The 144,179-nt window shown below is 39.7% G+C and overlaps 1 protein-coding gene across 2 annotated transcripts; it reads right to left on the bottom strand.

The window, feature by feature from the left end:
• Positions 1-70,343: 70,343 nt before the first annotated feature.
• Positions 70,344-121,369, bottom strand: LOC149024315 (uncharacterized). Of its 2 annotated transcripts, XM_089144613.1 has the most exons (10): positions 120,910-121,369; positions 116,271-116,444; positions 116,059-116,161; positions 107,681-107,787; positions 104,125-104,193; positions 100,777-100,892; positions 100,637-100,691; positions 79,840-79,960; positions 72,023-72,165; positions 70,629-71,925 (listed from the first exon to the last, which is right to left on the bottom strand). In XM_089144613.1, the coding sequence occupies exons 2-10, from the start codon at positions 116,409-116,411 to the stop codon at positions 71,824-71,826; spliced, it is 957 nt and encodes a 318-aa protein (XP_089000739.1). In that variant the 5' UTR covers positions 116,412-116,444; positions 120,910-121,369; the 3' UTR covers positions 70,629-71,823. The 2 variants fall into 2 exon arrangements, with proteins under 2 accessions (XP_089000740.1, XP_089000739.1); XM_089144614.1 differs by lacking the exons at positions 100,637-100,691; positions 100,777-100,892 and having other exon boundaries at positions 70,344-71,925.
• Between the last annotated feature and the right edge of the window lie 22,810 nt (positions 121,370-144,179).

Genomic DNA, 144,179 nt, shown 5'->3' with positions numbered 1-144,179 from the left:
TAAACAAGTGTATACAACATATTAGGAAAGATCCCTAACAGAAAAGATACCAAAACATCCAACACCGACCAATTCTGGAGTTGCTTTGTACTCATTGGTCGAGTGGATTGGTCGACTGGTCCAGTCGACCAATTAGTCGACCAATGCAGACAGTAGCCTAAAAAAAACAGAGTTTTAAGATATAAAATCCGAATTTGGTGGTTCAAAAGGGTACTAATCAAGGGGTAAACTACATCAGTAGTATCCTAACATAAAGGGGACCTCAAAACACTAATCCAATCAAGCCATCAAGATCCAATTTAGGAAAACCATGGATCTTGAAGAATTCAAGATAGAAATCAAAGACAAGAACAATAGAAGAATGGATCATTGCTTCAGGTAAAGGTATCATGAAAAGCATACTTAGATCTTCAAGGAAATAGGCTTAAAAGCATAAATCTAAATAAGGAAACAAAACCTACCATATATGTAACTATCATGATTCATGAAGAAAACATGGTATGGTAGAAGAGAAACAACTAGAGATTGATAGATCATGGATCATGAAAAGAAAACACAGCAAATTGCTACTAACATGATCAATATAAAAGATCCAAGGAGATCGGAATTCAAATCGGAAGTTAAACAAAGACTAGATCATGGTTTGATCATGATTCCTTCAAAAGCTTGCAATGATCATGGTTAAGATCATTGTTCTAGCCATTAATCCTTAGGATGATCATGAGAGACAAGTCCAGAGATGTTTGCAACAGAGAATGCAGCATCTCCTCTACTGTCTCAACTCAAAAAGGAAAGAAAAACAGAGATGGAGGAGAAGAAGAGAGTGTAGACATACCTTTGATGCAAAAGGAAGAGTTTCGACGAAGATCCGTCAAGAAAATCACCAAGGATGCAAGGGAGATGACTTGTAGAGGTCTTTGGTTCGTTCCAAAGAGTTTGGAGGCAGCAAATACGAAGTAGACTCGAGATTGGACTTAAATAGAGCAAGCAAGACCTAATTGCCAAAGACAGCACTCATTGGTCGACTGGTCCAGTCGACCAATCAGTCGACCAATGCTGACAGCAATTCCAAAACAGGGAATTGAAGACCCAGATCAAATCCAATCCTAAAGGGGTTTTGCACACATAACAAATGACTTACCTAATAGGTAGAAATGCCTTCAAACCATGATAGAGAGCACTCCAAGTCCATCAACTAATCCGATCTTCATCAAGATTCAGTTTCCATAAATAGAACTTCATCATCAACTCTCATGGATTCAAAGCCAGACACCAAGTCCTCCACTGGGATGGCCCAAAGCTGACTTCTTACTTTACTTCGGGTCATCGGACCTACAAATAACAAGGTTTCCGGGTCAAGGTTAGGGCTGGGTTTTACATCAACCCTATTGGTTATCCACATATGGTAAACGGGAAGCTCTCATGTCCCCTCATGGGTTGGTTACCGGTCTTGAGCGCCCATGAGCCCAAGTCTATCCATATGCAACCCTACCAATAAATGGCCTATTTCGAGTATCCACAATGTGATCCATGTCCTCTCACGGATTGGTTACCAGTCTTGAGCGCTCAAGAGTCCCCATTGCTACCATGGGTCGTTCAGTCTCAATAGCCTTCCGACTAGGGTCTGATATAACGGGACATCCTAAACAAACACTTCTAGACAGCCCTAAGTATGACAACCAACAGTTTAGGAAGGTGTCAAAGGGCATCTCCGGAAACATCCCATAATATTCCCGTTAATGTCCAAGAACAGAAGTGTCAAAAGGACACCTCCCCTTTCCAAACCATACCTAATCATTCACAACCATAAATCAATCATATCACAAATATAGTAACTCCCCATATGGAAAGTAATCAAGAACATGATCCAACTCATATATAATTGGCAAGTAAAGTCATACATGAACTAATTAACATAAACAAGTAATGCTACTGTAATTAGAGTAGTTGCATCAGTAGTACATCAATATAAGAATCTATTTATGGAAATAAATTAGAGAGATTCAAACATGGAAACTAAATCATGCAATCTATGTAATTAAAGAAATAACTATCCTTACCTTATATAACTCGCAAAGAATCCCGAGAATCAATGAAGATCTTTTCTAAACTTGGAAGGGAATCCTAGACAGTGTACATACCTTATTAGGGAAGATCTCTAGAAGATAGGAATCAAATTGACCAAAAATAAACCAAAAATAAACCAAAATAGAGGCTACTGTCTTCACTGGTCGATTGATTGGTCTACTGACTCAGTTGACCAACAGAGTCAGTGACAGACAAAATCAGAGATTTCTGATTCGAAATCCGAATTTTGTGATTTGAATTGTCACCAAACAAGAGGGAATATGCAATGATAGTGTATTGGTCTAAAGAGGACTTCTAAACCCTAATAACATCAAGTCTTCAAGTCACAAAATAGGAAACAAAAACTTACCATAAATAGGTCAATCAAGGTTCTTGGAGAAATCATGGCAAATTCATAGAAGAGAAACTATAGAATGATGGATTACAAATCTGATAAAGAATTCATGGAAAACATGTATAGATCTTCTTGAAAAACAGATCTAAGATTGAAGAACTTTGAATCTAAAAAAGGAAAGAAGATGAAGACATGGTTTCCTTCAAAAGCAAGTGATGATCTTGATTAAGATCATCCATCAAGCCTTAAATCCTTAGGAAAAGAGAGAAGAGATGGTTGCAACAGAGATGCAACATCAACTCCACTATCCTCAAACAGAAAAGGAAAGAAAAACTATAGAAAACCAAAGATGGAGAAGAGAGGAGGATAATCACATACCTTGTGATGCAAATGCAAAAGATTTGATGAAGATCCGACAAGAAAACCACCAAGGATACAGAGGAGATGACTTGAGGAGAGCTTTGGTTCGATCCAGGAAGTTTGGAGGCACAAAAGACGAATTAGACTTGAAGTTGGGCTTAAATAGAGAAGCCAAGACCTAATTCAACAAAACAAATCTCATTGGTCGATTGATTGGTCGACTGGCCCAGTCGACCAATCAGGACAACAAGTCCAAAATAGGAAATTGAAGGTTCAGATCAAGTCCAAACTTGAAGGGGTTTTGCACACACACCAAGTGGCTTACCTAGTATGTAGAAATTCCTTCGAACCAGGTCAGAAAGTACTCCAAGTCCATCAACTAATCCCATCTTCATCAGGGTGCAGTTTCCTTTTCAGTCCTGAACAAGTTTCCATAAATGGAACACTGTCAGCAAATACCATGGATTTTGAGCCAAACAGCAAGTCTTCCACTGAGATGGCCCATAGTTGACTTCTTGCTTTACTTCGGGTTGTCGGACCTACAAACAACAGGGTTTCCGGGTCAAGGTTAGGGCTGGGTTTCACACTCTCCCCCCCTTAAAAGAAATTTCATCCTCGAAATTGAAAGCGTACCTGTACTTCCAAAGAGGTGAGGAAACTTCTCCTTTATGTCTTCTTCCTTCTCCCAAGAAGCTTCTTCAGGGGTATGGTTCTTCCACCGAATCTTCACCAAAGGAATGGTGCGATTCCGTAGTTGCTTGTCCTTCCTATCCAGAATTTCAGCTAGCTCTTCATCATAGGTAAGATCAGCATTAAGTCCTTCGGGTGCTTGCTGTAAAATGTGTTCCGGGTTCTCAATGTACTTCCAAAGCATTGAAACATGAAACACATTATGAACTCCAGCAAGAGGCGGAGGCAAGGCCAATCGATAAGCAACAGGTCCAATTTTCTCAAAAATCTCAAAAGGTCCAATGAAACGAGGCTAATCTTACCCTTAACATTGAATCTCATCACACCCTTCATTGGTGAAACCTTCAAGAAAACTTTCTCTTCAACTCGAAATTCCAAATCAGTCCTTTTCTTGTTAGCATAAGATTTCTGTCTTGACTGAGCAAACTTAATCCTTTCTCTGATCATATCAACCATTGCACTCGTAGCTTCAATCATTTCAGTACCTAAGACTTTTCTTTCACCAGTCTCAGTCTAGTACAACAGTGTCCTACAAGTATTTCCATACAAAGCCTTGAATGGAGCCATGCTTATTGTTGATTGATAACAGTTGTTATAGGCAAACTCTACCAAAGCTAAGTGTTCATCCCAATTACCACCCATATCCACAACATAGGATCTGAGCATGTCTTCCAAGGTCTGAATTGTTCGCTCAGATTTTCCATCCGACTGTAGGTGATGAGCCATACTCAAATTCAATTGGGTTCCCAAGGCTTTTTGTAAACTGTTCCAAAACCTTGAGGTGAACCTAGGATCACGATTAGAAACAATACTCATTGGCACTCCTTGTAGACAAACTACATTGTCCACATAAAGCCTAGCTAGCTTATCCAAAGTGTGAGTGATCTTCATAGGAATGAAATGGGCTGATTTGGTTAGCCTATCAACAATCACCCATACAGTGTCATTGCCTTACTTGTTCGAGGCAAGCTAGTCACGAAATCCATAGAGATATCTTCCCACTTCCAATTAGGAATAGGAAGGGGTTGAAGTAATCCAGATGGAGGTTGACGAACGGCTTTCACATGCTGGCAAGTCTCACACTTGCCAACAAAATCATCAACATCAGCCTTCAAACCAATCCACCAAAAATGTTCCTTCAAGTCCTTGTACATCTTGGTGCTACCCGGGGTGTACTGTAAAGATCGACTGGTGTGCTTCCTTCAATATCTCTTTCTTAATTTCCTCATTCGTTGGCACACAAAGTCTACCTCTAAACAGTAAAGCAGCATCCATGGATATACCGAAGTCGGGGTCTGACTCAGGATTCGAAGAAATCTTCACAACCTTGTCCTTAAATTCTTGATCAAAACTCTGTAGAGCAACAATCCTATCTCTGAGGGTAGATCTTGCCGTCATGGAAAAAAGAACAAAATTTGAATTCTCAGGGACAACTTCCAAATCAAAACTTGCATTTGAAGACAACAAGGGTTGACTCAGAGCATTCAAATCCAAGGCTTTCTTCTGACTCTTCCTACTAAGAGCATCAGCAACAACGTTTGCCTTACCAGGATGATATTGGATATCACAGTCATAATCAGAGACTAGTTCCAACCATCTCCTTTGCCTCATGTTCAACTCCTTCTGGGTAAAGAAGTATTTCAAACTTTTATGATCCGTGAATATAGCAATCTTCTCACCGTAGGGGTAACGTCTCCAAATCTTCAAAGCGAAGACAACAGTGGCCAGTTCTAAATCATGAGTGGGGTAATTCCGCTCATAATCATTCAATTGCCGAGAAGCATAGGCTACGACCTTATCATGTTGCATCAACACGCAACCCAAACCAATCTTCGACGCATCGGTATAGATTGTTATACCGCTAGAACTATCAAGTATAGTCAGGACCGGGGCACTTGTCAATCTATCTTTCAACTCTTGGAAAATCTTCTCACAAGCATCAGACCAAACAAACTTCTCTTCCTTCCTGGTCAGCTTAGTCATAGGAGCAGCCAATCGAGAAAAGTTCTCAATGAACCTTCTGTAGTATCCCGCCAATCCAAGGAAACTTCTTATTTCCGTAACAGTCTTCGGTCTTTCCCAATCAGCCACTGCTTGAACTTTTTTGGGATCAACGCAAATACCTTCAGCTAAAACCACATGGTCGAGAAATACTACTCTTTTGAGCCAAAAATCACACTTGCTAAACTTAGCGTAAAGCTTCTTTTCTCGCAGTCTTTGCAAAGTGAAACTTAGATGTCTTGCATGCTCTTCTTCATTCTTTGAATAGATCAAGATGTCGTCGATGAAAACAATCACAAACTTATCGAGTACATCATGAAATACTCGGTTCATGAGGTCCATGAACACTGCAGGAGCATTATTCAATTCAAAAGGCATGACTCTGAACTCATAATGACCATACCTCGTTCTGAAAGCTGTCTCGAAGATATCACTTGACTTCACTTTCAACTGGTGATATCCAGATCTCAAGTCATTCTTCGAGAACACTGTTGCACCCTTCAACTGATCTAAAAGATCATCAATTCTAGGCAGCGGGTATCTATTCTTGATGGTTAGCTTGTTTAGCTCACGGTAATCAATGCATAGACGCATACTACCATCCTTCTTCTTAACAAACAAAACCGAAGCTCCCCAAGGTGATACACTAGGTTGTATAAAACCTCTATCTATGAGCCCATTCAATTGGTTTGTAGTTCCTTCAGTTCGGTAGGAGCCATTCTATACGGAGCTTTAGATACCGGAGCGGCACCAGGGATGAGATCTATAGAAAACTCAACATCCCTATCTAGAGGCACTCTCGATAGATCATCAGGGAAAACATCAACAAAGTCGCAGACAATCTCCTAGGCTGGATAGTAGGAGTGGGGTAGGGTGTAGGTCTCACAAAGCGCCGATCATTATGATCCACCAACCCAGGATTCTTGGGCTGTCGTGAGACCTGGTTTAGTGGATCTTAATGATCGGCGCTTTATGAGACCTACACCCTACCCCACTCTTGCTTTCCAGCCTAGGAGTGTAGGTCAGAGCCTTGGTTTTCATCAGCCGGGCCAGTTTAGACAGTATGGCGGGAATCGACCACCGATGAATGCTAATGTTAGGCTTGTGAATGCAAATCCTAGGCCCTTGGTTCAGAAGCCTCCAGTTGTAGCTACTCCTGTGGGACCTAGCAATCCTGTTTGCTTTTCTATAAGCAAGCTGGTCATTTTGATCGTGCCTGTCCGAAAAGGCCTGTCCAGCAATCTGCTTCTCTAGTGAAGAATGCTCCTGCTCCTCCCTCTAGTAGAGTGTTTAGTATTTCCAGGACTGAACAGGTGCAAGCCATGATGTGATTACAGGTACATTGTTAGTCGCTTCTATTCCTGCATTCGTCTTATTTGATACGGGTGCATCTCATTCGTTCATATCATCTGCATTCATCAAGAAGACTGACCTAACGCTTGAGAAATTATCTAGTTGTTTACTGATTAGTACACCTACTGGTCCTTCTGTGAAACTAGATAAGGGGTTATTTAAATGTTTTGTGTTGATTGGTGAGAAGAACTTGGAAGTCAATTTGGTACTTCTCGACATGAATGACTTTGATATCATTTTGGGAATCGATTGGTTGATAGCCCATAAAGCTGTATTTCTTTGTTTTTCGAGAAGAATTCAGTTCCAGATTTGTGGAAGTCCAATCTTTGAATTTCAAGGTGAGAGATGAAGGATTGGTAAGAAGATCATGTCTGCACTGACGCAAGTCTACGCATTAGTGGATGATGCTTCATCTGAAGGCAAAGGTAAAGTAGAGAAGAGAGTTGACGAAGTCAAGATTGTCAGCGACTTTGTTGATGTCTTCCCTGATGATCTATCAGGAGTGCCTCCAGATAGGGATGTTGAGTTTTCTATAGATCTCATCCCTGGTGCCGCTCCGGTATCTAAAGCTCCGTATAGAATGGCTCCTACCGAACTAAAGGAACTACAAACCAATTGAATGGGCTTATAGATAGAGGTTTTATACAACCTAGTGTATCACCTTGGGGAGCTTCGGTTTTGTTTGTTAAGAAGAAGGATGGTAGTATGCGTCTATGCATTGATTACCGTGAGCTAAACAAGCTAACCATCAAGAATAGATACCCGCTGCCTAGAATTGATGATCTTTTCGATCAGTTGAAGGGTGCAACAGTGTTCTCGAAGAATGACTTGAGATCTGGATATCACCAGTTGAAAGTGAAGTCAAGTGATATCTTCGAGACAGCTTTCAGAACGAGGTATGGTCATTATGAGTTCAGAGTCATGCCTTTTGAATTGAATAATGCTCCTGCAGTGTTCATGGACCTCATGAACCGAGTATTTCATGATGTACTTGATAAGTTTGTGATTGTTTTCATCGACGACATCTTGATCTATTCGAAGAATGAAGAAGAGCATGCAAGACATCTAAGTTTCACTTTGCAAAGACTGCGAGAAAAGAAGCTTTACGCTAAGTTTAGCAAGTGTGATTTTTGGCTCAAAAGAGTAGTATTTCTCGGCCATGTGGTTTTAGCTGAAGGTATTCGCGTTGATCCCAAAAAAGTTCAAGCAGTGGCTGATTGGGAAAGACCGAAGACTGTTACGGAAATAAGAAGTTTCCTTGGATTGGTGGGATACTACAGAAGGTTCATTGAGAACTTTTCTCGATTGGCTGCTCCTATGACTAAGCTGACCAGGAAGGAAGAGAAGTTTGTTTGGTCTGATGCTTGTGAGAAGATTTTCCAAGAGTTGAAAGATAGATTGACAAGTGCCCCGGTCCTGACTATACTTGATAGTTCCAGCGGTATAACAATCTATACCGATGCGTCGAAGATTGGTTTGGGTTGCGTGCTGATGTAACATGATAAGGTCGTAGCCTATGCTTCTCGGCAATTGAAAGATTATGAGCGGAATTACCCCACTCATGATTTAGAACTGGCCGATGTTGTCTTCGCTTTGAAGATTTGGAGACATTACCCCTACGGTGAGAAGATTGCTATATTCACGGATCATAAAAGTTTGAAATACTTCTTTACCCAGAAGGAGTTGAACATGAGGCAAAGAAGATGGTTGGAACTAGTCTTTGATTATGACTGTGATATCCAGTATCATCCTGGTAAGGCAAACATTATTGCTGATGCTCTTAGTAGGAAGAATTAGAAGAAAGCTTTGGAATTGAATGCTCTGAGTCAACCCTTGCTGTCTTCAATTGCAAGTTTTGATTTGGAAGTTGTCCCTGAGAATTCAAATTATGTTCATTCTGCCATGACTCCAAGATCTACCCTCAGAGATAGAATTGTTGCTCTACAGAGTTCTCATCAAGAATTTAGGGTCAAGATTGAGAAGATTTCTTCGAATCCTAAGTCGGACCCCGACTTCGATATATCCATGGATGGTGCCTTATTGTTTAAAGGTAGACTTTGTGTGCCACCTGATGATGGAATTAAGAAAGAGATATTGAAGGAAGAACACCAGTCAATCTTAACAGTACACCCTGGAAGCACCAAGATGTACAAGGACTTGAAGGAACATTTTTGGTGGATTGGTTTGAAGGCTGATGTTGATGATTTTGTTGCCAAGTGTGAGACTTGCCAGCATGTGAAAGCCGTTTGTCAACCTCCTTCTGGATTACTTCAACCCCATCCTATTCCTTTTTGGAAGTGGGAAGATATCTCTATGGACTTCGTGATTAGCTTGCCTCGGACAAGTAAAGGCAATTACACTGTATGGGTGATTGTTGATAGGCTGACCAAATCAGCCCATTTCATTCCTATGAAGATCACTCACACTTTGGATAAGCTAGCTAGGCTTTATGTGGAAAATGTAGTTCGTCTACATGGAGTGCCAATGAGTATTGTTTCTGATCGTGATCCTAGGTTCACCTCAAGGTTTTGGAACAGTTTGCAAACAGCTTTGGGAACCCAATTGAATTTGAGTACAGCTCATCACCCATAGTCGGATGGACAATCTGAGCGAACAATTCAGACCATGGAAGACATGCTTAGATCCTGTGCTGTGGATATGGGTGGTAATTGGGATGAACACTTAGCTTTTCTAGAGTTTGCCTATAACAACAATTATCAATCAATAATAGGCATGGCTCCATTCAAGGCTTTGTATGGAAATACTTGTAGGACACCGTTGTACTGGACTGAGACTGGTGAAAGAAAGGTCTTAGGTCAACTATGGGCCATCTCAGTGGAAGACTTGGTGTTTGGCTCAAAATCCATGGTATTTGCTGACAGTGTTCCATTTATGGAAACTTGTTCAGGACTAAAAGGAAACTGCACCCTGATGAAGATGGGATTAGTTGATGGACTTGGAGTACTTTCTGACCTGGTTCGAAGGCATTTCTACATACTAGGTAAGCCACTTGGTGTGTGTGCAAACCCCTTCAAGTTTGGGCTTGATCTGAGCCTTCAATTCCCTATTTTGGACTTGCTGTCCTGATTGGTCGACTGCTTGGTCAACTGGGCCAGTTGACCAATCAATCGACCAATGAGATCTGTTTTCCTGAATTAGGTCTTGGCTTCTCTATTTAAGCCCAACTTCGAGTCTAATTCATCTTTTGTGCCTCCAAACTTCCTAGAATGAACCAGAGCTCTCCTCAAGTCATCTCCTCTGCATCCTTGGTTTTCTTGTCGGATCTTCATCAAATCTCTTGCATTTGCATCACAAGGTATGTGATCATCCTCCTCTCTTCACAATCTTTGGTTTTCTATAGTTTTTCTTTCCTTTTTTGTTTGAGAATAGTGGAGTTGATGTTGCATCTCTGTTGCAACCATCTCTTCTCTCTTTTCCTAAGGATTTAAGGCTTGATGGATGATCTTAATCAAGATCATCACTTGCTTTTGAAGGAAACCATGTCTTCATCTTCTTTCCTTTTTTAGATTCAAAGTTCTTCAATCTTAGATCTGTTTTTCAAGAAGATCTATACATGTTTTCCATGAATTCTTTATCAGATTTGTAATCCATCATTCTATAGTTTCTCTTCCATGAATTTGCCATGATTTCTCCAAGAACCTTGATTGACCTATTTATGGTAAGTTTTTGTTTCCTATTTTGTGACTTGAAAACTCGATGTTATTAGGGTTTAGAAGTCCTCTTTAGACCAATACACTATCATTGCATATTCCCTCTTGTTTGGTGACGATTCGAATCACAAAATTCGGATTTCGAATCAGAAATCTCTGATTTTGTGCATCATCGACTCGTTGGTCGATCGAGTCGAGTAGACCAATCAATCGACCAGTGAAGACAGTAGCCTCTGTTTTGGTTTATTTTTCGTTGATTTGATTTCTATCTTCTGGAGATCTTCCCTAATAAGGTATGTACACTGTCTAGGATTCCATTCCAAGTTTAGAAAAGATCTTCATTGATTCTCGGATTCTTTGCGAGTTATATAAGGTAAGGATAGTTATTTCTTTAATTACATAGATTGCATGATTTAGTTTCCATATTTGAATCTCTCTAATTTATTTCCATGAATAGATTCTTATAATGATGTACTACTGATGCAACTACTCTAATTAATGTAGCATTACTCATTTATGTTAATTAGTTCATGTATGACTTTACTTGCCAATCATATATGAGTTGGATCATGTTCTTGATTACTTTCTATATGGGGAGTTACTATGTTTGTGATATGATTGATTTATGGTTGTGAATGATTAGGTATGGTTTGTGTCACATCCACACAGCCGGTACCCTACCTGGCATACCCAAGTGTGTGATCCAAAACCCCGACGATCGAGTAACAAGGTTATCAACCTCCCACATAGATAATAACATAATCATGAACATAAATAATCAATGTGCAAAGTATAAACGAGAGATCCAAATAAGGAATAAATCATATATCATCAGAGTACGAAAGGTAACAATAATGTCAAATCATAAAGTAAAGTGAGGTGGAAATCTCAATCTACCAACAGCGGAAAGTAGTTCCAAAAAGAAAGGGGAAGAGATCAAAACTAATCCCAATAGCAAGTACAATGAGTGACTAAATCGTTCTCAATCTTATAGAAGACATCTCTATAAGTATAAATCTAAAAAATGGCGCAAGGGCGCTTCCACTCTATTGTCGGACTAAGCATCGTACACAGCATAACCACCTGCGGAATCTTCAATGTAATTGTCGTAACTGCAATCACCTCCTTGGAGATATGCATCTTCTCCTTGCGCTTCTTCATACTAGCCGTCATGATATTCAGAACCTGGAGAGAAATCTAACAATATATTGCACAAAAGGAATGAGTTTCAAAGAAACCCAGTAAGACAGTTAATCCATAACAACATAAATAGCAGGAATTCAAAGCAAAGTAAAATGCCATATGATATGAAACACATGATGCAATATGATTCTAACTCTATGTATGCTAGTCTCTATCGACAGACATGCTTTAAGTCATAGCACCGTACTTCTTTAGGAAGGTCTCATCAAACAACGCCTTTTGGTAGTGGGTCCGGCATCCCTCGGGACATTGCATGGCAGGGGGTTAAGTCACCACTCTCTCACATCACCATTGGTTTAAGTACTGGCGCATGTCAGGGTCAAAGCCAAGCCATATGCAAGTCTCCTACTTAGTTACATCAAGTCAGTTCCATATATGTCCATTCCTCACCCTTGGCGAAACTTTCCGGTATCCTTCACACTAGAGTCCTCATAGTCCCTGACTACGGACTCATCAACCCTATTGGTTATCCACATATGGTAAACGGGAAACTCTCATGTCCCCTCATGGGTTGGTTACTGGTCTTGAGCGCCCATGAGCCCGAGTCAATCCATATGCAACCCTACCAACGAATGGTCCCACAATGTGATTCATGTCCTCTCATGGGTTGGTTACTAGTCTTGAGCACCCATGAATCCCCATTGCTACCACGGGTCGTTCGGTCTCAATACCCCTCCGATTAGGGTCTGATATAATGGGACATCCTAGCGAAACACTACTAGACAGCCCTAGGTATGTCAACCAACAATTTAGGAAGGTGTCCAAAGGGCATCTCTGGATACATCCCATAATATTCCCGTAGGTGTCCAAGGACAGAAGTGTCAAAAGGACACCTCCCCCTTCCAAACCATACCTAATCATTCACAACCATGAATCAATCATATCACAAATATAGTAACTCCCCATATGGAAAGAAATCAATAACATAATCCAACATGTATATAATTGGCAAGTAAATCATATATGAACTAATTAGCATACACAAATAATGCTACTGTAACTAAAGTAGTTGCATCAGTTGTAAGTCAATATAAGAATCTATTTATGGAAATAAATCAAAGATATTCAAATATGGAAACTAAATCATGCAATATATGTAATTAAGGAATAACTATCCTTACCTTATATAACTCGCAAAGAATCTTGGGGATCAAGGAAGATCTTGTCTAAACTTGGAAAGAAAGTCCTAAACCAGAATATATATCATTATAGGAAAGAAACCAAGAAGGAAAGAGATCAAATCATCCAAAACAAACCAAATATGAGGTTACTGTCCTCATTGGTCGATTGATTAGTCTACTGACTCAGTCGATCAAGCAGTCGACCAACAGAGTCAGTGACTGACAAAATCAGAGATTTCTGATTCAAAATCCGAAATTTGTGATTCAAAAAGACACCAATCAAGAGCGAATATGCAAGAATAGTATATTGGTCTATTGAGGACTTCAAAACCCTAATAATATAAAGTCTTCATGTCACAAAATAGGAAACAAAAACTTACCATAATTAGATCAATCATGGTTCTTGGAGAAATCATGGCAAATTCATGGACGAGAAACTATGGAATGATGGATTACTAATCTGATAAAGAATTCATGAAAAGCATGCATACATCTTCTAGAAAAATAGATCTAAGGTTGAAGAACATTGAATCTAAAAAGGAAAAAAGATGAATACATGGTTTCCTTCAAAAGCAAGTGATGATCTTGATGAAGATCATTCATCAAGCTTTAAATCCTTAGGAAAATACAGAAGATGAGTAGAGTGATGGTTGCAACAGAGATGCAACATCAACTCCATTGTTCTCAAATAGAAAAGGAAAGAAAACTATGAAGAATCAAAGATAAAGAAGAAAGGAGAATGATCACATACATTTTTGTGTAAATGCAAGAGATTTGACGAAGATCCGTCAAGAAAATCACCAAGGATGCAGAGGAGATGACTTGAAGAGGGCTCTGATTCGTTCCAAGGAGTTTGGAGGCAGAAAATACGAAGTAGACTTGAGATTGGACTTAAATAGAGCAAGCAAAGACCTAATCAGCAAAACAGATCTCATTGGTCGATTGATTGGTCGACTGGCCCAGTCAACCAATGAGTCGACCAATTAGGACAGCAAGTCCAAAACAGGGAAATGAAGGCTTAGACCAAATCCAAACATGAAGGGGTTTTGCACACATACCAAGTGGCTTACCTAGTATGTAGAAATGCCTTCGAACCAAGTCAGAGTGTACTCCAAGTCCATCAACTAAATCCATCTTCATCAGGGAGCAATTTCCATAAATGGAACACTGTCATCAACACTCATGGATTCTAACCCAAACACCAAGTCTTCCATTGAGATGGCCCATAGTTAACTTCCTGCCTTACTTCGGGTTGTTGGACCTACAAACAACAGGGTTTCCGGGTCAAGCTTAGGGCTGGGTTTTACATTCTCCCCCCCTTAAAAGAAATTTCGTCCTCGAAATTGAAAGTGTACCTGAACTTCCAAAGAGGTGAGGAAACTTCTCCTTCATATCTTCTTCCTTCTCCCAAGAAGCTTCTTTAGGGGTATGGTTCTTCCACCGAATCTTCACCAAAGGAATGGTGCAATTCCGTAGTTGCTTGTCCTTTTTATCCAGGATTTCGGCTGGCTCTTCATCATAGGTAAGATCAGCACTAAGTCCTTTGGGTGCTTGCTATAAAATGTGTTCCGGGTTCTCAATATACTTCTGAAGCATTGAAACATGAAACACATTATGAACTCCGGCGGAGGCAAGGCAAATCGATATGCAACAGGTCCAACCTTCTCCAGAATCACGAAAGATCCAATGAAACAAGGGCTAAGCTTACCCTTAACATTGAATCTCATCACACCCTTCATTAGTGAAACCTTCAAGAAAACCTTCTCTTCAACTTGAAATTCCAAATCAGTCCTTCTCTTGTCAGCATAAGATTTCTGTCTTGACTGGGCAGACTTAATCCTTTCTCTGATCATATCAACCATTGCGCTCGTAGCTTCAATCATCTCAGGACCTAAGACCTTTCTTTCACCCGTCTTAGTCTAGTACAATGGTGTCCTACAAGTATTTCCATACAAAGCCTTGAATGGAGCCATGCCTATTGTTGATTGATAACTGTTGTTATAGGCAAACTAACCCAAAGCTAAGTGTTCATCCCAATTACCACCCATATCCACAACATAGGATCTGAGCATGTCTTCCAAGGTCTGAATTGTTCGCTCAGATTTTTCATCCGACTGTAGGTGATGAGCCATACTCAAATTCAATTGGGTTCCCAAGGCTTTTTGTAAACTATTCCAAAACCTTGAGGTGAATCTAGGATCGTGACCAGAAACAATACTCATTGGCACTCTGTGTAGACGAACCACATTGTCCACATAAAGCCTAGCTAGCTTATCCAAAGTGTGAGTGATCTTCATAGGAATGAAGTGGGCTGATTTGGTCAACCTATCAACAATCACCCATACAGTGTCATTGCCCTTACTTGTCCGAGGCAAGCTAGTCACGAAGTCCATAGAGATATCCTCCCACTTCCAACTAGGAATAGGAAGGGGTTGAAGTAATCCAGATGGAGGTTGACGAACGGCTTTCACACGCTGACAAGTCTCACACTTGGCAACAAAACCATTAACATCAGCCTTCAAACCAATCTACCAAAAATGTTCTTTCAAGTCCTTGTACATCTTGGTGCTTCTAGGGTGTACTGTAAAGATTGACTGGTGTGCTTCCTTCAATATTCTTTCTTAACTTCCTCATTCGCTGGCACACAAAGTCTTCCTTTAAACAATAAAGCACCATCCATAGATATACCAAAGTCGGGGTCCGACTCAGGATTCGAAGAAATCTTCTCAACCTTGTCCACAAATTCTTGATTAGAACTCTGCAGAGCAACAATCCTATCTCTGAGGGTAGGTCTTGCCATCATGGCAGAAAGAACAAAATCTGAATTCCCATAGACAACTTCCAAATCAAAGCTCGCAATTGAAGACAACAAGGGTTGACTCAGCGCATTCAAATCCAAAGCCTTCTTCTGGCTCTTCCTACTATGAGCATCAGCAACAACGTTTGCCTTACCAGGGTGATACTGAATATCACAGTCATAATCAGAGACTAGTTCTAGCCATCTTCTTTTTCTCATGTTCAACTCCTTTTGGGTGAAGAAGTATTTCAAACTCTTATGATCCGTGAATATGGCAATCTTCTCACCGTAGAGGTAATGTCTCCAAATCTTCAAAGCGAAGACAACAGCGGCAAGTTCTAGATCTTGAGTGGGGTAATTCCGCTCATAATCTTTCAATTGCCGAGAAGCATAGGCTACGACCTTACCATGTTGCATCAGCACGCAACCCAAACCAAACTTTGACGCATCGGTATAGACTGTCATACCGCCGGAACTATCAGGTATAGTCAAAACCGGGGCACTTGTCAATCTATCTTTCAACTCTAGGAAATTCTTCTCACAAGCGTCAGACCAAACAAACTTCTCTTCTTTCCTGGTCAGCTTAGTCATAGGAGCAGCCAACCGAGAAAAGTTCTCAATAAACCTTCTGTAGTAACCCCCCAATCCAAGGAAACTTCTTATTTCCTTAACAGTCTTCGGTCTATCCCAATCAACCACTGCCTGAACTTTTTCGGGATCAACACGAATACCTTCAGCTGAAACCACATGGCCGAGAAATACTACTCTTTTGAGCCAGAAATCACACTTGATAAACTTAGCGTAAAGCTTCTTTTATCGCAGTCTTTGCAAAGTGAAACTGAGATGCCTTGCATGCTCTTCTTCATTCTTCGAATAGATCACGATGTCGTCGACGAAGACAATCACAAACATATCAAGCACATCATGAAATACTCGGTTCATGAGGTCCATTAACACAGTAGGGGCATTAGTTAGTCCGAAAGGCATGACTTTGAACTCATAATGACCATATCTCATTCTGAAAGCTGTCTTGAAGATATTGTTGGTGCTATTTCTGCCGATCGCCTCGAACCATAGTTTTCCGCACTGAACTCCTCAGATCTGATTTGATTTGGTTTGCTCTTCGATCGATCAACCTCTCACTCCTGAAAGAAACAGAATACCAGTAAGAAACGGAGCCGATCGTCTTGATCGGCGTCTCGTCTCCCACGATCTAGTCACTATGGTGTCGATGGTCTTTCAGAGCTCTCTGGAGCTTCTAAAATGCTAGTAATGGAGTTCAATCAGAGTGAGCTTAGAGTTTTGGTTGATTCTAGAGACTTACCTTCTTATGGATCTTCCCTCGCTTTTAAACTGGCTTTCCCGCTTATAATACTCTTTCAATCATGGCCATCGGATCATCGCTCCTCTTCGGACGTCTTTGATCATCTTACTTTTATCTCTCAATCAAACCTGGCTGAGGTTGGTTTGGCCGGTATGAACCGGCAGTGGATATATTAGTTACAACATAAGCCCCCAAGCCTACTGATTAGATTGAATCTAAATGAGACTCTGATCAGCAGGTTTAATCCTTTTCATCAAAATCATACAGTATTCCTTGTCAAGCTATTACGCCTTTTCCCCAGGTGATCCTCGATTTCTTCAAAACCTTGATGGCAGGTCACCATATCATCATTATCTTGAAAATCAGCTTATAACCATGTCCCTCATGAAATTATGTCCTCTGCATTGGTTGAAATTATATTACTGTATTCAGCCCCCAATTTATCTTAAAGTCGGCTAAAATCACTGTCTTGTCAGACTTTTTATGAATTTTCAAATATAACTTTCCAGCTTCCTTAACGTTACCGCCGCTTGATCATTAATTTCATCTTTTTCCCATGTATTACCATCATATTGTTCCCTTACCTTTTCACACATCATCCTTATCCTTTTTAACTGCAGTTTTCATATGTTCGCCGATTGATCCCACGCGTCGATTACGAAGGGTAATGACCATTGATTTTGGACCATCGTGCATTTCCCCCTCCTTTCAAAAAATCTTTTCTCATTCTTTTTATATATATCTCATCAATGTCACCTGTTCCTTTCCGTACTCTGCTCTTCTTTTTGTGAACATCAAACATACCTATCTGCCATTTTCTTTATCACTCCTTTTCAAATTTTACCTTTCAGGTTTTCTTCTTCTTCCTTTCTTGTCTCCACCATGGATCCTGCTTCCAATCCTTCAGTACCCAGTACCTCTGCTCAACCTAATATATCTCCAAGCAACGAGCAAATGAAAGACGTGTCTGGTGCCTCCTCCTCTCAGCATAATCCTTCAGACTGGAAACCTGTTCCATATGCTCACGATGAAGCCATTCTTATTTATACTCCTATCAATATGTCCAGAGAAAAAATGGACCCAAAGCATGCTGGTCCTGAGTGGTATCCCACCAAAATAAAGAAGTCCCATCTGGACTCTTATTTGGAAAGTTACCATTTTCCTTCCGATGCTAGAATATGGGTTCCTGACTCCTTCGACCATCCCTACTTAGTTGACCCAGGTGTTATCACCATTTACCTTGATCATCTTGATTCAGGCTTTAGAATCCCTCTGATTCCCATAGTTCAATCTTTATTGGACTACTATCATGTCTGCCCTTCTCAACTTACTCCAAATAGTTGGAGATTAGTTTACTATTTTTTTGCGTTTATTTTCCGGATGAATCGTATCCCATCTGTTGACCTTTTCAGAAATTATTACACCTTGAAAGTATCTCGCAAACGCGGATACCTTCATTTTGCTAGAAGAACTTGCATTGTGAGTGAACTAGGAAGAGAATCCAAAATTTTCATTGATTCTTCCATTCCCCATGACAACAAGCAATGGCGGGAAAAGTACTTCTTCTGTGCCATTCCAAATCCAAACTTTCGGTCTCGGTGGTGCTTACATTCCTTGGAATCCTTATCTCCTCTGAAAGTGCGTCCTGAACTTACTGAATATGACCGAATAACCTGGAGTATGATTCCCACCGGAACTCCAATAGATGCAGCCAAGTTGAAAACAGATGCAGGTCTCATTAGTCACGACCTTTTTCCAGGTAAAGATAATAACAATTGTATACCTTTCTTTCTTTTCTCCTTATTTTCTCTCTTTTTGTAATCCTTATTCATTATCAGATACTTTTATCATCAGAAGTAATTGCTCGTCCGGTCCCTAGTGTTGCTGATCTCCGAAGAATTGTTTCAGAAGAAAAGAAATATGATTCTAGGGTTACCAAACCCTCCAAGAAAAGGAAACATACTGCTTGTCACCCTTCAAAAAGAAAAACTGTTGAAAAAGATCCCCCTGATCAAAAGAAAACCATCCCGGCTCCAGAAGATACCGTCAGAGAAGATATCGATGTGCAAATTGTGAAAACCTGTTGCAAGTAAGACCCCTGGTCCCAAGACGAGGACCTCCAGAACCTCCAATACACTGAGATGCAGACTTAGGTCCACAGGTCCAGTTTCTGACCAGGGCTCGTCTAGCTCAAAGAAGAAGAAGAAAAGAAAAGAATTTCATCTTGCTCCCATCGAAGTTCCCACTTGTTGAAGATAATCCACATGAAGAGATTCCTACTGCCACCGAGGCTAATGTTGAGGAAAATAGAGAAAACTTACTGTCACACACATCAGCTGATATACCTCACGATACTTCCATCTTCCCAGAAAAGATGGTTGAGGATGAAGATCGAGGTAAGGATTTATTTGACTATTCTTCTGATCATCTGAAGAGAATTGCTGAAGACATATTAATACATGCTGCAGGTGGTATTATTGATGAAATAGCTGACCAATTGTGTGATGAAAATGCTGATGTTCCTGTCTCTCCCTTGGATGTTGTTGCCGAGGACCATGTGAATGAAACTTCCGTTTCCGTTTAACCTTTATCCATCCCTGTGTTGGATGTTGCTGCCCCAGATACTGATGTTCCCCCTTTTGAAGAAAATGATCAAGATGCTCCTCCCTTGGAGGAAAATAACCAGAATATTCCCCAGGAAATTCATGAAGTAGTTCCACCAGAGAATAATCCTGCCCCACCTGAAGCTCTCATGGTAATTGATCCTCAGAATGGTCATGAAGACCAAGAAAATATCATCATGCAGACTGGTTCAAATGATGCTGCTGTAAATGTAAATCCTGAGAATATTCTTGAGATAGCTGATCTCCAACCAGTCCCCGACCAGCCTGATGATACCATGAGCATTGCTGACTCCGGGAATCCATTCCACCCTGAGTGGTTTTTGAAAGAAAATCATACGGCCAGCCGCAATTGGGAGGCTGCCAGAGAGTGGGGCACAAAGGCCAGAATCCCCCGTGACAAGAGGAATAATGCACGAATGTCTGATTTTGACCTTTATTCACATGGGTGGGGGTAAGAAATAGACCTTTTTCCCTTTCTTCTATTTAGAATTAATTTACTATTGATCCAATTACTTATATTGTTTTTAATGTATATATATATTGATTGATCGACAGATGTTTTGGGGCTGCCTTCAATGCATTTTCTGAAGTATTGGAGAGAGAAAAAACTGTCTCAGGAAAATGATGAACTGATCAAAAAGAATTTCGAATTGGTCAATGAGGTACAAGATCTTCGGAGAAAATTGGAATCTTCATAGAGAAAATTAACAGTTGCTGAGTTTAGAGAGATTGATTTGATGAATGATCTTGATAGCTTACACATTGACTATGAACTTTGCTCTGACCATTGTGTTGAATTGCAGGAAGAGGTTTCTATGTTGAGAGATGCCGTTTTGAATTATAGGAATGAGATTTTTCAGCTCGAAATGTTAAAGAATGATGCCCTTGACGGGGCTAGGATTGCCACGAGATGAAAGAGAGGATTTTAAAGGAAGGCTAATCGAGCCTTGGTCCGGTCACAAAGTATTGAGAAGGAAAAGAATGAACTCCAGGAAAAGTTCAATGAGATTGAAAAGCTAAATACAACTTTAGAGTTGGCTCAAGAATACCATGTGAAAGCTTTCAGTTCAATTTTGCTGGAGAAGTCTGCTTTAGAGGATAAAAATAATGATTTGGGGTTGAGACTCAATGAAATAACAGCAGAAAAGGATAATCTCGATGCTTCCCTTAGTTTGGTTTCTAAAGAGAAAGAAAGTCTTCATGCTCTCCTGGATGAAACTTTAAAATTCAAAACTTTACTGCATGAAGATTTAGAAGTAGAGAGGAAACAGTTTGAAGTTGAGAAGAAAAGAATACAAAGTGAAAATCAGATAGTCTTAAATTCAGTTACCTCCTCAATGAAGGAAGTTGGAGATAATCCAACTTTCCTCGGATTTTGCAAGAATATGGTAAAGGATTGCTCTGATCAAATCTTTTCAGAAATCCTTAAGATTCATCCTGGTTTAGATTTCAAATTGTTATCCCCAGAATTTCTCCCTTCTAGAACCTTTTTTGATCTTAGGAACTTGAAATATCCCAACTCTGATTGCTCATCAGAAGATAATTCTAACAATGATATGAGTGACTCCTCCAGTTCTGGCCAAGATCATTACGCCGTTGATTCAGATAACAATGATGATGGTAACTTACCTGCTCAAGAAGATGAAGAGACTGCTGCTACTGATATTGCTGATGTTGATCCATCTGGTAATGCTACAGATGTTGATCCATCTGCAAAACCACAAATTTGAAGAATACACTCTTTTTTGTTTTATGAACTTACCTTTTTCCTCCTTGTCTACCTCTTCTACATATGAGGTTTTTTAACTTGTCAATCTTTTATATGAATGAAATTTTCTTCCTTTCTTTTGCTCTTTTTAGCTTTGACAGAATAGTATCTTTTGTAATGTTGGCCATCATCTTCTAACCAATTCATAATTGATTAGATGTATATATCTTTGATCAAACTTTGTAAATTGACTTCTGCTGAAATACTTCTGACAAAAAAATATTTGAAAGGAACTTTAATACCTGATCAGATACCTTGAGATGTTGATTTACAGATAACCTTTGAACTTCGATAAATAGTCCTCGATGTAACTTTGATCCTTGAGTTATTTTATTGATTAATTCCGTTGTACTCGATCCGAATGTTGCCTTAGAAAGATGGCTACTGGAGCCTGACTTCGGAAAGTCGGGATCATTCCTCGGAAGGAACAATCCGGGATCACCCTCGCGAAAGGAATGATCCGTGATTAGCTTAGCATGACCTGGCTATCTGAGCCTGACTTACGTAAAGTCGGGACCATCCTCGGAAGGAATGATCCGTGATCAGCTTCGGAAAGCATGACCAGGCCTTGGAAGGCTGGCTACTTGAGCCTAACTCACGAAGAATCGGGACCACCCTCGGAAGGCTAGCTACTTGAGCCTAACTCACGAAGAGTCGGGATCACCCTCGGAAGGAATGATCCGGATCAGCTAGCATAATCACGCCTCAGATGGCTGGCTACTTGAGCCTGACTTCGGAAAGCCGGGATCATCCTCGGAAGGAATGACCTTGAATCAGCGTTGAAAAGGCATGATGTGACCTCGTAAGGCTGACAACTTGGGCCTGACTTGGGAAAGTCGGGATCATCCTCGGAAGGAATGACCCTGGATCAGCGTTGAAATGGCGTGATCAGATTTCATAGAGTTGACCACTTAGGCCTGACTTCGGAAAGTCGGGATCATCCTCAGAAGGAATGACCCTGGATCAGCGTTGAAATGGTGTGATCAGAAGAACTAGTTCGCAAAAATGTCCCTTGGATTAATAATGAAGAAGAAACTTTAGATGACCACGTTTAATAAAATGTTTTCTCCAAGAATACTAGAAAATCCTTTCTACTGATAATATTTCTTAAGGTGAATTACATTCCACGGTCGTTTCAAACAGCTCCCATGAGAATCTTTCAGCCAATATGTGTTTTTGCTCACAGTTTTTGTCACCACATATGGCCCTTCCCAGTTTGCAGAAAGCTTTCCATAGTTCCTTGGATCTGATGCTGATTTTTTCCTCAAAACCAAATCTCCTACTCTTAAAGATTTATGTTTGACTCAAGCATTATAATACGCCGCTGTTCTCCTCTGATATTCTATATTACGGTATAAGGCCTTTTCTCTGACTTCATCTAAAAATTCAAGGTTTGCCCGCAGTCCTTCTTCATTAGTTATTGGATCAAATCCCTCATATCTGTTTGATCCCACCATAACCTCCACTGGAGCCAATGCTTCTGACCCATATGCCAGTTTGAAAGGTGTTTCTCCTGTTGGAGTCCTGACCGTAGTCCTATACGCCCATAGTACATGAGGTAGTTCATTGATCCACAAACTATGCGCTTCATCCAGCCTCCTTTTTATTCCTTGCAGAAGTGTTCTGTTAGTTACCTCAATTTGGCCATTGCATTGAGGATATGCCACAGACGAGTGCTTGCACTCAATATGATAGTCTGCACAGAATTCCTTGAATCTTTCATTGTCAAATTGTGGTCCGTGATCAGTCAGTAGAATCTTTGGTAGGCCATATCTGAATATGACATGATTTCTGAAGAACTTTTCAATTTGACTTGTGGTAGTTGTTGCCAGGGCTTCTGCCTCTACCCATTTCGTGAAATAATCGATTGCAGCCACTACAAACTTTTTTCCTCCAGTTGTAACAGGAAAGGGCCCCAACAAATCCATACCCCACATAGCAAATGGGAGGGGATTAAGAATTGATGTTAGTTGCTCTGCTGGCTGGTTCTGAATTGGTGCATGAATCTGACATTGATGACACCTTCTTACATATTCAATCGCCTCAGATTGCATACGTGGCCAATAAAATCCTTGTCTTAGAATTTTATAAGCCAAAGCTTTCCCACCTAAGTGGTTTCCACAGATTCCTTCGTGGACCTCGGATAAGGCATAAAGAGCATTAGAGGGTCCCAAACATTTCAAAAGTGGCCCAGAAACTGTTCTTTTATATAATAGCCCATTCTTTAGAATAAACCTGGCAGCTCTTCTTTTCACAGTTCTGGCCTTTTCCCTATCTTCAGGAAGAATACCATCCTTCAGATACTGTATAATAGGATCCATCCAAGATATCTCTGCGTCAATTTCCATTATCTCTGGTTCTAAATATGCTGGAATATCTAGCTCCTCATAATATATAGTTTGTGGAATAGAAATAGACTTTGCGGATGCCAATTTTGCCAGAGAATCTGCTTCATTATTTTGATTTCGAGATATCCTCGTGACTGAGAATTGTGCGAACCACTCCTTACATTGCGATACTTTTTTAAGATAGCTGACCATTCGATCGTCTTTCGCACCATACACTCCCGTGACTTGACTGACCACCAGCTCAGAATCACTTTTTACTTCAATGCTTTGAACACAGAGGGATCTGGCTAGTCGTAATCCTGCAATAAGAGCTTCATACTCTGCTTCGTTGTTTGAAACATGAAAATTAAACCGAAGTGCATTTTGAATTACAAATCCGAACGGACTCTGTAAAATCACCCCCGCTCCTGATCCCTGTGAATGGCTTGACCCATCTACATGTAAGGTCCACACAGAAGACACCTCACTAGAATCTTTTTCCTCCTCTGGTGATGAAATACTTTCAGCAATAAAATCAGCCAAAACTTGTGCCTTTATCGTAGTTCTAGGTTTATAATCTATATCGTGTTCTGTTAATTCTACTGCCCATGATACCATTCTCCCCGCCAGATCAGGCTTATGCAGTATTTTCTTTAAAGGCCAGTTGGTAAGAACAATAATTGGATGAGCCTGAAAATAGGGTTGGAGCTTCCTGGCTGCTATTATTAAGGCGAAAGCCTGTTTCTCAAATTCCAGATATCTAGATTCCGCATCTAACAATGTATGACTTACAAAGTAGATAGGATTTTGGATAGTACCTTCTTCCCGGATTAACACCGCGCTTACTGCCGCCTTTGAAGAAGATAGATATATCTGCAAGCTCTCTCCGGGCTTTGGTCGAGATAAAACTGGTGGACTGGTCAGCCTCCTCTTCAGCTCTTCAAATGAATTCTGACAGTCCTCCGACTATTTGAATTCGTTGAGTGCATTTAGATTTTTCAATGCCTTGAAGAATGGTGCACACTTATCTCCTGATCTTGATATAAATCTACTTAATGCTGCAACTCTTCTTGTTAAGCTTTGAATTTCTTTCATAATTCCTTGGTCGCTGTCATATTTAAGACAACCCTAATTTTTTCTAGATTTGCCTCAATACCCCTCTGCGTGACCATGAAACCTAGGAATTTACCAGATGAAACTCCAAATGCACACTTCTCAAGATTGAGTCTCATTCCATTTCTCCTCAATACATCAAAGCACTCTCTTAAATCGGCGAGATGATCAGATTTAAATTGACTTTTTACAAGAAGATCATCTACATAAACCTCCATATTTCTTCCAATCTGATCAACGAATAGCTTGTTAATCACCCTTTGGTATGTTGCACCGGCATTTTTTAACCCAAAAGGCATAACCTTATAACAATAGCTTTCGCGATTGGTCATGAATGCCGTGTGAGGCTGATCCTCCTTCTTCATAAGAATTTGATTATAACCAGAATAAGCGTCCATAAAACTCAACATTTGCTGACCTGATGTAGCATCAATTAACTGATCAATTCGCGGCAAAGGATAGCAATCCTTGGGACATGCCTTGTTCAAATCAGTGTAATCTACACACATTCGCCATTTTCCATTATGCTTTTTCACCATTACCACATTTGCTAGCCATCTTGGACACTCAATTTGCTCAATAAACTGAGATCTCCTAAGCTTGTCCACTTCAACTTTAATTGCATCATGCTTTTCTAATGAGAAATTCCTTCGTCTCTGTTTCATTGGCTTGATAGATTTATCTATCCATAGGCAATGCTCCGCCACTTCTTTGCTTAAACCTGGCATGTCTTGTGTTGACCAGGCAAAGACATCTGCGTTTCGTTGAAGAAATTCTCTCAATTGCTCCTTGTCCTGACTGTTCTGATCAGCTCCTATCATGGTCCCTTTTTCTTGATTCTCCAAACCGAAACAAATTTTTTCCAGCTTTTCTACCGGTTCACCTCTTTGAATTTTTCCCTCATCCCTGTTATCCATAACTTCAACAGTAAAGGCGAGTGCCTTACCTTGTGCTTTTGAATCCTTCAAAAAGGTTGTATAGCTCTGCCTTGAAGTTTTCTGATCTGATTTGCATTCTCCAATGCCTCCTTCTGTTGGGAACTTGACCTTCAAATGTCTTGTTGAAATTATTGCCCCAATAGTATTCAACGTTGGTCTCCGAGAATTATATTGTATCTTTGATAGACTTTTTATTAACAAAAATTTAGTAACTGTAGTTACCGTTTGTGGATGTGTTCCAAGTGTTATTGTTAGCTCCACAGTCCCTTCTACCGAAGTAGACTCTCCAGAAAATCCAAATAGCCTTGTGCTGCAAGGTTTTATCTTGACCGTATCCAACTCCCGCTTGAAAAGCTCCATGAATAGCCTCGTGCCACATCAACCCCCCCCCCCTGGCCACCACAATGGCGTCATCATGGGTCTTGAATCCTCCTTCCCCCGTGAAGACTATCTCCTTCATCATTTTGATTCTTCTAGGAGTAACATGAAATTCAACAGCATTTACGTACCAGGCATGCGCCTTAGATTTTGAAATTGAATTTAAATCCAAACTTCCTAGGATGGTCATGATGGGAGACTGCTTCTGTTGAATCTTGCGACTGTTGTTTTTAGCATTTTCCCCCGGAGAGTTGTATTGAAAATCTCCCCTTGGTTTGGTCTTCTCTAGCTGGTGTTCGATTATTCCACCTTCTCGGCTGATCATCGGCATTTCTTCTATTGCCTCCATTTCTCCTTTGAACAAATTGGTCCAATCTTCCTTGACTAATCAGTCGCTCAATTTCATTTTTGAGAATTCTGCAATCATCAGTATCATGACCATGATCTTTGTGATATCTATAGAATCTATTCGGATTCCTCTCATCCACCTTTGCTATCATAGGTAGTGGCCATTTCATAAATCCCTGATGTTGAATTCGCATCAAAATTTCTGATCTTCTTGCGTTGAGAGGAGTGTAGTTTTCTTGGAACGGTCTTGGGATGTCCCTTCTGTATTGACGATCAGGAATGTTTCTTGAAAAACTCCTGTTATTCCTCCGCTCTCTCTGATCTCTCTGATCAGATTTCACAACTCCATCATCTTTCCTTTTAACTCCACTGCTGTCAGTTTCTTTTCTTGCTTGGAGAATGTCCTTCATATTTGCATACTGATTACAGTGAGTCGTCAATTCCGCTATATTCGCCGGCTTGTTCATGATTAGGAATTCCAGAAGATGCTCATCTGTTAGGCCTCTGAACATAGCGTCATATGCCACCGCCTCATTCATATTTTTAATTTGAATTGACTCCTGATTGAATCTCTTCATGTAATTTCGAACTGATTCTCCTGATTTTTGACGGATTGCAGCTAAATTATCAACAGTTTTGCTGCTTTTCATACTACTTTGGAATCTTGACAAAAATACTTTCGTCAAATCCTTAAAATCCTTAATGGAATCTGGTAATAAGCTGAAGAACCAGGTTGTTGCAGATCCTTTCAAGGAAGATGGAAATGAGCGACACTTTAAAACATCAGAGTTACCTGCCAGCATCATAACAGAGTTGAACTGAGCCAGGTGTTCCATTGGATCTGTGCTTCCATCATACATCGTGAATGTCGGAAGTTTAAAATTGTGCGGCAATGGTGCTGACATAATGTCCTTAGCAAATGGATTTTGGTTCATCATTTCCTCAACTTTTTCTCCGTCATCTTTGTTCACCAGATTGCTGAATCTGATCATCAAGGACGCAAAATCTTTTACTGATTTCCGATCCATAGACTTCACATCTGCAATCTCCTGATTTTCCTGTTTCTTTCTTATCTCTCCAATCCCCAACGCTTCTACTCTTTTTGCTCCAGATATGACTCAATTGATCATCTCTGGACGATTCTCGATCTTCGGTCTCTAGTGGAATATAGTTTGGATCCGCACTCTCTCCTGATCCTTCCTTCAGAAATGACCTCCTTCGGCTTCCTCCTGACTTTTGAATCTGAGAATTTGGGACAAAGGTCGCTTTTGCTCGGGAAAGAGTTCGAGATCTTCCAGCTGATAAGACCGGAACTCTTTCCTCAGGATGTACTCCGATCTGCTTGATGAAAGTCCTCATCAGATTTTGTGTCTCCAGTATTTGATGCTGCATGCTCTCAAACCGCTCAGCGATCAGATTTGGATCTAACTCTGGACGAGATGTCGCCAATGTATCTGCTAATTGTTTCTCTTGCCTTTCGAACTGATCAGTTGGACGAGGTGAATGATCCTCCATCATTCTCTGCCTCTGTCGAGTCTGCATCATCGGGATTTGCGGTATCGGAACCACTTCTCTCGTTCTTCTTTTTGGATTTACTCTCCTCGGCTCCCTCTGGCTTGTTTCCGCCATTTCTATCGGTAATTCCTCCTCCCGCTCAGGTGATTGAGCCATAGCTTCTACTCTGAACTGATTTCCCACAGACGGTGCCAAAATGTTGGTGCTATTTCTGCCGATCGCCTCAAACAGTAGTTTTCCGCACCGAACTCCTCATATTTGATTCGATCTGGTTTGCTCTTCGATCGATCAACCTCTCACTCCGAAAGAAACAGAATACCAGTAAGAAATGGAGCCGATCGTCTTGATCGGCGTCTCGTCTCCGACGATCTAGTCAGTATGGTGTCGATGGTCTTTCAGAGCTCTCTGGAGCTTCTAAAATGCTAGTAATGGAGTTCAATCAGAGTGAGCTTAGAGTTTTGGTTGATTCTAGAGACTTACCTTCTTACGGATCTTCCCTCGCTTTTATACTGGCTTTCCCGCTTATAATACTCTTTCAATCATGGCCATCGGATCATCGCTCCTCTTTGGACGTCTTTGATCATCTTACTTTTATCTCCCTATCGGGCCGGGGGGGGGGGGGGGGGGGGGGGGGGGGCGGCGGGGGGGGAAAAGGGAAGCAAAAAAAAACCTCTCGCCTCCCCTTTTGTGGGGGGGTGCCGGCCCCCCTTTCTTTTTTTTGTGCCTCCACCCCCCCCCCCCCCCCACAAAAAAAAAATCTTGATTGTTGGGGGGGGGGTTTTTTTTTTTTTTCTTCTCCCCCTTTTTTTTTTTATAAATAAAACAACACCCCCCCCCCCCCCCTTTTTTTTTAAAAAAAAAGACCGCCGGGGCGGGGGGGGTGGTGGGTGTTATAAAACCCCCCTCTATGAGCTCATTCAACTGGTTTTGTAGTTCCTTCAGTTCGGTAGGAGCCATCCTATATGGAGCTTTAGATACCGGAGCGGCACCAGGGATTAGATCAATAGAAAACTCAACATCCCTATCTTGAGACACTCCTGATAGATCATCAGGGAAGACATCAACAAAGTAGCCGACAATCTTGACTTCGTCAACTCTCTTCTCTACTTTACTCTTGCCTTCAGATGAAGCATCATCCACTAAGGCGTAGACTTGCATTAGTGCAGACATGATCTTCTTACCAATCCTTCTTCTCTCACCTTGAAATTCAAAGACTGAACTTCCACAGATCTGGAACAAAATTTTTCTTAAGGAACAAAGAAATACAGCTTTGTGGGCTATCAACCAATCGATTCCCAAAATGATATCAAAGTCAATCATATCGAGAAGTACCAAATTGGCTTCCAAGTTCTTCTCACCAATCAAAACAGGACATTAAACTAACCCTTTATCTAGTTTCACAGCAGGACCAGTAGGTGTACTAATCAGTAAACAACTAGATAACTTCTCAGGCACTAAGTCAGTCTTCTTGATGAATGCAGATGACATGAACGAATGAGATGCACCCGTATCAAATAAGACAAATGTAGGAATAGAATCGACTAACAATGTACCTGTAATCACATCGTGGCTTGCTTCTTGCTCAGCACTAGAAATACTGAACACTCTACCAGAGGGTGGAGCAGGGGCATTCTTCAATAGAGGAGCAGCTGCTGGACAGGCCACTTTGGACAGGCACGAGCAAGATGACCAGCTTGCTTACAGAAAAAGCAAACAGGATTGCTAGATCCCATTGGAGTAGCTGCAACTGGGGGCTTTTGAACCAAGGGCCTAGGATTTGCCTTCACAGGCCTAACATTCGTATTCAACGGTGGCCGATTCCCGCCATACTGTCTAAACTGGCTAGGCTACTAAAAACCAGGGTTCTGACCTACACTCCTAGGCTGGAAAGTAGGAGTGGGGTAGGGTGTAGGTCTCAACAAACACCGATCATTACGATTCACCAAACCAGGATTCCTGGGCTGCCAGGGCCTTTGCACACGTGCACTCTCCTCAGTTTCTTCCAACTTCTTCGAGTTCTGCACCACTTGAACATAGCTCTCTATAGGCTAGACAGTGAGGTATGCTTTGATAGTAGGGTGCAGTCCTTTAAAGAATTTCTTCGCTTTGGTGGCGTCAAGCTTCAAAGAGTCTGGAGTAAAGAAATGAAGCTCCTCAAACTTCTGTTGGTACTCCAACATAGACAATGTGAAACCCAGCCCTAACCTTGACCGGAAAAAACCCTGTTGTTTGTAGGATCGACAACTCGAAGTAAAGCAAGAAGTCAGCTTTGGGCCATCCCAGTGGAGGACTTGGTGTCTGGCTTTGAATCCATGAGTGTTGATGACAATGTGCTATTTATGGAAACTGAATCTTGATGAAGATCGGATTAGTTGATGGACTTGGAGCGTTCTCTATCATGGTTTGAAGGCATTTCTACCTATTAGGTAAGTCACTTGGTGTGTGTGCAAAACCCCTTTATGTTTGGATTTGATCTGAGCCTTCAATTCCCTGTTTTGAACTTGCTGAACTAATTGGTCGACTGGACCAGTCGACCAATCCACTTGACCAATGGGTTCTCTCTTTGGTAATTAGGTCTTGCTTGCTCTATTTAAGTCCAATCTCGAGTCTACTTCGTATTTTCTGCCTCCAAACTCTTTGGAATGAACCAAAGACCTCTACAAGTCATCTCCCTTGCGCTCTTGGTGTTTATCTTGACGGATCTTCGTCAAAACTTGTGTTCTTATACAAAAAGGTATGTTTACACTCTCTTCTTCTTCTTCATCCTTGTTTTCTTTTCTTTTTGAGTTGAGACAGTAGAGGAGATGCTGCATTCTCTATTGCAAACATCTCTGAACTTATCTCTTATGATCTTCCTAAGGATTAATGGCTAAAGCAATGTCCGTAATCATGATCATTGCAAGCTTTTGAAGGAATCATGATCTAAATCATGATCTTGTCTTCGTTTGCCTTTGATTTAAATTCTGATCTTCTTAGATCTATTTTACTGATCATATTAGTAGTCAATCGCTGTGTTTTCCTTACATGATCCATGATCTATCAATCTCTAGTTGTTTCTCCTCTATCATACCATGCTTTCTTCAAGTATCATGACTGATACATCTATGGTAAGTTTGTTTCCTTATTTAGATTCAGGTTCTTAGATCTATTTCTTGAAGACCTATGTATGCCTTCTATGATATCCTTATCAAAATCAATGATTCATTCTCCTATTGTTCGTGTCTATGATTTGTATTTTTAATTCTTCAAGAACCATGATTAATCTAATTATGGTAACTTTTATTTCCTAATTTGTGACTCTAAAACTTGATTCGATTGATGTTTTGAAGTCCTCTTTATGTTAGGATACTACCAATATAGTTTACCCCTTGTTTAGTAACCTTTTGAACCACCAAATTCGGTTCTTTATTCTTAAAACTCTGATTTTGTACGCCACTATCTCTGTTGGTCGACTGATTGGTCGACTGGGACAGTAGACCAATCCAATCGACCAATGAGTACAGCAACTCCAGATTTGGTCTGTTTTGGATGTTTTGATATCTTTTCTTTTAGGGATCTTTCCTAATATGTTGTATACACTTGTCTAGGACCTTCTTCTCAAGTTTGTCAAGGTCTTACTTGAATTCTTAAGATTCCTTTGCAAGTTATAAAAGGTAAGGATGGTTACTTCCTTAACAACATAAATTGTATATCTTAGTTTCTATATTTGAATCTTGTTAGTTTATTTCCTTAATTAGATTCTTACAATGTTATACTATTGTTGTACTGTCTTGATATCAGTAGCATTACTTGTTTATATTAAATAGACTGATGTATGATTTACTTACCAGTTTTATACAAGTTGAATGTTATTGTTGATTTCTTTCTATATATGTGAGGTTATGGATTGATGCTTGTGTATGCTTAAGTATGGTTTGGAAAGGGGAGGTGTCCTCTTGACACTTCTGTCCTAGGACTACTACGGGAATATTATGGGATGTTTCCGGAGATGCCCTTTGGACACCTTCCTAAACTGTTGGATGACATATTTAGGACTGTCTAGTAGTGTTTGGCTAGGATGTCCCGTTATGTCAGACCCTAATCGGAGGGGTATTGAGACCGAACGACCCGTGGTAGCAATGGGGATTCATGGGCGCTCAAGACCGGTAACCAATCCGTGAGAGGACAGGAATCACATTGTGGGGACCATTTATCGGTAGGGTTGCATATGGTTAGACTTGGGCTCACGGGCGCTTAAGACCGGTAACCAACCCGTGAGAGGACGTGAGAGCTTCCCGTTTACCATATGTGGATGACCTATAGGGTTGATGAGTTTGTAGTTAGGGACTATGAGGACTCTAGTGTGAAGGATACCGGAAAGGATCGCCAGGGGCGAGGAATGGACATATCTGGACCTGACTTGATGTAACTGATTAGGAGACTTGCATTTGGCTAGGCTTGACCCTGACATGCGCCAGTACTTAGACCAATGGTGATGAGAGAGCGGTGACTTGACCCTCAGCCATGGAATGTCCCGAGGGATGCCGGACCCACTACCAAAAGGCGTTGTGTGATGAGACCTTCCCAAAGAAGTATGGTGCTATGACTTAAAGCATGTCTGCCAATAGAGACCAGCATACATAGAGTTAGATTCATACATTCATTGTTTGTCTCATAGCATATTGCATTTATGTTTGCTTTGAAATCCTGCAATTTATGTTATTACGGTCTAACTGCCTTATTGAGTTTCTTTGAAACTCATTCCTTTTGTACAATGTTTTGTTAGATTATTCTACAGGTTCTGAGTATCATGACTGCTCGTATGAAAAAGCACAAGGAGAAGAGGCGTATCTCCAGGAAGGTGATTGCGGTTACGACAATTACACTTAAGATTCCGTGGGTGGTTATGCTCTGTACGATGCTTAGTCCGACCATTGAATGGAAGCGCCCTTGTGCCATTTATGAGATTTATACTTATAGAGACGTTGTCTATAAGATTGAAAACAATTTAGTTACCTATTGTACCTGCTATTGGGATTAGATTTTATGTTGTTCCTTTTCTTTTAGAACTACTTTTCCACTGGTTGTAGAGTGGGATTCCGCCTCACTTTACTTATTGATTTAGACATTCTGATTATCTTTCGTACTCTTATCATATACATGGTGTATTCTTTCCTTATTTGGATCTTTGGTTTATCTGTTGCACATCGATTATTATTGTTCATGATTATGTTATTGTTTATGTGGGAGGTTGATTACTCGATACCTGATCTTCGGGGTTGTGGATCACACTCTCGGGTATGCCAGTTAGGGTACCGGCTGGGAGGATGTGACAGATTGGTATCAGAGCCCAAGGTTCGAGGAAATCCTAACCACAGGAGACAATAACGGAACATTCTTGGGTCATAAATCTGAAATGACTCCTCTACTCTTAGAAGTAAATAATAGGACATTTGGATTAGAAACTTAACCAATGAAGCATAACAGAACATTCCTGAATAACATACCATAATTATACGTGAACAAATGTCATTAATGCAATAAAAGAAAAGTGCATAATATACAATAATTAAGTGAAACAAAATGAACTTCATTAATTTCAAAAGCTTTTACAACGATTACATCTGAAATGCATAAATGAAAATCCTAAGGTACAGTCTATCTAGCTGATCTCCTCTGATCTCTGTATGCTCTCAAGTCACCTGATGCTCTATCCTATCCTATCGTGACTCCATCCTCCCATACATCTGCTCCTGTCTGACCTCCATCCTCTCTAGCATGGAAGTCATCGATCTCATCTGTGCCCCAAGATCTGAAGCCTCTGGAATTGCATGAGAGGGGCCACCTGCCTCGAAGTGCGATGAAGGAAACTCGTGATGCACCGGCCCAGCCTCGTGCATCTCTCGGATCGTCTCCGGCCCGATCATCACTATCGGGACCGATATCCTCTCCTCCATCCTCCGACTCCCGATCCTCATCCTCTGTCTCCTCATCATCCTCACCCTCTGGACCAGGAGATCTCACAGTCTGTTGCAGTCTCATCTGACGAATGGTCCGAGTCCCGATTGTATATCCCTGTGAACCGGTGTCCACCGGTGTATCCTCGAAACTCACCCTCGAAATGCCCGAAGATCAAGGTCGGTAGCCTCCCATAGCAAAGGTTCCGCATGCTAGGCCGCAGAACCAAGTCCAGCATAACCTGCTGAATGATGTAGGAGAGATCGATCTCGAAGCCCATGTAGATGCGGTAGATGACTAAGGCTTCCATCACTGTGACCCGATGGTGATGTCCAGCTTTCGGCATAATGTTTCGGCCGACTATGCGACCGATAATCCTTGTTGAATCTGTAATCCGTCCGCTGGTCCACGGAGTGAAGCAGCGGCGACTATCCCATAGTGTGGAGCATATCTCGCGCAGCTCATATGGCATCAGGTAGCTGTCTATATCTGCCCCCGCAGGTATCCATACACACTGCCGTGGGTAGTAAGGAACCTGCAAAATCTCAGCTAGTGATCGGGTGGAAAAGCGAATCTGAGTCTGGAAGACCCTGCTCCTGAGGACAAGTCTAAGCGGATGTCCTAGACCTCGAGCCTCCTCAGTGTAAGTAAGGTTGCTGAAGAACAACCTCACTAGCTCCGGGTATACCGGCAGATCCTCAGTGAAGAGATGCGTCCACTGCAACGTGTCGAATCTCTGCCGAATCCTAAAGACTCTGAGCTGGCGTAGGTGAAGCAGACGTCCCAGCTTGATGTTGCAATAACTGAAGTAGGCCTTGTACAAAAACTCGGCCTGTAGTGTGTCGAACATGTCTGGTCTCCGAACCTCCTGTCTAGGCTCTGAAGGAACCTGACCTCTGCCCCTGAGTGCCCCTACAATACGACCATGACCTCTACCTCATCCTCGCCCTCCCTCTTGCATAGTGTGTGTCTGTGGAAGAGACAATGACATTGTTGGTTAAGTGCTATTCAAGATTTAAGCCAAAAGGGTATTTTCGTAATTTTTCGGAAAATTTCAAATTTGGGGGAAATTTGATTTGAAGATACTAGTATCTGCATAATACTTGGAATTTCATGTCTATGACGTTTGTTTGAAGAAAATCGATCAAAAACTTGGGTAAAAGTGGAAAATTCAGCAAGAAGGAAAATTTTGGGATTTTGCAATTTAGGTCAAAATTGAATTTTTGAAAAGTTGAAATTGGTTAAATCAAACTATATGGACATATCTACAATATCATTTTGAGCATGTAGCAATTGATTTAATGCGAAAACTCCTAGCGGTTTGTGAGAAATCGAAAATTTTCTAAAGATAACGATTTCAGTACGAAAACCTTGCGAGAAGTGCAAAGAGGTGTTAGAACTTGTTGTCTATGCATGGCATTGTGTTTAAAACCTAGGGAATATGTTTCTAAGTATTCCTAAACATGATTTCTAACAATGGATACAAGTAAAACATAGATTTGATTGAAATGCAAGCATGAGAAGATGAAGTAAAAGAGAAAATGTTAGTTTTACCTTGTGTTTGTTGATTGTGAGTTGTGGTGTTGTTGTTGAAGCACTTGAATCACCCAAAGATTCTTGGAAGAACCTTAGAAGATGTTTCCCTAGAGCTCACTCACTTGTGGAAGAAGTTAAAATGAGGTTTGAATGTGAAAATGAGGCTTATAATGCGAATTTTCGTATTCTGTCTTGATTGGTCGACTCATTGATCGGGTCGACCAATCACTCGACCAATGGACATAGAGACCTCATTTTCTGCAGAATTTTTGGAAATTGTGATTTTTGTCTTATGGATTATTGTTTGATGGCTACATGGATATATTTAAGTATGATTTAAGTTTTCAAATCATTTGGACTTGTGGATTATGTTGAAACTTCGAAATTCGGTATTTTGATGTTCTCAATTTTGTAGAATGGTTACTCTGAGAAGTGGGCGTGGTGAATCCAGTGGTCATGGAGGTGGTGAAATACCTCATGGAGGTGGTGAAATACCTCATGGAGGTGGTGAGATACCTAATGATGGTCATGATCAACAGACCAATAATGATGATCAGGGTACCCATGAGATACCCGGTGCCCCGAATGTTGGAAGCTTTCGTGATATTGCCAATATTATGGGCAATATGATGCAGCAGCAAGCAGCTCAGTTTAATCAGATGTTGACGGGTTTCATGACTCTGCATAATGCGACTCGAACTGGTGCTAATGTGAATCCTCATGCCGCAGTCCTGAATGCGGGAGGTTTAGCTGGAACTCCTCATAGTCGCCTGATGGAGAGTTTTCTGAAGATGCAAGTGCCCACTTTCATTGGAGTTACCAAGGACCCCTTGTTTCCTAACAAGTGGCTTCGTGAGTTGGAGAAGGCTTTCCGACATCTGCAATGCTCGGAAGCTCATAAGATTCTGTTTGCTGAACAAAAGTTGCAACAAGAAGCTGATGCATGGTGGACCTCCACTCGGCCTGTTTTGGAAGGTTTGCATGCGGGAGTTGTAACTTGGGAGTTGTTCAAGGAAGCTTTTTGCATGAATTATTTCCCTGAGGCGGTGAAAGATGCGAAGGAAGCTGAGTTTATGGTTCTTGTGCAAGGATCTTTGTCTGTGTTGGAGTACCAACAGAAGTTTGAGGAACTTCATTTCTTTGCTCCTGATTCTCTGAAGGTCGATCTCGCCAAAGCGAAGAAGTTCTTCAAAGGACTGCGCCCTGCCATTAAAGCTTACCTCACAGTCCAGCCTATTGTGAGCTATGCCCAAGTGGTGCAGAACTCGAAGAAGTTGGAAGAAACGGAGAAGGAGAATGCACGTATGCAAAGGCCTTGGCAGCCAAGGAACCCTGGTTTGGTGGATCGTAATGATCGGCGTTTTGTGAGACCTACACCCTACCCCACTCCTACTTTTCAGCCTAGGAGTGTAGGTCAGAACCTTGGTTTCCATCAGCCCGGCCAGTTTAGACAGTATTGCGGAAACCGACCTCCAGTGAGTGCAAGTGCTAGGCCTGTGAATGCGAATCCTAGGCCTTTTGTTCAGAAGCCCCCTGTTGCAGCTACCCCGGTTGGACCCCAAGCAATCCTGGTTTGCTTTTTCGTAAGCAAACCGGTCATTTCGCTCGTGCTCTGTCCGAAGCGGCCCGCCTGCTCCCGTGATGAAGAATACTCCTACTCCTCCCTCCGGTAGAGTGTTCAGTATTTCTAGTGCTGAGCAGGATCCAAGCCATGAAGTGATTACAGGTACATTGTTAGTCGCTTCTATTCCTGCATTTGTCTTATTTGATACGGGTGCATCTCATTCGTTCATGTCATCTACATTCATCAAGAAGACTGACCTAATCCCTGAGAAATTGTCTAGTTGTTTGTTGATTAGCACACCTACTGGTCCTGTTGTGAAACTAGATAAGGGTTTAGTTAAATGTCCTGTTTTGATTGGTGAGAAGAACTTGGAAGCCAATTTTGTACTTCTTGATATGAAGGACTTCGATGTTATTTTGGGAATTGATTGGTTAACAGCCCACACAGCTTTGTTTCTTTGTTCCTCAAGGAAGATTCAGTTCCATATTTGTGGAAGTCCACTCTTTGAATTTCAAGGTGAGAAAAGAAGGGTTTGTAAGAAGGTGTTGTCTGCACTAATGCAAGTCTATGCCCTAGTGGATGATGCTTCATCTGAAGACAAGGGTAAGGTGGAGAAAAGAGTTGATGAAGTCAGGATTGTCTGTGACTTTGTTGATGTCTTCCCTGACGATCTATCGGGAGTGCCTCCAGATAGGGATGTTGAGTTTTCTATTGATCTCGTCCCTGGTGCCGCTCCGGTATCTAAGGCTCCGTATAGGATGGCTCCCACTGAGTTGAAAGAGTTGCAAAACCAGTTGAACGAGCTCATTGATAGAGGTTTCGTACAACCTAGTGTATCACCTTGGGGAGCTCCGGTCTTGTTTGTCAAGAAGAAAGATGGTAGTATGCGTCTGTGCATCGACTATCGAGAGTTGAATAAGCTGACTATCAAGAATAGATACCCGCTGCCCAGAATTGATGATCTCTTCGATCAGTTGAAAGGTGCAGCTGTGTTCTCAAAGATTGACTTGAGATCTGGATATCACCAATTGAAAGTGAAGTCTAGTGATATCTTCAAGACAGCTTTCCGAACACGGTATGGCCACTATGAGTTTAGGGTCATGCCTTTCGGATTGACTAATGCTCCTGCAGTGTTCATGGACCTCATGAACCGAGTTTTTCATGATGTGCTTGATAAGTTTGTGATTGTTTTCATCGACGACATCTTGATCTACTTGAAGAATGAAGAAGAGCATGCGAGCCATCTAAGTTTCACTTTGCAAAGATTGCGAGAAAAGAAGTTGTACGCCAAGTTTAGCAAGTGTGACTTCTGGCTTAAGAGAGTAGTATTCCTTGGCCATGTGGTTTCAGCTGAAGGGATTCGTGTCGATCCTGAAAAAGTCCAAGTTGTGGCTGATTGGGAAAGACCGAAGTCAGTAACGGAAATAAGAAGTTTTCTTGGATTGGCAGGTTACTACAGAAGATTTATTGAGAACTTTTCTCGGTTGGCTGCTCCTATGACTAGGTTGACCAGGAAAGAAGAGAAGTTTGTTTGGTCTGACGCCTGTGAGAAGAATTTCCAAGAGTTGAAAGATAGATTGACAAGCGCCCCGGTTTTGACTATACCTGATAGTTCCAGTGGTATGATAGTTTATACCGATGCGTCAAAGATTGGTTTGGGTTGTGTACTGATGCAACATGGCAAGGTCGTAGCCTATGCTTCTCGGCAATTGAAAGATTATGAGTGGAATTACCCCACTCACGATCTAGAACTTGCCGCTGTTGTCTTCGCTTTGAAGATTTGGAGACATTACCTCTACGGTGAGAAGATTTCCATTTTCACGGATCATAAGAGTTTGAAATACTTCTTTACCCAGAAGGAGTTGAACATGAGACAAAGGAGATGGTTGGAACTAGTCTCTGATTATGATTGTGATATTCAGTATCACCCTGGGAAGGCAAACGTTGTTGCTGATGCTCTTAGTAGGAAGAACCAGAAGAAGACTTTGGATTTGAATGCTTTGAATCTACCATTGTGGTATTCTATTGAGAGCTTTGATTTGGAAGTTGTCCCATAGAATTCTGTTTCTGTTCTTTCTGCCATGACGGCAAGATCTGGCCTTAGAGATAAGATTGTTGCTCTGCAGAGTTCTGATCAAGAACTTATGGTCAAAGTTGAGAAGATTTCTTTGAATCCTGAGTCGGACCCCGACTTTGGTATACCCATGGATGGTGCCTTATTGTTTAGAGGTAGACTATGCGTGCCGGCAAATGAAGAAGTTAAAAAGGAAATATTGAAGGTAGCACACCAATCAGTCTTTACTATACACCGGGAAGCACCAAGATGTACAAGGACTTGAAGGGGATTGGTTTGAAGGCTGATGTTGATAATTTTGTTGCCAAGTGTGAGACTTGCCAATGTGTGAAAGCCGTTGGTGTGAAAGCCGTTCGTCAACCCCCATCTGGATTACTTCAACCCCTTCCTATTCCTAGTTGGAACTGGGAGGATATCTCTATGGATTTTGTAACTAGCTTGCCTCGGACAAGTAAAGGCAATGACACGGTGTGGGTGATTGTTGATAGGTTGACCAAATCAGCCCACTTCATTCCTATGAAGATCACTCATACTCTGGATAAGTTAGCTAAGCTTTATGTGGACAATGTGGTTCGTCTGCATGGTGTGCCGATGAGTATTGTTTCTGATCGCGATCCTAGGTTCATCTCAAGGTTTTGGAATAGTTTGCAGAAAGCTTTGGGAACCCAATTAAATTTGAGTACAGCTCATCACCCGCAATCGGATGGACAATCTGAGCGAACAATTCAGACGTTGGAAGACATGCTCAGATCTTGTGTAGTGGATATGGGTGGTAATTGGGATGAACACCTAGGTTTGGTTGAGTTTGCCTATAACAACAATTATCAAGCATCAATAGGCATGGCTCCATTTAAGGCTTTGTATGGAAATACTTGTAGGACGCCTTTGTACTGGACTGAGACGGGGGAAAGAAAAGTCTTAGGTCCTGAGATGATTGAGGCTACGAGTGCTATGGTTGATTTGATTAGAGAAAGGATTAAGTCTGCCCAGTCAAGACAGAAATCTTATGCTGACAAGAGAAGGACCGATTTAGAATTTCAAGTGGGAGAGAAAGTTTTCTTGAAGGTTTCACCAATGAAGGGTGTGATGAGATTCAATGTTAAGGGAAAGCTTAGCCCTCGTTTCATTGGACCTTTTGAGATTTTGGAAAAGGATGGACCTGTTGCGTACCGATTAGCATTACCTCCGCCTCTTGCTGGTGTTCATAATGTGTTTCATATTTCGATGCTTCGGAAATACATAGAGAATCCGGAACACATTTTACAACAAGCGCCTGAAGGACTTAGTGCTGATTTGACCTATGATGAAGAACCGGTCGAAATCCTGGATAAGAAGGACAAGCAGCAAGGAATCGCACCATCCCTTTGGTGAAGATTCGGTGGAAGAACCATACCCCTGAAGAAGCTTCTTGGGAGAAGGAAGAAGATATGAAGGAGAAGTTTCCTCACCTCTTTGGAAGCACAGGTACGCTTTCAATTTCGAGGATGAAATTTCTTTAAGGGGGGGAGAATGTGAAACCCAGCCCTAACCTTGACCCGGAAAAACCTTGTTGTTTGTAGGACCGACAACTCGAAGTAAAGCAAGAAGTCAGCTTTGGGCCATCCCAGTTGAGGACTTGGTGTCTAGCTTTGAATCCATGAGTGTTGATGACAATGAGCTATTTATGGAAACTGAATCTTGATGAAGATCGGATTAGTTGATGTACTTGGAGTGTTCTCTATCATGGTTTGAAGGGGCATTTCTACCTATTAGGTAAGTCACTTGGTGTGTGTGCAAAACCCCTTTATGTTTGGATTTGATCTGAGCCTTCAATTCCCTGTTTTGAACTTGCTGAACTAATTGGTCGACTCATTGGTCGACTGGACCAGTCGACCAATCCACTCGACCAATGGGTTCTCTCTTTGGTAATTAGGTCTTGCTTGCTCTATTTAAGTCCAATCTCGAGTCTACTTCGTATTTTCTGCCTCCAAACTCTTTGGAACGAACCAAAGACCTCTGCAAGTCATCTCCCTTGCGCTCTTGGTGTTTATCTTGACGGATCTTCGTCAAAACTTGTGTTCTTATACAAAAAGGTATGTTTACACTCTCTTCTTCTTCTTCATCCTTGTTTTCTTTCCTTTTTGAGTTGAGACAGTAGAGGAGATGCTGCATTCTATGTTGCAAACATCTCTGAACTTATCTCTCATGATCTTCCTAATGATTAATGGCTAAAGCAATGTCCGTAATCATGATCATTGCAAGCTTTTGAAGGAATCATGATCTAAATCATGATCTTGTCTTCGTTTGCCTTTGATTTAAATTCTGATCTTCTTAGATCTATTTTACTGATCATATTAGTAGTCAATCGCTGTGTTTTCCTTACATGATCCATGATCTATCAATCTCTAGTTGTTTCTCCTCTATCATACCATGCTTTCTTCAAGTATCATGACTGATACATCTATGGTAAGTTTTGTTTCCTTATTTAGATTCAGGTTCTTAGATCTATTTCTTGAAGACCTATGTATGCCTTCTATGATATCCTTATCAAAATCAATGATTCATTCTCCTATTGTTCGTGTCTATGATTTGTATTTTTAATTCTTCAAGAACCATGATTAATCTAATTATGGTAACTTTTATTTCCTAATTTGTGACTCTAAAACTTGATTCGATTGATGTTTTGAAGTCCTCTTTATGTTAGGATACTACCAATATAGTTTACCCCTTGTTTAGTACCCTTTTGAACCACCAAATTCAGTTATTTATTCTTAAAACTTTGATTTTGTACGCCACTGTCTCTGTTGGTCAACTGATTGGTCGACTGGGACAGTAGACCAATCCAATCGACCAATGAGTACAGCAACTCCAGATTTGGTCTGTTTTGGATGTTTTGATATCTTTTCTTTTAGGGATCTTTCCTAATATGTTGTATACACTTGTCTAGGACCTTCTTCTCAAGTTTGTCAAGGTCTTACTTGAATTCTTAAGATTCCTTTGCAAGTTATAAAAGGTAAGGATGGTTACTTCCTTAACAACATAAATTGTATATCTTAGTTTTTATATTTGAATCTTGTTAGTTTATTTCCTTAATTAGATTCTTACAATGTTATACTATTGTTGTACTGTCTTGATATCAGTAGCATTACTTGTTTATATTAAATAGACTGATGTATGATTTACTTACCAGTTTTATACAAGTTGAATGTTATTGTTGATTTCTTTCCATATATGAAGTTACCATATATGTGAGGTTATGGATTGATGCTTGTGTATGCTTAAGTATGGTTTGGAAAGGGGAGGTGTCCTCTTGACACTTCTGTCCTAGGACTACTACGGGAATATCATGGGATGTTTCCGGAGATGCCCTTTGGACACCTTCCTAAACTGTTGGATGACATATTTAGGACTGTCTAGTAGTGTTTGGCTAGGATGTCCCGTTATGTCAGACCCTAATCAGAGGGGTATTGAGACCGAATGACCCGTGGTAGCAATGGGGATTCATGGGCGCTCAAGACCGGTAACCAATCCGTGAGAGGAGAGGAATCACATTGTGGGGACCATTTATCGGTAGGGTTGCATATGGTTAGACTTGGGCTCACGGGCGCTTAAGACCGGTAACCAACCCGTGAGAGGACGTGAGAGCTTCCTGTTTACCATATGTGGATGACCTATAGGGTTGATGAGTCCGTAGTCAGGGACTATGAGGACTCTAGTGTGAAGGATACCGGAAAGGATCGCCAGGGGTGAGGAATGGACGTATCTGGACCTGACTTGATGTAACTGAGTAGGAGACTTGCATTTGGCTAGGCTTGACCTTGACATGCGCCAGTACTTAGACCAATGGTGATGTGAGAGAGCGGTGACTTGACCCTCAGCCATGGAATGTCCTGAGGGATGCCGGACCCACTACCAAATGGCGTTGTGTGATGAGACCTTCCCAAAGAAGTATGGTGCTATGACTTAAAGCATGTCTGCCAATAGAGACCAACATACATAGAGTTAGATTCATACATTCATTGTTTGTCTCATAGCATATTGCATTTATGTTTGCTTTGAAATCCTGCCATTTATGTTATTACGGTCTAACTGCCTTACTGAGTTTCTTTGAAACTCATTCCTTTTGTACAATGTTTTGTTAGATTATTCTACAGGTTCTGAGTATCATGACTGCTCATATGAAGAAGCACAAGGAGAAATCACCTAGATAGATTGTACTTTAGGATTTCCATTTATGCATTATTAGATGTAATCGTTGTAAAAACTTTTAAAATCAATGAAGTTCACTTTATTATTGTCACATCCACCCAGCCGGTACCCTATCTGGCATACCCGAGTGTGTGATCCACAGTCCACAAGATCCAGTAGTTAGTGAAATCATCCTCCCACATTCACAACAATATAATCAAGAACAAGACTAAATCAATGTTAACAATATTATTCAAATGAATCATAGATAAGTAACGAGATAATCATCAGAGTGCGGAAAAGATACCAATAGATATATAAATCAAAAGTAGAGTGAGTCGGAATCTCACTCCACGAGTACAGCGGAATGTAGTTCAAAAATCAAATGGGATTACAACCGATTCTAAAGACAGGAAAGAAAGATATAGTCTAACTAAACTAGAGTCTTTTCTACTTTATAAAGGATGTCCTCGTAAATGTAGACTTCATCGATGATGCTCAGACGCTCCCACTCCACAGTAGGGCTAATCCTGGTAATAAGAGAGACCACTTGAGGAATCCTCACAGTAATCTTCGTAATCGCCAACACTTTGCGTATGGTACGCTTCTTCATCTTGCGCTTCCTCATATTGCGCTTCATAGCTATCAAAACCTGTAGAATAGTCTAACAAAAGATATTGTACAAAAAGGAGTGAGTTTCAAAAGAAACTCAGCAAGGCAAGTTATTCCATAATAGCATAAATAACATAGTATCACAAACGAAGCAATAAGTGATATGGTATGAGACAAGAATGCATGTATGAGTCTAACTCTATGTATGCTGGTCTCTATAGGCAGACATGCTTTAAGTCACAGCACCATACTTCTTTGGGTAGGTCTCATCACACAACGCCGGTTGGTAGTGGGTCCTTCATCCATCTTGGACAATCCATGGTTAGGGGTTAAGTCACCTCTCTCTCACATCACCGTTTGGTCTAAGTATTGGCGCATGTCAAGGTAAAGCCTAGCCCAATGCAAGTCTTCTACTTAGTCATATCAACTCAGATTCAGATACGTCCATTCCTCCCCTCTCGGGATCCTTTCCGGCATCCTTCACACTAGAGTCAGCGTATCCGACTCTCTCAAATACGAACTCATCAACCCTATAGGTCATCCACATATAGTAAACGGGAAGCTCTCATGTCCTCTCACAGGTTGGTTACCGGTCTTGAACGCCCATGAGTCCAAGTCTATCCATATGCAACTCTACCCACAAATGGTCCCCACAATGTGATTCATGTCCCCTCACGGATATAACTCACCGGTCTTGAGCACCCATGAATCCCCATTGCTACCACGGGTCGTTCGGTCTCAATACCCTTCCGAATCGGGTCTGATATAACAAGGGTATAACCTAGCCAAACACTGCTAGACAAGTCCTAGGTATGAAAACCAATAATCCGGGAAAGCGTCAAAGGGAAACATTGGAAATATCCCATACTACTCCCAATGAGGTCCAAGGACAGAAATGCCAAAAGGACATTCCCCAATCCCAAATCATACCTAAGCAATAACAATCATAATTCAGTCATATCATCCACGACAAATATCTCATCATGTGAAAGAGTATAATAAGACAAGATTAAATAAATAAGGAAACATACATGAGTAAGTATTCATACATAATCAAGTACATAAAGTAATTAAGGAAATAAGATCCTAATGTACTTGCAACATTTATATCATAATAGAAACTAGCATAACAGTAGCAAATCTAATTAGTTCCCAAATTAGAAACTAAATCTATGCAAATCTATGTTAATATGGTAACAACTTTCCTTACCTTAAATAGATCCGAGAATATTCCGGATGGACAAGAGGATGAATCCAAAGTTAGCAAATAATCCCTACAATAGCATCACACAATCATTAGGAAGTAGTCCTAAAAGAATAAGCATAAATCGAATCAAATCGGACGAAGAAAACGGATTCTGCTGTTGCGGGTTGATTGGCTGGGTAGCATTGGCCAGTCGACCCTGGCAGTCTGCCCAAGAGCAAATCCGAAAGTAAAAATAGAATCTTGATCCGAAACCTATGCTACACAAACCGGAATGCGATGAAACTTGGAGGGATTGTCTAACACAGTAGTCTAAGCCTAGAAAGCATAATTTAGACATCAAACCACCATTAAAACATTACTTCCTAATTTAGAACCATAGTATCTATTTTGGTAAAAATCATAGTTTTCATTGGAAACATGCTATGGATGAAAGAGATGAACTAGAGATGATTAGATCACATTCTAGTACAAGAACACAATAGATCAGAGGTATGAATAATCATAGAGAAGCATCTATAATGCTAGAATGAATCAAAATAGGAAATATTATCATAGTTTAATAAGAAATCAAAAGAATCATGTCAAGAATGAATGAGATGATCATAGTACAAGAGAATGAAAAGAGATTGTAAAGATATGACTACAAGGTTGCAGCATCTTCATCATAATCTCAGTTCAGAGATGAGAGTGATCATGGAAAGAATAAATCAATAACATAAAAGATAGATTACTAACATTTAATTGAAGAACAAGAGAGAGAGTTTGCAAGATTGCAAGATTATGTCTTCATTTTCACTCTTGGAGGCTTGGAGATGGTTTCCCTTCGTTTTCTAAGTGTTATGGAGGCTAGGGATACTAAAATCACGAAGTCATGGGGTATATATAGCAAGATTCTCAAAACAGAAGATTTTGTTCGAGTTCAGCAACTCTGGGTCGATTGGCTAGGTAGCATTGACTAGTCGACCCAAGCACTCGACCCAGGCTGACAGCAAGGCCAAAAATAGGGATTTGAAGGTCTTCCACTACTCGGAATCAAACGAAACTTTAAACACATATTCTATAACATACCTAGCATGGAAAAATGGCTTTAAATCATATCCCACCAAGCTCTAAGGTCATCAACTAATCTTCTATTCATCAAGGTGTAGTCTCTTCTCTATATCCAACATTGAATTCAAGTATGGGGCATCATCTTCAATCTCCATAGGTTCGGAGTCGAACACTATATCTTCTACCAATATGGCCCATAGTTGACTTTCACTTCTACTTCGGGTCTTCGGACCTACAATCAAAGAGTATCCAGGTTAAGGTTAGGGCCGGGTTTCACATTCCCCCCTCCTTAAAAGAAATTTCGTCCTCGAAATTGAAGGTATACCTGAACTTCCAAAAAGATGAGGAAACTTCTCCTTCATGTCTTCTTCCTTTTCCCAAGACGCTTCTTCAGGGGTATGGTTCTTCCACTGAATCTTCACCAAAGGGATAGTTCGATTCCTTAACTGCTTGTCCTTTCTATCCAAGATTTTAACCGGTTCTTCCTTATAAGATAAATCAGCACAAAGTCCTTCAGGTTCTTGCTGTAGTATGTGATCTGGGTTCTCAACATACTTCTGAAGCATTGAAACATGAAATACATTATAAGTCTCAGCGAGTGATGGAGGCAAAGCCAAACGGTAAGCAACTGATCCAATCCTTTCAAGAATCTCATAAGGTCCAACTAATGAGGACTAACTTTTCCTTTAACATTAAACCTTATTACACCCTTCATAGGCGATACCTTTAGAAAAACGTTCTCACCAACTTGAAATTCCAAATCTGACCTTCTTTTATCGGCATAAGATTTTTGTCTTGACTGAGCAGTCTTAATCCTTTCTCTTATCATATCTACCATTGCACTTGTAGCTTCAATCATTTCTGGTCCTAACACTTTCCTTTCTCCAGTTTCGGTCCAATACAAAGGTGTCCTACAAGTGTTTCCATATAAAGTTTTAAAAGGAGCCATGCCTATTGTCGACTGATAACTATTGTTATAGGCAAACTCAACCAAAGCTAAATGTTCATCCCAATTACCACTCATATCAACAACACACGATCTAAGCATATCTTCCAAAATCTGAATTGTCCGCTCAGACTGTCCATCAGACTAAGGGTGGTGAACAGTACTCAAATTCAACTGGGTTCCCAAAGCTTTCTGCAAACTATTCCAAAATCTAGAAGTAAATCTAGGGTCACGATCAGACACAATACTCACAGGCACTCCATGCAGACGAACAACATTGTCCACATAAAGCCTAGCTAACTTATCCATAGTGTGAGTGATCTTCATAGGAATAAAATGGGCTGATTTGGTCAATCTATCAACAATTACCCACACAGTATCATTACCTTTACTTGTTCGAGGCAAACTAGTCACGAAGTCCATAGTAATATTCTCCCATTTCCAACAAGGTAAGGGTATGGGCTGCAATAATCCAAACAGAGGTTGTCGAACAGCTTTAACCCGTTGACAAGTCTCACCCTTAGCTACAAAATCTTCTACATCAGCCTTCAATCCAATCCACCAAAAATGTTCTTTCAAATCCTTATACATCTTTGTACCTCCTGGATGTACGGTAAAGATCGACTGGTGTGCTTCCTTCAAATTTCCTTTTTAACTTCTTCAACTGGCAGCACACAAAGTCTTCCTCTAAACAATAAGGCACCATCCATAGATATACTAAAATCAGGGTCCAAATCAGAATCTAAAGAAATCTTCTCTATCTTCTCTTTCAATTCCGGATCCGAATCTTGCAAGGCAACAATTCGATCCCTAAGGGTGGATCTTGCTATCATGGCTGAAAGCACAACATCTGAACCTTGCGAAACAACTTCCATTTCATAATCTGAGATTGACTTCAACAACGACTTGCTCAAAGCATTCAAATCTAGATCCTTTTTGTTACTCTTCCTACTAAGAGCGTCCGCAACAACATTTGCTTTACCAAGATGATACTGGATATCGCAATCATAATCAGAGACTAACTCCAACCATATTCTTTGTCTCATATTTAACTCCTTCTGGGTAAAGAAATACTTTAAGCTCTTATGATCTGTGAAAATCGCAATCTTCTCACCATACAAGTAATGTCTCCAAATCTTTAGGGCAAAAACAACGGCTGCAAGTTCCAAATCATGAGTGGGATAATTCCGCTCATATACCTTCAATTGCCTTGAAGCATAAGCTATCACCTTCCCATGTTGCATTAGAACACAACCCAAACCAATCTTAGATGCATCAGTATAGACTGTCAGACCACCGGAATTATCGGGTATTGTCAAAACCGGGGCACTTGTCAATCTATCCTTCAATTCTTGAAAGTTCTTCTCACATGCGTCAGACCAAACAAACTTCTCTTCTTTCCTAGTTAGCTTAGTCATAGGAGCAGCCAACTTAGAAAAGTTCTCAATAAATCTCCTATAATAACTAGCCAAACCTAAGAAACTTCTTATTTCAGACACCGTCTTCGGTCTTTCCCACTCGGCAACTGTCTTAACCTTGTCGGGATCGACACGGATACCTTCGGCTGAAACAACATGACCAAGAAATACCACTCTTGGAAGCCAGAAATCACACTTACAAAACTTGGCATACAACTTCTTATCTCTTAGTCTTTGCAAAGTAATACCAAGATGCTTCCGATGCTCTTCTTCGCTCTTTGAGTAAATCAAAATGTCATCGATAAAGACCATAATGAACTTATCTAACACATCATGAAATACTCGATTCATCAAGTCCATAAACACCGCAGGAGCATTAGTCAAACCAAAAGGCATAACTCTAAACTCAAAATGACCATATCTTGTCCTAAACGCTGTCTTACAAATGTCACTAGCTTTCACCTTCAACTGATGATATCCGGATCTCAAATCAATCTTCGAGAACACTGCTGCACCTCTTAACTGGTCGAAAAGATCATCAATCCGAGGCAGCGGATACCTATTCTTAATGGTCAATTTGTTCAGCTCACGGTAATCAATGCACATACGCATACTACCATCCTTTTTCTTAACAAACAAAACCGGGGCTCCCCAAGGCGATACACTAGGCTGTATATAACCTTTATCTAAGAGTTCATTCAGCTGGTCTTGTAGTTCTTTCAACTCGGTAGGCGCCATTCTATATGGAGCTTTAGATACCGGAGCGGCTCCTGGAATTAATTCAATCGAAAATTCCAACTCTCTATCCGGAGGTAATCCTGATAAATCATCCGGAAAGACATCCTTGAAATCACAAACAACTTCAACTTCTTCAAGCTTCTTTTTCACTTCCTTGACTTCACTTTCAGCTGTAGCACTTTCCACTAATGCACAAACTTGCATCAAAGCAGACAAAGTCTTCTTACTAACTCTTCCTTTATCACCTTGAAACTTAAAGGCTGAATTACTACTAATCTGAAATTGAATTTTCCTTGAAGAACAAACAATTACAGCCTTATGGGCTGTCAACCAATCAATTCCAAGAATCACATCAAAATCTTTCATGTCAAGAATCACTAAACCGGCTTTCAATTTCTTCTCACAAATCAAAATGGGACAATCTTCTATCACTTTATCTAGTTTCACAACTGATCTAGTAGGAGTACTAATCATTAAACAACTAGACAAATTCTTAGGTAACAAGTCAGTCTTCCTAGTGAATGCAGATGAAATGAACGAATGAGATGCACCCGTATCAAACAATACAAATGGAGGAATAGAAGCGATTAACAAAGTACCTGTCACAACTTCATGACTTGCATCTTGTTCAGTACCAGATATACTAAACACTTTTCCGAGCACACGATGGGCGGATACACTCTTCGCTACAGGAGCATAGGGCTGATTAGGCTTCTTGGGACAAGTACGAGCAAAATGACCGGGCTGCTTACAAAAGAAACAAACCGGCGGTCCAATTGAAGGTACAACTACTGGAGGCTTCGGACCCATAGGTCGAGGATTCACACTCACTGGCTTAGCACTTGGAACATTCGCATTTGGTCTGTTCTCCCATTGAATTGACGCTGATGTCCAGCTGGTGCAAAACTAGAATTTTGGCTTACACTTCTAGGCTGAAAACTAGGAGTAGGATACGGAGTAGGCCTAATGAATCTTCTTTCCGAACGGTCAACCAAACCATTGTTCCTTGGCTGCCACGTCCTTTGCACATGTGCACTTTCCTTCTCAGTTTCTTCAATCTTCTTCGAAACTTGAACTACCTGAGCATAGCTCTCAATCGAAATCACAGTCAGATAAGCCTTGATTGCAAGACGCAATCCCTTGAAAAACTTCTTTGCCTTGGCACGATCAGGTTAACAGAATCAGGGGCAAAGTAAAATAATTCCTCAAACTTCTATTGATATTCCAATACAGACAAAGGTCCTTGAGTAAGGGCCATAAACTCAGCTTCCTTAGCGTTAGTCACTGCTTCAGGGAACTAGTTCTTACAAAATGCATCCTTGAAAATTTCTCAGGTTAATCCACCAACATGTAAGGTTTCCAAAATAGGACAAGTGGAGGTCCACAAGCATCTGCTTCTTGCTGAAGCTTCTGTTCGGCAAACAAGATCTTCTGTGCTTCAGAACACTGCAAGTGACAGAATGCTTTCTCTAATTCCCTCAGCCACTTGTTAGGAAACAAAGTGTCCTTAGAAACACCAGTGAAAGAAGGCACTTGCATCTTCAGAAAACTTTCCATCAGACGAGTATGAGGAGTTCCAGAAAACCTTTCAGCATTAGGGACTGCAGTATGAGGAGTCCCATTCACACCAATATGAGTATGAAGAGTCATGAAACCCGTCATCATCTGGTTGAACTTATTCGACTGTTGCTGCATGATGTTGCCCATGATGTTGGCAATATCACGAGAATTGTTCACTTCCGGAGCATTAGGTATACCGGTCATATTGTCACCATTCACATTAGTGTGCTGACCAGTGCTACCATTAGGAGTATCTCCATGAAGTACTTCTTCCTCATTTTCAGTACTATTAGAACCAATATTGTGATTCCTTAGCACAACCATTCTGCAAAATCAAAGTAAGTCAAAAACACCGAAATTCCAATATACCATCAATAACCACTTAACCTTAACCTTAGTCTTAGCATATCCAAATAAGGCTAAAAATCATTACTTTAATTATCATAAAGTCACCCAAGAATTATATATCAAAATCCCAAAATTATCCCAAAACTTCAAAATTTTACACCTTGGGTTGAGTGGCTGGGTCGAGTCTTCAATCCGATCCAAGCAGTCGACCCACGCAAACAGTGTGCGAAAAAAACACCTTAAAAATCACATTTTTCATTTCATTCTCACTTCAAAACACCAAGCTTCATGGGAGAGCTCTAGGGCAAGGTTCTCTAAGGTCTTCAAGAATCATTCTAGTCCATTTAACTTCAAGAACAAGTCTTCAACATTCTTGCAACACCATCTAAGGTAAGATTTCTCTTTTCCTTGCTTTACAACTTCAAAACTGAGATGCATTCTTCCAAATATCATGATTTACTTGCTAGGATTGCTAGGAAGCATGTCTAGGAACATATAGGAATGTGTTCTAGGTGATCTTACTACAATTCCATGTCTTTACAACGCTTGCTATCGATTTCATGGTTTCTTGCTAACGATTTCTCAACCAAAAACCTTCTTTTGAAAATCTTCCCTCATTTTCAAACCACAAAGAGTTTCGCCTTCAAATCAATTCCTACAAACTTACAATGATATGAAGAACATGCGTATCTAAATCGATTAAGCCAATTCCGAACTTCAAAAATCGCATTTTTACCTAATTTGAGAATTTTCCCCCTTTCTATACTTGCTGAATTTTTACCTTTAATCCATCAAATTGATAAGTTTTTCTCCAATAAAACATGCTAACACACTATTCTAAGTATCATGCTAGTGTGCTCAAACTGAAATTTTGCCAAAAATCAAATTTTTTGAAAAATTACGAAAATACCCTTCATGCTAAATTTTGAAATTCTACTAATGTCAATTCTCTTCTTGTCTTCTTACAGTTATATTGACATCATGCCTCCACGCGGACGTCAGGGTGGGAGGAGAGGCAGAGCTAGAGGTCAGGTTCCACTTTTGGAGCCGAGAGACGAAGTTAACCGCAGAGACTTATTCAGTACACCCCGAGCAGAGTACTTATATGAGGCCTTCTTTGAGCGGTGCCACATTGAGTATGGTAGATTACTTAGGCTACGACAGCTTACCACCTTTCGGATCCGTCAGAGATTCGATACGATGGAGTGGACGCATCTTTTCACTGAGGATCTTCCAGTTTATCCGGATTTAGTGAAGTTGTTCTACAGCAACCTTACATCAGTCGAGGAGGGTCGGAGACGAGGTCCATTCGAGTTGATCTTAGAGAGTTGAGTTTGAGAGACACGGATTCGATTTTATACTAGTACACTAGCAGAGATTTTCAGGGTACCACACTATCCTCATGAGTGTGTATGGATACCGACTGGGGCAGAGATAAATGCTTTCCTACTACCACATGAGCTGCATGAGGTTTGCATCACACTTTGGAGAGATGATAGGTGTTACACACCATGGACTAGTGCACAGATGACAGATTCGGCTAGAATCATCGGTCGCATTGTGGGTCGCAATATCATCCCAAAGGCAGGGCATCATGAGAGAGTATCAGTGATGGATGCTCTACTGTTTTACCGCATATATCAGGGTTTCGAGATTGATCTTTCCTTCATCATCCAAAACGTCATGCTAGAGGTCGTGACGTCACCGGGCGTACGGAACCTTTGCTTCGGTCGCCTACTCACACTTATCTTCCGGCATTTCGGTGTGAGGCTGGAGGATACACCGATGCAAAGACAATTGCTTGGCTATGCCATCGGAACCAGGACTATTCGGCAGATGCAGATTACTCAGACCGAGAGGTCAGATGATGAGGATGGTCTTGAGACTGATGATGATGAGCCAGATGATGGTGATCAGGTTGCGGGTCCAGATACAGATGACCAGGTAGGAGATGACATTGAGATGCGTGAGGCAGATCAGGGTCATCAGGATATTCCCACATCATCACACTTTGACATTGTGCACAGATGCGCTCTATGACTTCCATGTTGGGGAGGAAAGAGGCGAGACAGTAGAGGATGGAGTCACAGTTGACTCAGGTTGTAGAGGATGTTAGAGCACTGAGAGAGCAGAGAGAGTAGTCTTAGATAGATTGTACTAGGATTTCCTTTTATGTTTCTCAAATGTAACTTGTTGTAGAACTTTCCTAGAATTAATGAAGTTCACTTTTGTATCACCATCTTATTGTACATTATGCATTTTCTTTTCTTGTATTAAGTGATGTTTGTTAAATCAGAACTATTGTGTATTATTCAGAGTATATTATTCTTCACTTTTAAGTTTCTAATTCAAGTGTTCTATTATTCATTTCTAAGAATACTTGAGTCACTTTTGGATTTATGACTCGGGAATGTTCTATCATTGTTTCTGTGGTTAGGATTTCACTTGGAACTGTGGGCTCTGATACCACTCTATCACATCCACCCAGCCGGTACTCTATCTGGCATACCTGAGTGTGTGATCCACAGTCCACAAGATCCAGTAGTTAGTGAAATCATCCTCCCACATTCACAACAATATAATCAAGAACAAGACTAAATCAATGTTAACAATATTATTCAAATGAATCATAGATAAGTAACGAGATAATCATCAGAGTGCGGAAAAGATACCAATAGATATATAAATCAAAAGTAGAGTGAATCGGAATCTCACTCCACGAGTACAGCGGAATGTAGTTCGAAAATCAAATGGGATTACAACCGATTCTAAAGACAGGAAAGAAAGATATAGTCTAACTAAACTAGAGTCTTTTCTACTTTATAAAGGATGTCCTCGTAAATGTAGACTTCATCGATGATGCTCAGACGCTCCCACTCCCACGTAGGGCTAATCCTGGTAATAAGAGAGACCACTTGAGGAATCCTCACAGTAATCTTCGTAATCGCCAACACTTTGCGTATGGTACGCTTCTTCATCTTGCGCTTCCTCATATTGCACTTCATAGCTATCAAAACCTGTAGAATAGTCTAACAAAAGATATTGTACAAAAAGGAGTGAGTTTCAAAAGAAACTCAGCAAGGCAAGTTATTCCATAATAGCATAAATAACATAGTATCACAAACGAAGCAATAAGTGATATGGTATGAGACAAGAATGCATGTATGAGTCTAACTCTATGTATGCTGGTCTCTATAGGCAGACATGCTTTAAGTCACAGCACCATACTTCTTTGGGTAGGTCTCATCACACAACGCCGGTTGGTAGTGGGTCCTTCATCCATCTTGGACAATCCATGGTTAGGGGTTAAGTCACCTCTCTCTCACATCACCGTTTGGTCTAAGTATTGGCGCATGTCAAGGTAAAGCCTAGCCCAATGCAAGTCTTCTACTTAGTCATATCAACTCAGATTCAGATACGTCCATTCCTCCCCTCTCGGGATCCTTTCCGGCATCCTTCACACTAGAGTCAGCGTATCCGACTCTCTCAAATACGGACTCATCAACCCTATAGGTCATCCACATATAGTAAACGGAAAGCTCTCATGTTGTCACATCCCCCCAGCCGGTACCCTAACTGGCATACCCGGGAGTGTGATCCACAGCCCCGAAGATCAAGTATCGAGGAAATCATCCTCCCACATATACAATAACATAATCATAAACAGGAAATAAATCAAGTTTTAATATTATAAACAAGGTTCAAAACAAGAAATGAACAATCAGTATAATCAGAGTGCGGAAAGATACCAGATATCCAATGATATCAAAAAGGAGTAAAGTGAGGCGGAAACTCACTTTACCAAAATAGCGGAACGTAGTATGAAAATCAAAAGGGATTACAACTGAAACAAATGTACTAAGAAATAAACTAAGATTAAGCGTCTTCAAGTTTATAGATAACGTCTTCATAAGTATGGACTTCATCAATCCAATGAATCCGTTCTAACTCTATGCCGTTCTCAAAAGTAGTACGCAGCTTGATCCGCCGAGGGATCATCAAAGTAATCTTGATCGTTGCCAGCACTTTGCGTGTAATACGCTTCATCAGCTTGTGCCTTTGCTCTTGCTCGTCATAATACTACTGCACCTGCAGGATAATCTAACAAGAAAATGTACAAAAAGGAATGAGTTTCGAAGAAACTCAGTAAGGCAAGTTAATCCATAACATCATAGATAACATGTGGCAAAACATAACATGATGCAATGCAGTATGAAACAAGTAATGAATGTATGCATCTAACTCTATGTATGCTGGTCTCTATGGTAGACATGCTTTAAGTCATAGCACCGTACTTCTTTGGGAAGGTCCGCTCACATCCTCAACCATTTAAGATATCTTGGATTCTCTCACGGATCATTTCACCGGTCTTGAGCAGCCGGTTGGTAATGGGTCCTTCATCCCTCAGGACAAACCATGGCAGGGGGTTAAGTAAACACACTCTCTCACAACCATTTGGCATAAGTACTGGCGCATGTCAGGGAAAAGCCTAGCCCAATGCAAGTCATCTACTCAGTTACATCAACTCAGGTCCAGATACTTCCATTCCTCGTCCCTGACGATCCTTTCCGGTATCCTTTCCACTAGAGTCCTAATAGTCCCTGACTACGGACTCATCAACCCTATTGGTTATCCACATATGGTAAACGGGAAGCTCTCATGTCCCCTCACGGATCATTTCACCGGTCTTGAGCGCCCATGAGCCCAAGTCTAGCCATATGCAACCCTCCAATAAATGGCCTCTTTCGAGTATCCACAATGTGATCCATGTCCTCTCACGGATCTTTTCACCGGTCTTGAGCGCCACGAATCCCCATTGCTACCACGGGTCGTTCGGTCTCAATACCCTTCCGATTCGAGTCTGATATAACAGGGGTATATCCTAGCCAAACACTGCTAGACAGCCCTAGGTATGACATCCATTGATTCGGGAAAGCGTCGATGGGCATCTTCGGAGAACATCCCATACTATTCCCTCCGATGTCCAAGGACGAAGTGTCAAAAGGACAACTTCCCAATCCCAAACCAAACTTAAGCAAACACATTCTCAGATCAGTCATAACATATACAACCAACAGTTCATCATATACAAGAGAATGTAAAAGCAAAATTAGATTAGGCAATAATAGGTAATTCATATAACATGAAAAATGAAAAAAATAATATAAACAAGTGCTACTGATCTCACAGTAAGAGATCAGAATTAAATTATAATAACAGTAAGTAATCTCATAGTTTCATAAGTTAGAAACCAGAGAACAAGTAATCTATGTAGTTAAGGAATTAACTGTGCCCTACTACGATTATCGAAGAATATGATCCAAAACCAAAGAGAGCAACTCCAAACTTAGCAAATAGACTCCTAACAATCATAGATACAACATTAGGGAAGATGCCTAAAAGATCAGAGAGCAAATGAATCAATTCGGGCGAAAAACGAAGCTACTAACTCCTTTGGTCGAGTGCTTGGTAGACTCAGCCCAATCGACCAAACAGTCGACCAAGCAAGTAAGTACAGAATTGTATAGACTGCTTTGACCATAACTTCCTCGTTTGAAGTCGGAATGATCCGGAATTCGAAGGGGAACTTCCTAAGGTATATTAGGATCATATAGGAAGATAAAAACATCAAGTCATGGGGAAAATTTGGGTTCTTGATTTAACCCAAGAATTTAGGGTTTTAACCTTATGGTTCCCATAAAAAGGTTGAGATCACAGAATGAAAGAAAATTAAATAATTGGCCAAAGGCAATAAGAAAATCATAGGAAAACTAATTTAGGTTACTAGAAATATCACCCATGAGGTTTCCCTCGCATGGGAGGTTAACAAGAGTTTCCAGAACTCAAGCAAGGGTTAGGGTTTCAAGAAAATCTTCGGCTAGGGTTGAGATCATGATGATGATCATAGATCTCAAAGAAACGAAGGAGATCACGAAGGGATGGTTGCAAGGATGCAGCATCAACTTCCTGATCTCAATCAAGAACAAGATCAAGAAAAGAGAATTAATAATTCAGAAGAGATACTAACCTTGAATTGTAAGAACAGAGAAGAGAGGTTTCAGATCTGCAGAGGAATCTTCGAAATCACCAGAGAGAGTTTCGGAGAGGTGTTCTCACGTTCACAAAGTGTTTAGGAGGCAGCCGTAACAAAGAAATACGAAGTAGGGTTTAAATAAGAGTGAAAAACCCTAAAATTACAATTTCTCGGATTTCACTTCCCTTTGGTCAAGTGCTTGGTCGAGTGGCCCACTCGACCAGTCAGTCGACCAAGGCAGACAGTAAGGAATAATCAGGGATTTGGAGGATCAAATGGGCTTTAAACCTTATGGGCTTTTGCATACGCATCAAGTAACAAGTCAAGTGTGAAGAAATACCTTCAAACCAAGTCAGATAATACTCCAAGTCCTTCAACTAATCTCATCTTCAAACAACTGCAGCTTCCTTTCCAAATCTACACAGACATCCAAGTATGGAACTCCATCAACAACATCCATGGGTTCAGAGTCAAACACCATGTCTTCTACTGAGATGGCCCATAGTTGGCTTCTTTCTTTACTCCGGGTCTTCGGACCTAAAAACAACCGGGTTACCGGGTCAAGGTCAGGGCTGGGTTTCACACATGTCCTCTCACGGGTTGGTTACCGGTCTTGAACACCCATGAGTCCAAGTCTATCCATATGCAACTCTACCCACAAATGGTCCCCACAATGTGATTCATGTCCCCTCACGGATATAACTCACCGGTCTTGAGCACCCATGAATCCCCATTGCTACCACGGGTCGTTCGGTCTCAATACCCTTCCAAATCGGGTCTGATATAACAAGGGTATAACCTAGCCAAACACTGCTAGACAAGTCCTAGGTATGAAAACCAATAATCCGGGAAAGCGTCAAAGGGCAACATTGGAAATATCCCATACTACTCCCAATGAGGTCCAAGGACAAAAATGTCAAAAGGACATTCCCCAATCCCAAATCATACCTAAGCAATCACAATCATAATTCAGTCATATCATCCACGACAAATATCTCATCATGTGAAAGAGTATAATAAGACAAGATTAAATAAATAAGGAAACATACATGAGTAAGTATTCATACATAATCAAGTACATAAAGTAATTAAGGAAATAAGATCCTAATGTACTTGCAGCATTCATATCATAATAGAAACTAGCATAACAGTAGCAAATCTAATTAGTTCCCAAATTAGAAACTAAATCTATGCAAATCTATGTTAATATGGTAACAACTTTCCTTACCTTAAATAGATCCGAGAATATTCCGGACGGACAAGAGGATGAATCCAAAGTTAGCAAATAATCCCTAGAATAGCATCACACAATCATTAGGACGTAGTCCTAAAAGAATAAGCATAAATCGAATCAAATCGGACGAAGAAAACGGATTCTGCTATTGCGGGTTGATTGGCTGGGTAGCATTGGCCAGTCGACCCTGGCAGTCTGCCCAAGAGCAAATCCGAAAGTAAAAATAGAATCTTGATTCGAAACCTATGCTACACAAACCGGAATGCGACGAAATTTGGAGGGATTGTCTAACACAGTAGTCTAAGCCTAGAAAGCATAATTTAGACATCAAACCACCATTAAAACATTACTTCCTAATTTAGAACCATAGTATCTATTTTGGTAAAAATCATAGTTTTCATTGGAAACATGCTATGGATGAAAGAGATGAACTAGAGATGATTAGATCTCATTCTAGTACAAGAACACAGTAGATCAAAGGTATGAATAATCATAGAGAAGCATCTATAATGCTAGAATGAATCAAAATAGGAAATATTATCATAGTTTAATAAGAAATCAAAAGAATCATGTCAAGAATGAATGAGATGATCATAGTACAAGAGAATGAAAAGAGATTGTAAAGATATGACTACAAGGTTGCAGCATCTTCATCATAATCTCAGTTCAGAGATGAGAGTGATCATGGAAAGAATAAATCAATAACATAAAAGATAGATTACTAACCTTTAATTGAAGAACAAGAGAGAGAGTTTGCAAGATTGCAAGATTAGGTCTTCTTCTTCACTCTTGGAGGCTTGGAGATGGTTTCCCTTCGTTCTCTAAATGTTATGGAGGCTAGGGATACTAAAATCACGAAGTAATGGGGGTATATATAGCAAGATTCTCAAAACAGAAGATTCTGTTCGAGTTCAGCAACTCTGGGTCGATTGGCTGGGTAGCATTGGCCAGTTGACCCAAGCACTCGACCCAGGCTGACAACATTGCCAAAAATAGGGATTTGAGGGTCTTCCACTACTCGAAATCAAACGAAACTTTAAACACATATTCTATAACATACCTAGCATGGAAAAATGGCTTTAAATCATATCCCACCAAGCTCTAGGTCATCAACTAATCTTCTATTCATCAAGGTGCAGCCTCTTCTCTATATCCAACACTGAATTCAAGTATGGGGCATCATCTTCAATCTCCATAGGTTCGGAGTCGAACACTATATCTTCTACCAATATGGCCCATAGTTGACTTTCACTTCTACTTCGGGTCTTCGGACCTACAATCAAAGAGTATCCGGGTTAAGGTTAGGGCCGGGTTTCACAATTATTGTGTATTATGCACTTTTCTTTTATTGCATTAAGTGACATTTGTTAAAGTATAATTATGGTGTATTATTCCAAAAGTCCAGTTATGCTTTATTAATTAAGTTTCTAATCTAGTGTCCTATTATTCACTTCTAAGAGTAGATGAGTCATTTTAGATCTATGACTCATGAATGTTCCGTTATTGTTTTCTGTGGTTAGGATTTCCTTGAACCTTGGGCTCTGATACCACTCTTTCACATCCACCCAGCCGGTACCCTATCTGGCATACCCGAGTGTGTGATCCACAGCCCCGGAGATCGAGTATCAAGGTAATCAACCTCCTACATAGACAATAACATAATCATGAACATAAATAATCAATGTGCAAAGCATAAATGAGAGATCCAGATAAGGAAGGAATAAATCATATATCATCAGAGTACGAAAGGTAACAATAATGTCAAATCATAAAGTAAAGTGAGGCGGAAATCTCACTCTACCAACAACGGAAAGTAGTTCCAAAAAGAAAGGGGAAGAGATCAAAACTAATCCCAATAACAAGTACAAAGAGTGACTAAATCGTTCTCAATCTTATAGAGGACATCTCTATAAGTATAAATCTCAAAAATGGCGCAAGGGCGCTTCCACTCTATTGTCGGACTAAGCATTGTACGCAGCATAACCACCCGCGGAATCTTCAATGTAATTGTCGTAACCACAATCACCTTCTTGGAGGTATGTCTCTTCTCCTGCACTTCTTCATACGAGCAGTCATGATACTCAGAACCTGTAGAGAAATCTAACAATACATAGCACAAAAGGAGTGAGTTTCAAAAGAAACCCAGTAAGGCAGTTAATCCATAATAACATAAATAGCAGTATTTCAAAGCAAAGTAAGATGCAATGTATTATAAAACATATGATGCAATATGATTCTAACTCTATGTATGATGGTCTCTATTGGCAGACATGCTTTAAGTCATAAGACCGTACTTCTTTAGGAAGGTCTCATCACACAACGTCGTTTGGTAGTGGGTTCGGCATCCCTTGGGACATTCCATGGATGGGGTTTATGTGAAATCCAGCCCAAACCTAGCCAGGACACCCTATCTATTTTGGGTGAAGAAAGGTTAGTTTAATGTTACATCTTGAAGTTGGACCTTAATTTCAGTGTTCTATCTCCTTCTTCTCTCTTTTCTTCTTCTTACTGTTCTATCTTGATGCTTTGATTGTGGAGAAGGTGTTAAACTACTGTAACTACCTATTCTCTAATCTCCTTATGTCTCAGAGTGAACCCCCAATCACTTTATTCATTCCTTGAAACCACATGGTGAATCTCCTCAATTCTTCACTGATTTTGGTTGAGTTTTGGATAGCATGATCATTCTACTGTAGCTTCTTTTCTAATTAATGTTTAACATGTTTGGTCTTAGCCTTTACTACTGTTCCAATGTATTTCATCTCCTTGAATCAATTCCCCTTTCTTTCTAGCCATTTTAGCCTTCTATGTTGACCATTGATATAAGCATTCTAGTAAGTTTCTATTTTTGATTCCTCTCATTCTAGGATTAGTATTCTTTTGATTTTCTATTTAGTTATTCTTGCCTCTGATATGTTCTTGATATTCCATTAGAGAGAAGCCTTGTTCTCTCTAATTCTTCCCTTGAATCCATGGTGAGTTTGCTATGAGAACCATGTTGTTTCCAATTTAGAAACTCATGTTTCCAAATTATAAAGTATTGATTTTTGGACCATGGATGATGCCCAATTCATGCTAGATAGTCTTGTTAGGTTTGTGTGAAGTTCCCTTTCGAATTTCGGATCAATCGGACTTCAAACGAAGAAGTTATGACCAAAACAGTGCAATCTGTACCTTGCTGTCTCCATTGGTCGATCGATTGGTCGACTGGGTCAGTAGACCAATCCAATCGACCAATGAGATCTGTTTTCCAGATTTAGGTCTTTCTTTCTCTATTTAAGTCCAATCTCAGGATTAGTTCGTCTCCTCTGCCTCCTAAGCCTCTGGAACGAGTTAGAACTCCATTCTAATCAATTTCCTTGCATCCTTGGTTGATCCCTCGCAAGAACTCAAGTAATCTTCTTCCTCTTGCATCAAAGGTATGTCTGCACTCTCTTCTTCTTCTCCATCTCTATTTTTCTTTCCTTTTTGGGCTGAGACAGTAGAGAAGATGCTGCATTCTCTGTTGCAAACATCTCTCTACTCATCCCTCATGATCTTCCTAAGGATTAATGGCTAATGCAATGTTCTTAATCATGATCATTGCAAGCTTTTGAAGGAATCATGATCTAAATCATGATCTTGTCTTTGTTCATCTTTTGATTCAAATTCTGATCTTCTTAGATCTGCTTTATTGATCATATTAGTAGTCAATCGCTATGTTTTCTTTACAAGAGTTGTAACCTATCAATCTCTAGTTCTTTCTTCTTGATCATACCATGCTTTCTCCAAGAACCATGACTAATAAATTTATGGTAAGTTTTGTTTCCTTATTTAGATTCATGTTCTTCAATCTTAGATCTATTTATCTTGAAGATCTATGCATGCTTTTCATGATTTCTTTATCACAATCAATGATCCATCATCCTATCGTTCTTGTCCATGATTGTTACTATGAATTATTCAAGAACCATGATTGATCTAATTATGGTAACTTTTGTTTCCTAATTTGTAAGTTGAAGACTTAATTTGATTAGTGTTTTGAAGTCCTCTATATACTAGGATACTTTCATAGTAGTTTACCCCTTGTTTGGTACCCTTTTGAACCACCAAATTCGATTCTTTATTCTTAAAACTCTGATTTTGTAGGCCACTGTCTCTGTTGGTCGACTGATTGGTCAACTGAGACAGTAGACCAATCCAATCGACCAATGAGTACAGCAACTCCAGATTTGGTCTGTTTTGGATGTTTTGATATCTTTCCTTCTAGGTTTCTTTCCTAATATGATATATATACTTGTTTAGGACCTTCTTGCCAAGTTTGGGAAGATTCTCCTTGATCCTTGGAGATTCTCTTCAATTATATAAGGTAAGGATGGTTACTTCTATAATAGCATAGATTGTGTGATTTTAGTTTCTATATTAGAATCTTTTGGATTTGTTACCATAATTACATTCTTTTATGAATATATTATTGCTGCACTTACTTTAATTACAGTAGCTTTATTTACTTGCTTTCTTTAGTTTATGAATGTCTTTATTTGTTAACTGTATATGAGATGGATCTTATTATGGTATATTTTCTATATACTGTAAAAGTGTATGATATGATTGATTTGTGATTGTGATTGATTAAGTATGGTTCGGGAAGGAGAGGTGTCCTTTTGACACTTCTGTCCTTGGACAACTACGGGAATATTATGGGATGTTTCCGGAGATGCCCTCTGGACACCTTCATAAACTGTTGGATGACATATTTAGGACTGTCTAGTAGTGTTTGGCTAGGATGTCCCGTTATGTTAGACCCTAATCGGAGGGGTATTGAGACCGAACGACCCGTGGTTGCAATGGGGATTTGTGGGCGCTCAAGACCGGTAACCAACCCGTGAGAGGACAGGAATCACATTGTGGGGGCCATTTATTGGTAGGGTTGCATATGGTTAGACTTGGCCTCACGGGCGCTTAAGACCGGTAACCAACCCGTGAGAGGACGTGAGAGCTTCCCGTTTACCATATGTGGATAACCAATAGGGTTGATGAGTCCGTAGTCAGGGACTATGAGGACTCTAGTGTGAAGGATACCGGAAAGGATCGTCAGGGACGAGGAATGGACGTATCTGGATCTGACTTGATATAACTAAGTAGAAGACTTGCATTTGGCTAGGCTTAACCCTGACATGCGCCGGTACTTAGACCAATGGTGATGTGAGAGAGTGGTGACCTATACCCCCAACCATGGAATGTCCCGAGGGATGCCGGACCCATTACCAACTGATGATGAGTGAATGAGACTTTCCTAAAGAAGTACGGTGCTATGACTTAAAGCATGTCTACCAATAGAGACCAGCATACATAGAGTTAGATTCATACATTCATTGTTTGTCTCATACCATATTGCATTTATGTTTGTTTTGAAATCCTACCATTTATGTTATTATGGATTTAAATGCCTTACTGGGTTTCTTTCGAAACTCACTCCTTTTGTACCATATCTTTTGTTAGACTTCTCTGCAGGTTTGAAATATGATGACGGTCCATATAAGGAAGGGCAAGGTGAAGAAGATGAAGATTGAAGATGAAGAAGAGCCGACTGAAGATGTGGATTAGATTTCTCTTGTTTCTTCTAGACTTATCTTTTACTTTACTTGTATTAGCTTAGAGCTTTACTTAGATTTCGATCTACCTTCCGCATATGTTGTGGAGTATATTTCCGCTATACTCTACATTTGTCTTTTGATTTGGTATCATGTTTTCGCACTTTGATATTCTTAGTGATTCTTTTGAGATATTTTCTCGAATTTTATTATTAACTTATTAGAATACAATGATTTGTTCTTGCTTTTGATTATGTTATTGTGCTAAATGGATATGATCGTTCCTAAACTTGATCTTTAGGGCTGTGGATCACACTCTCGGGTATGCCAGTTAGGGTACCGGCTGGGAGGATGTGACAGTTTAGGTCACCGCTCTCTCACATCACCATTGGTCTAAGTACTAGTGCATGTCAGGGTTAAAGCCTAGCCAAATGCAAGTCTTCTACGTAGTCACATCAAGTCAGATCCAAATACGTCCATTCCTCGCCCCTGGCGAACCTTTCCAATATCCTTCACACTAAAGTTCTCATAGTCCCTGACTATGGACTCATCAACCCAATTGGTTATCCACATATGGTAAACGGGAAACTCTCATGTCCCCTCACGGGTTGGTTACCAATCTTGAGCGCCCATGAGCCCAAGTCTATCCATATGCAACCCTCCCAACGAATGGCTCCCACAATGTGATTCCTGTCCTCTCCCGGGTTGGTTACCCGTCTTGAGCGCCCATGAATCCCCATTGCTACCACGGGTCGTTCGGTCTCAGTACCCCTCCGATTAGGGTCTTATATAATTGGACATCCTAGCCAAACACTACTAGACAACCCTAGGTATGTCAACCAACAGTTTAGGAATGTGTCCAAAGGGCATCTCCGGAAACATCCCATAATATTCTCGTAGGTGTCCAAGGACAGAAGTGTCAAAAGGACACCTCCCCTTTCCAAACCATACCTAATCATTCACAACCATGAATCAATCATATCACAAATATAGTAACTCCCCATATGGAAAGAAATCAATAACATAATCCAACATGTATATAATTGGCAAGTAAATCATATATGAACTAATTAGCATAAACAAATAATGCTACTGTAATGCTCTGTAATTAAAGTAGTTGCATCAGTAGTAAGTCAATATAAGAATCTATTTATGGAAATAAATCAAAGAGATTCAAATATGGAAACTAAATCATGCAATCTATGTAATTAAGGAAATAGCTATCCTTACCTTATATAACTCGCAAAGAATCTTGGGGATCAAGGAAGATCTTGTCTAAACTTGGAAAGAAAGTCCTAAACAAGTATATATATATATCATATTAGGAAAGAAACCAAGAAGAAAAGAGATCAAATCATCCAAAATAGACCAAATATGAGGTTACTGTCCTCATTGGTCGATTGATTGGTTTACTAACTCAGTCGACCAAGTAGTCGACCAACAGAGTCAGTGACTGACAAAATCAGAGATTTCTGATTCAAAATCTAAATATTGTGATTCAAAAATACACCAATCAAGAGGGAATTTGCAAGAATAGTATATTGGTCTTTTGAGGACTTCAAAACCCTAATAATATCAAGTCTTCATATCACAAAATAGGAAACAAAAACTTACCATAATTAGATCAAACATGGTTCTTGGAGAAATCATGGACAAATTCATGGGCGAGAAACTTGGAATGATGGATTACTAATCTGATAAAGAATTCATGAAAAGCATGCATACATCTTCTAGAAAAAACAGATCTAAGGTTGAAGAACATTGAATCTAAAAAGGAAAGAAGATGAATACATGGTTTCCTTCAAAAGTGAGTGATGATCTTGATGAAGATCATCCATCAAGCTTTATATCCTTAGGAAAATACAGAAGATGAGTAGAGTGATGGTTGCAACAGAGATGCAACATCAACTCTACTGTTCTCAAATAGAAAAGGAAAGAAAACTATGAAGAATCAAAGATAAAGAAGAAAGGAGAATGATCACATACATTTTTGTGTAAATGCAAGAGATTTGAGGAAGATCCGTCAAGAAAATCACCAAGGATGCAGAGGAGATGACTTGAAGAGGGCTCTGATTCGTTCCAAGGAGTTTGGAGGCAGAAAATACAAAGTAGACTCGAGATTGGACTTAAATAGAGCAAGTAAAGACCTAATCAGCAAAACAAATCTCATTGGTCGATTGATTGGTCGACTGGCCCAGTCGACCAATCAGGACAACAAGTCCAAAACAGGGAAATGAAGGCTCAAACCAAATCCAAACATGAAGGGGTTCTTCACACACACCAAGTGGCTTACCTAGTATGTAGAAATGCCTTCGAACCAAGTCAGGGAGTACTCCAAGTCCATCAACTAAATCCATCTTCATTAGGGAGCAATTTCCATAAATGGAACACTATCATCAACACTCATGGATTCTAAGCCAAACACCAAGTCTTCCACTGAGATGGCACATAGTTGACTTCTTGCCTTACTTCGGGTTGTCAGACATACAAATAACAGAGTTTTCGGGTCAAGGTTAGGGCTGGGTTTTACAGTTTGGAAAGGGAAGGTGTCCTTTTGACACTTCTGTCCTTGGACATTAACGGGAATATTATGGGATGATTTCGGAGATGCCCTTTGACACCTTCCTAAACTGTTGGTTGTCATACCTAGGGCTGTCTAGAAGTGTTTGGCTAGGATGTCCCATTATATCAGACCCTAGTCGGAAGGGTATTGAGACCCAACGACCCTGGTAGCAATGGGGACTCATGGGTGCTCAAGACCGGAAACCAACCCGTGAGAGGACATGGATCACATTATGGATACTCAAAAGAGGCCATTCATTGGTAGTGAGGTATGCTTTGATTGTAGGCCGCAAATCTTTGAAGAATTTCTTTGCCTTTGCACGATTAGGTCTCATGGAATCAGGGGCAAAGAAGAAAAATTCTTCAAACTTCTGCTGGTAATCCAACACAGACAAAGAACCTTGCAGAAGAGCCGTAAATTTGGCTTCCTTGACATCCTTCACAGCTTCAGGGAAATAATTCTTGCAAAAAGCTTCTTTAAAAATTTCCCAAGTCACAACACCAGCATGCAATTCTTCAAGAATAGGCCGGGTGGAGGTCCACCAAGCATCAGCTTCATGCTGGAGCTTCTGCTCAGCAAACAAAATCTTCTGAGCTTTAGAAAATTGCAGGTGGCGAAAAGCCTTCTCTAGTTCTCGCAGCCACTTGTTCGGAAATAGAGTATCTTTAGTCACACCAGTGAAGGTGGGCACTGGCAACTTCAGAAAACTCTCCATCAGATGGGTATGGAGAGTTCCGACTAATCTCTCCGCATTCACGGCAGCAGCATGAAGATTTTCGTTTGAACCAGTGTGAGTCTCATGATGGAGGTTCATGAAACCCGTCATCATCTGATGAAATTGATTAGCTTGCTGTTGCATAATATTGCCCATTATGTTGGCAACATCACGGAGTTTTCCTACCGGTGGAGCACCAAGTATGTCATTAGTAGTCTGATCATTCACATGAGTTTGCTGATCAGAACCACCATCAGGAATGCTCTCATTAGGTATTCCTTCATTCCCATTACTACTGGAACAAACATGACGATTTCTCAAACAACCATTTTGCAAAACCGAAAGAGATAAAAAAACACCGAAAATTGAAGATTCATCATAAATCACATGTCCAAATGATTGGCAAACTTAAATTCAACAGAAATTGGAGCTACTATGACTGTTGGTCGACTGCTTGGTTGATTGGCCCAATCGACCAACCAATCGACCAAGCCTGTCAGCACGCGAAAATCAGGCTTTTTAGGTCTCAAACCTCATTTCAAACTCATTTCAAACCTTGCAAATTTTGAGAGGGCTTTGGAGAAAGTTCTAAGGTCTTCCAAGGTGATTTCAAGTTGGTTTAGTTCTTCTACATCATCACTACAACACTGTTAGTTCATCACACAAGGTAAGCTCTCTTCTTCTCTCTCAAATGCATCAATTCATGGTTGCATTCATCCAAAAATCATGCTATGCTTGTGTCTATTGTTAGAAATCATGTCTAGAAATACTTAGAAACATGTTTCATGAATTTTTAACACAATGCCATGCTTAAACAACAAGCACAAACACAAACAAGCTCACTTTCACCATTAACGCAACTAAAAATCCCCAATTTGGAAAAACTTCGATTTCTTTCAAACCGCTCGGAGTTTTGGCACCAAATCAGTTTCTACATGCTTGAAATGATATGGTAGATGTGTGCATGCAATTCGATTGAACCAATTTCACGATTTTCAAATATCCAATTTTGACTTAATTTGCAAAAATCCCCTTTTTTTCCTTCTTGCTGAATTTTTGACTTTAGACAAAGATTTTGATGGATTATTTTCAAATAAATCTTTCTAGCATGTTATTCCAAGTATTATGCACTTGCTAGTATGTTCAAATTGCAATTTTGCCAAAATCGAAAAATTTTCGAAAAATTATGAAAATGCCCTTCTTGCTGAATTTTTCGTAATAACACTAGCATCAACTTCTTTTGCCTTTTCCACAGACATCTTTACCATGCCGCCACAAGGACGAGGACGTCTAGTAGGCGCTAGGAGAGGTAGGGGCCTAGTATCAGCTCAACCACGAGCGGAGGTCATTTGAGTAGATCGATTCGACACGCCCCAGGCGGAGTTCTTATACGAGGCATACTTCGAGTATTGCCGTATAGAGTTCGGTCGGCTACTCCACTTACCACAGCTTCGGATCTTCAGGATTAGACAGATATTTGACACCATGCGGTGGACTCATCTCTTCATGGCAGACTTTCCCGTTTAACCGGAGTTGGTGAGGTTGTTTTTCAGCAACCTTACATCAATCGAGGAGGCTAGAGGTCAGAGTTCCTTTCGATTGATCATTCGGAGTCGGGTCTGCTTAGTTGATAATGATCAACACCTCTTAGTGAAGAGATCATAAGTTTGACTTTTCTTGATAATATATGTAATATCCCCTCTCCTTATATATAAAATACTCCCTAATATATTGTATTATATTAAATTCACTTTAAAGTTATCATAAAGTATTATATTAATTTATTACCCAAAAAATATATTGTAATAATTTCATCTAAATGTTTCCTTAATTGGTTTGAGACTAAAAACTTAGGATCATTGATATCTCCCTTCCTCCCCCGCCCTCCCCGAAAACAGGTGGTTTTTATTTACCTAAAAAAAGGGTAGCTTTTATATTAAGGGAACATTGACATTTCTATGACCAATTGAGTAAGGAGAGGAGAAACTGAAGCCGACGGTCGTTGTTATACAAGGAAGTTGGGAGATTTTTTGTCCTATCAAGTTCTCACACTAGGGGTGTCAACGGTGCGGTTTGGAGAGGTTTCGGACTGAAAATCCCCAGCCCAAACACAACCCATTTAAAAGACAATGGATTTGGTGCAATTAATCGGTTTGATTTAGTTTGGGCTAACGGTTTAGACTAAATTAAAAATCATATTCAATACTTAAAGGACATCCCTTGGTTGAAATTTAAACCTTTAATTCCTAGTAGTAGCTGAATCAAGTTGTTGTAGTCATTGTAACCCAAGCATCATCTTTTACTGTGTCCATACTATTCAAATTATTAGCTCTGTCTGTTCAGTCACCATGGGATGTAAAATTCAGACTCATTGGTTTATCTTGGTAGATATAAAAGAGTTACAATGGAGAACTATTAAAACATGACCGAAGAATTGACTTTCTTGAGAGCATATGACTTTATCCAATAATATAGGTCCTTTCTGGCATTGATTTCAATACTTGTGCAAGACATGGTTGGCTATTCATTGATGTGCATGCACCTACCATAATAGACTTGAATCTAAAGCAAGAGTAATGCAAAGTAGAGCAGTATATACTTTCCTACTTCAGCAGAGAACAACTTTAATCTAACTACTTTCTTGCCATTTGGGTTGGAAAGAGATCCAAAGTATATTCTTTGGTTCAGTTTTATGTTCTTCACAGTTTTCTTTGGAGTGATATTTTTTTCTTTTTCTGGTAACCTTCTTTGGAGTAACTCGAAATCACATCAAAACATCATTTGTGCTTCAATGAAAGTTCATTTTGTTTCTTTTCAAGTCCTCCACAACCCAAAAAGAAGGAAGGAAGAAAAGGATATTACTTTTCAAATTCAATGGTTCATTTAATATTTTAATTTTAATTTATACTAACGGGTTAACGGGCTGTCTTTCTGGCCTATCAGTTTGGGCTAGCGGGCCGCACACTGGCTGGACCGGCCTAGCCCGAAACCGTTCGGGCTAAGGACCTTTAGTCCAAACACAACACATTAAGGTTCGATTTGAACCGGTTCGAGCTATAACTAGCCAGTTCGGTTCGATTTCAACGGTTCAGGTTGAAAATTGACACCCCTATCTCACACGGTCAACTTGGAACTTGGTGTAATTTATCATTAAACGATGGACATCTACCAATGTTCAAATCCTAGGGTTTTAGCCTCTACTACAAATTTTTGGGAAATATATTTTTATTTGAAGCTCATTTTTCATAAAATCGAAGGAACAAGTTTTTAAATGTTTCCAAAATCTTGTTTTTGACATGAAATGGTTCCCTTTTGGGTTCTCGAAAAGATTAAAGAAAAATAAAAAGGTAGAGATCTTACCATGAAAAGTTTTCTTTATTACACTAGAGAAAGTTTACAAGCAACCACTTTATAAGGTGAGTGCACCATTTGTAGATTCTTATGGAGTCTTCAAAGATTTCTCCAAATATCTTTACTTATTTATTTTAGAAAATTCACACCTAAAAATAGACAAATATACCCAAATGGAAAGTTTCTCTTTTCTTCGATTGTTTTTTGACGCTTAAGACAAGAACAGAAACATTACCAAACGGGTCCTAGGCAACTCCAAAACAACTTCGACTCATTTTGCCATTCCTATTTTTGGTCCAGCAGCTCAAAAACTACACTAGCAAAGGTTCCCTTTTCTCCAATAACAAATGAAACAAAAACTTTTGTCAAGATTTACAGAAGTTGGATGTATCAGTAACCCATCTATAATGGGCATAGCCCTTTCAACCCAAAAGCCAGAGGAACCATCTAACTATATATGCTTAAGATCATTCCCATACGTAAGCAATGTGTGACCATTGGAACTTGGAAGAGGCGCTTGAGGCCCTGGGATACGCCTCTTGACTTGCAGATGATATTTGCTCACTCTGCTATCATATTCCTGGCCCCATTGAAGCCAAAGCATGCACCGTGGCTGCTTAATATTTGTGAATCCCTACCTATAAACAAGCAATGAAAGAACACTCCATCCTCTACCTGAGAAATAGATGATGCTTTCTTCTTCTTCTTCTTCTTCTTGAACCTATAACTCATTTGGGGTGCAACATCAAATAGTAAAATAATCTTTCTGTTGCAACTTTGGGGATGCTGATCCTCTTAACAGTCAGAATATTTAAATAGGATGGAAATCCCAAGCAACATGTAGCCGACCCCATGGAATTGGGATAAGGTTAAGGTTCTCATTTTTAGAAATCCCAAACAACAGAAGAAACAGTAACAAATTATGCTTGCTTGGCTAGCAAAAACAAGAATCTTGCCTTTAGAAAGAACATAGGAAATGCAAGAACATAGTATGGGTCATATCTCATGTATTGAGGAGGTCTGACTTTAACTGATTAAGAATGTCTGGAAGCAGGCAAATTTGGTTTTATAGTGCAGTAATTTACAGATTAAAGGGGGGGGGGGGTATTTTCAATTGAAACCAAACCTTTAACATGAACAAAATTACCCATGTGATTGTCAAGCTGAATGAGAACACTCATAGCTTACTGAGGGTAACTTGCTTTGTAGCTTCATAATACAGGCAAAAGTGCCTGGCTAGTGGCTACCGCCTCAACAAATTGTATGCAGGTAAGTCATTTATGCTGGTGACGTCTTCAAGAGCAAGCTCACGCTCCAACTGCATTCTTGTTGCCTTCAGGACCTCCTACAGAGAACAACATCAAGGTGTGAAAGATCAACAAAGAGAAGCCACACAATCCTGACATAGAAATAGGAAACATCAAAGCTGGCGGCGTATTTACATTGAATTCCATGTAAGTAGCACGCTTTGCAAGCCATTGGGCATCCATCATTTGAAATGCAACACAGAAAAGATTATCAAAAGCCATTTCATCTTCTTTCAACAGCTCTAAGAACTGGTTTCCTGCCACTGACGTTGGCTTGCCTGCAAGAAAATCAAAACTCTTTTAAGCTATATTTTCCATGTAGTCCTTTCTCCCTTTCTTATCTATATTTACTATTTTCCATCCTGATAAGGGAATATTCTCCCAATTGACACCAGCACTCATCCTGAGAGGGGTTATTTTGGTTGTTTAAGTTTCCTTTTCTGATTAGACTTGGTCACAACCCCTTCTATTTATTATTTAATCAACATTTAGGGAGGCTTCACTCGTTATAGTGAATCCTCCATTGATCATAGCTTCATCTCTTTCTTTGGTTTCTTCTCTTATTAGTTATCAGAGCAGAAGTTCTATGAGTGCTACAATCCTTGCCTATTACTTTTCTACTCTTTTGGTTCTCAAGTTCTTATTGGTTTATCACTGCTAGATTGGTTTCGAAGACCCTTTCAGCCCCTGATGCCGTTATTTGATGTTTGGAGACTGGTTCATAGATTGAGGAAGAGAACTAGGTCCCCATCTTTTCGGTTGCTTGAGGATCTTTATTGTCTATCTTCTGTCAATAAGTAACATGCTTTGGGTGGACAGCTGTGATGACTTGTCTCAGAGGCCTTGTCAAGTCCTGGGTGGACAGCTGCAATGACTGACAAATTGGCGCCCCTAGAAGACAAGCATACTTGGGACCTTGTTCCCTTGTCTCCAAGGAAAACTACTATTGGATGTTGCCGGGTGTTTGTAGTAAAGGTAAATCCTGATGGTACGCTTGCTAGATTGAAGGCTAGAGTTGTGGCAAAAGGATATGCTCAAGTGCATGGTGTGGACTATCTAGATACCTTTTCTCCTGTGGTGAAGCTTACTTCTATTGGTATCATAATCTCCTTAGCTGCAACATATCATTGACCTCATTTCAACTAGATGTAAAGAATATTTCCTCAATGGGGATCTCCATGAAGAAGTCTATATGGAGCAACATCTAGGATTTGTTGCTTAGGGGGAGAATGGTTTGGTATGTCGTTTGAAGAAGTCTCTATATGGGCTGAAACAGTCACCACGTGCATGGTTTGGCCGATTTACCTAAGTTGTGACAGAGTTTGCTATGACTTGGTGTGAGAGAGATCACTCAGTGTTGTTCCGTCAATCTAGTACATGGAGGATATTTTTGGTTGTGGATGTGGATGATATTATCATTACTGGAGATGATTCAGCTGGTATTGATGCAGGAAAGACCCACTAGTTGAAATAGTTTTGGACTCTAGACTTGGGAGGGGTCAAGTATAAAACTTATGCTTGAAGATGGAGATGCTTGGGGATAGCAGTGGCTCAGTCCAGGAAGGGGATGTTCTTGTCCCAACTTAAATATGTGGTTGATTGGCTATCTGAAACAGAAATGCTTGGTTCAAAGCCTTTGCATGCTCCAATGGATACAGATATAATACTCATGCTTGAAGATGGAGATGCTCTTGAAGATCCAGAGAAGTATTAAAGGCTAGTTGGAAAGCTAAATTATTTGGTTGTAACTCAACCTAACATTGCTTTTCCAATCATGGTAGAAGATCTTGCTCTCGAGCGAAATCTCGCCTCCTAAAAAAACCGATATCTCGACCATCTCAGCGAGATCTTGGTCGAGATATACAATTTTTTGGGGTCAACTAGGTGGCCCATCTCGGTGGATTTTAAGGTCCCAGTTGGGTTGAAACTTGGTATTTATACTATTTAAGGCATTTTGAACACATTGGTAGCCTTAGATTTGTCAGAAAACAACCCTATGTATGATTTCTAAGTCTATCCATAGTGTGAAAATGAAACGTTGTAGGATTAGGGAATGCAAGGTTATACAACATGTAATATAGAACCTTTAAGACATATAAATGAAAAGCTAGTGTATCAAATGCATCAAACAACTTTAATGTTATCAAAATTCCATCCATATGAGTATCAAAATCTCAATTTTCAAGAATAGAATAATAAAATTATACAACCATTTGAAGTTTTATATAAGTCATTAAATCATAAGTTTATAAGACAAGTAAAGAATGATTGATTTTCCTTCGATGTTGTAGATGTGTTAAGAGTAGTTGCAAGTGAAAATTCAGCCGAAATCCACAAAAAAAGGCAAAATTTGAGAGTTCCAGCGAGATCCAGGGCGAGATATAACGAGATATAGTGAGAAATGGCGAGATATGGCAAGATCTCGAGTGAGATATCCCAACTCTCTGCTCTTGATGTAATATCCAGCCCTATTCTAACCCTGACCCTAACCCGGATCCACTGTTGTATTCAGGTCGGAAGACCCGAAGCGGTGGTAGAAGAGACCTATGGACCATTCTGATTGATGATCATGATTTGGAGACCGAGCCTATGGACATTGATGATGATACCCCTTGCTTAAATGCATTATCAGTGTTTAAGGAAAGTCTGCGCATCGGAGAAGATTAATCTAGTTGATGTACCTAATGACCTCCTGTGCACAATCCGAAGGTATTCCCCGAAACTAGACTTCTTGATTGAATTGTGGAAGAAAACCTCACTCAAATTGACCTTGTATAGCCTTTCAAATCCCTACTTGAAGTTGCTGAACTAAACTTGTTTTTCTGCTGAGAAACATTTTGGTCGATCCTTTTGATCGATGCCATCGACCAAAACCATCGACCAAAGTTTACCATCGACCAAAGTTTCCCAGTCTGCCAAGTTAAAGATTCCATGGAATATTCCTATTCTATTTATTATGACCTCGAGCCTTGAGCCCTTGTGCAATCATTTTCTCACCTGAAATCGTGGGGAGAGCTTCCCAAGGCATCTCCTTGGCTAATGTGAAGGGCACCTCATCAAAACTCATTGTTTACTATTGATTCTTGTCTACATCTTCCACACTAAGGTATGAATCACCATTCCACTCTCTATTCTACCATTTTCTATTCTTTTCTATTCCTTTCTTGCTGGTGAGACATTGGAAATGGTGCTGCAACCTTGCAACCACCACTCCAAGTGTCTACACATGATTAACCTATGAGTTTCTTAGCCATCCATTGATGCTATGCCTCCACCTCATGCCTAGCATATGTATTCCTCTATTTTTCTATTATTATCATGTCATTTTGTACCAAACTGAGTTGTAGGGCATGCTATGTTCATGTTTATTACTTCTATATGATTCCAATCGAAATTCTATTAGTTCCCCTAGCTATTACATGCCATTTCCATGACAATGCAATCAATCCCAACTCATGCCATGATGTTTGTCACTTGAACTTGTTAGCTCAATTTGGGGCTTTTTGTTTGGACCATTGGATTGGGTAAATTTCTTGACTTATAGTGTCCTACTACTGTTGTTAAGTGTTCCTCGAAGTTTCAGATTGATCCGAACACCGGAAAACCAATTTCGGATGAAAACCCCCAAAATCCATCATTCTGTCCCGAAGGAAATTTGGGTCGATCCTTTTGGTCGATACCATCGACCAAAACCATCGACCAAAGTTGTTGCTGACAGCAACCTTGGCCAGTTTTGATCCGATTAATATCCAATCTTCCTAATTTCTTCTCTAACTTATTATTGATGTTTGTTTAGGGCCTTAACAATTATTTTGGACTATTTGTTGGTACTCTCAATTCATCATCAATTCAACCCAAGGTAAGGATGGTTATCTCCATAAACATATAAATCACCAACTTATGATTTATGTTATTGTCTATGAATAGAACCTTTTGATTACTTTTAAATCTTTATAAGACTGTTATATATGTGTTAGAACAGTAGTATTGACATCTTCATACTTTTGTCATGTTACCTTACTATTCTTGTTTACTTATGTTTATGATGATTCATTTCAATATCATGATTTAAATTTTATGATAAGATGCATGAAAGATGATGAACTTGAATATGTGATTGCTTACGTATGACTTGGGATTGGGAGTGTTCTATTGACACTTCTGTCCTTAGGCATCGGAGGGAATAGTATGGAATGTTCTCCGATGGTGCCTATAGACACTTTCCCGGGTTATTGGATGACATACATAGGACTGTCTAGTTGGTTTATCCTTGTTATATCAGACCCGAATCGGAAGGGCATTGAGACCGAACAACCCGTGGTAGTGTATGGTTGGATGGGCGCTCTAGGCCGGTAACCAATCTGGTAGGGGACATAAACCATGCTACGGATACCCGAAAGGGGCCATTTATTGGTAGGGTTGCAAATGGCTAGACTTGGGCTCACGGGCGCTCAAGACCGGTAACCAATCCGTGAGAGGACGTGAGAGCTTCCCGTTTACTATTTTTGGATGACCAATAGGGTTGATGAGTCCGAAATCCGGGATTTCGCTGACTCTAGTGTGAAGGATACCGGAAAGGATCGCCGGGGGCGAGGAATGGACGTATCTGGATCTGACTTAACCGACTGAGTAGATGACTTGCATTGGGCTAGCCTTTACTGTGACATGCGCCAGTACTTATACCAAATGGTGATGTGAGAGAGTGGTGACCTATTCCCTTACCATGGTTTTTGAGATGACTTTATCGAACTTCCCTGGCAAACCCAAGATATCTTATATGATTGAGGGGGAGTGACTGACCACCCAAAGAAGTATGGTGCTATGACTTAAAGCATGTCTACCCTAGAGACTAGCATTCATAGAGTTAGAATCATACTGCATCATATGTTCCATATCACATTGCATTATGTATGTTCTGTATGTGTATGATTTCTCAATATGGAATAACTACCTTGCTGAGTTCTTCGAACTCATTCCTTTTGTACAAATGTTTTTAGATTATCCTACAGGTACCAAAGACTATGATGGCACCCTCTTCGAGACGGACTATGATTCCGCATACTACCCTTCGGGTAGTGGCATCTGTGAAGATCCGAGTGTTGGTGCAGAGGAGGATTACTATCCGCACCAGGGTTAGCCCCACGGTTTTGAGGGAGCGGCAAAGCTAGGTTTACTTCATCCGTACCATTGAGGAGACTGTTATTAGAGTAAAGGAAACCCTAGCTTAGTGCCCCATTTCCCTGGTGTATTTTTGGAGTATTTGGGCCTGTAATTAACTTGTTGGATTTATCTTTCAGATACTTGGACATGTAATTAACATTATCACACTTCTTTTCCGCTGCTCTGAGAGAGAGGTTATCATACATTCTCTCACCTTTATGACACTTTATTGTTATCTGTCTTCCGCACTCTGATTTATTTAATCTTATCTTATTCATGATACTTAGTATTAATTGTTTTTACTTTGATTATCTTTGTTCATGATTATGTCATTGTGTATGTGGGAGGCATGGACCTACGAATCTTGATCCTTGGACCTGTGGATCACATTCCGAGTATTCCAAATGGGGTACCAGCTGGGTGGATGTGACACTCAACCTCCATCTCGTCTAGCCTATCTTAAAAAACGAGATATCTCGCGAGATCTCCCACCATGTTTCCAATTAGTGTTGAGAGTAAGTTTCCGTCTAGTCCTCAGACCACTCATTATGATGCAATTATGCATATATTGAGGTATCCTTAAGAGAGCTCTTGGTCGTGGGTTCCTTTACATAGATCATGGTCATAGGAGAGTTGAGGGATTTTCTGATGCAGATTGGTTTGGTTACCGATTGATAGGAGGTCGACAACAGACTATTGTCTTTTGTTGGAGGAAACCTTATGTCTTGGAAGAATAAGAAGCAGCCAGTGGTTGCTTGATCTAGTGCACAATCAGAGTATCGTGCCATAGCACTTGTCACTTGTGAGTTGATGTGGATTAAGCAATTTTTGGGGAAAATTTGATTCTGACCATAAATCATTCTCTTTGAGTGATAATCAAGCTGCCATATAGCATCAAATCCTATTTTTCACGAACGAACAAAGCATATATTGAAGTAGATTATCACTTTGTTCGTGAGAAGCTACAACAAGGACGGATCTCCACTCGTCATGTTCAAAATGGAGAACCATTGGTTAACTTATTCACCAAATAATTTTTGGGGGCTGAAAGAGTGAAATATATTTGTGACAAGCTGGGAATGTTTGATGTTTATTCTCCAGCTTGAAGGGGAGTGTTAGAGAGCAAATACCACATTAAAAAAAAAGTAATAAGGTTAAGTAATAGGGGTAATAACGGAAATTAGGGTAGGAAAGATCCCAACGATAGTTTGGAGTCCATATTGGACTCAATTTTGGGTTATTTGTTTCTTTTCTTGTAATGGTGATCTTCCTATAATAAAGAAAGTAAGCTCTTGTGGATTCTTGTCTTTTCCCTCATTCTTAACTCTTAAATCTTTTCTCTCATTCTCAACTCCTCCTTTTTCTGTTCGATTCACACTGTTGACACCACCCAACCTGTGGCCAATCCTTTCAAGTATCAGCAAGTAGTTGAGCAGTAAACCTTGATCCAGATACTTGAGTTCTTGTAGAGGTACAGATAGAATCCACAAATAAAGCCATGCCTAGGTTAATGGATTGCCCATCAAATCATCAATTAAAGCTGCAAAATTGACCTGGCTATCTGAACCAAGAGGCGGTTGAACTCAATTCCAACCTGTGGCCCTCCATGTAATAAATTTCTCTGCTTTTATTTTCCGAATGTCCAACCTTTCACATTTTGTAGTAAAGAAAAGGAGCAAAAAAATTTAAAACAAGGGAGAACTAAGAAAAACCAACAACCATTAATGGATAACCAAGCCCTGACCCCATCTTCTTTCATACATTTTAATTTGGAGCGTACAGGCCCTTATAAGGTTGGTATTAGTGTCACTCTATAGGAATTCACCATAAAGCTTATAACATCTACTAGAGGGCCAACAAAGTAGTGAAACTGCTGCAGCAAAGTCTGAAACTGAGACTGTCGAATTCCCAACCAAAAAAAGAAAAAAGACGTTCCCACGTTAACATGATGAGCAATGTCCATAGTCCAACAAATCTTTACTTGGATTACAAGGAGTTTTATCATCGTAAGATGGTGGGAGATCTCGCCAAGATATCTCAGTTTTTCCATAAACTGAGATGAGATAGAGATCGAGTTCTACGAAATGGGATATCTCACCATATTTCGCTATATCTTTGACCCAGATCTCGCCATATCTCGTTGGACCTCTCAATTTTCGCAGGATTTTTTTACAGATTTTAACTAGATTTTAACTTGCAAATACTCTTAGCATATCTACAACATCAGAGGAAGATCAATCATTCTTTGCTTGCGTTAAGAATTTATGAATTAATGATTTATATAGAACTTCTAATGGTTGTATAATTTTATTATTGTATTCTCAAAAGTCGAGACTGTGATACTTATATGGATGACATTTAAATTATTTGATCTATTTGATACACTTGCTTTTTATTTATATGCCTTCAAGGTTCTATATTCCACGTTGTTATAACCTTACATTCCCTAATCTTACAGCATTTCAGTTTCACACTATGGGTAGACTTGGAAATCATACTTAAGGTTGTTTTCTCACAAATCCAAGGCCACCAGTGTATTCAAAGGGCCTTAAATAGGCTAAATATCAAGTTTAAGCCCTATTGAGACCTTAGAACCCACCGAGATGGGCCACCGAGTTGACGCAAAAAAAATGACATATCTCGACCGAGATCTCACTCTCGAGCGAGATCTTCTACCATGATTGTAGATTTGTAACAACTCAAGCATTCTAATCAAATGAGAAGCAATTAGATTGACACCTAATAAAGTTGCAGCAGTATACAAAATAGTAGTCCATTTTAGAGAGCTTTACCTGATTGCAGATCCAACATTTGTATCAGCATAAAAGATATATTGATGCCTGCCACTGCAAAGGGATACTCCCACTCAGCTCTCTTTCCTTCTTGTTTGTGTAACAGCTTTTGGAATGATTCCTGCCAAATGACCAAAAGCAAGCTAAGGATTGCACTATAATTGTCCCAACTTCAAAATTTTAAATTTCACCATTTGGCCTCATGCATTTTTAGACGTTCTTATGAGTGAGTGTGCACCCAAAGCCCACCATTTGTCACACTAGTGCTCTAGTCAACCAATATTAACAGCACATCACAACATCAGCATTTAACATTTGAAAACCTTGTATGGAAATATCAAAGACCTCATGCAGCGGCAATTGCATAGTAACTTACAACATTATTCGTAAATTGTCTACATCTCAGTTTTGGGATTGCTATTAGAAGGGAGCAATTCATTTCGTTAAACTTTTGGAGAAATTATTTAGCAATATAAAGAAACCAAACAAACATTTGGGTTTGATCCATTGATTTTTCTGACAACTGAAAAACCCAATATCATCCTTCCTCTGGTTCGAGTGTTGGAGCAGGAGCAAAAATCGGGCATGCATTCGCATTAGTAGTTGTGGACTTGAAGCTGCAACAGGGATAAGGCTGTCTACATTTAGTTCTCCCCAGACACTGCTTAAAATAGCAGCTTTCATGCACTGTGCATGGTCTCGGTAGGTGGAGAGGCTAGTCGTAGATCACCAGTGGAGAACCAAACAAACTTCAGCAGGGCCCCCATGAGTGGTGAGAGGGTAGGGGTTGTGCATCTGATGTTGGGCGCCCTTAGGGATCCTACAAGGCCTGGTGTACTCTAAGTGGGGTCAATGTCCCAAGGGGAAAACAAAAGGGGAAACAAAATACAAGGGCAGGGCAGCAGCATATAACTGACAAACATGCATGTTAAGAAACAACCACCATACAGAACTGCTGAAACCCAAGAACAGAGACAACTACCATACAGCAATTTAACCATTTCATGCAAGAAAAAAGAGAGAAAAGGAAGAAAAGAAATACTGTGGAGGGACAGGGGAGCCTTTTCATGCTAGGAGAGAGAGGAAGAGTCCAGCAAAGTCGTTTATTGTTATTTTTCTTTTTAATTCCAATTCCTCAACCAATCGTGAGACACAAATCCCTTCTATAAGCAAACAAAAGCAGACTCTACCTGATTCAATTGGTTTTCCAATCTTCATAAATCTACTGGCGTGGTATGTTCGCCCTTCCCAAGAATATCATCCAGGTTATGGAGGGCCTCTTCTCTAGCTTCCTTCAGAAGGGCTACAAAGGGCCAAGAAACGAACAGATTCCTCCATCCCATTAGCTGGTCCTCAATCTGCTGCCCTGAAGACAAAGGTGGTCTGGGTATCTGTAAAATAAAAAATTACAACACTGCAGGCCTCCTGAAGCTCATCTGGAAAGTCGCCTCCAAACACAACTCCATCAAGGTCAATTGGGTGTACTCTTACATCCTTAAAGATAACTACCTCTGAATTGTTCCATAACCTTCCAATCCTTTGAGTCTAACAAAAGCTTCTTCAGCACTTCCCCATGGCCCTTCATTCTATCCCTTCCATATCTTGAACAATGAGAATATTTCCTTCTGGCTAGACCTCTAGCACCCTCTGGTATCCTCTACAGTCTCATGGGTCCCATATCTATCTTCTCCTCAAGCATCCCCAAAAAGACCCCCTATCAACCTTCCTTTCCTCAACTCTTGGTCCCCTCCCCTCCATCTCTCAACGTCATTTTGTCTGGCGTTCCCACCTCCCACTGCCTCAGCCATGTCCCCCTCCACTACACTATCTACAACTTTAGTCCTGAAGACATCCCACACCTCTTCATCTCTTGCCCCCTATTGTCAAACGTCTGGAACCTTGCCCTCTACTACATCTGTTTTTGCAGTAGATGGCTACTACCTTTTGACCATGAGTACCAGTGACTATGTACCACCTTTAGGGTACTTCTGTTGCTGATACTATTGAGAAAGATGGTTTTTGGGGCCACCATATCTCACTTTTGGTTGGAGCACAACCTTTGAAGATGAACATTCGAATCTCATTCCCTGCACTTGATTTGGATGGCCATTCGGAGGGATAGTGGTCGTAAGATTCCCTTCTTCCCCTTGGTCAGTTGTAGATTCCCCATGGTACATGCACATTGTTGTTACCTAGGTCTGGATCCTTCTCTTGGAAGAAGTCTCTTTCTTCCTAGTGTAGTCCCCCCTCCCAATGCGCCCCCCAAACTTCTATCCCTTCGTTTTTCCCCTTGGGGCTGTTTTGGAATATAATTTTTTTTCATCCAAAAAAAAATGAAAAGGGAATTTTCCTACTTGTAGCCATAGAAAAAAATTCGAGGGAAACTCAAGTTTCGACCAAGTGAAAATGGGAAACCTAGGTGGGAAACTGGAAAATTTCGAGGAAACTTAGGACTTTTTGGTGCAAGTTTCGACAGGTTTTAGGGAGTATTTTAGGGTGGAACTCCGCATTTAAGCTAATTAGAGTTTAAAGAACACATTGGTTGTATTTTGCTAAAAAAGTCAATCTAGATATGTCATTCACTGTACATAACATCAATGTAGAGTTGTCCGAGAAGTACATTATAAACTTAACTACTTAAGTACAGAACATTCAATATATAATTTCTAACTTCAAAACATCAAATACAAAGTACCTGACAATAAAAGGAAAGTACAACTTAGTGCCAAGAGTGGATCCATCCTGTGACCTAAGTAGGACTATGCATGGAACATTCTCTCCTCCAACCAAAGAACATAGACGTCCCATGACATTTTATGCACATGGTTGTCAAGGTAATCGACATCTGTAACTTTATAAGTCTGGTCTTCAACATGCCTAAGATAACCAGTCTAAGGGAATACGCAATTTGGATAGGGAAGTCCTGATGGAGGGGGTGTTTGTCGTGGTATTTGGGGAAACATGAAATAAACAAAAAAATTGAAAATTTGGGAAAGCTAAGAAGCTTGTAGGAAAAAGTCCTAGGTTTCCACAAAATTTCCCAAGTATCCACGAAATTTTGGAATTTTTTTTTCTCATGAACCAGCTGGGTTGAACCAGGTTTTGACATGTTTTGAGGTTTCGAAAAGTTTGGACGAAGTTTCGAGGTTTCGACTATTTCGATCAAAACTTGGGATTCTTTTTGGTCCCCTAGCTTTTTTCGTTTCGGGGTTCCCAAAATGGGAAATTTTGCAAGTTTCAACAGAATTTTGTTCAATGCTTATTATAGCTAAGGCTATTTAATGAAATTCAAAAAGAACAATTAAGTGTAAACTACCCATGGTGCTGATTATGATACATAGATCAAAATAAAACAATTTAACTGACTAAAACTCAAACAAATCGGAACTGACTAGCATAACCAGGACAGCCAATATAGAGGGAAAAAACTAAAGAAGAAACATAATTTCTTTAGAGACAGGTCAGAGAGCCCTGAATTTCTGGTCAAGTGCTAGAAGAGAACAAATATACAATAGCACTAATCGGAGAATGGAATAGTAGGACCTAGAACTAGTTTTTCAGTTAATGAAACTCCAGAGAACAGATTATCAAAAGCATGTGTGCAGAATTTTGAGTCAATAAATTTCATTGGTACTCAGTAAAATATCTGAAGTAGAACACAACCAAACCTTGCATGAAACAAGGGGTGCAATAGGTGCATGACAAGCAGAGATACCTGACCTATTGTGAAAAGAGATAGAAGAAAATAGATACAATGTAACCAGACCCAACCCCCTCCAAGAACCAACAAAAGCTAGCCCAGGAACCAACCCAATTAGCACACCTAAGGGCTGGCAGAACCTTCCTCAGGCTATTTTGGTCACTTTGACAAATTTCGGGTTAGATCTGGGTCCCATTGAGGCCAGTGTGTTGTCTAGACCATAGATCATTTATTTGATTTTTCTGATTATTATTTCACAAGATACTTGAGAGTCCTTGTTTAGGTGAGATTCCCAGTTAAGGTGGGAACTAGGATCCCGCAACTTAGCTTCATTTTAATCTCCTTATTCAAAATACTTGAATAATAATTGAAGTTGAGTTAGTTTTGGAAAAAGCCAATTAGAGTCCAGTTGGTTTACCAGTTTTGTTGTCATTTTCTATTTCTTATTTGAAGGCTATAGAGAAAGCCCTCCAGCCATGTAAATTTTAATTTGAATTAATACAAATGTGATTTTGGAGGATATCCAAGTCGTGGTCTTCTTGGAAGGGGCATGATGGTTATTAGATCATCTTCAATCTCCAAAAGCAATTCAACAACCACAGCAGCCCTTAAGTGAACATCATCCCCAACCCCATCCCTAGCCTCCCTCCTCTTTCCTCATCCATCACATGCTTCAATTTTTATTTGCTTGAGATCCAAATTTCAAGGTCAAATCTAGACCAACCCATGGTCAAAGATCTCGTGAGATGTCGTTCTTCCAGGATGGCAAGACAAGATGTAGTTTGAGTCCAGGATTTACCCCAACTCTATCAACATCTCGATCAAATCAAGATTACCGAGACCTCAGTTCGAGAGCTCAGTCCAACCCATCATCTTTTTAACCTATTTCACTCAAGTCGAGGTGACATTAAATCTCGTCTCGACTCTCTCTCTCTCATCTCACCTCCTATCTCGACATTGGGCTTGAACCTTCATTTGGCTAGATTTTTCACCTAATTCTCGCCGGATGTTCACCTACAACACTCCTACGCAAGGTTTAGCATATCCACATCAACAAAACAAGTTGAATCAACGCCGTTTGAAGGAGTTCTTTAAGCAAGATAACATTTTCCCCTAAATTTGATTTTTGCCAAACCCTATGCTTTAGAGTAGATCCTTGAGTGGTGGATTAAAAATATGTTTAACATCTTTGTCTAATCTACACTTTAATGAATTTTTTTATTTTTTATTTTCCGTTAATAATTTATTTTTGAATTTTTGGATCTGAAAAAAATACATTTTCTAAGAAACTAAAAGTAAAAAATATTGAAAAATACTTATGTTATGAAGGTCATTCTAACATATGTTAGACTCCATTGGAAGGGCTACAAGCTCTATATTCTATAGTGGGTTCTATACTTCATGTTTTATAACCTAGTATGTTAATTGCTACAGCATTTCGGTTTCAAACTTAGGATCGAGTTAGAACCCATGCATAGGGTCATTTTTTTTACAAATCTAAGGCCTCTAATGTATTTAGAAGGCCTCAAATAAGCTAAATACAAACTTTGAGCCCAACTTGACCCTTAAAACCCCTCGAGATAGGCCCTCAAGATTTACAATATCTCGCTCGAGATCTTGGTTTTTCTCAAGGGCGAGATTGCCCTCAAGAGCAAGATCTTGAATCTTGCACCAATCTAACCGTTAGATCCGTCCCAAACTTTTGAAGCTTCATCTCCCCACTCTTTGATCGACCAATTTCAAGATATAATTTATTTTCTTGAATACACATTTCAAGACCCTAAAAACAAGGGCTTTAATATTTTTCAATTTAGCCATCCAAACCCCACCAAATTTGCAAAATCACCTTCCTATATTATTACCTACATTCCCCGTAAATTTCAGCCCATCTTGACACCTATAACCAAAGTTTTCCATTTCAAGGAATTTATCCCATATGTCCCATGTCCTTTTGGCCATAAAACATTAACCTAACTGATCCCTTAAGAAATATTTTCTTTACAACACTTATCATAAAGGAATTCTATATCCCCTAAATTCCTAATCTTAGACCTTTCCTAACCCTAGAATTATTGTTGTGGGTTATATTATTTGGCTTAAAATTTACTTTCCTTTCCCACAATTCCATCCCATCTTGGGTACTGTTTGGGAAATGAAACCTTAATTTCTTCCAATAGAATCCATAAGATTGCTAGTTCTCAAAGAGAGGATCCTGGGATGATCCAATTTAGGGTTTGATATCAAAATCCCTAAACCCTAGAGTTTGGGTTACATCAATTGGTATTAGAGCTAGATGAACCAGCAATAACCAAAGACAAATGAATCAGTAGTAACAAAGCATGGAGAAACCAATTAAAGACTTTCCAATCTCATAATCATATGCATGGAGGGATAAGGCAACCACAAGGGCCTTCAAAGATTTATGAGTTAAGATATTATGATGGTGTCAACAACCTTCAAGTATTCTACAAGTGGCTATATGATCTAGACAACTAGTTTGGTGGGCAAAACTTATTAGAGTACCCCAAGATGAGGAGAGCGTATGACCAGTTGGTTGGATATGCCCTTGTACAATGGTACAAACATTGTACAACACATGGAGACGAATGAGATATGAAGGCACTGAGCCTAACACTGCGGAGGAGATGACAAAAGCTTTGAGCTATATATTTTTCCCACAGGATACCAAGCTAGATGACATAAACCACCACACTATCTTAAACTCAAGTACCACCAGAAGTTCGCTCAATCTAAAGGAAGAAACTGAGAAGATTGGTGTAGAGCAGGAAGAAATAAAAACAGGCAATAAAGGCATGGGAATCTTTTGTATGATAGGTTTGAAGATGAAGGATGGCCTCATAGAGAAAGATTCCACCATCATCACTCACCATCCACCCCAGAAGAACTCATCAAGTCTTACTACTTCAATTAATATGACCAAGAGGTATACAAAACTCAGTGTCTTGTCTTTAAGATGGATCCACCGCCCACCAATCCGTTCACATTTGACTCCATTTGCCCAACAATTTTTTTTTACAACCTCCTAGGACATACTATAAGGGGTGCTACACCAAAAATAGCAATCCTAGCCACTATGAGAAGAGACCCTATTAGAAAGTGCCCTCAAAGAAGGGGAGTTCCAACCTTCCAAATCCACCAAGAAGTACTTTGCCCACCTTTAGAAGTAGCCCCAGAAAACCTCTTCAATGAAGGAGGACACTCAGACAGCTACCAGGATTATGATGATATAATGGAAGGTACAAAGATGCTGCACATGCCAACAAGAGTAATGCTAGAAGAGTTCGACTGAGACAGTGACATACAAGGAGAAGAATGTAGCCCTTGATTCAAAAATTGGTGATAATGCTACCAAAGCTTACAAGGACGTGGCCAAAACAATAACATCAGCTAGAGATGTGCTTAGAAAAGTGCCTTCCCTACCGGAAGATCACCATGCTCTTAACATAGAAGACAGAGTGGCTGCCCAAAAATTTCAGAGAAACACCAGCCACTATTCCATGTGAGACCAAATGTACCCTTGTTCTCAAAGAGCTTCTTGAAGGAATCAGAATAGACATTATCCAGACCATCACGGCTTACACAGTGTAATGTAGTACTGTATTTGATTGATAAAAACAATAGCCAAATAGGACCTTTCACAGGGAATCAAGTTCAGATTTGATATACTTAAAGATGAAACATAATTTAGATGTGAAAGAGGGCTGAAACTAGAGTGGTATTTTAATGATAAGAGCATAACAATACGGGCTGAATAGATCTTCAAAATAGGGGCAGAACTATGATGAAGAAATTGAAAGGATAATATAAGGGAATTGAGAATAACAATGTAATACCCGGGCTTCACACCGCAAGTTGGATTGATTGGATCGAACACCAACCTACCTTGATCAAACACAAGGATTCTCCATGGAGAAGGAATGCTAACAAAGTAATTTGATTTCAATTGATAAGTTGTGTCTTCACCTCTTACATAAGTCTCTTTATATAGTTACCTAAAGAGACATAAACATTAATGGTAACATCCAACCACTAGCTAACACCACCTACTTATTAATAAGTCAACTAATACCTAACTCTTGACAAAGGGAAACTCCTTTGACAATGAGTTCTTTTATATTCAAAGCACAACTCCTTTTATTGACTTTTCGAGAACTAGACTTGGGCTTAGGTCCAGACCATGAAAAGCAAATATGTGGGCTAACTTTAACCCACTAAAATAGTCCTAGCCCATGAAAGCCTTGGGCTGATTTGAGTGATAACTTTAGGCCTTTGATGGGCTTGACCCAATGGGTTTCTTCTTTCTTAAATATGTCTTCAATTCTGCATCAACTCTCCCCGACTTGAAAACATTCATCTCCGATGAATGAATGAATAACATGCAATGTTCATACAAATCAGGATCAAGTTTCTTGAAATCATCAGTTGAATCCAAGTACTATCATGTTGTGGACGATTCTTCCATTTGACGAGGAAAGCATGGTATCTAGTGCCATGACGAGTAGTTTCATAAGAGTCATCCAAAACCTCCTCAATGATGTTAGTGATTGGTGGCTGGAGTTAGGGCAGCCTCAACATTTGTTTAGTGTCTCCATCATCAGAGTGGTGTCCTATATAAAGATGTAAGTCAACCATGTTGAAGACATTGCTTTTTGCTCATTTCTTCCGATACCTCGAGTACATAAGCAATTGGTCCAATGAGTTTTAGCACCTTGTATGGACCCATCTTCTTTGGATGGAGTTTGTTGTTGACCCCATGTTGGAACCTTTATGGATTGACACGAACCATCACCATGTCTCCCAGTTGAAACTCCACATATCGTCGATGACGATCTGCTGTAGCCTTGTAGACATCATTGCTGAGAGCTATTCTTTGGTGAACATTAGCATGTACCTCTGTGATATGGCATAGAAACTCGTCAGCCTCAGTACTCAAACGTGCTTGTGGTGGTAGTGGGATGAGGTCTATAAGCCGTCAGGTTAACTCCAAGTAGAATCTCAAATGGAGTACGACTTGTCGTACGATTAATTAAGCAGTTGTAAGCAAACTCAGCTATGTCGAGGATGGACGGCCATGTCTTCTCATAAGTCTTCTCATAATCACGAACCAAGCACCTCAGTAAGTTTCACAAGCTTCAATTCACCACCTCTATCTGCCTGTCAGTTTGTGGATGGAATGCGGTTGAAAACTGTAACTTTGTGTTAGTTTTCAGCCACAATATCTTCCAAAAGTAGCTCATGAACTTGACGTCACGATCAGAGACAATGCTACTTAGTAACCCATGTAATCATACAACCTCCTTAAAGAATATCTTTGCAATATGAGATGCATCAAAGGTCCTGCGACATGGTATAAAGTGAGCCATCTTTGAGAATCAATCAACCATAAACATGATGGAGTCGTATCGCTCTTTTGTTGAGGGTAGCCCAAGTACAAAATCTATACTAATATCAATCCATGGTGCATAAGGAACTAGTAATGGTGAGTATAGACTAGTATTTTTCTTAACGGTGAGTACAGACTTGTATTTTTCTTGCTTCCATTGGCTAGCTGACAGACTCTGCATCTCTTGCTTACATTATCAACATCATTTGCAATATGAGGCCAATAATACCGATCGGTAGCTTGTATGATAGTCTTATCCTTATCGAAGTGACCTCCCAAACCTCTGCCATAGCTCTCGTATGTTGTGATGTCGTAGGGAAGAATTTGGAATGCATAACCGAGTTCCCAAAAACAAATACCCATCGTGAAGTGAGTATTTATGATGTTGCCTACCTTGCTGTAACTCCTTGTATGGCATGTTGAAATCTTCGTCAAATGCATACTCGTCATGTATCTGATCAATGCTAATTGCATGTGCTTAGAATGTGCTAAGAGTAAGTACTTTTCAGCTCAATGCATCAACCATTGTATTCTCCTTTCCTACATTGTACTTTATTGCGAATGCAAACTCTTGTAGATAAGCAATTCATTTAGCGTGTCTGTTGTTGATTGACTTCTGTGAATGTAGATACTTGAGGGCCTCATGATCAGTATAGAGAATGAACTCTTTGCCGATGAGATAATGTCTCCAATGGCGTATCACGTGGACAACAGCTTAGAGCTCCAGATCATATGTCGAATAGCGTCGTTTGGCATCATTGAGTTTCTCGTTATAGAAAGCGATGGGGTTGCATCAATACACCTCCTAGACCAATATGTGAGGCATCAGTTGCTACCTCAAAGATACGGTCAAAATCAGGTAGGCTAAGTATTGAAGCCTCTGTCATCTTTTGCTTGGTAAGATGAAAGGCTTTGGTTGCTGCCGCTGCCCACTTGAACTCACATTTGCCTTGATTCAAACACTCAATAATAGGTGCCATGATTGCACTATAGTTCCAAATGAATCTCTTGTAAAACAATGTAAGTCTATGAAAACTACGAACCTCGGTGATTGTCTTTGGTGTAGCCCAATCTGTTATACTTTTTATCTTCTTTGGATCAGCTTCAACCCCCTGTGATGAGACAATAAAACCAAGGAACACAACCTTTGGCAACATAAAGGAGCATTTCTTGAGATTGATATATAGCTTCTCATGGCGAAGCACTCTCAAGACTTGCCGTAGATGATCGATGTGATCGTCTAGATGGTTGTTGTAGATCAATATATCATCAAATTATACGACCAAAAATCAACCAATAAAAGGACGGAGTACCTGTGTCATCACACCCTCAGGAATGTGCTACGTGCATTTGTCAGACCAAAAGGCATGACTTTCCATTTGAATAGTCCATCCTTGGCCTTGAAGGCAGTCTTCCACTCGTCTTCAGGCCGAATACGAATCTGATGATAGCCACTTCTAAGATCCAATTTAGAAAAGATCTTAGCCCCAGATAGCAAGTCTAACATGTCATCAAGCCGCGGTATAGGAAAACTATACTTGACTGTAATCTTGTTGATTGCTATACTATCCACACACATGCGCCATGAGCCATCCTTCTTTGGAGTGAGTAATGCTAGTCTGACACATAGACTTAAGCTCTCTTGAATAAATCCTTTATGTAGCAACTTATTCACCTATCTTTTGTGTTTGTTATGCTCTGTTAGGCTAGGGCAATAAGCTGATAGGTTTGGTAACACCAAACCAATACCAAATTAATGGCATGTTGAATATCGCGCATAGGAGGTAGCTCATTTGGCAACTCATCATGAACCACATCAGAAAAATCAGAAAGTAACTCTTTGATGAGTGGGGGGAATGTTACCTTAGGTGGAGGGGTCACTTCCCTTGTAACAAGAGCCAATACCAGCCCTGTATCATGGCTAGTGTGAATGAACTCCTTCTGAGAAACAACCAACAACTTCTTTTGCGGTATGGACAACAACTTTTGTGCTTCAATGGTCCCCTTTTGGTTGGTCCTCAAGGACCTCCGCTGACGCATTTCAGCTGGGACATTGACTGGGTAGAGGACAGTGTGAAGTCCCTTGAACTTGAATACACTAGTTTTCCTTCCCCCTGACCATAACATCATTATCATACATCCATGGTTGACCAAATAGAACATCAGTAAGATGCATAGGGATTACATCACATCATACCTCTTTCTTATATCGATGGAGCTTCAGTGGTACGGAACACCGTTGATTTACCTCTAGAGTATTCCCATTCAGCAAGGATACCCGATGTGGTTGAGGGTGCTTCTCTACCTTCAAGTTTGCTTTCTTTGCAAAGGTGTCTGAAGTAATGTTGATGTAGCTCCCACTGTCAACTATCACCAAAGCGGTATTATCTCCAGACATTATACGTCTGTAGAGGATACAATTGCGCCGCCAATCCTCTCCTTTGGTTTCAGCCACCAAGATGCTTCTTACTATATGAATGCCATAAGCATCACATCTATTAGCATCATCCTCATCATATGCAGCTCCCTCATAGTTGCCATTATCGAGTGGGTATGGGAATAGATCAGGATCTTCTTCCTCTATTGACTTTTCAATCTCAGGAACAACATTAATCTTTTGACGATGTGGGCAATATTTAGCATAATGTCCAACCTCTGGACAATGAAAACATTGTGCTTGGCTGCCACTAGTCAAAGGAGCCTTGCCCTTATCTTGTTGGGTAGGAAATGTGGGTTGAGTAGGAGTTGTTGTAGTAGGTTTTGGTGCTGAAAAATTTCGCCTAACCTCCCTGGGCTTGGTGTCCAAACCTTTTGTTGTTGGATCCCAATAATTCTTCCGCACGTAGGGCTTTTTGAAAACAATCCCGCACATTCTCTACATCCACAACACCCTATTGATTTCAGTCCGTAAACCCAATTTGAAACGTGACAAGATTTGGATCTCCCTCTCTCAAATTCCTGTACGAGAAGAAAGAGAGTTAAATTGTTCCATATATTCTACAATTGACAAGTTCCCTTGACAAAGAGAATTTAACTTGTCTTGTAGTCGCAATAAAAGAGTAGATGACAAGTACTTTTCTCTTAGTTCTTGCTTCATTTCCTCCCATGTAGTAGGAGCTCTACCATGATCTTCCAACTCATATTTGCGAGTTCTCCACCATTCAAGTGCAGCTCCAACTAGCTTAGTACGTGCTAGCTTCATCTTTCGTACTTCCGATAGTTCATACCAATAAAAAAAGTCATCCAACGCTGCCAACCAATCAAAAACACTTGAGGATCATTGTTACCTAAGTATTCTTTGAGTTTAAGCTTAACCCTGTGAGAGTCACCAACATGCTTATTGAATGTAGGTTGTTCTCCAGCGAAATAACTTCGTAGGTGCTCCTCAAAAGTTGGTTGCACAATTGGAATCCTTTGGGGTCCTCTCCCTATATTTCTCCGATAAGGAAAATTGGCTACAAAATGAGCTGGATGGGATTCTTCACCAAGTGGAGGGTGATGAGTATGAGTAGAGGCATCAAACTCTGGCCTCCATTTCAGAGAACCTCTCGTCCATTTGTTTCTGGTTCGCAGTGATTTGGTTGCTCAGTTGTTGAAACATCTCCATCATTGTCGCCATAGGATTAGTTGGACTGGATGGTCCAGAATTTTCACTCCCTATCATGGCTCTGATACCAAATAATGTAGTACTGTATTTGATTGATCAAAACAATAGCCAAATAGGACCTTTCACAGGGAATCAAGTTCAGATTTGATAGACTTAAAGATGAAACATAATTTAGATGTGAAAGAAGGCTAAAACTAGAGTGGTGTTTTAAGGATAAGAACATAACAATATGGGCTGAATAGATCTTCAAAATAGGGGCAGAACTATGATGAAGAAATTGGAATGATAATATGAGGGAATTGAGAATAACAATATCTGGGCTTCACACTGCAAGGTGGATCGATTGGATCGAACACCAACCTATCTTGATTAAATACAAGGATTCTCCATAGAGAAGGAATGCTAGCAAAGCAATTTGATTTCAATTTATGAGTTGCATCCTCATCTCTTACATAAGTCTCTTTATATAGCTATCTAAAGAGACATAAACATTAATGGTAACATCCAACCACTATCTAACACCACCTATCTATTAATAACTTAACTACTACCTAACTCTTGACAAAGGAAAACTTTTTTGACAATGAGTTCTTTTATTTTCAAAGCACAACCCCTTTTATTGACTTTACGAGAACTAGACTTGGGGCTTAGGTCTTGAACATGAAGAGCAAAATATGTGGGCTAACTTTAACCCACTAAAATAGTCCTAGCCCATGAAAGCCATGGGCTGATTTGGGTAATAGCTTTAGGCATTTGATGGGCTTGACCCAATGGGCTTCTTCTTTCTTAAATATGTCTTCAATTCGCCTTTGATGGGTCTGACCCAATGGGCTTCTTCTTTTTTAAATATGTCTTCAATTCTGCATCACAGTGGAAGCAAAGAAAGATAGCACAACTGAAATTGGTACTTAGGAGGCCCACAACAACATCACAAAGATGACTGTAACAGTGGGAACTAATTATACATGAGATTCCAAGAGCATGAGAGCAGACTTCTCCAAGCATGAGCATATCAACATCGTCCTTCCCCCATGGTTCTTTGAAGAGAAGGTCCCTAGGCTTGAAGAAAGTTCTTTATTTTTCAATATTGCTAGAATTTGGTCTAGGAGCAACGCTAGCAGCAACACATGCCACTTCCTCCCCATAGCAAGATGCATGGGACAAATTCACACTAAACACCTCCAAAGAGTTAAATCCAAAAGCAATAGATGGGCACATTCATCAAAAGATTAATGCTTTCAAGAAGGGGAGAATTGATGTAACCAGACCTAGCCCCCTTCAAGAACCAAGAAAAGTTGGCTTATGAACCACGCCCAATTGGTGCACCAAAGGGTTGGTCTAACCTTCCCATTGAGTCCAATGTGTTGTTTGGACACTAGATCTATTTAAAATATATTTTTCTGATTTATTATTTCACAAGATATTTGAGAGTCCTTTTACTAGGTGAGATTCCCAGTTACAGTGGGTCCCACAATTTGCATCAATTTTAATCTCCTTATTTTTAGGACTAAATATCTACTCTTAGAATTTGGATTGGAGTCCTCTAAAGTTCATTAAAGAGTTCTTTTTGCTCCCTTTTTTTTTTAAATCAAAATAGTTGAGTAGTAGTTGAAGTTGAGTTAGTTAGGATAAGCCAATTAGAGTTCTAGTTGGTTTGCAAATTCATAATCTGTTTCTATTTCTTATTTGAAGGCTATAAATAAAGCCCTCTAACTATATAATTTTCAAGTTGAATTCAATACAAATCTGAGTTTGGAGGAAATCCAGGTCATCGTCTTCTTAGGAGGGCCACGGCAGAATCATTAGATCATCTTCTTCAATTTCAACATTGTTTTTCAAGCTCCAATAGCAATTCAACAACCACAACAGCCATTAACCATCTCCAAGTAAGTGAACATCATCCCCAACCCCATCCCTAGCCTTCTCTTGAGACCCAAATTTCAAGGTCAGACCTACACCAATCTACCAATTAGATTTGTCCCAAACTTTAGGAGCCTCACCTCTCCAACTCTAGTGACCTTAGATTCTAATTTTACTCCATTCTGATCGACCACCGATTTCAAGATATAACTATTTTCTTGAATTTCCGTACTTCTCGAGACCCTAAAAACAAGAACCTTAATGTCTTTCAATTTAGCAATCCAAAGCCCCCACCAAACTTGGGGAATCACCTTCCTATATTATTACCTCATTCCCTCTAAGTTTCAGCTATTTTGACACCTATAACCTAACTTTTCCATCTCAAGGAATTTATCCCATATCTCCCATCGGATGAGTTTGCATATCCTCTTGACCACAAAACATTAACCTAACTGATCCATAAGGAAATATTTTCTTCAACCGTTATCACAAAGGAACCCCATATCCCCTAAATTCCTTAACCTAGACTTTTCCTAACCCTAGAATTATTGTTGTGGGTTATATTTTTTGGCGTAAAATTGTATTCCCCTTTCCCACAATCCCATCCCATCCCATCTTGGATATTGTTTAGGTAATAAAACCCTAACTCTCACCAATAGAACCCCATAATATTGCTGGTTCTCAAAGACAAGATCCTAGAGTGACCCAATTTAGGGTTAGATATCAAAATCTCTAAACCCTAGAATTTGGTTTATATCAGATAATGCACTAAGACAAGAAGGCATCTGAAAACCCCCTTGGAATCCACCAAGAACACTCAAATCAATTTAGCTTAAATTTTACTTGATTCAATAAAACTCAGCCTTATCTTGATCAAATGGGATCTACAACACAGACCATCTTTCCTCAGTTAATTCTATTTATAGACATACATGTTACTTCTTACTAGCTGTAAGCCATGCAATCTTTTCAGTTTTCTCACTTCTCTTATGATTATTTCAGGCATGTCCCAGTTCCTTTAACTCCTCTAATTTAAAACATGGAACCAGAAGTGGATCAATGGTTGGACAAAATAAGACTATGGAACCAGGAATGGATAGAACAGCAATAGACCAGGCCAGCTCAATCCAGTGTAATCAGCCCAGTTGGTCTTCTAGAAGGGCCAAAAAAGGACAAAACACCATTCACGTGAACAATGTCATAGCCCCATATTGAAGTGAGAATACTCCTACAAGATTCTAGGGCCCAAAGATCATATTACAGCAAGATCTTATTCTTGGCGAAGCTAGAAGCTTACTTTAGTTCCTCTTTTAGTACTTATTAGTTTCTAACTTTTATGTTGGCTGAAGCCACTGAAGTATAAAGCCCGATTTCTATTTTTAGAAGTCTCTAGTAGTCTAGTTTCATCAGGCAACCACTTATTCTTAAGTGTCTACTTCTAGTTTTAGAAAGTTCCTATATCATTTAAACCTTTAGCCAAGCTGCAAATACGTCTTTTTGTTGCAATAGAAGAGAAGACTTCAAGAGAAATTGACCCCATGTAACCATTTTTTGTGGAGTAATTCATGTTCGACAGCTTAAGTAGCCGTTTGAGAGACCCAGGGCTGAGATAGCCCATTCCCCTATCACCTTTCTTCTATCTATCTTCCCTTCTTCTTCCCTGAGTTCAATTCCATCTTGACTGCTGTGTTTCTGGCTGACTATTGTAACACCTAGAAGAATAATTTGAAGACTAACACTGCTGTCATCAAACCTTTGTTGATTAATTCCTGAAGCTGCCGCCAGTACTATGAAAATTATTTGAAGGTTGCTGGTATTCTATATTTAAGGTGTGTAGTGTTCTCCAATAGAAGTATGGAAAAGCTCAGGAACCCACAGGTAGTTCGGTTGACTAAGTTGTTTAATAAGATTACAAACACAGGGAAAATGCTAGATGAATGGAGGAGAAACATCATGGTTCCAATTTATAAAATAAAGGAGATATTTAAAGTTGTAATAACTATAGGGGCATTAAACTGATGAGCCATACTATAAAATTATGGAAGAGAGTAATTGAAATCTGTTTGAGACACTTAACCACAATTTCGGAGAACCAATTTGGGTTTATGCTGGAAAGATCTATAACGGAGGCTATTTATCTAATTAGGAGACTTATGGAATGGTATAGAGAGTGTAGGAAAGAATTTCATATGGTATTTATTGACCTAGAAAAAACTTATGATAGAGTTACCAGAGCTTTAATTTGGCAAGTACTAGAAAAGAGAACTGTTACAAGTAAATATGTGGACATAGTTAAGGATATGCATGATGGTTCGGTGACAAGTATAAGAACAATGGGGGGACAAAGTAATGAATTCCCAATTACAGTTGGGCTACATGAAGGATCAACTTTAAGCCCATATTTATTTGCACTTGTAATGGATGAAATAACCAAAGACATTCAAGACGAGGTGCTTTGGTGTATGCTTTTTGCTAATGATATTGTGTTGATAGATGAGACTCAAGTAGGGACTAATACCAAGTTAGAATCATGGAGAGTAGCTTTGGAATCAAGAGGCTTTAAACTAAGTAGAACAAACGTAGAATATCTAGTAACTTCAGTCATGATCAAACGGACGATGAGGTGGTGAAACTTGACGACAAGAAGATTCCTCAAAGTGATTGTTTTAGGTATCGAGGTTCAATCATAAATAAAAGAGGTGATATACGCGATGATGTTTCCCAAAGAATTAAAATAGGGTGGATGAAGTGGAGAGGTCCGGGGTCTTGTGTGAATGATGTATTCCATTAAAGTTTAAAGGAAAATTCTATAGTATTGTCGTTCGACTAGCTATGATATATGGTGCAGAGTGTTGGGCTATTAAAAAAATCATATAGATAAACTCAGTGTAGCAGAAATGAGGATGCTAAGATGGATGAGTGGCAAAACTAGGAAGGATAAGATAAGAAATGATCATATTAGAGTTGGTTTGGGAGTTGCTCCCATAAGTGATAAGCTTCGAGAAATTCTCTTGAGATCGCACGGCCACATTCAACGGAGACCTATAAATGCCCCTGTATGGAGAAGTGATATAATCCAAATTGAAGGAACTATAATAGCTAGGGACAGACCTAAAATAACCTTAAAAGAAGTGGTGAGAAAGGATATGAATAGCTTAGGCCTTATATCTAGAATGACCTCAAACAAAACTGATTGGAAGGCAAGAATCCATGTAGCCGATCTCATTTAATTGGGATAAGGCTTATTGTTGTTGTTGTAGTGTGCTCCTCCTACCTAGAAGCTTGGCCTGCTGCTGTAACATCTGACACTTATACCTTCATTTCCCATACACCAAAAGCTGTTGGGTTTAAGACCACCATTCCATGCCAACTCCTTCATCCAATACATCCATAAGTTGTTTCGACTATAGCCCTTAAACTTTCTACTTTTATACCTCCATAATTCTCATTTATCATATTTGAACCAAACTTGCAGCAAGTTTTCGTCACTGCAACTACACAATTCGATCCAAGCCTGAGAGCATTCCACCGGTTATTTGGCCTACAGATCCATAGTTACTAATTTGGGAACTGCTTCCATATCTTCTCATTACACCATTAGAAGGTGTTGGGATTTACAGCACTTTTTCTTTAGTATAAAGCAGTGTTTGATGAGAAACTTGGCTGGTCTGGTTAGAATCATAACCTTCCGATTTCTTTTTTTTTTTTTTTTCTAACTTGGTTTTATGCCTGAATTTTACTACTCATTTATTTAAGCTAGAACAACATACTCGGACAGCTAGTGTTGGGTTTAGAACTTTACATCCGCTCCCTTCGAAAGCATTCAAAGGCCTCAACTCTACAAGTACATGCAAACTCAAAGGACATTCTCTCAACTTATCATGTATCAGAGATAATTCTTAATTAGCTACACTTCTAATTTTATGTATTATAGTTTTGCAGAAACATGGTCTTGGCCAGCTAGAAACCAAGCTATGGTTAAAATCAGGATTCTTTCCTAGCTAACTCAAGGTAGTGATTTTGAAGCTGAGAAATAGTATTTTTGATCTGTTATTTCATTCACAGCCTGTTTTGACATTCTAACTTGCACATGAAGAAAAAAAATTGTAATTTTGGTTTCTTGGACATTGACTCAAAATCAAGATAGGCACTAATAAATGCTAAATATCATTTTAGTTTACTTAGGAGAGATTGGAGGAACTAAAAGAGGTAAGGACAAACATAAAATAACCTTTGGGAAGTGGTGAGCAAAAACATGAATTTCAACTAAAAAGAAAAGAGAAAAGACATGGATGACTTAGGCCTATATTCAATATGACCTCAAATAGAGTTAATTGGAAGGATCCATATACCTGACCCCATTTAGTTGGGACTAGGCTGAGTTGTTAATATTGTTGTTGATCATTTTAACTCACCAAGGCATTATTCATGAATAAGCAAATCCCAATTTAATCCAATAAAAAATAGTTAAAAATCAAAATCTAAAGAATAAAAGGTCTATAACCCAATTCAAGAACAAAAACTGGATCTGCAGCAGGTTCAATTTGCAATTTTAAATTGCTAAGGCTCTTCTCAAATATGGAATTCCATAAATCTTAATGTTCGTAGTAAAATATTCATTTCTTTTGAAGTCTAAAAGTTCACTTCCATTCAGAGAGTAATTTTAAAAATAAATCATGCACACCAAATTAAGGTCAACCAGAACATAACTCCTTCCAACATAAATCAGATTAAGCAATCTTGAATTCGTTGGAAGAATGCATCAATGCATTAGACTTTGCCCAGTCATTTCAGTAGATGAAGGTCATGGCAGACACATTTTTAATCATTCACTCGTTAAACAAGTCACAATTTCAAGTCCAGATACTGCCTTTCAGGAAACATTGGAAAGGCTGCATGCGTTTGACCTTCAGGAGACCCTGCTAAACTCAGAGCTTTGTACATCGTAAGGCCTCTTATAGCAGGGTTTGAGTTTCTAAGTTCCAAAAACATTGATGATGGTACCAAATCATATAATGCCTCGAGCAAGATCCTATTCCATCGAATGATCAAAATCTACTCATAGTTCAGAATCTCGCTAAAATTTTTAAAACTGCAGCCAGGCCAAAACAAGATGCTACAACAAAATGAAAAGGAAACAAATTGCAATATTTTGAAAATTTTGGTCATCTTTGCTACGAAATTTCATATTTTGAAAATTTTGATCTATAAAATGCATTGCTTTGCTGAACTTCTGGTAATTTTGGTAAATTTGTTTCAATACTTAGGTCATTTCAGCTTTTTGAACCCCAAATGACCAGGTTTGCTTCACAGTAGAAATACCCATATATCAGCAATGAAATCCTGGAATCTTGGAAATTCCAGTTCGGCTGAAATAGTCTGTTCAAACGAGATCTAGTACCATGCATCCAAGCATATCCAACTTCATGTTATCTTTTAACACAGTAATCAGCAAGCTGGTTCCAGCTAGAGTAGACTAGAGTAGATCTGTCTACCTCTGGTAGCAAATGAAGTAGACGAATGTAGCTAGTACAGTCTTCGATGATAGATTAGATTAGGGTTATTATAATGTCAAGGAGATAATTGTCGTATTGATTGGTGGACATAGTATAAGACGTTACAAGATATTTAGCTATTTTGAGAGGGCGAGATGAGATGACACACGAGTCCGAGAACTGGAGTAACTCGGTCAACATCTTGGTCAAGTCCAACTGAGATATTGGTCCAACTACATAGATCTGGGTTCAACTTAACACATAAAAGGCCCCAAACTCAATCAGAGATGAGACAAGATTCATTCACTACCTTCTGGGTCAAAAGACTCAAAATGTCCTTTGATTTGTCATACAAGGATATGCTATGATGCATGATAATAAGGTGATGCTAAATATGATTAATGAAGTAAATGCAGAGGATGAAGAACATTCTTTTATTTGATGAAGGATCTTTCAATAGTCTTGAATTCAAACCCATTATGAAGAGAACCAACTCATATAGAGCAGCAACCTAATTCTGGTGTAGTTACTGGTTCAAAACAGTTTTAACTTCATCTGTAGCTCTCTTCTCATCTCTATGGGACTTGTCACCCCTTCTCACAAGTCATTAAGTGCTTTACAAATAAGAGGCTTATTTGAAAATCCATTTATGAATTGAAGGTGCCACCTAAAGAATGCTCAGAGTTGAGGAAAAGTTGAATGCAACCCACGTGAAAGATAGGGGAACGTACCGGATATTTCTTTGCAAAGAAGATTAGATTTTCCAACGAAATATATCCACCTCCCCTGAAAACTAAGTCCACAATGTCAAAAAAAATTCCTTCACAAAGACTAATTGAAACACTGATTTCAGTTTGAAATTTCCATATACCTAAAATCTGTTGAAGGATCTGAACCTTGCCATCCCATCTCCTTCCAGAGCTCTGATTTAAGAGATGGGAGTTCTCTATCAGGATATGCTAACCTCCATAACTGTTTAAGAGCATTCTGCAACCCATTGCCACTTCTAGTATAAGGCAAAATAAAAATAAAATTGAATTTCCAACATGTATGCTGCTAAAAACACATTAGACCATTAGATTACAAGGTGGTGATATTTTCCTATCAGCGCATGAACCAGCTAGCTGACAGAGAATGTTGATCGGATAAACAACTCCAGATTGGCCAGATTAATGAATGCATCTCAACTTTCTTTTGAGCAAAAATGCTCTTTTTTCAACATTACCATGGCAGCAGAGAAGCCCTCGTTGTATTAAATGGTCATCCAAGAAAGAGAATCATTTTTTCTTATAAAAACCATCAGGCACTTTAATTTAATGACTACAAGTCTAAGGGTTAGGATTTAGGACACAGAAACAGTGTTTTTATCAAACTAAATACATTTTACGAGGCAGATTATTTTATACATCAAAATGTCCTTAATGGAAAAAGAAATCTAAAACAGATGCTGCACTGAAGTTTTGATGCAGCTCCAAGAAAAGAACTGAGGTTGGGCTTGGGTTAAATAAGAAAAGTGAAGGTTTTCAATGAAGGCTAAACCTGAACCAGAAAATCCAGCAAGAGACTAGCACCTAACAGAAAAATGATTAGGAAGCAAAGCAAGAATTCCAACATCCCAGAGGGGGAAAGAAATTATTACTATGGATAGACAAATCAAAGCAACCCAATATTTCAGTCCAGTTTCTCTACACTGTTGTTGATAGACCTGCAGAATAATGACAGAACTTTGATAACAGAATAGGGATCTGGAGAGAAGTAGAGAAACTATAAATAAACTAGAACAGAGTATGCCACATACTATGTGTAGGGAAATGGATATACATGACCATAGATATGAAAGCAGTAAAGAGTCCATGGGATTTATGGTCACCCCTAAGCACCATGGCCATTAGGTGACTTGCATGATATCGCCTTGGCGAACAAAGACTTCTAGAGTGTCTTTCTTTCTTTTTTATGATAATCGTGTGCTGTTATGATGTTAAAATTTCTTTAGCTTATAAGTAAACAATGGGGGTGTATACATGCATATAACCTTTTTATCATAAAAGGGCTCCAAATAATTATTTTATGCTGGCTGAAAATAGATAGACTCAAAACACGACTCTTAGTTGTTATCAATGGAGGAGTGTCTCATGGGTTCCCTAAGTGACATGGAAGATGTTACATTAAGAAGTGGGGTCCCGTTGGATTTCATGGATGAGTGGATTAAGTCAAAGTGGGGTTAGTTATAATAGAAGTGTTAAGCAGTATAAGTTATTTTAATCAACTATTTCTGTAATTTGCATTTCTTTAATTATGAAGAGCATTTGAACCAAATCAAAAATTCTTTAAGGTAGGTTCCTATATAAGCCAAGATCCACCTTGGCCTGTAAAGCTTTTTATCCTTTTCCCATTCCACCTTCAATGTTTACTGTTTTCATCTTACAACAACTATCAAGGCCTTATCCCAACCTATAAGGTTTACATGAATCCTACAAGAGGACAGAAGCAAGAAAAGAATAAAATAAAATAAAATAAAGGGGTGGGGCACATATGACCAACATAAAACACAAAAAACAAGGACATTATCTATACTATAAACTACTCCATAAAAAGCCAACGGCTCTTATTTTCAAAAAGGAGTTCGATAGTAGAGCACAGCATCACACTATCAAAGTCCAGGAAATTATGGGAAGTGAAGTAAGTATATTGAAGTGTCATTTTGCCGGTGGCAATATGAATGTCATAGACCACCATCAAGTGCCAGGTATAACATCTGACGGGCGAAAAAACAAATTGAAGGGGGAAGAGGGAAAGCAAGGAGGAGTTTGATTATGCATGTCTAGATAGGTTCGTAATCAAGGGAGCAGGATTATGATAATGAGGAGCTTTATGAGTTTGATGATGTAGAAACAACATGCAGAAGCTGCACAAATGAGGAAGATGAAGAACAGAGAGCAACTTAGGATTGACGATAAAAAGTGGTCACAGATGGCTAGTGGAGCTAGTTCACCTAGAAGGCTAGATACAAAGCCAAAGCAGAGCCACTAATGTAACCCCAGGTTCTGTGTTAGATAGTCAGGATCTTCTAGAATGGAACCAGCACTCGACTAGGGTTTCTTGAGGCTTTGGCTAAGGGTTTTAGGGTTTTAGGGTTTCTTGAGGCTTTGGCATTTAAATCATTTAGGGTATTTTGAGGAAATTTTGTACTCATTGGATTTCCCATGTCCTTTCATTTCAAGGCCCATCAAAACCATAGATCGACTTGTGGGATCTTATGAAATATCTTGTTTTTTTGAGTTAATAAGACAATACCTTAGGTGAAAAAGAAAAGTTACGCCAATTCAGTTGATCGAGGTCTCAAACCAAGATTTTAGTCCAACCGAGATTTCAACCAAACCACAGAATAAGGGTCCCATTTCAATCGAGTCAAGATATGCTGCGATATTTTGCTCGTGTTTCTCACTTTTCACCAGGATTCTTGCTGCCAGCTCTAATCTTATAATTTCTTCAGATATGTCACTGGAATTTTGGTCAGAGACAGCACTGTAGGTGATCTCAGTACATCTATTCCACATCTACAAGGATTACAGCCTATTCTCAAACAAATCTACAAGGAAGGTAACCAATTTCCCCCAAATCAAATTTTCTCATAAATTTTGTTCAAATGTTCTTGGATTTGTGTGATTTCACTATATGATAAACATCACCACTTGTACTATTGGTTTGAAATCAAAACTTTGAAGTCTGGATTTGTATATTGTATAAACAGACTTGTTTGAACATTAATGTATGAGCTAGTTATTTTGTACAAGTAGGCTCTGTGTGTGCGTGTGCGCGTGTGTACGTGTGTACCACAAGGCATTGTAGCATTTTACTTCACCATGGCCCAAACTGGAACTCTCATTTGCACTTTCCTTTTCATAAATCTATGGGCACCCACTGTGTTCAGAAAGCCTACAATAGGCTGGGCAGAAAGTTTCAGCCCGAATAGCCACCAACGAATCCCTCGAGATGGATTAACGGGTTGGAAAAAAAATGCAACATCTTGCTGAGATCTGGGCCAAACTCGCTTCTAGAGGAATGAGTGCAAGTTTGAAATCTAGATCTATGCTAAAAACCAAAACATATCACCGAAATTCAAATCATGACAAGAACTCAATAGTAAAAGTAAGAAAACATAAAAGAAAAAAGAAGCACACAACATTATATCGAAGCTGGGTCTTGGAAGAACAATTACTTGATGTTCCAAACGAGAGCCATCAAAGGGAACTTCCAATCTGTGTCGTAGATTTTTTAGCCTTTCTTCCTATAAAGTTACCAAACAACAGCAAAATTAACAATTGACAAGAAAATTAACTTTATTAGGTCTGAACAAAAATCGATTTTCCCAAGGCAACCAGGGAACACAAGAAACAGAAAGGAAGATCAATTTCTCATAATGATGTTTCTCGTGAGTGTGTGCAAAATAGAAGCAAATCTGAACAGTTTGAAGGTAAATCTCAATTTTGCTCTTTGATATTCGTAGTGTCTGTTTTTGTTGCAGGGGTTAATCTATAAATTTAGAGAGTTATGGAGGTCTTCTCCTTTTCGAGAAGAATTAAGTCTCAAGGGCATATTTGCAATTCTAGAAAGTTAATTTTGTTATTCTATACTTGAATGATACAAATCCTAGGGTTGTGAGAAAGCCAAGCAAAAAGGACCGATTTCTAGGGCCCAGATTCATGCACTCAAAGTTCAAGTGATTAAGGCAGAGTAGATTCCACATCGAGCTCTCTGGTTGACCACAGCGTATGGAGATTCCATGTGCTGCAAAGCATGATGAACTAAAGTGTAGTGCAGATCTAAAGAATGATCACAGAAGATTCCATTTAAATTAATCCTGTTTAATACACGCTGATCGTACGCAGTTTAAAAGATCTAATTGTCTTTTTTTTACTCGCCCCATTAAGAGCTCATCCAATGGCTGTGGGAGACTCAAAAGACCATGCTCTCTATTTTTAAGTGTTAGATTCCATTTGGCTTCATCCAGAGGTTCTACTTTGGTCTAATTGAACTGTCCCTGTACTCTCTTCTTCCCATCTCTTATAAAACACTATTTTTTATGGAAAAAGAAGGAAGTTTTTGTGATGTTGACTCATGGGAACAAAAGAAAACTGTGGAGAAAAAAGCCAGAGATATGATTTGATGAAAGGTTGGAGAAGTGAATGAGATCTTCTTTTAAAGAAATACCAATCAAGGTCGACGAGTCTCTCTACTCAGATTTTCTTTATTCAATCTATATTACCTTTCATGTGGGTGCTTGTTTGGTATCAATTGTTAAGGTTGTACCGTTGTAGCCTTATTCTTTTGTAGGTGCAAAGGTTTATTTTGGAGTGGCTGCCCATATCTTGATTGTATTAGGAGTGGGTGCTCTCTGATCGTTGTGGTGATCAAACTTCAACGGAAGTGTATTGAGTAAATATGAAGCCTTATTACGGCATTACTCCATGAATGTAGACATTCGCTTGTTGTGCTATTGAAGCACATAAATCATGTGTCTCTTGGAAGATAATTTATTTGAGGAACTTCAGAGAGCTTCTGTTTTGTAGAGTGAGTGTGCAGACCAGGAATACCTTGCTACATGGCTCTCTATTTGCACGTAGTTGAGAGGTACAGTGCTGAACACGACTTTGTGATCAATTAATTGCAAGAATGGATCACTAATTCACCCTCCCCCTTAATAATCTTTGTGCACCTACAAATTATTAAGAGGCTAGTGAACACAATATGGCATGATTTCTACACAATTAGTTGAATTCTTCGTTTCAGAAAATTTACTTTTTGCTTTTGAATTGGTGCCACTTTTTTTTTCAGTAACAATAAGATGGGGACATCACACCACAACTGCCCACCACTCGTTACTACCAGAGGAGGAGGCGGCTGTGGTTTGGCTACTAGAGAAGGTCATCTGGACCCCTACAACCGTGGTCCACATACCATGTATTTTTTTCATATATATTAGTATTTTCGTTAGTGGGTTATTCCGTTAGGCTGCGTTTGTTTGCTGGAATAAAGGTGGGGTGGGAAAATTCTTGAAAAAAGCAAACTTTTCTTATTTTTCCTTTAAATTCCAAAAGTGTAAATTGTTTGGTTGCATGGGGTGGGAAAGTGAGAGACAAGTTTCCTTGAATCAAGGAAACTTGTCTGGTGAGGTGGCAATCCAACTTTCCCACCCCAAGCCTTTTCAAAACCCCACAAATTTGGTGGGACTTTGTGGAAAAGTTTGGAAAAGTAAAAAGTGGGACCCACCACTATCACTTTTCCACAAAGTCCTTTCCTTTCCTTCTCCCTCACCCCACTACACATGGGGCCCACATGTTTTTTTTTCCCACCCCTTTTTTTCCACCCCACCTTTGCAAACAAATGCAGCCTTAGGGTAGTTTAGGATTTTCTTTCTACAATTTAAAATTATTAGACTTTATTTTATTTCCTTGTGTTATTGGGGTATTTTTGGTAGTTTCGTTTATTTATTTTCTTTTAAATATGTAACCAGCCACAAAGAAGGACGATTATGAAAAGAGAAAAAAGAATAGCAATCGAACTTGACAGCCTCTTTCCTGGTTGCTCTCTGCGTTAGCTTCCTCTTCTAACGGCAAGATCTTCTCTCCTTTGGCCTTATTTCTTATATAGAGAAATTCCCCTCTCCCTCCTCTTCAAACATCTAACTTTTTTTCTCAAGAAAACCTTTCTTTCTTGCCCTGGAAAAAAAAATTTTCTTCCCAAAAACCTCAGAGCAGCTCTGTTTCTGCAGAAAATTTCTTCTTATTTTCCCTTCTTCTCCAACCCTTATGGCATCCTCTGTTCTCTACTGAAAGTTTCCTCTCCTCTTCTTTCTTGCTTCCTCTTCTTCTACATAGCCTCACAGAAGTCCCACTTGTTGTCATTATTTATTTTCTGGGCTCCCTTTCCTTGCTGTCAAACCATAGTGGCAGACTTATTTTCTGCAATATGTGTTCTCCTAATCCTTATTTACATAGCTGTTCATCTTCACCTTCCATCCGTTACAGTAGTGCTTCATGCTGATTGATTGGTTATTGCCTAGGACTGCTGGTTACATATTTGTTACTCCTTTTTAACTCCTACTTGGTGCTGGTTACATATTAGTTGATTTGGGAATGTGATTTGTCTTTATCCTTTTTACATTGGTTGTAACTCACTCCCATATTGAATAAAGTTGGTTATATTATGTCTTGTCTGAATTTCTTTATTTCCTTGAATGTAATGCCCCAATTCCCTCTTGCTTAGTCTTGTGGATTGGATGGTTAAATCTGACTTCCACAGCCCTTAAGTTTGGTTTTGCATGTTAGTTATAATTTTCTTTGCTGGAATTTTAATTTTGTATAGCTCTCTCAGCATGAAAATTAATTGTGTACTGTGCAAACCCTTCCCTTCATGATTTAGGATCGTTTGTCTTGTAGAATACCCTAGCCTGAGGTTGTCCCATATCACAATGCCTTGTTGCACAAAAGAAATTACGTATTGTTTTTGATTGCCTTCTACAAACTCTTGCTAGCCTAAAATGATTCACTTCTTTTCTCATAAAAGAGAAGTTATTTTTGCTATTTATGGACAGAAAGAATGAGAACATACGGGTGGAAATACACCTAAATAATTCACCAACACATAACAACAAATGTTTTCAGAGTATCGAACATATGGGACTAGCAATCAAGGCAAAGAAAAAACCATATGGCAAAAATGCCAACCAAACATACATACATGAATCATATATTTTATTAGTTACTTAACCTTACTTGTAAAGGACTAAGTATAATGTTCCTCCAATCGAGTCTGTTATTAGAGCTGAAAGGATGACCTAGAAGCCTTCCAAGAAGTGAGCCAGATCCATAGACAATATTTGCTACAAAGAAGAGTACGGAAGAGATCAATTTACAGAAAAAGAGAACGCTTAAACATATTTGCAACCAATAGTAACAATATACTGACAATCATGGTTCGAAATCTCGTGAAATCATTTCGAGGGTTTAAAAAACCATGTAAACAAGACGGGGTACAATTTTTTGTTTTTTGACCAATATATCTCGAGATTTGGGTCCTTCTTTGAGATATTCATAAAATAGAGGGGACTTAAAGAAAAAAGAAAAAGAGAAAAATGTAAGGTCTCGTCAAGATCTCGACAGAGATCCAATTTGCTCTAGTTTCAACAAGAAACCTTGTGGGAGGGGGTTTGAATATTTTTAGCATACTTTACCCCAAATCAAGGATATTTCTTGACAAAAGCACTAGCTAACATGTCAAAGTAGTGGTGAAGCTCCCAACACTAAGATTGAAGCTTTTTCTTCAGTTTAAGGTCACTCATTTTTCTTTAAACTGTTTCTCGGAAAATTTATGATCAAAACTTATTCAACAATGTCGAAATTAATGTTTGTTGAATACCATGGGCAGACCTAGGAACTCAAGAGTGTCAAAAAAAACTTTCGCAGCATCTAGTATTATTTTTATTTTCTGGTTAAGAAAATGTATTTTCCTACATCGAAAATGTATAAAAAGATATATGACAATGTATTGTACAGTGACATAATAAATACATGTTGAACACTGTTAGGAAGGGCAATTTGGGAAAGGGCGCTAACTCTCGATAGGAAAAAGAGATAGTAATTAGGTGTTCTATACCAATCGAAATTGGTTGATGCTCTCCTATTTTGATTCTACTCTGTTTCCTATATAGAATAGACTTGTAAATTAGCCTATAAATAGTGAAGTTATTTTTAGGAGTGCTCACAAAATCTATCTGAGCCTCCACAACTAAGTTGTCACTTCCATCTTCTCCTCTCCCTCATTCTTCACCTTATTCTTTCTCAAATTAACATGGTATCAGAGCTGTAGGTCCTCTTATTCCTTTCGATTCTAAGAGTTAATAATACAAACAGTTGATTCTATAAAAAGGAAAGAGACTATACCTGGTGTGAGAGTCATTTCTAGAAATTAAAGGGGATGCAGCACCTTACGCTGCACTTGTTGGTGGTTTTGTTTGAAGATTGATGCAGCTCGTTACGCTGAAATTATTTTGGTGTCCATGTTGAAGATCAGTGCAAGAGAATGCCCAGACTAAGCTGTTCGATGACCTCTTCTCAAGATCGTTGCCACGATTGATGCCGGAATCTGCCTTTTTCAGGTACGAAGATCTGGAATTGATTGAGATAATTTTTGCTTTGTGATTTGAGGTTGAGGAAGACTGACTGGAGTCTTCCTCACTCTTGATCCGCTAGGGTTGAGAGAATCACGATTCTTGGAATTTGATTAGTTTTGAAATTAACGATACCGGTGAAGGAGTCGTCTTAGGAGAAGAAGCAGCCGCCAGAGTAGTCATTGGTGCTGGCTGTGGGGAGAGAAATAGTCAGAGTTTTCACTGACACCGGCACTGCTTTAGATCTGAGGAGAGAAAGAGAAAGAAAATTCTGGTTTTAGTCGTTCATCGATGACGTTTGGTTCAAGTGGTCCAAGTTGGTTTAATTCTGGTTATGAAATTAATCTAATTCTGGGATTAATCTGGGAATAATTCTGATTCTGGGATTAATTCTGATTCTAGAATTAATCTGATTCTAGGATTAATCTGGATCTGATTTCTGAGATAAATCTGATTTGGTTTTAATTTTGTTTGGATATGGGAGAAACTTCAAGTAAAAATACCATGACTGAAATTATTTCTTCATCCTCTCATCGGTTAACTGAGAAGAAATTGGAGGGTGTATCAAATTTTTAACAGTGGAGGGCTATAGTTAGAATTGTTCTTACTGGACAGGGACAGATAGATCATTTGACTAAGACTGTACCTAAAGATGGTGATACTTGGGAAATTGTTGATGCTTGAATACTTGGGTAGATGTTTAATTCCTTGGCCAATAATATTGTAGATTTGGTTGTTCACTTACAGACTGTGAAGGAATTATGGGAGTATTTGAATGTGTTGTATTCTGGTCAAAATAATCTAGCTAGAATCTACGAATTGTCCCAAGAGTTTTATCCAGTAGATAGGAAAGGTAGAGATATTACTCAGTATTTTGCAGATTTTAAAAGAATGTATGAAGAACTAAACTCTATTCTACCTATCTCCTCTGATGTCAAAACTACGCAAAATCAAAGAGAGCAATTAGCTGTTATGAGTTTTTTGGGAGGTCTTAGAAAGGAGTTTGAGGCAGTTAAAGCACAGATTCTTGGTAGTGATCATGTACCCACATTAGCTGATACCTTTTCAAGAGTTCTTCGTGTTGCAAGGGAGAGTATCAATAACTCTACAGAAAATTCAGCTTTGGCAATAGTTTCTCGTAGCACTTTTGGAGGGCAGGCCTCTGGTGGACAAAATATAGGACGCACTCAAGGAAATAATACTGGAAAATATTCGGGTTCACACAACTTCAAGCCACTCAACCACAATCCGCCACTACCACCTTTGTTCAGACAGGCAATGCTACTGCTTGCCTTATAACCACATCTCGCCCATTGGTCATTGATTCAGGAGCTTCTGATCAGATGACCAAGGCTACAGGTATATTTTCCTCTTTTGTTCCATCATCCTCTTTGGTTACACTTGCTGATGGCTCTCATATCAATGTTAAAGGAGTGGGTACAGTTCAACTCACTCCATCTGTTACCCTACCCATAGTTCTTTACATACCTAATTTGCTTTTTAACTTATTATTTGTTCATAAATTTACTTCCACTAATAACTGAATTATGAAATTCTTTCCTAGATATTGTTTATTTCAGGATCTTACAACAAAGAAGATGCTTGGTAGAGGCCGTATATCCGGGGGGTTGTATATATTCGAAGAGATATCCTCTACTACTTGTTCTAGTATTTTCATCCCCCATCAATACATTGTCAGTTGGGGCATCCCTCTTTGGAAAACCTAAAATTGGTAGATAAAAATTTTCATTCTCTTTCTAAGTTGGACTGTGAGTCTTGTCAGTTTGGAAAACTTCATCGTGTGAGTTTTCCCCCTCATATAAATAAAAGATCAAACCACCCTTTCTCTTTAGTTCATTCTGATGTGTGGGGATCTTGTCCTGTTACTTCTACTTTAGGTTACAAATACTTTGTTACATTTGTGGATGACTTTTCAAGAGTCACTTGGCTTTATTTAATGAAAAATCGTTCAGAATTATTTGACATATTTTGCAATTTTGTTATTGAAATTCGTACTCAATTTAGTGTTCCTATTCGTACTTTTCGTAGTGATAATGCTAAAGAATATTTCTCTGATCCCTTTTGTAAATTTACGGCTTCTAATAGGATTCTTCACCAATCCTCTTGTGTTGATACTCCTCAACAAAATGGGGTTGCAAAAAGAAAAAATAGACACTTATTGGAAGTCACCTGTTCTCTCTTATTTGAGATGAAGGTTCCTAAATCCTTTTGGGCTGATGCGTTTCAACTTGCTTGTTATCTTATTAACAGGATGCCTTCATCTGTCTTAAAAGGTGGCATTCCTCATTCTCTCTTATTTCCTTCATCTCCCTTATTTACCTTCCCCCCCCCCTCCCCGCGCATTTAGTTGTGTTTGTTACATTTGTAATCATCGCCCAAGGATCTCTAAACTTGATCCTCGTGCACTTAAGTGTATGTTTGTGGGGTATTCTCGCACTCTCAAAAGGGATATCGTTGTTATTCTTCCGACTTACGAAGATATTTTGTTACTGTAGACGAGTCATTTTTTGAGTCCACTCCTTTTTCTACTGAATCTCTTAGTTTAATTGACTTAAATGATGATCTATGTATTATTCAAAGTGTTTTTCCACAAAGTACAGTTCCTTCACCTCCACTTCCGCCAGGCATCACGAAAGTGTACATACACCTTCTGAAACCACCTGCTCCCCCCTCGGCACCTACGGTCTCTACCTCTATGCCGACTTCGTCTGCTGATCCTGTGGACATTCCTACCAAATCTGACATTGATATTCCCATCACTCTTCAAAAAGGCACTCGTCCTTGTTTTAAGTATCCCATCTCTAACTTTATTTCATATTCTGCTTTATCCCCTGGGTTTTCTACTGCTCTATCTACTATAGCAACTTATCCTATTCCTAAGAATGTTCTTGAAGCCTTGTCTAATCCTGGGTGGGTCAGTGCAATGAACGAAGAATTACAAGCCTTAGAAGACAATCAGAATTGGGATCTTGTGCCTTTACCCTCAGGAAAAACACCTATTGGTTGTAGGTGGATATTCATTGTGAAAGTTAATCTTTATGGTTCTTTAGCTCACTTGAAAGCTTGTCTCATTGCACAGGGCTATGCTCAAGTTTATGGCATGGATTATGTAGATACTTTTTCACCTATTGCCAAGGTTACTTCCATCCGCATTTTAATCTCTCTTGCTGCTCCCTACCAGTGGCCCTTGTTTCAATTAGATGTGAAGAATGCCTTCCTTCATGGAGATATACATGAGAAAGTGTATATGAAGCAACCACCGGGTTTGTTGCTCCGGGGGGAGAAGAACAAGGTTGTCACCTCCGCAAATCATTATATGGTCTCAAGCAGTCACCTTAAGCATGATTTAGACAATTCACTACTGTTGTAATAGAATTTGGGATGACTTGCTATGAAAGTGATCACTCTGTATACTTTAAAAACTCTAATGCAGGCAAAATCTTTCTTATAGTTTATGTTGATGATATTGTCATTACAGGAGATGACATTCCAGGAATTGATAGGTTAAAGACCTATTTACAAGAGAAATTTCAAACCAAAGACTTGGGCAAGTTAAAGTATTTTCTAGGAGTTGAAGTTGCCCAATCAACAAAGGACATCTTCTTGTCTCAACGGAAGTATGTACTGGATTTTCTATCTGAAACAGGAATGTTGGGATCAAAACCCCTAGACACTCCCATAGAAAATAACTTAAAGTTAATGTCAGAAGATGGAACTATTTTGATGATCCAGAGAAGTACAGAAGGCTTGTTGGAAAGCTGAATTATCTGACTATGACTCCACCTGACATTGCCTTTCCTGTCAATGTTATGAGTCAATTTTTGTTTGCCCCACGAACAACACATTGGGATGCAGTTATTCGAATTCTGCGGTTTCTTAAGAAAGCACCAGGACGTGGACTTCTTTACACTAATCATGGACATAGAAATGTTGAAGGATTCTCTAATGCTAATTAGTCTAGATCAACTACAGGCTATTGCACATTTGTTGGAGGAAATCTTGTGTCGTGGAAGAGTAAGAAACAAACTGTGGTAGCAAGATCAAGCGCAGAATCTAAGTATCGTGCTATGGCACAAGCAACATACGAGATGGTTGGATAAAACAATTACTCCAGGAGTAAAAATTATTGATGACACACCAATGAAGTTATGGTGTGATAATCAAGCTGTGATTCATATAGCATCAAATCCAGTCTTTCATGAATGTCAAGCATATTGAAGTTGATTGCCACTTTGTTCGTGAGAAGTTACTACAAGGCATAATATCCCCCAAGCATGTGAGGACTAGAGAACAACTAGCAGATTTCTTCACCAATGTTCTAGGGAGTACAAGGGTTACCTATATTTGTAACAAGCTGGGCATGAGTAATATATATGCTTCAGCTTGAGGGGGAGTGTTAGGAAGGGTAATTTGGGAAAGGATAGTTCCATCAAAGGCGCTAACTCTCGATAGGAAAAAGAGATAGTAATTAGGTGTTCTACACCAATCAAAATTGGTTAATGCTCACCTATTTTGAATCTACTTTGTTTCCTATCTAGAATAGACTTGTAAATTAGCTTATAAGTAGTGAAGTTATTTTTAGGAGTGCTCACACGATCTATTTAAGCCTCCACAACTAAGTTGTCACTTCCATCTTCTCCTCTCCCTCATTCTTCACCTTATTCTTTCTCAAATTAACAAACACCATAGTTGATCTATGGTTTCATGTATGTGTTTATGTTTTTGTCATGTGTAAATTCAACATTAATGTAAGTTTGTGTTTTATTTCATTATCAATTGAAATTACTTATCAATTATGTGAATTTATATTTAAGAATGTTTAAATGCATGAAACACCTTCAACAAAAATTGTTGAGGTAAGGCTGCATAGAAAAATTGCCCCCTTGGTCTCTGGCTGTCAGGAAGCCTTTGGCACCAAGTTCGCCTTTTGAATGTTTAAATGTGTGAAAAACGTTAGATTTTTTATCGCATACAAGCAAGCCTAAGTGCAAATCTAAAAGAGCATTATGGTTGTTTTCCTTACCAAGCTAACCATATATTTGTGTTTGTGAGCCTTAATATAAGCTGTCCAAGAAAAATCAAGCTCAAAAGATGCCAAAAACCAAATGAAACATACCACCCAGAAACTGGTAGACCTTATACCAGATTTTGGTGTGATTTCAGCCATTCTCAGCATCTCAGCCATCTCAATAGGATCAAGATACTGAGACAAGACAAGATTTTGAACCTTGCTAATAATGCAGTATAGCTACAATAAAATATTGTTTCATTACAAGAGACTTCCGTTAACATTATAATAATTAAAGATTTCACTCTATACACCCAGAAAAAAATAAAGGTTTCACTTTTATTTCACCCGCACCCAAACAATTACAGAAATAAAAAGCACTTGATCATCTTCCTTCTGTTCCTTTATCTTAAAAGATTTGAGTTTACTCTTAATCCTTCATTTGTTCTCTTTGCCTGTTCTTAACTTTTCGTCCAGCCTTTTCCTGCTATTTTTGTTCAATTTCTTTGGCGAGAGTTCGAGATCACTAAGGGAGAACCTAATCTCTCTCATGTTCATTCTTTCAGCCTCAAACATTGAGGTGATAACACTATGTAAGGGCAACCTAATCTGCAGAGTCCCAGTCCAATAGTCTGCTGGACTACAAACTTCCAAATTGAACTCAGTAGGTCTTCCTTCTCTATGCCAAGTCCTATTTCAGTTTACATTTTCAATAATTTAACTTGATGGTGTGTGAATATTGGATAGGATTTTGAGATTAGAAAATTAGTAACAAATGAGGCTTGGGGTCGGAAGACCCATTCACTGTGAGAAATGAGGCTTCATTTCTGCTTGTTCCTGCTCTCATCATGAGGAAGGACGTCTCTTTGCAGTTCATACAAATTTTTTAACCAAAAACCCCCTTCCCTTTGAACCTTCTGTTTTGTTCATGCTAGTTTTCAAATTCCAGATTAATCGTCTCACCTAATTTTATTCACTGGTTTGTGCCAATCCCTATTTATCTCTTCCCCAACGGGGTCCCAAAATGTCCTGAATATTTATTGAACATCTACTATTCATTCAACGTGAGTTATTTGCCACCTATGGATCCACAGAGACCCAAATTAAGGGTGTCACTATGGAAGAAAGATATTATTAAATAAAAAGATAATAATAATAAAAAAAAACTCAGAAGAGCCAACAAACCAACCCAAAAGCACCCACTCCACATTGAGCACTAGAAGTATGTCAAGGTGTTCCCTCTGCCTCCACAGGATGCTCTAATTGATGCCATTCCATTGTGAGTAACATCACCTCATGCTTTAGATGAAGGACTAGTGATGTTTCTCTTCTTTCTTTTCAGAAATTATTTACTTATTTTCTTAAAATATTAATCTGTTACTAATAAATCCAGCATGGTGAACCTATGATATACGAATCTGGAGAAATATGTGTTCAAAATAATTCCATCATAAATAATTGTAGTTCATAACTAAAACTAGTCAAATCAATTTCAACATATCTGATGCACAAGTGAAAGAATTATGAAAAAAGTGACCATTTACATTAGATATTGTTATGTTTCCTCTTGCATCTCCCTGCTGTAACACACGACAGAGAAAGAAAAAAAGAAAACATAAACAAAGAGGACCTGGGACTCGCATTCAATAAAAAGGTGGGCCAGCAAATAAACAACTGACCATTAGTTTCACTCGAATTCATCTCACATTGCTACTAGATGGAGCCTAAAAATTCCTAGGTATTTCATTGCACTACCACCAATTGTCCTGCATTTCTATTTGTTCCTATCTTCTACACAATAAGCCATAAACAGGATACAAAACCTTGGACTTCGAACGTATGACAAATCAAAGATGTGGTTTGAAACATGAATGCACACAATTGTGTGAAGGGATGTTAACAGAATCTTTTACTTCATGTAAAAGTAGAAGAAGCATCCATGAACAAAACCTCACCCAACCATTGTGCCCATTGAGCAATCAACTGGGAGAAAAGAAAAGTCCAGTGGAGGCGCTCCTTTTTTCTTTCATCATCCCAAGGATCTTTTACAGTGTCAACCTACAAGGCAGCAAAACATCAAACTAACCAAGTGGAGGCCTATCTCAACAGCTATATCACATTCCAAAAGGCAACATACAAACCAATAAATATAAAAGAAAGGGGATACCTCTGAGCCTGTACTATCATAGCTAGACTTCCCTAGTAAAGGTTCGCTCAGGCTTTCCAATCCTGATGTTCCCAGACAATCATATTTTTTCCTTTCAACGTCTCCATGATGGAGCCTCCTCCTCAAATTTCCTGATGTCATGAGATAAGCTTGTCAAGGCTTCACTTATAGTTCCTGCCAGTCAATTGATCAGATCTTTCATGAGGACATGAGAAAGCATTATCAAATATCTGATGCACAATTTAATTGCAGAAAACATTGCCAAGTAATAGTGAAAGATTTAAGTACAGATAATATCATTCACCAATTAAAGCTGAATTTGTTCATGTAGTCTCTTAGATGAGGTTCACCCAATGGTGGATTTTAATAATCTTACAATCCAACACGCGTCAAGTCATAAGGGCCTCACGTCTGTAGAATGGTGCAATGCCCAGAAATGACGTCTAGTAAGCAACATCAGTAACAAAACTCAGTATTGCCCCTTAAATATCTGTCAAGAAGGGCAACTTGGGCATAAACATGCCCATCAAAGTCCAATTGTGAATTGAATTCCTGCTGGTTATTTGAGTTCTATAGTTCTACTTTGTTTCTACAGTATTCCTTTTCTATTTAAGACTGTAATTATACATTTATACCTATAAATAGAAAATAAAGAACTTTGTGAGAGTGAAACTCCCAAAACACATACGAGTCTGATCTTTCTTCTCTCTTCTCTCCTCATAAGTCTTCAGTCCTATTTACATTGTATCAGAGCTTCAATAAATCAAGAGCTGTGATCCTTACTTCTTTAAGTTGCTTACCCTTTCTCAAAGATATTACTGCTGACCAAGAGTTGAAGACTTCCTTGATCATCGACTGAAGGGTGCAGCACCCATTGCTGAAATTTTTAGCAGAAAAGTCAACTAGTTCCATGATGATTTCAAGAACTAGCATTCTACTTTGGAAAACAGCTTCAGTCTCCTTGAAAGGTCAGTTTTTCATTTGTTGACATTAAAGCTGTTTGTTTAGTTAATCCTATTGCATTAGGAATTTTGTTTGTACTTAGGATTCTCTTTTTTGTGTAGGGGACAGAAGCTGTGTTTTCAGTCTGTCTTTTCTTTCTCCTTTGGGGAATTATCCTCTTCAAATATTCTGATTTGGGGAATTATTCTGTTCAAATCTGGGAAAACAAAATTTTGCATACTGCTTTTTCTGTCGTCTTACCTTAGTAGAAATTTCAGGTAATGAAGGTTCTGTTTTGGATTACTTTTTCAACCTGTCTGGTTGAGATGACTAGCTGAAAGAAAAAAGGGGAGAAAAGGAAATGAAACCACACACAAAAAAAAATAAAAGGAGTTTCCGGATCTGTACGAAACTGCAGATGTGTTATTGATTGAGTTTGAGTTAAACCTTTTTGGATTATTTCTTTATTCCTGTTTTGGAATAAAATTCTGTTTTGGGTAAAGGAATAGTATTCTGATTTGGGATGGAATAGTACATTTTTTGGGATCAGTTGTCTTTTCTTTTTCTTTTTAATTTTCTTTTCTGGATTTCTGCTATTGAGAAATTAATTAGTTGAGATTTGGTTAACGGGGAGGTTATTCAGTTTTAAATAAGCCAGTGAAATTCTCTGCTCAAGAAGACCTTATGGGTTAGTTCTAGAGTCTGCTGTCTGGTTTTCTGCAAGGGATTCTTTGGTTTTACTTAGGATTGTGGCTGTCCTTTCCAAATTTAGTTTAATGCCCTTTTTCTTGCTGTCCACTATCATGTCTCTCTGACTTTATGGGATCTGAGACTGAGTAATCATGGGAGAAACATCAGAACCTAAAACTACTATGACTGAAGTTGTATTCTCATCCTCCTATCGCTTGACTGAAAAGAAGTTATAAGGAGCTTCCAACTTCCACCAACGGAAAACTATTGCTAGAGTTGTACTAACTGGATGTGGATGACAAGATCATCTAACTCAGGATGCCCCCAAAGACAATGCTAATTGGGAAGTCACTGATGCACGTATCCTAGGACAAATATTTAACTCAATGGCTGAAAATACTGTGGACCTTGTAACTCACTTAGACACAGAAAAAGGGATTGTGGGAATATTTGAATATGTAGTATTGTGGTCAAAATAATTTGTAGGACATATGAGTTGTCTCAGGAGTTCTATAGTGTAGATAGAAAGGGTAGACCCCCCCAACCCAATACTTTGCCGATTTTAAAAACAATCTCTTTTGGTGTAAAAACCATGCAACAACAAAAGGAACAGCTTGCAGTGATGGGCTTTTTGGGAGGCCCAGGAAAAGAATTTGTTCTATTCAGGTATAGATCCTTGGAGGAGACAGAGTTCCACTCTTGCTGAAACTTTTTCAAGTGTTCTCCAAGTTGCAAAGGAGAACTCCAATTGATACCACTCCAGAAAATAAATCTGCTTTTGCAAACTTTAAATCAACCGTAGTTCTTCAGAAGGACAAGGAGTGGGAAAGAATCATGGAAACTCTCCTAGTAAGAATGCTAGTGTTGAAAACTCAGGACAAACTGAAACCTGCCATCATTGTGGAAGACCTAAACACATCAGCGTCTCTGTTGGAAGCTACATGGGAAGCCATCCCAATCAAAAATTGCTAACACTGCTTCTTCTGAGCATACCCCAGTCACCACACAGCCAGAGTTGAAGAAAATAATGATGTCAAAGGCAGATTATCTACTGTTCACACAGCAACAAGTAGCTCAGTCGCAACCACCCACAGCTACTTTTGTCCAGAAAGGTAATGCCACTATATGTCTTTCATCCACAAGTGTCCCTTGGTTCATTGATCAGGAGCATCTTATTATATGACAGGTAGTTTCAATGACCAGCGCACCATTAGGACCAGAAGGGTAATGAGCATTAGGGTCGCAACCAGCAGAGAAACCACCTAGGGAGACCTTTTCCAGAGTTCCCTCTTCCATTGCACCTCTAGCGAAGTCTGGTTTTGGCCATGGAAAGATTAGGCAGAACACTTGACATCTTCAGGCTTGCAAACCTCAATAGTAGTACGAGAATGACAATTAATGTAGCAGCTTCACAAGTTAGAATTTACAAATCATCCTCAGGGTTGTCATTTCACAACTGCCGCATTGCAGAGGTTCAAAAGAGGACTGGCAACCTTCACAGCAGCTTCACATCAACAGTATCAACTTAGGGGCACAGACAAAGACTCATGGCCAAAGGATGCAACGAAAACATTAGGGAGGATCCCAATCATAGCCTACTTCCTCTTCAAACTCAAAGGTTTGTAGCCGTCACCTTTATTGTATTGTGTCCAAACCATTGTATTGAATGATAACCATTGTTTGCTTTACAGTCATATACAACACAAATGGCTCTAGTTTCTGGTTGGGCCAACTCAATGGCTCTATATGGGCAGTTTTGATCCCCCGGACCTTTGGATAGTATATCTATATATAAATCAATTTAACTATAAAACTCAATAACTCAACTGCTTCTATTTCAGCTCTGGGTTGGTTACACCTATGACTGAAAATGAAACTAAATGTTTACAACACCACCAACAATAACAAGCCTTATTCCAACTAAATGAGGTCGGCTACATGGATTGTTGCCTCCCAATCAGCTCTATTTGAGGCCACACTAGATACAAGGCTTAAGCTATGCACATCCATTCTCACCACTTTCATAAGGTTATCTTAGGTGTTCGGTCTGCCTCTAAATCTTTTATTCCTTCGATTTAGATTAGATAACTTCTTCATATGGAGGCATTTAAAAGTCTCCGTTGCACATGGTTGTGTCAGCTCAATTGACTTTGTCCTACCTTATATTTATTGGAGCTACTCCAGACCAGCTCCAACATAATCATTCATTACCTTATCCTTCCTAGTTTTGACACTCATCCATCTTAGCATCAACATTTCTGCTACACTAAGTATACCTATATGTTGTTTCTTAACAGTCCAACATTCTGCACCACACATCATAGCTTTAAGAATTTTTATGGTATAAAAATGCTGAATTTCATCTCAATCATCATTCACATAATCAAACTCCCATTCAATTGGACAAGAATAAATGAAGTTCAGCATGTCTGGAACAATGAGAAAATGTTCTTTCGATGATACTGTTACCCATATTAGGTTTTCTGTCCAGTGTTACTGTGTGGCATAACACATAAACTGAAGTGAATAATGCTTATTCAACATCCTCGGGCTGTAACAGAAACTGAAGTGACGAGACAACTTAAATTCACTACCTGTTCAAATTTAGTCCATGAAAATAATGCTTATTCAACATCTAGCTACGAAACCCAATGAGGCGACATTGTTTTTCTATCCAGCAGTCTGGAAAATCTATAGAGAAAGAACCTTTTACGCCAAAAAAAAAAAAAAAAAAAAAAAAGGACCCTACCCACCCAGAGCTCCGATACGAAGGACCCAAATCACATTACCTGTTTGACGTCCCCCCAAGTTATTGCATATCCAATTTCAACAAAAACATCTCTAATTGACCCTTAAAGCCAAAAAAAAATAACAATGCAAGTATAATTGGGGTACCAGGATTCCACTACAATATCCTAATTTTTTTACTAAAAAGAAAATTGAAGCCCGAAGAACAGATATGAAGAACAATAAAATTTAATAGAAATAAATGCTTGCTTAAACATACCAAAAAGAGTTTCGATTTGAAAGAAGACGATCACTTTCCAAAGTCCCAGAAAAATGAAAGTCTGTTAGCAAAGACAGCTAGAACAGGACCTCTTGCTCGGAATTCCGATACCTAGAAACTTTACACCGTCAGTACGCCACCAGCTCCTTCAATTTTCGCATTAATAGGCGGAAAAAGAATACCAGAAGAATTCAAAAACACGGCATGTATTTGAGAATCTTCTTTGGTAAGGAAGCAACTGGAGTAATGGATTTAGTGTCTTCAATTGCAAGGAAGCAAACGGAGTGATTGGCGGGTTAAATGTACTGGTAAGGGTCAAGAAAAACCGTTCTCCTTACCATGGATCTCCAACTGAGAGATTAAACGCCAACTCTCCTCCTTTTTAGTACTATATAGTTCGAAACTTCGAATTGGTATTTTAGTTTCGTTGACTCAATTCTGCCGTGTTCGTGTCCGCATGTCCTGGGCACACACGAGTATCTCAATTAAGGTTTTCCGCAATAGAGGTACTTAAAACCCAGCCCAACCCAGGAGGTCTTGAAATCCGCACGAGTCCAGCCCAGGAAATTTATCTAGTCCAGCCCATCCCTGCTAGGTCTAATAAATGTTTAACTCTTTCATTTTTTATTTTTTATTTTTTGGTTGCCAACTCCGGTTTCCAAAGCTTTGCCCTAACTAATCCGGTGTTCGACCTGGGTCGCACACCTGGCTGTGGTGGGTGAGTCTCCCAGCGTGGATTTTTTGCATCCACAAGGTTTCGATACCAGAACTTTGCTTAAGCGGACCAAGCTGCTTACCACTTGGACCAACCCCCGTTGGTTAACTCTTTCATTTTTTGGGGAAGAATAAATGTTTAAGTCTATTAAGGATACTTCAGGAAATTCAGCTCAAAGCTAGCCGCCACTCCTTCTCAAGCTTATGTGGCTAGGGTTTCCTCAGAAGCTTGTGCCTCATAAAAACCCTTGCCGCCACAAACTCTAAGGCTGCGTTTGTTTGCTGGAATAAATGTGGGGTGGGAAAAAAGGGGTGGGAAATTTCTTGAAAAGAGTTCAGATTTCTTACTTTTCCCTTAAATCCCAAAATGGTAGATTGTTTGGTTGCTTGGGGTGGGAAAGTGAGAGACAAGTTTCCTTGAATCAAGGAAACTAGCTACGATGTGGACGGCCCAACTTTCCCACCCCAAGCCATTTTAAAACCCCACATATTTCGTGGGACTTTGTGGGAAAGTTAGGAAAAGTAAAAAGTGGGACCCACCACTATCACTTTTCCACAAAACCCTTTCCTTTCCTTTTCTTCTCCCTCACCTCACTACACATGGAACCCACATGTTTTTTTTTTTCACCCCTTTTTTCTCACCCCACCTTTGCAAACAAACACAGCCTAAAGTGCATTAAAGTGACAAGTACTCTACCTTATCCGCAGATGCACATGAGGTGACAAGGATTCTACCTTATCCAAATAGTGTTTGAAGTGGATCATAATTATATTTTTGGCGAAAAGGGAGACTTATATTAAATAAGGACCAGGTTACAATCCATAGAACCGTCAGCCTCGTCTTTCTTGATAAACAAAAAGAGTGAGGTGTTCGGGTAGTCTTATAGGATCATAAGAAATGACATGCTCAATGGTAGATGAGCAAGCCAAATAATTTAGACATTAGTTAGTCTCCCTTACTCCATGTCAAAATTCACAAGAGCTGAAAATTCTCCAAAGCCCATCAGTATCTTCAAATGTGTTCACAAGCTGGTTGATATGAACCTAATATGGTTTGAACTACAACCATTGAGTCAAATTGAATTATGACTTTATGAAGACCTTTTTGGGCAGCAAACATGAAACCAATTTAAGATTTGGACAAAAACTTGTTACAAATAAGAACAACATCTCAACTTGCTACTCACACCATATGGTGGAAATATTTTTGGAAATTACCTCTCCACCCTAAATTTAAGATTTTCTTCTGGCGTCTTTTGAATGTAGGGCTACCAGTCAAGGCAGTACTTGCTCAATGGACACCAATACCATTAGAATGTGAATTTTGCGGAAATAGTGCGGAATCCCTTTGGCACATTTCTCTCTCGTGCGAATGGACAAAGAGAATATGGGCGGCAAGTCCTCTTGGACTTCGAAAATAAAGGAATTACACAAACATCCATCATTGATTTATGCCACTCGTTCATAACAAATACGGATTTGGACAAAATCTCTAAATGATGGCTAGTGTCTGTCTTTATACTCACATGCTATTTTGTTTGGAAAGAAAGAAATGGCAGTCTTTAATAAGCAAGCCCTTAAGAGTTTTAAATAATGTCTCAAACTGGATTAAAGATCTAAAACTCATAAGGAAACACAACAACCCGCACACAACAAGACACAAGCACAATTTTATAAACCTTATATTTGCTTTTGTGAAAGTATCACTAACTTAAAGCAATTACCAATTCTGATGTGTGCAGGGGTACTTAACTCAGACTTGAGTAGCACCGGAAGGAGTGTGGGGCTGATTTGGGATGGACAACTAAAATACGTTAGCACATGAGGAATAGGGAAAATGAATATCATGGAGGCGTTTTTGTTGGGTTTACAAACGAATTAGAACAAGCTAAAGTCCTTAATATCCAACTCTTTGAGATTTGGTGCAACGAGGAAGAAACACTTGATCTACTCTCACCATTAAAACACAAGAAATGCCCGATAGATTACGTCCCGATTTTGCTACACCTAACTTTTTGTATAAACAATATTAACCTTAATAGGTTTAACCATACCACACTCCAACAATGGTTTATATATTTTGCTTTTAAATCCTCCATAGAATATGAAAATGGTGTAAGAGTGCTAGACACTAATAGCCTATGTAATTGCTACCTAAAGTAATATTAATCCTTTTTATCAAAAAAAAAAAGAGACCAATTTTAATGGCAATCATCTCAACTTGTAGGATGGTTATTTGGTTTTTTTTCCACTAGAGCAACAAAGATAACTGAACCGTTGTGATCACGGCATATGGCCCCAAAACCATCAAGAGTATCACTAATTGATCTATCGCAGTTAATGAGAAACCAACCTAGCTGTGTAGGGAACCAGTAATGCGTAGTCTCCTTATTAAGGGTGTCAATTGCATACCAAAACCGTTTAACCGTACCAAACCGTGCCTTCTAAAATCATACCATACCGCACCATTTAAAATTCGATACAATACGTACCGAAACCGAATTTCTTAGGTACGGTTTTGTTTTAGGTACTCATCCCGTTGGTATGTACTGAAACCATACCGAATTAAAGGATATAAATGTAAATTTACAATTAAAACACTTTACTTTTACCCTATCTCTAATTCCCTATTTCAGTTTTTTATTTCGTCCTTCACTTCTCTTCTTAGATTTACTTGTTTTGTCTCTACTAATATCATATTATATCGATTGTTTGATCGCAATTTCATTAGGATCTTAATGAACTAATAACAAAAGTGGCATGGATTCTCTTGTACCAAAATTGTATTGCACTGGATACTGTGTTTAAATTGTTTTCCCACACCGTTTAATACCGAACCATTTTTGCAAATTCCGAAACCGTATCATACCATGTAAATTAATTATGGTATGGTTTTGGTTTTCAATATTCAAAGTTGGTACTGTACCAAATGACACCCTTACTCCTTATTAGCAACAAATTTCATCTGGATGTCCCAAGAGGAAAACAAAAGGAGTGGTCAATAGGGGAGTCGGTGATTGACTTCATTGTATCTATGGACCAAAATGAGACGGTACTAAATATTATATTGAACAATGCATCAAGGTGACATTCCTTTGATTGCAAAACTCTCATGTTTCTCTCATTCCAAACATAGTAGATAGTATTGATGAGAGAGAATATGTTGTTTATGATATCATTGATATGGGAGGTTTTGTACCCGACCAGCATCGGACCCAAGCGGGGCTAAACCAGATACTCGGTTGGGACCTTCTATGAAATCCCACCTAACTATAACCTTGCTGATGTGCCAAATGCATACCTATCATAGACATTGTTTGATTTATTCTCTGTCATATGAGTTGCCTAGTTTCATTTGGTAGAAGTGTACCTCGAAGCTGATCTATTTTCCCTACGATTTCTTCTTGTGCCTTCTATTCCCTTTGATAGAAGGGTGATCTTAAGTCATTCCCATGACTGATCCTCCAATCCCTACTATTCTAGAGTGGACCTTCATACACTCTATAACCTTGTGTTTTCCCCACATGATGATTTTGAAGAGAAATCAAATGTGATCTTCATGATTTGATATTCCTTCTAATTGTTTCAAGACTTCAAGCTTTTCATCTCCTATTCTTCAATCAAAGGTTAGTAATCTCTCTTGTGTTGTATTGATCTACTCTTGCTATGTCTTATTCTTTGTGATTGAGATTTAGAAGAAGATGCTGCATTCTTGCAACCATCTCTTCTACAAATCTCCTTTCATTCTTAAGGTTTTATGATCTTCATATTGATCTTCGCCATGATCCTTGTGAAATCTTCATGAAGCCATGATCATACTTCCGATTTGATTTCAAAGCATGTTAGATTTATTCCTTGTTTCTTATAAAAGATTTATTGTTAATTGTTTTCCAAAGATTTTGGGAGGAGAAAGGTCAAGATAAAAGCAATGTCCTCCATCTCTTTAGAAGCCTAGTACTCTCCCAATTTCAAGGACGAAATTATTTTAAGGGGGGAAGAATGTGAAATCCAGCCCAAACCTAACCAGGACACCTTGTTTGATGTTAGACCTTAAAGTCAGACCTTAATTTCAGTGTTATTATCTTTGAGAGCCTTAGGAGGTTGTGTCTGACCTTTTTCCTTAGAGTGGATCCAATGTCTCGAAGTGAAGGAAGAAGTCATTGTGTGCCCTCTTTATGGAAGACATGGTGTTTGACCCGAAACCCATGGACATTGACAATGGTACCCCTTACTTGGGTACATTGTCGGTGTTTAGTGAAAACCTGCGCACCGAAGAAGGGTGAATTAGTTGAAGTACCAAATGAGCTCCTGTGCTCAATCTAAAGATATTTCTCGAAACTAGACATCTTGATGGACTTGTAGGAGAAAACCCCACTCAATTTGACCCCATATTGTCACATCCACCCAGCCGGTACCCTATCTGGCATACCCAGGATGTGATCCACAGCCCCGAAGATCCATAGTTTAGGGACCACATCATCCACATCGACGATAACACAATTATGAACAATCAATATTAAACTAACAATTGATAATAATAGAATTAAAAAATGAGATACCAAAGATAATCAGAGTACGGAAGTAAATATCATATCAGATAAATTAAGAAGGCAGTGGGCGGAATCCACTCCTTTAGTCAGGCGGAAGTGAGGTCAAAACTAAATAGAAAACCCAGCCCAACCGACCGGAAACCGATGAGGTCCGAGACCCGAAGTAAAGTAAGAAGCAGCGGGCCATCCAGAGAGGACGGGTTGGCGAATCCATGAAAGGATGATGAGGTCATTTATGGAAACGAACGATGAAGACTAATAGTTGATGGACTGGAGGCTCTCATCTTGGTTTGAAGGCATTTCTACCTATTAGGTAAGCACTGACGTGGCAAAACCCCAGGATTGGATTGACGGACCCAACGTGGCGCGGCAGGCGGAGGGAGGGCGACGACCAACCACCGACCAAGAGGGCTGGCAAAGGTTGTCGGCTCTATTTAAGTCCAACTCGAGTCCACGAGCGCCCCAAACCCGGAACGAACCAAAGACCCGCAAGTCATCTCTCGCATCCTGGTGGACGGACTGGAAACTCTTCTTGCATCAAAAGGATGTCTACTCTCCTTCTTCTCCTCCATCTGTTTTCTTTCCTTTGGGTTGAGAAGGAGAAGAGAGGCACCGGCAAACACCGAACATGTCTCATGATCATCCTAAGGATTGAGGCTAGAACAAGATCTAACCAGACATTGCAAGCGAAGGAACAGATCAAACCAGATTTAACCGTAAACAACGAACGATCTCTGGATCTCTAGTGATCAGTTAGTAGAAATGAGTTTCTCCAGATCCATAATCTATAGATTCTAGTGCTCTCACCATACTAGGTTCTCATGATGCATGGAGTACAAATGGTAGGTTATTCCTATTTAGATTATGCTTCTAAGCCTTATTCCATGAAGATCTATCATGTTCATGTTTCATACGAAAGCAAGATCCATCCTCCTATGTTCTGTCGACAAACACAAGACCAGGGAAAAGGAACGCCAAGGAGATATGATGATGGGTGAGGTCCCATATGTTAGAAACTACTAAGAGTCTACCCCGATAGTACCCGAACCACAAAGGATTCATATCAAAACTCGAAAGGCAGGATGGGATGATTGGGAGGAAGACCAACCAGACAAGAGACAGCCACCAGATGGGGGAGTGATATCCGAGGGATCTTCCTAATATGTTGATATACTGTAGGACTTCCAAGGCAAGATCTACGACCTAGGATTCCTGGAGTTATAAAAGGTAAGGATGGATTCAATACATAGATAGCAGAATCTAGTTATATGAATATCAAGATATGATTCCTAAATTAGATTCTTACAATGATATACTACGTGCAAACGATTACAATAGCATTAATTCATGTTGAATTGATTCAGTATGATTTACTTACCAAGTATACAAATGATGTAATTATTGATTCTCATATATGAAGACCAAAGGATGAATGAATGAGCATGTGTATGCTTAAGTATGGTTTGGAAAGGAGAGGTGTCCGACACACGCCGGACTACACGGGAATATATGGGATGTTGGAGAGCCCTCGGACACCTTCCTAAACTGGGATGACATATCTAGGATTGCTAGTAGTGTTGGCAGGAGTGCCGATGGGACCCTAACGGAGGGGTAGAGACCGAACGACCGGGAGCAATGGGGATCATGGGGCCAAGACCGGAACCAACGGAGAGGACGGGAATCACAGTGGGGGCCATATGATAGGGTTGCAAGATAGACTTGGGCTCAGGGGCAAGACGGAACCAACCCGGAGAGGACGGAGAGCCCGACCAAGTGGATGATCGATAGGGTGATGAGTCCGTAGTCCGAGTTGGGGGCAAGGATACGCGACTCTAGTGTGAAGGATACGGAAAGGATCGTCGGGGACGAGGAATGGAAGTATCCGGATCGACGATGTAACTAAGTAGAAGACTGCATTGGCTAGGTACCCGACAGGCGACTATACCAAATGGTGGAGAGAGGTGTGACTAACCCCCGCCAAGGTGCTGAGGGATGAAGGACCCATTACCAACGGGCCGAGACCGGTGAAAGATCCGTGAGAGAATCCAAGAACAAAGGGGAGGAGGAGGGACCCAAAGAAGACGGGAGACAAAGCAGCAAAGAGACAGAACAAGAGAGAAAAGGAACAAGAAGAGGGAAGCAAGAAGGAAAGGAGGAAAAAGACAAGGAGAACAGGAGACAAAGGCAGAGGAAGAAGGGAAGAGACAACAGAAGGGAGGGAACAAAAAGAGGGGGAGGAGAGCAGCCAACCAGAGGGAAGGCGGAAGAGAACACACAAGGAGGAAAAGGGAGAAAAAGACCCAAGAGAGAAGGTGAGTAAGAGCACGGGGAAAGGGGATGCCGACAGGAACGAGAATAGTAAAATAGATATAGGAAGATATCGACTGTAGATGTAGATAGTATGTTAGGGGAGGTGACAGAACGATTGGGGGGATCACATCGGAGGGAAGGGCGGGGGAGGGCGTGACAGAATAAGCACAAGTCTCAAGTTATGAAAATAAGTCAAAGTTATTGCAATTCTTCCAAGTTTAATTGTCACAAAAGGGGGGGGGGCAGCTACATATAAGTCTCCTCCATAATAAATAAATCTTCTTCAAAAGCGAAGACCATGGAGATCCAACATGGCTGTTCCCATACTACTCCAGGGCTAACCCTAATACGCCAGAGGATCTGCTTCAGTACCATCACCGAAGTCTTCATTGTAGCTAGCCTCTGGATAGTAGTATGAGGCATCCGGGTCTGCCTCAGGGAACGTACCACCAGAGTAATCACCTATAGAGTAGCCTAGCAAAATATTGCAACAGAAAAGGAATGAGTTCAAAAGAACTCAGCAAGGAAGTTATTCCATGACACATAAGCCACAAGATAATCATAAAATGATGCAGATGATATGAGACATATAATGCAATATGATTCTACTCTAAGTATGCTGGTCATCTATGGTAGACATGCTTTAAGTCATAGCACCATACTTCTTTAGGTAGTCACAGTCACTCATCACAGGGGGAATTGGGTCCTGCATCCCTCTCGGACAAATCCATGGTTGGGGGTTTCAATCACCACTCTCTCACATCACCATTTGGTACAAGTATTGGCGCATGTCAACGTAAAGCCTAGCCCAATGCAAGTCATCTACTTAATCATATCATGTCAGTTTCAAATACGTCCATTCCTCCCCTCTCGGGATCCTTTCCGTTATCCTTCACACTAGAGTCACGGATATCACTCATCGGACTCATCAACCCTATTGGTCATCCACAAATGGTAGACGGGAAGCTCTCACGTCCCCCTCACGGATCATTTCACCGGTCTTAAGTGCCCGTGAGCCCAAGTCTAGCCATTTGCAACTCTACCAATAAATGACCCCTTCCGGGTATCCGCAATGCAATTTATGTCCTCTCACGGAGTGGTTAACTGTCTTAAGCACCCACAAATCCACACTACTACCACGGGTCGTTCAGTCTCAATGCCCTTCCGAATCGAGTTTGATATGATAGGGACATCTTAGCCATACATCTAGACAAGTCCTATGTATGTCATCCAATAACCCGAGAAAGCGTCAATGGACACCTTCGGAGAACATCCCATACTATTCCCTCCGATGTCCAAGGACAGAAGCACTAGTAGGGTACTCCTCAATCCCCAGTTATACTTAAGCAATCACATGCCCAAGTTCATCATATCAATTCACAAGATATAACATCATAATAAACATTCGATTCATGACATTGACATAATCCATCATATATTGAAATTGATAAGCATGATAAGACATTGAAATAAAATAATGTAAACACAAGGCTACTGTTGAAAGACATATGTAGCCAGTCTAACATGATAAGAATATGAAATAGAAACCATGTTCACTAGGTTAGGAACACCAAGTCAAAATTTCATGTCCTACGTAATTATATCGATAACTATCCTTACCTTGAATTGGAGAAGAGAATGGTCCAAGATCACAAGCAAGTGGCCCAAATAGTCTTAAAACCCTAAACAAGCATATATGAAAGGTTAGAGAAGAAATCAGAACAATCGGAGATCGAACGAATCAAAACTAGGCAAAAGTTGCTGACAGCAACTCTGTTGGTCGATACATTTGGTTGATATCATCGATCAACAAGCATCGACCAAAAGGATTTCGGACAGCAAGCTGGCTTTTTGGGTTTTGGCCCAGATTTGGTCTTCCAGGTCTCGGATCAATACGAAACTTGGGGAATAGTCTAAGCACAACATAGGGACACTAATTATCACGAATTTAACATAAGCCAATGGTCCATTTAGAAATCCCCAAATTGATTTATCAAGGTCAAGAGTTGTTAAACATGGCATTGGCTATATCTTAATGCAAATCAGGGGAAAACATAGGGGATTAGGTAGGGAATCACTGAGAAGCAACATTGAACTCATATGCAAGGTGTAGATTAGGTTAATCATAGGCTTCATCTCAGTTTTGGTAGATAAAGCAAGTTGGTGAGCAATAAATCATGGAAATGTGTAGTTAATGATCATGAGGTGAATAAATCATAGTCATATCGGTGAAAACATCAATGTAGGAGGTATAGAAGGCTCATGGCAAGGTGTTTGCAAGGTTGCAGCACCTTGGCCATGGTCCCAACAGTAAAATAGAGAAAAGAGGAGTGAGAAAGTGATTAGGAGAGAGAGTCATACCTTGAGAGTGGAACAAGAAAGTGGAAATGAGTGGTTAGCAATGATTAATGGAGTAGATGCTTCACCATTACCAAGGAGAAGTTCTTGAGAGGCTCTCCCACGTTCTCAGATGTTGAAAATGCTAGAATAGGGCTCCAATCTCGAGGAATAAATAAATAGAAAAGAATATTCCAAAGAATCTTTAAACCTGGGTTCAGCAAACCTGTTGGTCAATACATTTGGTCGATAGTATCGACCAATAGTATCGACCAAAACATGTTTCTGCAGAATTTTACAGAAAAGTTCAGCAACTTAGGGTGTGGACTTGGAGGGCTATACAAGGTCAAATTGCATGGGGTTTTCTCCTACAGTTCACTCAAGAGGTCTAGTTTTAGGGAGTACCTTCGGATTATGCACAGGAGTCAGTTTGATGTCTCAATTGTCTCACTCTTCATCAGTGCGCAGATTCTAACTTAACACTAATAATGTGCTCAAGGAAGGAGCAGCATCATCAATGTCCATATACTGGAGTTCCGACACCACGTCATCAACTAGCAGGGCCCATAAGTCCCTTCTACCACCACTTCGGGTCTTCGGACCTACAAACACAACAATGTCCAGGTCGGGTCAAGGTTAGGTAAAAGCTGGATTTTACACATATAGCCCTCCGAATCTCTGTCCGAAGTTGCTAAACTATTTCTAGATTTTCTGCTGAAACCTGTTTTGGTCGATCCTCTTTGGTCGATGCCATCAACCAAAGAGCATCAACCAAAGTTGCCTAGATTCGAGTAAAAGATGCTATTGGAATATTCTCTCATCTATATATGCTAGCCTCATGTTTTGAGCCCTATTACACTCATTTAGACCACTGAGAACGAGAGTGGAGCTTCCCAAGGCACTCTCTTGGTATTTGTGAAGGATTCTTGCCCTCAATCATTGCAATCATTGTCTATCTTCTCCAACTATCATCTTCTAAGGTATGATTCTCTCTCTTGCTCTCTATTCTACCCACTTCTCTTCTTCTTCTTACTGATGAGACCATGGCCAAGGTGTTGCAACCTTGCAAACACCTTGCCATGAAGGTCTCTTCCCATTTACATTGATTTTCCTCCATTCTTGCTATGCCTCACTTGCATCTTGATCCTTACATATGCATTACCATGATTCCTTGCTTAGCAACTTTATTTCTTATATTAGACTAAAACGTGGAGTATGATTAGTCAAATCTCTAGCTTGCAAATGATTGTAATCTTGTTCCTAACCCATTCCCCAACTAATTCTTTAGCTTCCCTTTCAATTACATCGATTTCTCATGAATGCTACGATTCTTGTCTTTAGAACATAAGACCTCAATTTGGGGGTTTTCATTTGGACCATTGGATTATGATAATACTTGCTAGGTAGTGTTCTTACATTGTTATTAATCATCCCTCCAAGTTTCGGATCGATCTGAGCCCCAGAAGACCGATTTTGGACCAAATCACCAAAATCCAACTTGCTGCCCAAAGGCAATTTTGGTCGATCCTCTTTGGTCGATGCCATCAACAAAAGACCATCGACCAAAAATGCTGCTGACAGCAACCTTGCTCCGTTTTGACCCGTTCGACCTCCGATCTTCCCGATTTCTTCTCTAATCTCTTATTTATGTTTGTTTAGGGTCTTAACACTATTATTGGATCATTCCTTTGTGACTCTTGGATCGTCATCGACTCAACTTAAGGTAAGGATGGTTATCGCCATAAATACATAGGCTATGTACTTATGTCTTAATGCTCATAACTTAGTGAACATAGCCTTTTAATTTCTTTTGAATATCATAGGACTGCTATACATGTTTTAGAACAGTAGTATTGTGATTTCATATACTCTTGTTATAATGATTTATTATTCTTGCTACTTGTATATATGATGGATCATTTCGATGTTATGATTTAACTTCTATCATGATGATGTATCAAATGTATGTGATACGATGGACTTGAGTATGTGATTGCTTAGGTATAACTTGGGATTGGGGAGTGTCCTATTGACGCTTCTATCCTTGGGCTTCTCCGAAGATGCCTATCGACACTTTTCCGGGTTATTGGATGACATACATAGGATTGTCTAGTTGTTTGGCTAGGATGTCCCTATCGTATCAGACCCGAATCGGAAGGGCATTAAGACAAAATGACCTATGGTAGGGTATGGTTTGATGGGCGCTCAAGACTGGTAACCAACCCGTGAGAGGACATAAACCATACTACGGATACCCTAAAGGGGCCATTTATTGGTAGGGTTGCAAATAGCTAGACTTGGGCTCACGGGCTCTCAAGACTGGTAACCAACCCGTGAGAGAACGTGAGAGCTTCCCATTTACTATTTGTGGATGATCAATAGGGTTGATGAGTCCGTAATCCGGGATTACGCTGACTCTAGTGTGAAGGATACCGAAAAGGATCGCCCGAGGCGAGGAATGGACGTATCTGGATTTGAGTTGATATGACTGAGTAGATGACTTGCACTGGGCTAGGCTTTACCCTAACATGCACCAATACTTATACCAAATGGTGATGTGAGAGAGTGGTGACCGAATCCCCTACCATGGTTTGAGAGGACTTTACCCAACTACCACGGCAGACCCAAGATACGGAATGGGTTGAGGAGGAGTGACTGACGACCCAAAGAAGTATGGTGCTATGACTTAAAGCATGTCTACCTTAGAGACTAGCATTCATAGAGTTAGAATCATACTTGCATCATGTGTTTCATAACATATTGCATCATGTTGTGGTTTGTATCATATGGCTTATGTTTTATGGATAACTGCCTTGCTGAGTTCTTTTGAATTCACTCCTTTTTGCAACATCTTTTGTTAGACTCTATTGCAGGTACTACTACTGTTGACTATGATGGTCAACACTCTGAAGACCAAGTTGATGACTCGTACCACACTGGTCACGGTGTACAAGTTGATAAAGACTAGTAGTCCGAGATTGGGACTTATCTAGAGCAGTTCAGTTTTGCACTTATGTGTTAGGGATGGGATATCGTCTCATTCCCTGTTTAGCCTTTTTACTTGATTCGTCAAGACCGTAGTTTAGTTTGTTCCCTTGTCATTTTGGGAACCGGTTGTAACCCTTATTTTTAGTTGATCTACCTTCCGCTACTATTATAGAATGGGTTTTCCCCTTCCTTTTCACACTTTGAGTATTTGTCCTATTTATATCATTTCCGCATTTTGATGTTTCTTGTGATCCTTCTAAGATCCTTTATTGACTTTTATTATTAAATTATTTGAATACAAAGAATTGTTCTTGCTTTTGATTAAATTATTGTGCTAAGTGACTATGATCGTTCCTAAACTTGATCGGCGGGACCGTGATTCACTCCCCGGGTAATCTAGATAGGGTACTGCCTTGGTGGATTTAGGGCGGGATGTGACACCTTCACTGACTAACTAAGAAAGAGTGCCACTTACGTTGGACCTATATGGCAACGATGCCCTAGATAGAAGGTCAACTACAAAGATGATTAAGCGGGATAGACAACAAGGGAGCGTAGTCATGGAAGATATAACGGCCTTCGTTGGGGAAGCCTGTCCAACCTTGAAAAGGTAACACATACACTATTTAAATGAGGACTCACCCCTCCGGTAAGCAATGAATACATTCTAAACATGGGATCTTAAGTTGTTCACTATCTGACTTAAACATCAGAGGCGGCTGCTCAGCATATGAGCCGGCCCACGTCTAACCTTTCTTGTAGGACTCATCGTCTCTGGAGATTAAAGGGGCTTCATTGGCATCTGGATCATAACTGAGATGCATCAACTTGGTGCCGTTTGTGGGAACGACAATCTTTAAAGTCATGGCAAGACGAGAGGTGAATAACGGACGTACTCGACAAGAAACCACAGGAGGTGACCTGAACCCGGACGACCAAACCCTTCATGATAACGGGGGAAATCATTCCACCTAGGTTGAAGAAGATCTTCCCGGTGGTAATCAAATACCTCGAGGTCCCCATGGAGAAGGCACGGTGGCAAGGTCCCAAGGACTTGCCACCGCTGCTGATATAGATGAAATACGAGAGGAATGCTCGAGAGGTAGGGGGTGTTGCGGGGATTGGTTCATCAAGTTGGAGTCCAACAAGGATTGACGCCCAACACCTAGACGGGAAGATTACACCGAGCCTACCGAGCGGCAAGAGGAGCCCGGCCCCTCAACGAAAATCAGAGAGGGGGTCAGGCTAATGGTCGAACAACAAGGTTGGGCCTTGAGCCCAATCAAAGACAGCCGAACGGGGCAAAGGTAAACGCCCTTGACCGGATATCAGGGCCAGCTCTGACTGGAGATCTTCCCCGAAGAAGCCAAATGATCGAGGATGAACAAGAGGGGGAGAGTCAACCTCAGGGAGCCCGATCTAAGGTTTCAGTCGCCCGAACACAATCTAGACAAGCGAGCACCGCATAATTGGGTGGAAATGGATCGAGGCAAAATCGGCTACAAAGGAGGGTAGCTGAGGTAGAACAAAGATTGGAGGATCGGGAGCAGGATGAGGATTTGGATGTTGTTGATCGGGAACCATTCTCGGATGAAATCATGAACATGCTCCTCCCTCATAATTTCATCATGCTGACCTTCACTCCATTTGAATGAAAAACGAATCTAAAGGAGCATATTAGCTACTTCAAGTCAGTAATGATTGTGCTCGGTTGGGAGGGCAAATTGCTCTGTTGAAATTTCCCAACTTCCCTGAAAGGCCTGGCCATTAAATGCTTCAGTAGCCTACAACTCGGATCAATCCATAACTTTAGAGAACTTGCCCAGAAGTTCATAGCCCGATTTAGGAGTGCGATCGGGAGCAAGAAGACATCCAATAGCTTATTTGCTATCAGGCAGGGATGAAATGAATCAATTCGAGAGTCCTTGAAAGGCTTTGATGAGGTAGCCATTGAGATCGAGGAGCTAGATGACCAAGTCGCATATAACGCATTATGGAGTGGCATAGCCCATCAAAGGCTTCTATAAATATTGTTAACAGATAAGCCCAAAACTTATGGGACTTTACTATGTAAGTGCCAGAAGTAGGCTAGTGTGTACGAGGTGATCAATGCTCAAGTAAAATTAGATCGAGAACAAAGACTTGAGAATGAGAATAATTGTCATATCCACCCAGCCAATACCCTACTTGGCATACTCGAGTGTGTGATCCATAACCCTGAAGAACAAGTATTGAGGAAATCATCCTCCCACATACACAATAACATAATCATGAACAAGATATAATCAATGTGTAATAATATAAACAAGAGATCAAGTTAAGAAGAGAGAATGACAATATAATCTGTGAAACCAAGCCCTAACCTTGACCTGGAAACCCTGTTGTTTGTAGGTCCGAAGACCCAAAGTAAAGGAAGAAGCCAACTATGGGCCATCTCAATGGAAGACATGGTGTTTGATCCAGAACCCACGGAAGTTGATGATGGTGTTCCATACTTGGAAGCTTGTTCAGAGTTGGAAAAGAAACTGCACCTTTTTGAAGATGAGATTAGTTGATGGACTTGAAGTATAGTTAGACATGATTTGAAGGTATTTCTCTATACTAGGTAAGTCATATGTTGTGTTGGGAGAAGCTCATTGGGTTTGAACTTGATTTGGACCTTCAATTCCCTGTTTTGGCCTTGCTGACTTGCTTGGTCAACTGGGTGGTCGATTGGGCCAATTGACCAACCAATCGACCAACAGGGACAGAATCTACCAAAGATCCTCTGTTAGGTCTGTTGGTGCTCTATATAATAGAAGTATGTGTTTCTTAGCCTCCTTTGTATCTAAAACCCTCAGAGAATGTGTGAAGACTCTCTCAAAGCCTCTCCTTGGTGTTTGTGAAGAACTTTGCAAGACTTCAAGCTTTTCATCTCTTATTCTTCAATCAAAGGTTAGTAATCTCTCTTGTATTGTGTTGATATACTCTTATTATGTTTTATTCTTTGTGTTGAGACTATGAAGAAGATGTTGCATCCTTGCAACCATCTCTTCTACAATCTCCTTTCATTCTTAAGGTTTTATGATCTTCATATTGATCTTAGCCATGATCTTTGTGAATTCTTCATGAAGCCATGATCATTCTTTCGATTTGATTTCTCTAGCATGTTAGATCTGTTTTGAATGATAGTTTCATGTATGATCTTCTGATTATCTTCTACTAGAATGATATCCTATCATCTCTAGTTTTTCCCTTGAGTTCAAAGCTTATTTTCATCGAAAACTATGAATTTTACCAAATTAGAAAGTCATGTTTCCAAATTAGTAAGTAGTGTTTTTGATCATTGTTAGTGTCTAATCTATGTTATTTTAGTGTTAGATTATTGTTTTAGAGGTTTCCTCCAAGTTTCGTAGTGTTTTGAATCTTGTAGAATGAGTTTTGGATCAAAAATCAAATTTCTGTTGTGTACTGTTCAGGTGGTCGATTGCTTGGTCGACTGAGCCAAGCTACCACCCAATCGACCAAGCAAGACAATAGCTGTGTTTTTTGTCTGATTTGATTCGTTCGATCTTCGATCTTTTAGGCTTCTTTCCTAATGATGTATCTATGCTTGTTTAGGGTTTATTTGCTAAGTTTGGAACCATTCACTTTGATCTTTGGATATTCATCAAAGCTATTTAAGGTAAGGACAGTTGTTTCCATAATTACATAGATTGCGTGAATCTTAGTTTCTATTTTGGGAATTCTTAGATTCATTACCATAATTGTATTATTATTATTATTATTATTATATTACTAATGTAAGTACTCCAAGTACAGTAGTAACATGTTCATGTATTCTTTTGATTATGAATACTTACTTTTGTCATTTACATATGCGATTGATCATGTTTATATGCATCTTTCTATATGATGAGATATCGGTTGTGTATGTTATGATTGAATTGAGAATGTGATTGAATAGGTATGATTTGGGAATGGGAAGTGTCCTTTTGACATTTTTGTCCTTGGACATCAGTGGGAATAGTGTCACATCCACCCAGGGGGAGTGATTCACGGTCCCGCCAATCAAGTTTAGGAACGATCATAGTCACTTAGCACAATAATATAATAAAAAGCAGGAACAAATCTTTGTATTCAATTAATTTAATAATACAAGTCAAGAAAGGATCTCAGAAGGATCACAAAGAACATCAGAGTGCAGAAAAGATACCAATAAAATACATAGTCAGAAAGTGGAATGAAGGGGGAACCCCACTCTACAATAACAGTGGAAAGTAGATTGAGTAAAAGTAAGGGTTACAACTGATTCCCAAATAAAAAAGGGAAAACAACTAAACTACGGTCTTAACGAATCAAATAAAAGGTCAAAAGAGAATAGGATGATATCCCATCGCTGTCACACAAGTGTAAAAGTCGAACTGCTCCAAATAAGTCTAAATCTCGGACTACTAGTCTTTATCAACGTGTTCACCATAGCCAGTGTGGTACGAGTCACCAACTTGGTCTTCAGAGTGTTGACCGTCATAGTCAATAGTAGTAGTACCTGCAATAGAGTCTAACAAAAGATGTTACAAAAAGGAGTGAGTTCAAAAGAACTCAGCAAGGCAGGTTATTCCACAATAACATAAATCACATGATGCACATCATAGCATGATGCAATATGATATGAGACATATGATGCATGTATGAATCTAACTCTATGTATGCTGGTCTCTATGGTAGACATGCTTTAAGTCATAGTACCATAATTCTTTGGGTAGTTCCGCTCACACCCTCAACCATTTAAGATATCTTGGGCAGCCGGTTGGTAATGGGTCCTGCATCCCTCTCGGACATTCCTTGGCTGGGGATTTGGTCACCACTCTCTCACATCACCATTTGGTATAAGTATTGGCACATGTCATGGTAAAGCCTAGCCCAATGCAAGTCATTTACTCAGTCGTATCAAGTCAGATCTGGGTACTTCCATTCCTCCTCAACCATTTAAGATATCTTAGATCTTTTCCAGTATCCTTCACACTAGAGTCATCATATTCCCTCTCGGACTACAAACTCATCAACCCTATTGGTCATCCACAAATAGTAGACGGGAAGCTCTCACGTCCCCTCACGGATCATTTCACCGGTCTTGAGTGCCCGTGAGCCCAAGTCTAGCCATTTGCAACCCTACCAATAAATGGCTCCCACAATGTGGTTCATGACCTCTCACAGATCATTTCACTGGTCTTGAGTGCCCACAAATCCCCACTACTACCACTGGTCATTTGGTCTCAATGCCCTTCTGATTTGGGTCTGATACGACAAGGACATCCTAGCCAAACACCACTAGACAAGCCCTATATATGTCATCCAATAATTCAAGAAAGCGTCAATGGGCATCTTCGGAGAACATCCCATACTATTCCCTCCGATGTTGAGGACAGAAATGTCAATAGGACATTCCCCAATCCCAAATCATACCTATTCAATCACATTCTCAATTCCATCACATCATACATAAATGATAATTCATCATATGAAACGAGATATAATATAGCATGATCAATCACATATGTAATTAACAAGAATACATAATCATGATAACCAAAGTGATATATAACATGGTACTATTGTCTTGAAGTATATACATCAGTCATATGATGTTAGAAATACAACAATTAATGTGAATCTACCAAGTTTCCAACATAGAGGCATAATTCACATAATCCATGTAATTATGGTAATAACCATCCTTACCTTAAGTCGCGATGATGATAATCCAATAATCTCAAAAGAATGATCTAAAGATGGTATTAAGACCCTAGACAAACATAAATGAAAGATTAGAGAAGAAATCGGGAAAATCGGAGGTCGAACGGGTCAAAACTGGGTGAAGTTGCAGTCAGCAACATGCTTGGTCGATGGCATCAACCAAGGAGGATCGACCAAGACAGTCTCGGGCTGCAAGGTGGATTTTGGTGATTTGGTCCAAAATCGGTCTTCTAGGGCTCAGATCGATCCGAAACTTGGAGGGATGATTAATAATAGTATAAGAACACTACCTAGCAAGTATTATCATAATCCAATGGCCCAATTGAAAACCCCCAATTTGAAATCCTATGTTCTATATGCTAGAACCATAGTCTTCAATGAAAATCATTGCAACTTCAAGAGGACTTAGGAATTTAATCAATATAATGATGAACAACAGAATATAGACAATTACTAACATATAATCAGACCTAATTGAAAGAGAAAATCAGATTAAGAGATGAATTCATGTTGTAAAGAAGAGAAAAATCAAAATAAGAAAGTAAGAACATCATGTATGAGAATCATAGCATGGAAAGGATGAAGAGAGGTTTAATCAAAGCAAAAGAGCTTGTAGAAGAACTGGTTGGAAGGTTGCAACACCTTCTTTACAAACTCAGTAGCAAGAACAATAGTAGATAGGAGTAGAATAGAGAGAAAGTGAGAGAACACATACCTTGTAGATGAATTTTGAGAAGAGAGACCAAGATTTCTTGAAGAAACCTTCACCAAATCCAAGGAGGAGGCTAAGAGGAGCCTTCTCATGTTCTCAAGAGTTGCAAAGAGTATAATAGGGTTCAAAACACAAGGCTAGCATAAATAGAGTAGGGAATATTCCAAAAGAATCATTAACTTTGAGTCTGGGAAACTTTGGTCGATGTTCTTGGTCGATGGCGTCGACCAAGGAGGATCGATCAAAGGCAGTTCAGCAGAAAAAATCCAGAAATAGTTCAGCAACTTCGGACAGGGATTCGGAGGGCTAAACGGGGTCAAATTGAGTGGGGTTTTCTCCTACAAGTCCATCAAGAATTCTAGTTTCAGGAAATACCTTTGGATCGAGCACGGGAGTTCATTAGGTACTTCAAATAATTCACCCCTCTTCGATGCACAGAATTTCACTAAACACTGACAATGTACTCAAGTAAGGGGCATCATCGTCATTGTCCAGGTCAATCACCATGTCTTCCATAAAGAGGGCCCACAAGGGCAACTTCCATCACTTCGGGACATGGATCTACACTAAGGGAAAGGTCGGACATGACTTCCTAAGGCTTTCAAAGATAGAAACATTGAAATTAAGGTCCGACTTCAAGGTCTAACATTAAACAAGTCTTTCTTTATCTCAAAACAAATAGGGTGTCCCGGCTAGGTTTGGGCTGGATTTCACAAATAGTATGGGATATTTCCGATGGTGCCCTTTCACAGTTTCCTGGATTATTGATTGTCATACCTAGGGCTTGTCTAGTGGTGTTTGGCTAGGAATACCCTGTTATATTAGACCCGATTCGGAAGAGTATTGAGACGGAACGACCCGCGGTAGCAATGGGGATTTGTGGGCACTCAAAAGCGGTAACCAACCCGTGAGAGGACATGAATCCCATTGTGGTTTCTCGTGAGAGGCCATTTATTGGTAGGGTTGCAAATAGTAGACTTGGGCTCATGGGCGTTTAAGACCGGTAACCAATTCGTGAGAGGACATGAGAGCTTCCTATCTATTATTTGTGGATGACCAATAGGGTTGATGAGTCCGTAGTCTGGGACTATGCTGAGTCTAGTGAAAAGGATACCGAAAAGGATCACCCTGGGCGAGGAATGGATGTATCTGGACCTGAGTTGATATAACTAAGTAGATGACTTGCATTTGGCTAGGTTTTACCTTGAAATGTGCCAATACTTAGATCAAACGGTGATGTGAGAGAGCGGTGACCTAAACCCCAGCCATGGAATGTCCAGGAGGATGGCGGACCCATTACCAACCGATGATGAGTGATTGAGACCTACCCAAAGGAGTATGGTGTTATGACTTAAAGCATGTCTGCCTATAGAGACCAGCATACATAGAGTTAGATTCATACTTGCATTTTCTGTTTTATATCATATTGCATCATGCTATGTTTTGCAATCATGTTATTTATGTTGTTGTGGAATAACTTGCCTTGCTGAGTTCTTTTGAACTCACTCCTTTTTGTGCAAATATCTTTTGTTAGATTATTCTACAGGTGTTGAGTATTATGACGGCCAGTATGAGGAAGCGCAAGTTGAAGAAGCATACTTCACACAAGGTGTTGGTGGTTACGAAGATCTTGGTGATGATCCCTTGTGTGATCATGCTACGTACCATGACTAGCCCAACCATGGAGTGGAAGTGGCCGTGCTTGATTTTTGAAGTTTATACTTATAAAGATATTCTTTATGAAGTAGAAGACATTATAGTTTAGTTTGATTATTTCTTTCCTTACTTTCTTTTGGAAATAGTTGTAATCCTCTTCTTGACTTTTGAACTACATTCCGCTATAACTGTGGAGTCAGATTCCGCCTCACTCTACCCTTTTTGATTATATACATATTTGGAATCATTTTCCACACTTTGATTATATTGTCATTCTCTTTTCTGATCTTGATCTTTTGTTTTTATTATTACACATTGATTATATTCTGTTCATGATTATGTTATTGTACATGTGGGAGGATGATTTCCTCGATACTTGTTCTTCGGGGTTGTGGATCACACACTCAGGTATGCTAGGTAGGTTACTGGCTGGGTGGATGTGACATAATCAGAGTGCAAAAAGAATGATACCAATATATAATAATCAAAATGTAGAGTGTGCGGAAAATCACTCCACAACTACATCGGAAATTTAGCTCGAAAAAAGAAGAAGATTACAACCGATTTCCAAAAGAAAGGAAAGAAAAGAAGTAATCAAACTAAGCTAAGGTCTCTTCCGTCTTATAAAGAATGTCTTCATAAACATAAACAAAAAAAACTAAACACGACCACTTCCATTCCAGAGTAGGGCTAATCTTGGTACGTAGCATGATCGCACGTGGGATCTTCACTGTAATCTTTGTAACTACTAGCACCTTGAGTGAAGTATGCTTCATCGGTTTGCACAAAAAGGAGTGAATTCAAAAGAACTCAGCAAGACAAGTTATTCCATAACAATATAAATAACATGATAGCAGAACATAGCAGATGCAATATGAGATGAAACAGACAATGCATGTATGAGTCGAACTCTTTGTATGCTGGTCTCTATAGGTAGACATGCTTTAAGTCATAGCACCATACTTCTTTGGGGAGGTCTCAAATCACTCATCATCGATTGGTAATGGGTCCTGCATCCCTCTCGGACAATCCATGGTTGGGGTTTAGGTCACCACTCTCTCACATCACCGTTTGGTCTAAGTATTGGCACATGTCAAGGTAAAGCCTAGCCAAATGCAAGTCATCTACTTAGTTATATCAAGTCAGAGTTAGATACGTCCATTCTTCGCCCCGGGCGATCCTTTCCGGTATCCTTCTCACTAGAGTTAGCGTAATCCCAGACTACAAACTCATCAACCCTATTGGTCATCCACAAATAATAGACGGGAAGCTCTCATGTCCCCTCACGGATATAACTCATCGGTCTCAAGCGCCCATGAGCCCAAGTCTACTATTTGGAACCCTACCAATGAATGGTCCCCACATTGTGTTTATGTCCTCTCATGGATATAACTCACCGGTCTCGAGCACCCATGAATCCCCATTGCTACCACGAGTTACTCGGTCTCAATACCCTTCCGAATCGGGTCTAATATAATAGGGACATCCTAGCCCAACACTGCTAGACAAGCCCTAGGTATGACATACAATAATCCGGGAAAGCATCAAAGGGCACCATAAAAAATATCCCATACTATTCCCACTGATGTCCAAGGAAAGAAATGTCAAAAGGACATTCCCCAATCCCAAATCATACCTAATCAATCACATTCCCAATTCAATCATAACATACACCACTAATATCTCATCATATAGAAGAATGCATATAAACATGACCAATTGCATATGTAAATGACAAGAATAATTAACCTTACATGATTCAAGTAATAAAGAATTACATGAACAACGTACTACTGTACTTGATGTTCTTACAACAGTAGCATCATATTAAGAAAGTATAAGAATGGTAGTGAATCTATGAAATTCCCAAAATAGAAACTAAGATTCACACAATCTATGTTAATATGGAAACAACTTGTCCTTACCGAAATAGATTCGAAGATATTCCGGAGATCAAAGAGATCAAGTCCAAAGTTAGCAAATAAACCCTAGACAAGCATAGATACAACATCAGGAGAAAGCCCTAGAAGATCGGAGGTCAAACGGATCAAATCGATGAAGAACACGGTGCTATCCATGCTTGGCAGCCTGGCTGGTTGACTGATCCAGTCGATTAGCAGACCAGGTGAACAGTACCCAAAGCCAAAACTGAATTTTTTATTTGAAACCATACTTCCGGGATTCAAAACACTCTAAAATTCAAAAGAAATCTTAGGAACAGTAAGCTAAGACTATCTAGCAAAGATTAATCAGCAAACAAGGATCAA

This window comes from Hakea prostrata, chromosome 2, assembly GCF_041222555.1.
Source record: "Hakea prostrata isolate BN-2017 chromosome 2, UWA_Hpros_2, whole genome shotgun sequence".
NCBI classification, from domain to species: domain Eukaryota; kingdom Viridiplantae; phylum Streptophyta; class Magnoliopsida; order Proteales; family Proteaceae; genus Hakea; species Hakea prostrata.
The sequence above is the reverse complement of the archived record's forward strand: the minus strand, read 5'-3'. Positions and strand labels throughout refer to the sequence as shown.

What these genes read in the sequence shown, in the direction of transcription:
- LOC149024315 (XM_089144613.1), bottom strand. Translation starts at nt 116,411, where the DNA reads ATGACATCAGGAAATTTGAGGAGGAGGCTCCATCATGGAGACGTTGAA. An exon ending in TCAATGGGCACAATGGTTGG is followed by an intron (nt 107,788 to 116,058) that starts GTGAGGTTTTGT and finishes TCTTCTTTGTAG; the next exon opens with CAAATATTGTCTATGGATCT. An exon ending in TCTTTGCAAAGAAATATCCG is followed by an intron (nt 79,961 to 100,636) that starts GTACGTTCCCCT and finishes GTCATTTGGCAG; the next exon opens with GAATCATTCCAAAAGCTGTT.